The sequence below is a fragment of the Panthera uncia genome (genome assembly GCF_023721935.1).
Source record: "Panthera uncia isolate 11264 chromosome A3 unlocalized genomic scaffold, Puncia_PCG_1.0 HiC_scaffold_12, whole genome shotgun sequence".
NCBI classification, from domain to species: Eukaryota; Metazoa; Chordata; class Mammalia; order Carnivora; family Felidae; genus Panthera; species Panthera uncia.
In genome coordinates, this window is record NW_026057579.1 from 7,567,485 (window position 1) to 7,711,663 (window position 144,179).

Consider the following 144,179-nt stretch of genomic DNA (forward strand, 5'->3'; position numbering starts at 1 on the left):
GATATTAGCTTTTCATAAATGGCCTTTATTATATTGAGGCATGTTCTCTCTAAACCTACTTTGTTGAGGGTTTTATCATGAATGGATATTGTAGTTATCAAATGCTTTTTCTGCATCTATTGAAAGAATCATATGGGTCTTATCCTTTCTTTTATTAATATGGTATATCACATTAAGTGACTTGTGAATATTGAACCACCCTTGTAACTCAGGAATAAATCCCACTGGATCATGGTGAGTGATTTTTTAATGTATTGTTGAATTTTGTTTGCTGGTATTTTATTGAGAAATTTTGCATCCATGTTCATTAGGGGTATTGGCCTGTAGTTCTCTTTTTTAGTAGAGTCTTTATCTGGTTTGGGTATCAGGGTAATTCTGACCTCATAGAATTAATTTGGATGTTTCCCTTTCTTTTCCATTCTTTGGAATAGTTTGAGGAAAATAGGTATTAATCTGTTAATATTTGGTAGAATTCACCTTTAAAGCCATCTGGCCCTGGACTTTTGTTTGTTGAGTTTTGTGATTACTGATTCAATTTCTTTGCTGGTTATCAGTCTGTTCAAGTTTTCTATTTCTTCCTGTTTCAGTTTTGGTAGTTTATATGTTTCTAGGGGCATATCCATTTCTTCTTGGTTGTTTAATTTGTTGCCATATAGTTTTTCATAATATTCTCTTATACTGTTTGTATTTCTGTGGTGTTGGTTGTTATTTGTCCTCTCTAGTTTATGATTTTATTTATTTGGATCCATTCTCTTTTCTTTTTAATAAGACTGGCCAGAGGTTTTATCAATTTTATTAATTTTTTCAAAGAATCAGCTCCTGGTTTCATTGATTTGTTCTACTGTTTTTGTTTTGTTTTGCATTTCAGTCTCAATATCACTTATTTCTGCTCTAATCCTCATTATTTCCTTTTTTTCTGCTGGCTTTATTCTTTTTTGTCCCTTTTCTAGCTCCTTTAGGTGTGAGTTTGGATTGTGTATTTGAGATTTTTCTTGCTTCATAAGGTAGGCATGTATTGCTGTATTCTTTACTCTTAGGACCACTTTTGCTGCATCCCAAAAGTTTTGGATCACTGTGTTCTCATTTTCATTTGTTCCCATGTATTTTATTTCTTTTTTGATTTTCTGGTTGACCTATTCATTGTTTAGTAGCACGTTGCTTAACCTCCATGTATTTGTGGTCTTTCCAATATTTTTCTTATGGTTGACTCTCACATTTCATAGTGTTATGGTCAGAAAAGATGCATGGTACAATCTCAGTCTTTTTGTATTCGTGCATCCTGATTTATGACCTAATGTGTGATCTATTCTGTAGAATGTCCCACGTGCACTTGAAAAGAATGTATATTCTAAGGTGCCTGGCTGGCTCAATCAGTTAAGTGTCTGACTCTTGATTTTGGCTCAGGTCATGATCTCATGGTTCAAGGGATCAAATCCTGCATTGGGCTCCATGCTGACAGCACAGAGCCTGATTGGGATTCTGTCTCTCCCCCCCGCCCTCTCTACCTCTCCCCCATCTCAAATAAATAAAATTTAAAAATAAAGTAATAGGGGCGCCTGGGTGGCGCAGTCGGTTAAGCGTCCGACTTCAGCCAGGTCACGATCTCGCGGTCCGTGAGTTCGAGCCCCGCGTCAGGCTCTGGGCTGATGGCTCGGAGCCTGGAGCCTGTTTCCGATTCTGTGTCTCCCTCTCTCTCTGCCCCTCCCCCCTTTCAGGCCGTCCCTCTCTGTCCCAAAAAAAAAAAAAAAAAAAAAAAAAACGTTGAAAGAAAAATAAAGTAATAATAATAAAAAAAGAATGGGTGTTTTACTGTTTGGGGATGGAATGTTCTGAATATATGTGGTAAGTCCATTGAGTCCAGTGTGTCATTCAAAGCCATTGCTTCCTTATTGATTTTCTGTTTAGATGATCTGCCCAATGATGTAAGTTGGATGTTAAAGCCCCCTACTATTACTGTATTATTATCAATGAGTTCCTTTATGTTTGTTGTTGATTGTTTTATATATGTGAGTGCTTCCACATTTGGAACATAAATATTTACAATTGTTAGATCTTCTTGTTGGATAGACCCCTTTATTATGATATAGTGCTCTTCTTTATCTCTTGTTGCAGTTTTCGTTTTAAATTCTAGTTTGTCTAGTGTAATATTGCTATCTGGCTTTCTTTTGACATCCATTTGCATGATACATGTTTCTTCATTCCCTCACTCTTTATCTGAAAGTGTCTTTAGGTCTAAAATGAGTCTCTTATAGGCAGCATATAGATGGGTCTTGTTTGTTTTTTGTTTTGTTTTGTTTTCATCTATTCTGATACCCTACGTCTTTTGATTGTAGCATTTAGGCCATTTACATTCAGAGCAATTGTTGATAAATTTGTATTTATTGCCATTTTATTCCTTGTTTTGTTGTTGTTTCTGGAGATTTTCTCTGATTCTTTCTTGTCTTTGTCACTTTTGGCCTTTCCTTCACTCAAAGAGTCCCTTTTAATATTCTTGCATGGCTGGTTTAGTGGTCACAAAGTTCTCTAGTTTAATTTCTGATGAGAACACTTAGGTTTTGTACATTTTGCTTAGGACAAGTCCATATTTTATTATTAGATTATCTGTTGCTATCTTTCAAGCTACTAGTGTTTTTAGTACTAGAAATTTCGAGTTGCAGTTTTCGGAAATTATCATGTAAGCTGTTTAACTCTTAGTTGGTATTTGTAGGAAGCTTTAATTTCTTGGGCTAGGAAAACCAGAGTTGTTTTAACCAAGGATACACAAAGGTTTAGGTATCAGCATTAACTCCCTAAGGTCCATTTAGTAGGTGTGTAATGAGTTTCACAAACTGAGATGAACCTCTTTAATGATAGGGCAGCAGAGAAGCAGCACCCTAGAATGCTGTCATGAGTGACTTTGTGCTCCTAGCTAGCTTGAGATGAATTTCACCATGGAACTACTCACATGTTTTAAAATTGGAGACCCATTGAAGGGCCATGGCCATGCAAACAACAATTCAATGCTATAGTCAGGGAAATGGCAAACATTTTGTTGTTGGAATTGCTAAGAAAGACTTTGTGTAGATGATACAACCTGAGAACAACTTCAAGGAATGTTAGCAAGGAGACCTTTACATAATCACCCATGGTATCTTCCCTTTCTTCTACAAGATCCAGCAGGTAGTTCTGCATTTAATAAAATAAATCCTGAGAAACCGCAAGACAGTTATAGAATAAAATATTTACTTGTTATATATAACCTCCACCTTTATTAATTTTAACAGCCTTTATATGAATGGATAAAGAAGATGTGATATATGTATACAATGAAGTATTGCTCAGCAATCAAAAAGAATGAAATCTTGCCTTTTGCAACTATGTGGTTGGAACTAGAGGGTATTATGCTAAACGAAATTAGTCAGAGAAAGACAAATATCATATGACTTTACTCATATGAGGAATTTAAGATACAAAACAGATGAACGTAAGAGAAAGGAAGCAAAAATATTATAAAAACATGGAGGGGGACAAAACATAAGAGACTCTTAAATACAGAGAACAAACAGGGTTCCTAGAGGGGCTGCGGGTAGAGGGATGGGCTAAATGATAAGGGGCATTAAGAAGGACACTTGTTGGGATAAGCACTGGGTGTTATAGACAGAGGATGAATCAATGCAATCTACTCCTGAAATCATTATTGCACTATATGCTAACTAACTTGGATGTAAATTTGAAAAAAAAAGGCTTTATCAAATTTACCCTCAGATAATCAAAGCTATGACAGATGAACTTTAGCTATATTCTTAACTCAAATCTTGAGTAAAAGCTCATTTTGTCTTCCCAATCCAAATTAGAAACACTCTGAGTCTTGTTATGATCTACCTTACCTCTCTTCTGTAGTCTAGTCCCTCATATTCGATACTATAAGTCATCACCTTCAGGAGAAAGTTATACTGATTACAGCCCATGTCCTTAACTGTCTTTCTTACCTGCTAAATGACACATGAATTTAAGGAAAGTGTACTTGTCCTTCCATGCAACTGAGATTGGGATCTTAAGTAAAATGAATTTTTTTTTAAGTGAAAGGAGTTTATTTTTTTATTTTTTTTTAATGTTTATTTATTTTGAGACAGAGAGAGACAGAGCATGAACGGGGGAGGGGCAGAGAGAGGGAGACACAGAATCTGAAACAGGCTCCAGGCTCTGAGCAGCCAGCACAGAACCTGACGCGGGGCTTGAATTCACGGCCGCAAGATCATGACCTGAGCCAAAGTCGGACGCTCAACCAACTGAGCCACCCAGGCGCCCCAAGTGAAAGGAGTTTAAAGAAGGAGGCTGAGCTTACTGGCTTTGTACTTTGCTATTTGATATATCTATCCTTATCTTGAAAATAAATAACATTAAACATTCAATTTCTGTCCTCTATCATTTTCAAGTGTATTCCTGCTTCCCTGCCTCCACTCTTAATATTTCCTGTACCCTTCCTAGTCTTTTCTTTGCTTCTTGAATATTCTTTATATTTTGAGACTCATATCAAGTACCAAATCCTCTTTAAATATCCCACACCATTTTGTCCTGCACTAGTCTCCACATGTTGATCATCCCTAAACACTTCTATACCCTGGGCCATTATGCTCTCTATCATTCTAACTTATATACACTGAGGTCTCTAATTCTTCTCTGCTAGGTAAAAATTATCTTTGAAATCACATGAGCTCCTTCACTTCAAAGAAATATATGTTAGGTGTTTTATTTGTTTATTTGTTTTATTTCATGGTACTTCATTCAGAAAAGGATATGTAGTATTCAAATACATAGAATCTTGTAACTTTGGGGCTAGAATTGGCTAAAAAGTTATACACCCCAATACATATATTTATTTATATATTATATGCCTGCATGCTACACTAATATTTTGTGTGCATTATAAAACATGCAAAAAGATTGAAATCTTATTAATGATATTCAGTATAAATGGAAGTTCTAATATTTTATTCCCAAACACGTCTACATCACCCTGAGCACTGACTTTAGAAATCACTGATTTACAACAGGTCTTTTCAAAACAGGCTCTGATGAAGCCTGTTAGAGGTTTCTACAGAGATGCTTTGGAAGCTATTGCAGGGTGTAAAAGGGAACTGAAGGGAGGTCTCTGATGTTTTCCACCTGTTACCCACATCGCTTCAATCAAGTAACTTTATTATTTACTTTTTTCCATACTAGGGATTTATGAAATATTGTTTTATTGCAAAATCATGTGTTTTAAAATCATGATGTGGATAATTATTTCATTTAAAAATGAATAACACGGACATAGAAGGATTTATCAAGGTGACACCAATTAAAGCTTAATAAACTCTTGTTTTTTTGCAGTAGAGCCTATCATATTCCATTTATGCTGGAAATATTTTCTTTTTTTTTTTTAATTTTTTTTTCAACGTTTTTTATTTATTTTTGGGACAGAGAGAGACAGAGCATGAACGGGGGAGGGGCAGAGAGAGAGGGAGACACAGAATCGGAAACAGGCTCCAGGCTCCGAGCCATCAGCCCAGAGCCTGACGCGGGGCTCGAACCCACAGACCGCGAGATCGTGACCTGGCTGAAGTCGGACGCTTAACCGACTGCGCCACCCAGGCGCCCCTGGAAATATTTTCTAAGGCTTCTTATGTATCAACACAAAGATTCCTGATCTGTTGAATTTTGCAGTATATCTCTTTCACTAGACATAAGGAAAAATGGTAAGAGTTACATAATGTGTTTAGAAACTTACTTTGGAATTTCAAAGAATTCTAGATGAGTCTTATTCTAAAACCAGCCTCATTAGTCAAGGTCTCAGCAGGAATGGCACGACTGAATTGGATAATTCTGAGGAAGAGTTTAGAGAAGAGCACATTTAGAAAAATGGACATGATCTAGGAAGCCACAAAGCATAGTGCCTTTGCAAGGACTGGCAATCCCTAAACCTGAAAGGCCAGAGAACAGGACTGGTGATGGGAATCTAGAAGACAGAGTGTCTTCAGACAGGCTATTAATGGGACCTGTGACCTTCCCTTTAAGGGATTACCTCTCTCAAGAAATTCTAATCACCTGGAGAAACACCATGTCAATGTGTTCAGAGATTCCTTTTGCAATCAGGTCTGACTTGCCAGAGCCTTATTTTAGGACATCTCAATGAATGAGGAATAAAAGGTCTCAAGTTACCATTCTAGGTTCCATAGCTTATTGGCAAGCGTCACTCTGTGAAGGTTTCATTCCTTCGTACAAGATATGGCAGTATTTTTTTGAAACCATTTCCTTTTATGAATCTCCATAGTGATCTTGTGAATGGTGTGGCCTATTCACCAGAACCATCCAGTAATTGGATAAGCCAAGAATTTGTTCTGTCTCTTGCTTGTTTCTGCTGCTTGACTGAAAACCATTCACTGTTCATTAGGATCTATTCAGGAGGGCAAGCCCAGAAGAGAGATAATTAGAAACTCAATGACTGATTTAACTCTTATGAGAAAATACACAGGAACTTAAGAAAAGGAACCTAAAAAAGTAGAAAAATAAATTATTTAAAATTGCTATGGCACCATATGAACAAAGAGTAAATTGAGTATTGGGATACGTAGAGGCCATTCGTGGGGGGTAAGAATCCTACACTGGAAGACAGAGTTTATGAGATAAGACAATGCTTTATTTAATGAGAGATTATGTAATTGAAATGACGGTGACTTATATTTAAAATTTGTGTGCATAAATGGAAAATGAAGGGAATGAATTTGAGGTTCTACTTTGGGTAAATAAAGGAAAAGTAAAGTACAGAAGTCTGAAGTTTGAAAAAAAAAACATTTTGAGAAAATCTTTGAAAAATCAAGCATTGGGGTGGCTGGAAGGCTCAGTCAGTTAAGTGTCTGACGTCGGCCCAGGTCATGACCTCGGGGTTCATGAGTTCAAACCCTGTGTGCAGCTCTGTGCTGACATCTCAGAACCTGGAGCCTGCTTCAGATTCTGTGTCTCCCTCTCTCTCTGCCCCTCTCCTGCTCACGCTCTGTCTCTCTCTCTCTCTCAAAAATAAATACACATTAAAAAAAAATCAAGCATCAAACCACTTGTGATTAGGGAGGGTAACTTCTCATTACTATCAATTTCAAATAATTCAAAAAGAGATCGTAACAATACACCAGAAGGACAATGGTATTTTGTAAGAGTAACATTATCTAAACACATAACTAACATAAAAACTAAGAAAATGTTCTCTCCTTTGAATTCTAAAACTACCTGAATCGGTTAACTTGCAAAATGGTTTTCAACTACATATAAATAGACTATACTATATCTAACTACAGTATTAAATACTCACCACAGTGGTTTTAATTTTTCATAGTAAATGTACCTGCAACCTAATATGTTTATTTATGCTTTGAAAAACTTTCTGAGTTCTTCTGTAGATGTGGTATGCTCTGTTTGAGTGGCAAGGCAAGCAGTCCTATCCTTTCTTTGAGGAGGGGTGGGCAGAAATTTAGCACAAGGCTGGACATCAGAATGTGCTTTCATGCTATCAGATAAGAGATAGCAAGCACAATATTGTGATGACCTTGTCCATGGCATCACCATCCCCAAAGGCAGAATAATAGAGAGTTGTACTTATATACTGGAATAGAGTCTCCTACTTATTAGCAACGTGATTGCAAGCAAGTCACTTAAGGTCTTTGATTCTAGTTTTTGCATCTGCAAAAAAATGGAATAATAGCACTTCCCAGGGCTATGGCATATGGCCACACAGGCTGTGCCTTGCGCAACACCAAAGGAGGCCACCGGGCAGCCCAGGCACTCTTAGGTTCCAGGCAATGCACTAGGTGTCAAATATATTAGCTCATTTAATCCTTCTACCAGCCTACAAAGTAAGGATTACTATTAATTCTAGCTCACAGTTGAGGAAACTGAGGCAGAAAGAGGCTGATGTTAAATAACTTTTTGTATTTGGTCTGAAGAATCATCAGTCAATGACAGAAGGTATTTTGCCATTTATCGTAAGTAAATTTCAAAAACAGAAGAAATGCAATGCCAAATTTAATATTTTAATAGTATGGACGCTACTCAAATTGGAAGTCGTTCTACCTGTGCATATGGCATTATTCTGCTTAGCTATTTTGATGCAGAAAAATCTCTATTAACTTCTGTTTTTCTCACTCAGAGGATTAACTATGTCATCTATAAATGACATTGGCAGCTAGATATTCATAACACACTATATCCTTTGTAGTTGGAAAGGTAAGGGCACTCTATTTTACCATTCCAAGCAGTATAACTCAATGCTTTCTAATAGTCAGTTATATTTATCCTTCAACCTATATATATTCCATTTTACTTGGTTTTTTACTCATTCAATTAAACATTATACAAACCGATATATTGTGAGTGTGGCAAAAAAAAAAATGGAATTGTTTTCCTATGAACAGGTTACATGTTTTGTTAACACTTGTGATGGTTAATTTTTTATGACAACTTGACTGGAGTAAGGGATGCCCAGCTACCTGGATAAACATTATTTCTGAATATGTCTGTAAGGATGTCTCTAGTAAAGATCAGCATTTGAATCATAGATTGAATAAAAATGATTGCTGTCACCAATGTGGGTGGGCATAAGTCAATTACTTGAGGGTATGAGTAGAATGAAAAGGCAGAGAAAGGGTGAATTTGCTCTCATTGCTTAAACTGGGACATCCAGTTCTCTTGCCCTCACACGTTGATTCTCTGGCCTGTGGAGTGGGACTGAACTACATTACCAGCTTTGCTTGTTCTCTAGCTTGCTGATGGCAGATTGTGAGACTTCTCAGTCTCCGTAATTGTGTGGACCAATGCCCATAATATATGACATATATATATATATATATATATATATATATATATATATATTATATAGCCTGTTATATGTATGTATTATATATCTAGGTCCAAAATCTATGATATCTATATTTCTATCTGTATCTGTCTATCTCCTGTTGGTTCTGTTTCTCTGGAGAGCCCTGACTCTGGAGAATATCTGAAAAGTTGATTTAAAAAGATATGGTGTTGAATCTGGTGTGAATGAGCCAAATAGAAAAGTCTAAAGAAAGGGGCACTGGGGTGGCTCAGTCAGTTGAGTGTCTGACTTTGGCTTAGGTCATGATTTCACGCCTTGGGAGTTCGAGCCCCGGGTCAGGCTCTGTGCTGACAGCTCAGAGCCTGGAGCCTGCTTTGGATTCTGTGTCTCCCTCTCTCTCTCTGCCCCTTCCCCCGCTTACACTCCATCTCCCTCTCTCTCTCTCAAAAATAAATAAAATCATTTTAAAAAATTTTTAAAAAGAAAAGTCTGATGAAGGACTCGATCAGTATATCTACAGTCCAAGAAAAGAACAGCTAGTATGTTTTATGTTTAAGCATAATGTTTATGCTTCTCATTTTATAAGTTCTGCCTTTAATTAACAACAAAAATTAGGCTTAAATGTCATAAAAGATTGTAGGATATTTCTGCATATACTTAGTTATCATGATCTGCCAACCCAAAGCACTGATCCTGGGGTTGTTTTTCAAAATTTATATAGCAGAATTCATAATCCAATATCTAAAAACTTAGTGCATTTCCAGAAGACTCTTGAAAAACTATAGATGTCCCTGTCTCTGTCTCTGTCTCTATCTTCAGGGATGTAGCCATTACTAAGAAATGTTTTGTGATGGATTTTTGAGATTTGCCTTGTGAATCATATTTAAAGACACAAAAAATACATTTTATTATGTTATGAAGGTTCTGTGTGGGATCTTAAAGATGTGTACAAACCTGGAAACTCCTCTTCTCCAGATTCTCCAAATCTGATTAATTAGAGTATTTCCAAACACCAGACCACCATTAAGTGATGCCACAGGCTCTGCAGAAAATTCCAAGAGGGAGTTACTAAAATTGTGTTTGCAGTGAAAAGTCTCTTCTTCATGTAAAACCTATCAAGATAAATAATTTGCTGGGACAGTACTTATTTTCTATACTTGCTTAACATAAAGATGCATTCTTTTATATTACTTCTTTAAATGTTTTTAAATGTTTATTTTTGAGAGAGAGAGAGAGAGGTGGAGAGAGAGAGAGCAGGGGAGGGATAGAGAGAGAGGGAGACACAGAATCCAAAGCAGGCTCCAGGCTCTGAGCTGTCAGCACAGAGCCGACACGGGGTTCGAACCCACGAGCTGTGAGATCATGACCTGAGCCGAAGTCGGACACCCAACCGACTGAGCCACCCAGGTGCCCCTCTTTTATATTACTTCTTTTTCAAGTAATTCTTTTATCGTTGTTAAATGCATTCAAACTAACTCTCATTCTCTTTCTCTATCTGTATATATAAATATAGATATATTTGAAATGAACATTGGGATTTCCTCGTAAAGATGGCTTCAGGTTTGAGGACATTAACTCCATTGTGGCCAGTTGTAGTCCCAGCCATATGTGGGGCTTTTGCTGATCAATATGGAAGAAATTATACTGTCTTCACATCCTAGCTAATTCTACTTACCCTTTAAAGTATTAGTTTAATGTCCTAATTCTGTTTTGACCATGCTGCCACATGTTGCCATGCTAAGTACATAGAAATCACATGTGCTTGATTGTCTAGAATAGTACCTATTTCACCCTTTTTAATAAAATTAGCCCAAAATATGAGCACGTGTGATTAACATTTTCATCTTTGGAAAGCTTCATTACATAAATAAATTAAACATAAGAAGAAGTTTCTTAGATTCCATAGCCTTATCTTTCTGTTTGTTTGTTTCAGGAAAATACTTACTGCAAGATCTATAGCAGGTACCCAAATCTAGCCTCTTATGATTCAGGCTTGGTTTTGGTTCTAACCAATGAAACCCAATTCTGGCTTAAGCAGAAATATGTATTAGAAGAATGTTAAGTAGCTCATTTATGTACATCATGTCCACACCTGAGCACCAGCTACCACCCCTGGACTCTTAATTCCATCATTGTTGCCAGACTTGAAATACAACCAATGCTGCAATAACAACTTTGTAATTCTTCTCTAATTTTTGCATCCTTTTGCTAGTTTCAGTAGTGCAGGCAGAGAGGTTCGATTAGCAATGCCTACGCAATTTATCTGCTTCCAATTATTGGGGGCGGGGGGAGAGATGAACTGGGAATAGCTCATCTAACTCCCTTCGACCTTATATCCCACCAGAATTTTTTCAATGGGAGATTCCTCCCAAGTAAAGAGATTTCAATGTTAAAATCATGAAAAATATTCAGTAGCTAGACCCCATCTGGCTACTGATACACTAGGTCTAGGATTGAAGACCCATCAGTATATCTTGGAAACTATGAAATTAAATAGTCCTGGTTCAAATCTGTCTCTTACAATTTGTATGCTCATAAGTAAATAATACAATCCTCTCTTTTCACAGTTTCCAGTGTGAGTCTGTTATGCATCCCTGCACATCCTTCTAAATGTACCAAACTGCACAAGAAGTGACCATTCCTGACACTGAGCAGTTTATCCAGCTAGCAATTAAGTAGGTTAAGGTGACCAGAGAGCATAACTCTTGTGCAAATGCTCATTTTCCATAGGAGAAGGACTGGTTTCTGCTCACTAAAATGTAGCTGAGACCTCAGCTCTGTGCTCCTTAGCTTTTTTAAAGGTCTGGGGTTTGTGATTTTAAAAACAGATGGCTCAACTGGGGTGCCTGGGTGGTTCAGTCGGTTAGGTGCCTGACCTCGGCCCAGGTCATGATCCTGTGCTTCATGGGTTCAAGCCCTGCGTCAGGCTCTATGCTGACAGCTCGGAGCCTGGAACCTGCTTCAGATTCTGTGTCTCACTCTCTCTCTCTGCCCCTCCCCTGCTTGCACTCTGTCTCCCATAAATAAATAAATAAATAAATAAATGAATGAATGAATGAATGAATAAAAGCAGATGGCTCAAGAGACCATAGTCATGGGATTCATGACCACACTGCAGAGTCAGAAACTAGTTGTGACCTGAGAATCAGGGAGCAATCTGAAAGCTGGAAATAACAGAATTTTCTGCTATCTGAATCAAGAAATGTCTTTGTGTGAAGTTTTAAAAAGGAGAGAGAGTGAAAGGAGAAAGAGAAGAAGGAGAAGGATGTGAAAAAAAGAAGGAAGAAGGAGGAGGGGCAGGAGAAGAACTTCTCTTCACCACACATAATTTTACCAAACCCATTAAAATTAATTATGCCAGTGTGTAGAATGACTATGTGAATGAATGCATACAGTAGTTTATGTATTAATAGGTAAATAACATTAGAAATGAGATCTTATGTTAGTCATAACTGTTTCATAAAATGAAGGTCCTTTGAGGTAGATACTGAGGGAAATACTTTTGGAGGTTTTCTATAAGAAATAGGGCCTCCAAACGCATTGAAAAGGCTACAAAAAATTGTTAGCAAATGAGTTCACTGTTAAACTTAGAGACTACTTTGACCAAGTTAAGGATAATATGCATACACCCAGAGCATTTAGATACTAAAGAAAACTTCTGCTTTCTTTGGGAATAAGTGTTGATGATACTTTTTTTTTTAGACGGAGCAAGCAAGAGAGAGACAGAGAGAGCATGAGTAGGGGAATGGGGCAGAAGGGAGAGAAAGAGAGAAGCTTAAGCAGGCTTCATACTCAGCACAGAGCCCAACGCAGAGCTCGATATGGAGCTTGATCCCATGATCCTGGGATCAGGACCTGAGCCAAAATAAAGAGTAAGACACTCAACCCACTGCTCCACCCAGGCACCCCAGAACATACCCTTAAATTCAAAAATTACAACGTGCCTATGAGTAGATGGAAATAAATTCTCAGTTAAGGACTATGGCAATTTAACAAGAAGAGATTAGCATTTATTGTTTGATTGAGTCCTTGATCAGAACCACTGGAGACAAATCTTCACAGTCTTAATAGAGACAGATTATAATTATCTGTTTATGCATTTGTGATTTGGCAGTAGAATAGGGAGGATTTCCCACATAGACCTTTACTAATGATAATCTTCTGAAGGAATAGTTCACTGTATGTTATCTAATTAATCTGCACTATGCCCCGAGAAGTTAAATTTAGATAAGATTCTCATTTTAGACTGAGAAATTGAAGTACAGAAAATAATTAATGACCTTATGTCATGAATTAGAGCTCAAAGAAAATACAGGTTTTCAAAGTCCCTTTCCAGAGCTGGCCTCAGTCAAAGAAAGATAAGCAATTACCTATTCCTGAGATATGTGAATCATTGGGAAAGCCTTCAAATGTTTCCCATGGAAAATGTCAAAATGTCCATAATGCATTCCTTTGGATCAACAAAAGTCTTGATGACCAAATGAACCTACTGTAAATATCCCTCAGAGGATTAATGCTCTACTGTCTTAAAGTTTACTATTACAGTTAATAGATTTCCTATGAGCTGAAGAAATCGAGTTAAGAACATCTAGCTTGACATACTAGAGAGGCAGATTGTGAAGAGCTGCCCAATAAGACATTGGGATAACACAGGGCCATTACCATATTAAAAAATGAGTGGAAAAGAATTAAGAGGTGGAAATCGCATATGTAAGTAATGTATATGTATATGTATATGTACATGTATATGTATATGTACACATAAACATATGTATATGTATATGTAAACATAAACATATATGTTTAATTATATATATTCAATTACATATATATGTATATATATGTATATATATCTGATGGTTGAAGAAATAGTATCTACTACTGAGATTTTCCAAGATCAGTCCTTAATGAATACATAAAGCTTTAGAGAATAGATCCTACCAGACTGTGTGCCTTTCTCATTGCATATTATTATAGTTTAAATATTTCTTCACCCTGGACTATACATTTTTGAAGTAAAAAACTATGCATTTGTTTAACGTATTAAATTCCCACTGTTGTTCAGATATTCTGATAAAATAATGAAAACTTCAGGGTCCTTGCCTTTAAGAATCTTAAGGATTACAGAGGAGTTCTCTGTCATTTATCCTTATACTTCCCACGACTAACAGAATGATAGAAACACTCAAACAATTCTAATTCTCTCATTAAAATCTATTCACTTATTCTATTTTCTTTGGAAGCATTCCATTTAATGCTTGTCCCATTCATAAAGTAATAAAATTAATTTGAAGAAATGTTCACAGGCCATACCAAGAATTGCTTCAGTAAATACCCAACTAAAAATTAAGCAAAGTTAAATATATCTAGTTATATAAGTAGTAAATTTCTCACTAGATGCTGAATATTTAAGGCCTACGCAGTATTTATCACACTGCAAAGTCCCAATTAATATTTTATGATTGAATAAATGGATGAAAGCAGTCCTGCTTCTACCACTAAATATGTGATTTCAAGAAAGAATATCTGTTTGAGTTTATTTTCTCATTTGTTGTAAATGCAAAAATCCTTGCCTTGCCCACCTCATATTTTTGTTCTAATTGGATGCGATAGAGAATATTTAATCTGTAAACTTGAGAAATATGAGACAATATTTTTGATAGATCATGTGTCTATTCAAACACATATGGTATCGCCTGCAAAACCTTGTCACTGAAATGTCAAAGATGTTGGAAACTAGCAAAATTCACTTCATTTCTCTACCTTCATATTCCAGTTGATATGAAGTATTAGGAAACTCAAGTAGGAGTGCTGAAATTCTGGGTAAGTCTTAGATATGGTGCCTGGAAAAGTTAGGGGTTCTATCTGAAAGGACCTCTGGGAAATCTGTTCAGGCCTTCCTGTCCAATGCATAGCTTCTGTGGCTATATGTAGTTAGATTTCAGTTAATAAATTAAATACTATTAAAAATTCAGTTTCTTAGTAACACTAGCCACATTTCAAAAGCTTATTAGAGATAGACTACCATATGGATAGCACAGACATGGAACTTTTCCATCACAGTAAGAAGCTCTGCTAAATCATTGGTCTAGTTGCCACAGGGCTGTGCCTTGAAGTGAGAAAACAAATTAGATTTTTGGTTCTGGTATAGGTTATACATTTGGGTTCTACCTAAATTCACTTACTACAAAAGTGGAGTATGAAAAATTTCGTTCTTTAGGAAATGAACAGTATAGCTACTCTGAACTGAAGCCCTTAAAGTGCCAGAAAGCATCATGTCAATTTAGTTAATTTAATCTAACAGTACTAAAGTATAAGGAATGTAAATTTACATACTACTAAAATCTATGCTGGAGGGAATCTAGAAGAACTAAAGAAGCCAGTCCAATGTGATAAAAATATATCTGTAGCTAACCCCTGTCCTAGTCATTCCTGAGATTACATTAATTTATAAAATATAATCTGAGTATCCAGTGCAGGCATCATTGTTTTATAATAGTTTACAATAGTACTCATTTATCTCTCTGATTTCCTGCTACCTATTCCTGAATAACTATTTTCTTTACGGGTTGAATGGGGAGTATATAAATAGAGTTTGGAAGAAAGAATTATTACATTTATCAAAATATTCTACAAGCCAGAGAAACATTCTCTTTTGCACCTCTCAGGAGTTTGCTTGCTTTTCATACTTGAAAGAGGGGGAGTTCTTCACTTCCCCCCGGGAGTCCCTTTAATTGTTGAACATTGTAGCTCTTTTATTTTTCTGTAATCCTAAAGTGGGAAAAGATAGCACGGTCCTCCATCCAAAATCTACAGTCCTCCAGAAGAAAAGGTCATTTGGTCTTTGAGTCACCATTTCCAGTGATGTTTTTGAAATCACTCATATTCATTCATGTTTTTTTGGCAGCAAAGCTTTTTCTGACACCAGACTGGCAGGTACCTTGATACCAATTCTGCCCAATGATCTATCCTCCAAGTCCCTAAGGATATACAGAGAAGGTCTTCCTCTTCCACATCATTTACTTACTTTCAGATGACTATCAAGCCCCACTGCCTCCAAGGCTCCTATTCTTTCAAGGCTAAGTATCAGTAATCCCCGCAATGATTCTTTCCTGTCCAGGTCTCCTTGTTGTTTGATATTCTCTTGTCAGTATGACATGGGGATCGTTTCTTTACCGCTGATGAACTGTCAAAAGACTAAGTGCCAACCCTGAGCTATTCAGCACCTTAAATCAACATCTTCAGTCTCTTTTTCTGCCAGCCAAGAATATATCAGGGAAACTATTAATATTAATCAGGTAATTGGTGGGCCCCTGTCTTCTGCGTAGAGACGTTAAGAAGTTTCAGTGTTGCTAAAACTATAGTTATTCTCAGGAAGCCCATTCATGAGGGGGACATCAGAAAAAATAACAAGATGAATAAAAATGCATTTTGGATGTAACTTTGACCTTGGGTGTTATGACAAGGGGGAAAAGGCAGAAGCATTGAAAGCAGTGTAAAGACACACACTTCATTCTAGTGTGTATCACAGAGGAGCAAGAGATGTAAACATCAAGGAAAAGATTGGTAAGCTGGAATTCAGTAACATGAAAAAACATATTCACAAGGAAAGAGTTCTTAAATAAATATAAAGAAAAAGCTATTCTTTGGATAAAATTATTTTTGTGAACATTTTTTTAAATTAAAATTCTCGGACGCGCCTGGGTGGCTCAGTCGGTTAAGCATCTGACTTCAGGTCAGGTCATGATCTCACCGTTTGTGGGTTTGAGTCCTGCAATGGGCTCTGTGCTAACAGCTCAGAGCCTGGAGCCTGCTTCGGATTCTGTGTCTCCCTCTCTCTCTGCTCCTCCTCCGTTCATGCTCTGTCACTCTCTCTCTCTCAAGAATAAATATACATTGGGGCACCTGGATGGCTCAGTCGGTTAAGCGTCCGACTTCGGCTCAGGTCATGATCTCACGGTCCGTGAGTTCGAGCCCTGTGTTGGGTTCTGTGCTGACCGCTCAGAGCCTGGAGACTGTTTCAGATTCTGTGTCTCCCTCTCTCTCTGACCCTCCCCTGTTCATGCTCTGTCTCTCTCTGTCTCAAAAATAAATAAACGTTAAAAAAAAGACTAAATATACATTAAATTTTTTTTAAATTTTAAATTTTAGTTAACATCCAGTGCAACATTTGTTTCAGGAGTAGAATTTAGTGATTCATCACTTACATACAACCCCCAGTGCTCATCACAAGTGCCCTCCTTAGTACTCATTACCCATCTAGTCTATCTACCACCCAGTTCCCTCCATCAACCCACAGTTTGTTCTCTATCATTAAGAGTCTCTGGTACTTTGTTTCCGTTTTCTCTTCCCCCCACTTCCCATATGTTCATCTGTTTTGTTTCTTAAATTCCACATATGAATGAAATCATATGGTATTTGTCTTTCTCTGACTGACTCATTTCACATAGCATAATACACTCTGCTCCATCCATGTCATTGCAAATGGCAAGATCTCATTCTTTTTGATGGCTGAATAATATTTCATTATCCATTCATCAGCCAATGGACTCTCCATAGTTTGGCTGTTGTTGATAATGCCACTATAAACATCAGGGTGCATGTCCTTCTTCAAATTTGTAATTTTATCCCATGGGAAAAACCTAGTAGTGCAATTGCTGGATCATAGGGTAGTTCTAGTTTTAGTTTCTTAAGGAACCTCCATACTCTTCTGCAGAGTGGCTGCACCAGTTTGCATTCCCACCAGCAGTGCAAGAGGGTTCCCCTTTCTCTACATCCTCACCAACACCTGTTGCTTCTTGTGTTGTTAATTTTAAACATTCTGACAAGTGTGAGGTGGTTTTGATTTGTATTTCCCTGATGATGAGTGATATTGAGCATCTTTTCATGTGAGTGTTAGTCATCTGGATGTCTTCTTTGGAAAAGTGTCTATTCATATCTTTTGCCCATTTCTTAACTGGGTTGTTTGTTTTTTGAGTGTTGAGTTTGATAAGTTCTTTATAGATTTTGGATATTAGCCTTTTATCAGATATGTCATTTGCAAATATCTTCTCCCACTCCATAGGCTGCCTTTTAGTTTTGTTGATTGTTTCCTTGGCTATGCAGGAGATTTTTTATCTTGATAAAGTCCCATTTGTTCACATTTGCTTTTGTTTCCCTTGCCTTTGTGAATGTGTCTAGTAAGAACTTGCTCTGGCCAAGGTCAAAGAGGTTGCTGCCTGTGTTCTCCTCTAGTATTTCCTGTCTTACATTTAGGTTGTTCATTCATTTTGAATTTATTTTTGTGTGTGGTGTAAGAAAGTGGTCCAGTTTCTTTATTCTTTTGCATGTGGCCATCCAGTTTTCCCAACACCATTTGCTGAAGAGATTGTCTTTTTTCCATTGGATGTTCTTTCCTACTTTGTCAAAGATTAGTTGACCATACAGTTGTGGGTCATTTCTAGGTTTTCTATTCTGTTCCCTTGATCTGTGTGCCTGTTTTTGTGCCAGTACCATACGGTTTTGATGACTATATCTTTGTAATGTAGCTTGAAATCTGGAATCGTTATGCCTCCTGTTTTGTTTTGTTTTGTTTTGTTTTGTTTTCAGAATTGCTTTGGCTATTCAGGGTCTTTTCGGTTTCCATACACATTTAAGAATTGTTTGTTCTAGCTCTGCAAAGAATGCTGGTGTTATTTTGATAGGGATTGCATTGACTTCTTAGATAGCTTCAGGTAGTGTAGCCATTTTAACAATGTTTGTTCTTCTAATCCATGAGCATGGAATGCTTTTCCTTCTTTATCATCCCTTCAGTTTCTTTCAAAAGTCTTCTATAGTTTTCAGAGTACAGAGTTTTTACCTTTTTAGTTAGGTTTATTCCTAGGCATCTTACTGTTTTTGGTGCAGTTGTAAATGGGATCAATTCCTTGATTTCTTTTTCTGCTGCTTCATTATTGGTGTATAAATGTGCAACAGATTTCTGTACATTGATTTTATATCCCATGACTTTGCTGAATTCATGTATTAGTTCTAGCAATATTTTGGTGGAGTCTTTCAGGTTTTCTACATAGAGTATCATGTCATCTGCAAATAGTGAAAGTTTGAATACTTCTTTGCTGATTTGTGTGCCCTGTATTTCTTTTAGTTGTCTGATTGCTAAGGCTAAGACTTCCAGTACTATGTTAAATAGTAATGGTGAGAGTGGACATCCTTGTCTTGTTCCTGACCATAGGGGAAAGACTCTCAGTTTTTCCCCATTGAGGATAATATCAGGTGTGGGTCTTGCATATATGGCCTTTATGATGTTGAGGTGTATTCAATCTATCCCTATTTTGTTGAGGGTTTTTAATCAATAATGGATGCTGTATTTTATAAAATGCTTTTTCTGCATCTATGGACATAATCATATGGTTCTTATCCTTTCTTTTATTAATGCAGTATATCATGTTGATTGATTTGTGATTACTAAACCAGCCCTGCAGCCCAGGGAAAAAAATCCCACTTGATCACGGTGAATAATTCTTTTAAGTACTTTTGAATTCAGTTTGCTATTACCCTGTTGAGAATTTTTGCATCTAAATTCACCAGGGATATTGGCCTGTAATTCTCCTTTATAGAGGGGTCTTTGTCTGGTTTTGGAATCAAGGTAATGCTGGCTTCATAGAATAAGTTTGGACACTTTCCTTCCATTTCTGTTGTTTGGAACATTTTGAGACGGATAGGTATTGACTCTTCTTTAAATGTCTGGTAGAATTCCCTTGGGAAGTCATCTGGCCCAGGACTCTTGTTTGTTGGGAGACTTTTGATGACTTACTCAATTTCTTTGCTGGTTATGCGTCTGTTAACATTTTCTATTTCTTCCTATTTCAGTTTTGGTGGTTTGTGAGTTTCTATGAATTTGTCCATTTCTTCCGATTGCCCAGTTGTTGGCATATAATTTTTCATATTACAGTAAAACCTTGGATTGTGAGTAACTTGTTCCGTGAGCATTCTGCAAGATGAGCAAACATTTGTAATAAATTTTAGCTTGATAAACGAGCGATGTCCTGCAACGCAGGCAGTACGTGACACTGAATGTCACATGGTCATAACTGAGCTAGTGGTTCTTCTCTCTCTCGCTCACTGCAGGATTGTGGGTGATTGTCTCCCATATTTGGATGCTCAGTTTCACCAAGGTGTTTGGCAGAAATCAGTGATTTTTTTTTCAGAATGTTGGAAGGTGCCCACAACTGACACTAGTGTATTTTTTGTCACTTTAAGGCACCTATGGACAATCCTTTGCTTTTCCATACAAGAGTGTGCTTAGGAATGCTTTGCTTCACTGTAGTTCAGGTTGCCTGCAGCTGTAGACCCTTTCCTCTGCTGCCTCATTGCCAGTTACATTAAATACAGTATATGACAAGAGTTGATTAATACTGTATTGTAAACATCCGTGCAAGAGTATACAATGGCCCCCATGCAGCCAAAGGTTGGAAAAAAAGACAGGGAGAAGAAGGAAATGATTACAGTGGAAGTTAAGAAGGAAATCGTTGAGAAGTATGAACACGGTATATGAGTGGCCAGATTTGCAAGATTTTATAAGAAGTTTATGTCTGCATTTCACCTGCAGAAGAGGAGGAGAAGTAGGTGGAGGAAACCCTCACTTCAAATGAGATTAGGAAGATGTGTAAAATGTGGGAAACAGTGCAAAATTTCGTAGAAATGCACCACCCAAATAAGGCTGTAGCAGTGTGAGCAATGAATCTGTTTAATGACAATGCAATGTCACATTTCTGAGGAAGCCTCAAAAGGAGGCAAAAGCAAGTGTCATTGGATAGGTTCCTTGTTAAAGTTGCACGAAAAGGAAAAGATTCCATTGAGTCAATGGAGCAGTCATTTCGTTAGTGATAGTGAAAGTCGTCCTACACAATAACCCTCCGCTCTCTTGTTTCTCTCACATGAGCCGCAAAGGTTTTCAAAGGTAAGTGCAGGCTAATTTCTTTATTTTTCTTTATATTTTCTATTTGCTTTATTATTTAAATTATATTACGGTATGTAATAATTTTTATATGAATATTTTTTGGGCTGTGGAATGAATCATCTGAGTTTCTATTAGTCCTTATGGGGAAATTCACTTTGGTGTACAATTGCTTTAGATTATAAACATGTTTCCAGAAGGAATTATGCCCGTAAACCAAGGTTTTACTGTATTCTCTTATAATTGTTTGTATTTCTGTGGTGTTGGTTGTGAACTCTCCTCTTTTATTCATGATTTTATCTATTTGAGTCCTTTCTCTTTTCTTTTTGATGAGTCTGACTAGGGGTTTATCAGTTTTGTTTATTCTTTTAAAGAACCAGCTCTTGGTTTTTTTGATCTGTTCTACTGTTTTTTGTTTGTTTCTATGTCATTTATTTCTGCTGTAATCTTTATTATTTCCCTTATTCTGAAGGCTTTAGTCTTTATTTGGTATTTCTTTTCTAGCTTCTTTACATGTAAGGTTAGGGTGTATATTTGGGACCTTTCTTGCTTCTTGAGATAGACTTGAATTGCAATATACTTTCCTCTTAGGACTGCCTTTGCTGAATCTCAAAGGGTTTGGACTGTCATGGTTTTATTTTCATTTGTTTCCATATATTTTTTTATTTCTTCTTTAATTTCCTGGTTAACCCATTCATCCTTTAGTAGGATGTTCTTTAACCTCCATGTATTTGAGACCATTCCAACTTTTTTCTTGTGGTTGACTTCAAGTTTTATAGTATTGTGATCTGAAAATATGCATGGTATGATCTCGATCATTTTGTATTTGTTGAGGGCTAATTTGTGACCCGGTATGTGATCTATTCTGGAGAATGTTCCATGTGCACTTGAGAAGAATGTATATATTCTACTGCTTTAGGATGAAATGTTCTGGATGTATCTGTTAGGTCCATTTGGTCTTGTGTGCCATCCAAAGCCATTGTTTCCTTGTTGATTTTCTGCTTAGATGATCTGTCCATTGGTGTAAGTGGGGTGTTAAAGCCCCCTACTATTATTGTATTATTAGCAATGGGTTTCTTTATGTTTATTATTAATTCACTTATATATTTGGGTGCCACCAAGTTGGGGGCACATACAATTATTTTTAATACATATCAGCTATTGAAGATAAACTGCCAACAAATACAACTAACTTCTATAAATCAATAAGAAAAGTTAAAACAACATAAAAAACAAGCAAAGGTTTGAATCGTAGAGACAAAATTCAAATGGCCAAGAAAAAATGTTCAATTTCACTAGTAAAAAGCACCATAAAATTTAATTAACTAAAGTGACATCCATCAAATATGTAACAAACATGTGAGTCAACAGTAACTCTCATTCACTGCTGGAATTAATCCAAATTGGTCCACTATCTTTATGTAAAATAAACTGAGTTATTTGAAATAGTGAAAAATTATAAATAATCTAAATATCCATTGAGAAGGAGAACAATGTATATTATGACATAATCCCACAGCTGAATGTGTTCAATAATTAAAATTGATGGACCGAAAGCTACTTGGCTACTTGGGTTAAAGTCACTAAATCTAAAAAGTATGTGTTTAAATTTTAAAACACACATGTAAATTTTTGGCAAAACAATCATCGAGGGAAGCTTACATACCAAAATCTGCTTGGGATTAATTTAGGGGAAAGGCAAGTGATTAGTGTCAAGGGAGCTATTAAAACACCCTTTCATAAGGATCTGGATTTTTTTTATGTTTTAAAAATATATCTGAAAAAAATACTGTAAAATGTTAACATTTATTTAGACTGGATGATGGTTTGTATGTGTGGTTTCTTTAAAGTTCGTATGTTTTTAATAAATTATTCTCATATTATAAAATGTTACAAAACACAATAATCACCAAAATAAGTATATGGCTTATACCTCTAAGGACAGAAACTATATTGTAAACAATAAGAGCTTTGCTTGCTTGGGGGGCCTGGGTGACTCAGTCGGTTGAGCGTCCAACTCTTTTTTTCTGGTCAGATCGTGATCTCATGGTTCGTGAGATGGAGTCCTGAACCAGACTCTGCACTGATTGCATGGAGCGTACTTGGGATTCTTGCTGTGCCCCTCCCCCGCTCATGCACACTTCTTTCTCTCTCTCTTAAAATAAATAAACTTTTTTTAAACATGAAAAAAAAAAAAGAAGCGTTTTGCTTGCTTCATATAGTTGAATATTATTAGAATTTCTGCAGTCTTTCATACATTTACTTTTGTAAGTGGAGAAAATAAATATATAATATATAAAAAAATATAGGGGCGCCTGGGTGGCGCAGTCGGTTAAGCGTCCGACTTCAGCCAGGTCACGATCTCGCGGTCCGTGAGTTCGAGCCCCGCGTCAGGCTCTGGGCTGATGGCTCGGAGCCTGGAGCCTGTTTCCGATTCTGTGTCTCCCTCTCTCTCTGCCCCTCCCTCGTTCATGCTCTGTCTCTCTCTGTCCCAAAAATAAATAAAAAACGTTGAAAAAAAAATTAAAAAAAAAAAATATAAAATGACATGTGTATGGCTGAAGCCTACACTCACGCACACAGAAATGAAATTGGACGGACGTGAGCATTGTGTATTTAGTAAATGCTAAAACATGATTTTCTGGCCATGATACTTACATGACATTTTTAAAACATCTACTCGCCTGCTTCACAATCTGTATTATGTTACTTATAAATTGTGACACTAGCTCCAAAAATAGCATTCTAAGTTGAGGCTAGCCAGCATAAATTAAAACTAAGGCTAGAACTTTTTCTGTTTTCGATATGTACCTTATGTATACAGCCTGAGATTGTATTAATTTTTATTGTAATTTCATCCAATATGTGTCCTATATTGTTTTGAAACCATGAACTCAGTCTACAGATTCACCTCCTCAATACTCATCCAGCCCTTATAGAACATGATATACAGACCCTTGTTATACAAAGCACTATCTTTTGGTCTCTATAATGAAATGGATATCTCTGTATTGACATAGATATCTGCTATAGATCATGTCATTCCGGGGAAGCTGAAGGGGAGGAACATGTGACCCAACTTAAGGGAGACCATGTGTTCAGAGATGAGCATGTGATATTCAGAATGATCCTCAGCTTGTTTTCTGGTAATTCTGGGAAACTGATTCTCTCTCTCATCCTAGACAATGTGGGATACAGATATAAGTGTGAATCATAGAACTGCAGCCATTTTGTTATCATGAGGGAAACAAAACAGTCAACAAGAAAGAGAGTTCAGAACAGTTATCAAAAAATCAAAAAAAAAGAACAGTTATCAAATTATTACCTTGACACTTGAGCTTTTAAGTTAATGAAAAAAATTAATTCCTTTCATCATTTTATTTGTTTTATTTTTAAATTTTTTAACATTTATTTATTTTGAGAGAAAGTGACAGAATGTGAGCAGAAAAGGGGCAGAGAGAGAGAGAGGGAGAAAGAGAATCCAAAGCAGGCTCTAGGCTCTGAGCTGTCAGCACAGAGCCTGACACAGGGCTTGAACTCACAAGCCATGAGATCATGACATGAGCTGAAGTCAGACGCTTAACCGACTGAGCCACCCTGGCACCCCTTCCTTTCATTATTTTAAAGATTGGAATGGAGTCTTCCTCTAATTATAAATGAAAACATCCTAACTAATAACAGAATTAGACTCAAGAAAGAGGGGATTACATGTAACATGTCCTAAATACCAAATGGGTTGCAGTTAGGAGGGAACAGCAAAGTGAGCATTCTCAGTTTAAAAATCAACCATTTTTGCTATTAGATTCTTTTTCTCTCAAATAGTGGTTTATTGTTCCTTGATTATCAGAGCATATGCTACAAGGCTATAACATTAAGATATTTGGCAGGAAATTTTCAATATGTTGGATAGCGTTGACTATTTGTAGCCTTAACAATGTGCTGCTAGCAGAAATGTTTACATTGATGCTGACCATTCTGAGATTAGAAAGGGAAGAAAATTCTTGGTTTTCTGGAAGAAGCCTTTCCTTTTTTTTCTTTTGTTCTTTTTTCTTTAATGTGTACTTATTTTTGAAAGAGAGAGAGAGAGAGACAGAGTGTGAGCCAGGGAGGGGCAGAGAGAGAGGGGGAACAGAAGCTGAAGCAGGCTCCAGGCTCTGAGCTGTCAGCACAGAGGCCATCTTGGAGCTCGGAACTCATGAACGATGAGATCATGAATTGAGGGCAGGTTGGATGCTCAACCCGCTGAGCCACCCAGGTGCCCTCGGAAGAAGCCCTGTCTGAACATAATCTGTAATCCAAATGCACTGAGAATGGGAATCTACTCATCGATAGCGTATTCAAGGTTTGAAAGCCAGATTTCTGTCCTCACTGGCTAGTACCAGCAGAGATAAGAAGGAATCAGACATAGCAGAAAAAAAGATTGGGGCCCAGGAAGAGCAAGCCCAGCTCCAAAGCACCTGTGTTAAGCATTTTCTACCTTAAAGAGATGTCAAAACCCATTAAGAAGCTGTGGCTGGGTTCACCCTAGAGCAAAGTGTCAGTGATCCTTGCCTCATCACCTACACTGTGTTTTTACATTGGTCTGTGCAGTGGAAAGCCTAGACACCAGGCAATGCCAAGTACGCCAAGGCTGACCGTCAGTGGACAAAAATCCCAAAGATAAAACATCTCTGGCTTTGGTCGTACAATAGGAAAGTAAATAAACCAGAGGTCTATGTACCTTTAAAGGAGTTGCCTATCCAAAGAAGCCCAAACCTGACTTATCACCTCTTGTTATTGTTCAAATCAGGGGAACACCTTACTTTCTTAACTCACGGTAACAGAAACAGCCAACGCCTACGTTTTCAACTGAATTTCTGAGAAATCAAATCCCTTTTCTCGATTTCAACTAAAAGATGTAGTTTGTCTGGGCCATTTTGAATCTTTATTCTGTGACATACATTTAAACCTTCCCTTCTTGTTACACTTTCCTCATGAATTTGTTTCTGAAAAGTCTGTAAATTTCCATCACATGATAACTATGAAGTGGCAAATGGATTAGCAGCTCACATAACTCAAGCCAGGCTGACCTTTTATTCAGTGATTTGTTCTGGGAAATAGAGTTTGAAGGATAATGTGTATTCAGCTCAAAGCAACATCAAGTGAGGGCAAATCATTCACTAGATTATTAGATTAAAGATATGGAAGATAACAGCATTCATTGTAATGTTTACAGGAGGGAGACACACATCTGTTCCCAGATATTTAGGGTCAGCAGCTTTGACTCCAGGAGAAATCTGTGCCCTGATTCACACATTTTTGTCCACTATAAATCACATCTTTTGAATTCATATAGATGAAGCATTTTGCAAGTATAAAATGCTACATAAAAATGTACTGTTGTTGGCAATGAACAAGAAGAAAACTCAAATCTCTTGGAAAATTTTCTGGTGACCTTACAGTAAAGCAAAATCATGAATTAAGCAAAGTATATTTTATTTAGGAATGAACATTATCCAACTAAAGCCATACGTTACCTTTGAGTCAAAACTGCTGAATATCAATGAAAAACAATTTTTTAAGTAGTAGTATGTTGTAACAAAGCATTACCTGAAATAAGTTATTTAAGACCAAAGCAAATCATAATAGGCTCATTGGCCACAACAAAAGAAATTAGTCTGATTTATCTTTAAGAGAAACAGTTCAAAAACTTTCCTTTATTTCTCCTTATTAAACTTCACTTGAGAGATAGATTGATACAGGAAAGCATTTGCTTTTTTAAAGGTATGCTAGTGATGTCCTATGCCTAATTTTCCAAGCAGCTCTACTGGCAAAACCAGAACTTAGCCACAGTTCTGCTAACTCCAAAGTGAGCATTCTTTCTTTTTTAAATATATTTTTTTTAATTTTAATACTTTTGAGAGAGAGATAGAGCATGAGCAGGGGAGGGCAGAGAGAGAGGGAGCCACAGAATCTGAAGCATGCTCTAGGCTCTGAGCTGTCAGCACAGAGCTCGAGGCGGGGCTTGAATGCAGGAACCATGGTGAGATCATGACCTGAGCCAAAGCCGGATGCTCAAGTGACTGAGCCACTCAGGTGCCCCTAAAGTGAGAATTCTTTTTTATACGTTGCACAGAATGTGGTGATGTGTTACCCACTGCCCCAACACACACTTGCTGAGTTGAGTGATCATCTGCCACTGAGACGCGTACTGATACGGTAAATGAGAAGAGGCAGCCATTTGCCTAATGGAAACCAGGCATCTGTGTTTAGAAGGTCTACACTTGTCAGTGAATCTGTGCATGATCCTTGAACTTTACACATTCTAGAAGGGGAAAGAGGATATTGGGTTTTGAGGAGCAGAGGACCGAGCTCTACTGGAGATGTAAAAGTACTGACTGGAGATGGGATCTCAAAGCCGTAGGCTAGCACAAGTCATATTTAAACACTTTGTGTGTTAAATGTTAAAAAGTGCTTGTGTTAAATGATATGAATTAGCAAGCCAAGGACGACTATTTTGCATTTAAGAAGGCACTGAGCCTTCTGGGCTTATAGAATCCAGGGTATCTGCAACAGAGGAGTCTTTGGGAGTTGTAGGTTTGTTGATTTCTCAGAAAACATCTAATACTTTTTAGCATTACTTTTGCAAATTTTCTGGCAAACTCTGGAAAACTTAGAATATTGAGGGTGGGGAATCATCTGTACTTCACGGAAGGGAAATCAGAGATCTTGGGTGTATATTGTGAAGGTTAATTTTACGTGTCAAATTTACCAAGGTCATGTGGTACCCAGATATTTGATCAAATATTATTTGGGTGTTTCAGTGAGAATAATTTTGGATGAGATGAACATTGAAATCAGTAGACTGAGTAAAGCAGATAGTCCTCCATAATGTGGGTGGGTCTCATCCAATAAGTTGAAGGTCTGTATAGAACAAAAATGCTAGTTCTCCTTCAAGTAGGAAAGAATTTTTTCTTTCTGATGGCCTTCAAACTAGAACATCACCTTTTTCTTCTCTTTGGACTCAAAAGGAAATATTTGTTCTTCCTGCTGGCGTTTGGACTGGAACTACATCATCAGCTCTCCTGATCTTCAGCTTACGAAATCAGCTTGCAGATTTTGGAATTGCCAGCTTCTGTAATTGTAAGTCAGTTCGTTATGCATCCTATTGTTTCTCTTTCTTTGGAGAACTCCGATAAATACATATAACTCTACATGGTGAGAATCATAGGTATATTACTCCTTTTTTTCCAACTGCAACATTCATATTAATATAGTATATACATGTGTTTACTAATTAGTGATAAGAAAACAGGGGAAATAATTCTACATATCCATTAGTCCTGAGTAGGCTGTACTCTGCTAACCCTGAATAGGTATAAAAGTACGACACTCTCCATTATACCACCTACAGAATGCTTTTTTTCACATAAGTGAGAGTAGGATTTCCAGATGTCTGCCCTGATCATTTAGGGAATATTATGAGGAATCCACCACTCTTAACTTTTCAAACATGCCTTAGAGTAATCCCTACAGAATCGTTACAAATGACTGCAAACTCAGAAAAAGAAGTGGGCCTTGGTTTGTTGAGGTGGGTTGTTTTTGTGTTTTGTTTATTTGTTTGTTCTGAATATGTGTAGAAAAGGCTCTTGAAGGAGGAGAAAGAAGTTTATAGTGAAAGTACAGACTGTGTGGAGAACCAGTTTAAAAAGTCTTTCCAGTGTAACACAATTGGCTTTACACAATTAGAGGAAAAAGAGTGGGTGGGAAAGAATACATTGCTGATGTCTAAGAAGCTACAAGAAAGCCTGAACAAGACAGAGCTTGCTTATGAGAAAAGCACAGTTTCAATACAAGGTTGTTAGAGTACAATCTGTTGTTTATGCTTGACCAGCCTGGCCTCCTACAACCCGTGTGGATTTGGTAGGCTGCCAGTCATGTTATCCCCCTGGCTACAGTAAGTTTCCCGCAAAGTCTGTAAGATTCTTGAATGACTACCACAGTCTTTTATGTATGGAATGTGGGTCAGAGAGCTCTCTCTTCCTTTCAAGATCGCGAACACTGAGCGCTGTAAGCCTGGATCTACCAGTGGGTACCCCCTGCCCTCCTCATTCCTTATCCTGGCAATAGGAAAGAAAGTGGCCAACACACAAACAAGGGATAGTGTCTTATTTTTATAACATCATCTTCAATGTGGGGAAGAAACTCAGATGTAGGCATAAATTTCAATTAATCTACATTTTCTTTAAGTGTAAAGATTCATGAAATACCATTTTTATAACATTTAATGATGGAAGGCAATTCAATAATAATTGAAATCTGGGTTATTACTGCTATAAATCTTTAACAGTCTTACAAGGGAAATTTCATTGAAAACAACAGAATGAGAGTATAAAGGCTGTAGCACCACAACCTTGAATTATTTTTTGAGGTCAATTTCAGCGACAGTTTCCAAATTGAAGTCATTGTCTTCTCTGACTGGGTCATAGGTCCTGAAGCTAAATGATTGAATGGTACATCTAAATGGTAGCTTGAGACAGGAAACTTACCTGGATGCAAACATGGATTTTATGTAACTCTAGGTTCTTTTGGAAGTGATACATGTTTGTAATTCACCAAGCCATAGTCTCACCTCATCCCCTTCACTATCTATAACTTGGAGTGTAATTGGGTATTGATACTCCCATCAGTTGGGGGGATGGCAGAGAAGGAAGACAAGGCTGATGAGGGGAAATTATTATTGGGTATCTTTGCCTCTTGTGAATAATGAAGGTGAAGTAATTAGTGGAAATAAATGTGGTGGATATCAGTTAAAATGAGACTAAAATTGGAAGTTTCCACATTTTACATTCTCCTTTCTTAAATAGTACTTAAAAAAATAGGCAAATGTTATACTCATTATCCCAAAGGTTAAAATGGATCATAAAAAAAAAAAAAAATGAAGGGTTTATCCCCAGCTTTAACTTGCAGGTTTGAAAAAAGAGAATTTTTTTTTTCAAGGACAGGGTGTTTCTAGAAACACCTTGAAAGATGATTTTCTTCAAAAATTATATTAGAACATTTATCAACATAAAACTAATAGTTTCTCCTAGCAATAAAGTAGGGGGATTTATAACAGCCTTTAAAAATAACTTCATTCATAATGGATCCTAGTCAAACCAAATAATTATAAAATATTGATTCTTTGAGGTATAATATTTCAGAATTCCATTACATGATGGGAAATATAATTTATTTCAAATTAAAGTAGAAATTTATCTCAAATGTCTCTATATTCTTAGCTGTCAATTCAAGGTTTTTGGTGTGTCTGTGTGTGTTTGTGTGTGTGTGTGTGTGTTTTAGTTAGCTGTTTAGATTATTTTCCCTTTATTATTTCCACTGGGTTTATTAAATTTTTGATAAAAATCACCTGTTGTGATGGATGATTCTGTATATATGTGAAAGTTACCTATTATAGATATATATACAATTATTTATGAAAAGTATTTTTTAATCAAAGAGAATACTTCAGCCTTGATATGACAGAAATTAAGGAACAGTACACAATTTAAAGTAATTTTATTTTCATGAAGCATTGAATTTTTATCAAGGGAGTGATTTTAATTTTTTTAATGTTTATTTATTTTCGAGAGAGAGAGAGCAGGCAGGTGAGGAAACGAGAGGGAGGAAGACACAGAATCCAAAGCAGGCTCCAGGCTCTGAGCTGTCAGCACAGAGCCGGATGCTGGGCTCAAACTCACAAGCTAAGCCATGAAATCATGACCTGTGCCAAAGTCAGATGCTGGATGGACTGAGCCGTCCATGTGCCCCTAGGGAGTGATTTTTAACCTTTCTGGTTCACTGATCCCTTTGTAAACCTGATCAGATGTATAGATCTATTGCCCAGAAAAATGCACATATACATCAGAAATATATACCACTTATTAGGGATACATGAACTGCTGATTTAGACCCTAGATTTAGGACTGATTTTAAGTCAAATCTGTTTTTTAATGTTAATTGTAAAACTAATCACTGTCATCTTTATTTGATAGTTTATATGGATGAACTACAAAATCTAAAACAACTTATTCTAAATGATTAAAGAATCATTTATATATTTGAATAATTACCTGGAAAATTAAGTTTAAAAAATGAGAAATAAACAGATACTCCACAAGCCAGAACTCTTATTGGAAAAATAGACACAAATAACTTATTTTACAATAAATCATAAAAATATATTTATTGGCATTCTAAGAGTTTAAAAGTCTTTCTTCTAAAAGTACATGAAAACTTGTATTTTTGTGTTCTTAAAATATAAAGCTTTTCCACTCAGGGTACTAACAGGAAATAATATTTTCAGATCAATGGAAATAAAAGCAACTTATTAGAAAAAAAACACTAATTTTGATGTGTTTACAACTTGTGATAATATCAATTATTGGACATTCTTCTGCCCTCAAAGGGCTCATATTTGCAAAGAGGCAAAGACTCAACAGTATGCAGGAACATGCACACACACACACACACACTTTAATGCTCTGTTAACTAATTATCTCTTAGATTTATCATGATAACATATAACACGGGTTCTAGAGAAATGGCTAAGGGAAAATCCTGGATTCTACCACTTGCTAAATGGCAAGGTATTTATTATCATGTTTCATCACCTGTAAAATGGGTTTCCTTACCTGTAATGATATCATGTGCCTCATAGGGCTTTTGTGAAGACTGAACATGCCATTTTAAGTGTTTATCCCAATGTCTGGAACATAGCAAGCACTCCAAATTTCAACTATGAATGATGCTGTCACTATATTGTGATAGTCGTAGTAGCAGTATTTGAGGAGTGAAAATTCTTCCAAAACTTTCTCTAAGGAGATAGAGGACCGATAGGTAGACAGACAGGTTCAGAGATAAGTATATAGACGCAGACGGCCCACGGGTCTCAAGGTATGGCCCAGGGACCTTTGAAGCTCTCCCAGATCCTCTCACGGAGTTCATGACATCAAAACTATTTCATCACAATACTAAGACATTATTTACCTTCTTCACTTTCATTCTCTCACAATCAAGAGTGAACTTACTGAGGCCAGAAGGCAGAAGCAAGTATGAGAATCCAGCAATCCTTCATGAAGCAAGACATGAAAGAGTTTTGCATGATGCAAAATAATGCCACCATTCGCACTAAATTAATTTAATAAATTTTATAAAGTTAAGTTATAATTTAACTTATAAAAATAGAATATTTTTTATAAAATATGTTATTACTATAAGTAATTTATATTTATTGTTGTGTTAAATGACTTAATAAGTGTATTCAATATGTCTCAGTTTTAATTTCTTTTTTAAAAAAATTTTTATGTTGATTTTTGAGAGAGAGAGAGAGAGAGGGCGCATGAACAGGGGAGGGGCAGAGAGAGAAAGGGACCCAGAATCCTAAGCAGGCTTCAGGCTCTGAGCCATCAGCACAGAGCCTGATGTAGGGCTCAAACTCACAAACTTCCAGATCATGACCTGAGCCACAATTGGACGCTTAACTGACAGAGCCACTCATGCACCTCTCAGTTTTAATTTCTAGTATCTGTGAATAAATATAATCCACATACACAAAATTTTTCTGGTGTCCTCCATGTAAAAAGTCTCAAAACTAAAAAAGATTAGGAACTGCTGCTGTATAAATTGCTTTGCAAATGGACTTTTTGTTATTTAACAATCTACCAAGTACAGTTATCCATGTCATTTCAATATATCCACATCTACAATTCCATTTCTGCATGGCTGAATTGTTGAAATGTACCAAATTTATTTAACCTGACTGAGAAATGCTGATATTTTAGTAGAGATAATGATCGCAGATTGGAGTATGTATCCTTTGAGAAGAGATGAGAGCTGGCTTCAATTATAAGGATAAATTTTCATTGGGACCTTAACTACCAAGTGTTTTCAGTTTGTTTTGTTCTGTTTTGTTTGGGGTTTTATCACTATGTCGATTCCCTGAACAAATTTGATAACCGTGAAATCACACAAGGAAAATGGAAGGCCAGTCATTAATTAGACATTTTCTTATCAGCTCTAACAGAACTCATATAATAATAATAGCTATGGGGAAAGAAACCGATAGGAAATACCAAACATAATTGCCCTTAAGTCCACGAGCACCTAATCATTATACATTTAATCAGTAACGAGGAGAGTTACCTTTGTTTACCAAGCTGATGAGATAAATATAAACCAGTGAATCCAAATTACAGTTTAGCTATGAGTGTTATTCAGTGATACTGAATCTAATCTTGAAATCTCTAAGTCTTTTAAGTTCCCTCTGATCTTTCACATTTAAAGAGCAACTGAAATAGTAAGTCATCTTTTCTTTGGGGGGATGGCATTCTTTTGTCCACCACACTCTTAATGTTTAGCGGGTCATTTTTATGGAAAAAGATTCTTGATGACTCTACTTCTATATCTCAATGCCTATTTAAAGCACCTATTATGAAATCGTGTTAGATCTCCCCAAATACCCATGAATTGGAACAATTGTATGCATCTAAATTTACTGCTAGAAAATATGCTAGCAAATAAGGAATATCAGTTGATTTGCCAGAATATAATTAAGTTATCTACAGCAAATCTTGATTTTGAGCTTCGTTTGCCTATTTTGTTGACATTTGCATTCATGCTTTATATACATGTTGAGGATCAGTTACCATGGAATAATCAGTGTGTTAAAAAGAAGGGTATAACACACATTCTTTTCAGCAAGGAAGGGTATAATGTTTGGGGTCGACATTTTATCTATGTTGGACACACAAATAAATATTCATAAACCATTACAGAATGGAAAATCTAAAAGCAAGTGTCTACTAATCAAGGAATGAGAGTACAAACAGTGCAAGATGAACGTGCAGAGAAGAGAGAAATCTGTTGCTGGGGTGTGTTTGTGGAGGCTCTGTGGCAGCAGGTAGGGTCCCGGTAACCGCTGGGGATGGAAGGCCAGGAGAGATCAGGCTGGGGCCTGGGGACTGGAAGAAGGCATCCCACCCAGGTGCAGGTAGCCACAGGGCGAGGCAGAGATGCCTGTGGGTTAGGAAGTCTCGTTGATGGAATTGGATGGTTCAAAGGAGCATTGAGAAAGTGAAAACAATAAGTTTGGACTAGACTGGAAAATATCTTGAATGACAGGTCCAGATTTGGATATGACTATTTAGGCGAATGATAAAGATAGCAATACACAGGAAGGAAATATAAGTAATAGAGAGAGCAGTAAACTAGAAGTTAGAGCATTTGAATTTTGCTGGCTGGGTAAGTGTGACCGTGGCTCATGTCCTTTCTGAGTCTCAATATTTAGAGTGAAAGAGCAACAGATGAGACTTTCACATCCTATTCGCATATTGCTGTGAGGATGAACTGAGACCATACATGCTAAAACGCTTTACAATTGTAAAGTAGTGTAAAATTGAAGTATTAAATATCATTAAAGTATTAAGTAGAAGATCATGCCCTGACATAAGAAAATACTTTATTTGCTCCAATGACTGTTGACAGAGATGCATTTTAGGTTAGAACAATCATATTTTAGACCTAAAGAAAATGTGAATAAGTACGTAAAAAGAAAAAGGGGATGGGGAGAGACATCATTCATTTTTTTTCTTCCTGTACTGTTGTGAAATGGTACATCATTTTAGCCCTAAGTTTAAGAAAACAGATAATAAGCAAATAAATGGGATAAGGATATATTCAAATGACCTAGACCTTTACACTGAGTTTTCTTTGAGTCAGGCCCCTTGAATTTGGTACCCTGATTTCAAAACTATTTTAGCATAAAAATACATATGTTTTTAATAGCCTCTGTTTTGTATTGTCTCTTCTATCCTCCATGAGAAAGGATAATAAAGACTGGACTCTATTATATGCAGATATCAATCGATATATTTTACATTCCACCAGCTTCAAGTTCTTGCCCACCAGAAAAAAAAATTTAAATTTATAGTGCTGTTCTTGTGGGAACCCTTGAGTGGAAATGTTCCTTCATTAAGAAAAGGAATGTGATCAGCACATTGGAATGTAAATTTCTTAGGCACAAGGGTTTCCTTACAGTATTTTAATAGACCTTGACTTCATGGTTCCCTTATTTTAAGAATTTATCAGGCATCAACAATAGTTTCAGGCATTTCTAATAAACCTATAAACAGATAAGAAAATATTAACAAGGTACAAAAGATTGCTTTTCGTTTAGATTTTTTGAAACAACCTGATATGTAACAGCATTAAAGTAGGCACGGTTTAGATTTCTGAGTGGTGAAAAGCACCTTTGACATTGTCCCCTAGTTTTATTTCTATGCTTATCCCAGCCATGGTCAGTCTTGGCCACCACGGGAATCACACACATGTATCGTCGCCCATTGTGGCAACAGCACTATTTCCTCCTGGAAGATTAGAAAATACCATATGCTTTATAGCGTTTTCCCACTTCAAGTCACTTTTTTTCTCTGCTTGTCTTAGAAAATAGGGAACTGAATACTTCCAGGGTTGCTTCCAAAGGCATTTGTTGATCTTGATTCCTGTCCTGGATCCACTGCTCTTTAGTTGTTTGACTCTAGATGAGACCTGAGACATTTAACATTATTGGGCACATCAGACATGATAAAGCATTTGAAAGTAATCTGAAAACTAATTACAAGTGTAAATTGTTCCTGTTTGTAATTGTGTTGGTAATAGCCTACTCTGGCAGTGTATTTCACTCATTCTCAACACACACATACATACTCATGAGAAAGAGAGAGCAAGAGGGAAAGGGAGAGAGAGAAAGAGAGAGAGAAACAGTGAGGGAGAGGAAGGGAGAAAGAGAGAAACATAATGCAAAACTTCTCCACCATTAATTCTTTAAAAGTGTTTTGTTTAGCTGAGTGGCTCAGTTGGTTGAGTGTCCGACTCTTGATTTCTACTGAGGTTGTGATCCTACAATTTGTGGGATTGAGCCCTGGGTCGGGCTTTGTGCTGAGCGTGGAGCCTGCTTGGGATTGTCTCTCTCCCTCTGCCCCTCACCCCTGCTAGTTTTCTCTCTCTCTAAAGAAAAAAAAACCAAAATCAATAAATAAAATTAAAAGTGTTTTATTTATATTTGATTTTAAAAACCAGGAAGCAGAGGGTTCAAGACCTGTGACTCAGTTACCTCATCCAAAAATGGTGTAAAAGCTAGGAGAAACTGTGACGATAGTTAAGATCATGAATATGAGATAGCACTTTAAAGTAAATTAGTGTTACAAACAAAGTGCATTGTTATTATTAGTTATTATTATTAAATACATAAAATTTTTGTGAAAATCTTCTTTACAAGCCAACTTGACATAACAGGTAGCCACTGTACATTCGATAAAGAATAATGCCATAAAATAATATGCCTAGCAGGATCTGTTTGCTAACCCTTGGGATCTTTACCCCTAAAGGCTAGCAGAGCAGGTGCAAATGAGGAAAAGGACTTACCTTGAGGAACGTTGGTACATAGTTTAGCCAGATTGGAAATCTGTGTCCATTCTTCCCTGAGCATCTCTACTCCAAGGAATGACTCTAAAGGCTGTCCTTATGTCCTACCCTCTATTCCTTACAAACACGGAGACATGGAGTGGGCCAAAATTTTGTTTTCAGTGAAAATACTTCTTTGTAATCATACTTAGATTTGTTGCACACAATACATTCTCCATGCTCCTTTACACATGCTTTTCCCTTGGTCTGCAGCATCCTCTTTTCTCCAGGCCCCTCCTTTGCCCGCTTACCATCTACACACTCATTTGTTAACTTCTCTATGGAGCATGGTGAGGCGAAGTGATATGCTTCCTGGGTTGGGCCCCAACTTGAATCCCCCTTGCCCAGGGCAGATTTCGGAGCCCAGTCCATGTTCAGCCCCTGAGAGAGGATTTCGTGGATCCTTGGATATGGATATCTCCGTCATTGCACATTCCCAATTCATAGGCCTTCCCCAGCGAGCAGTAAGTTCCAAGGGCTGGACATGTCTATCTGGTGCCTCACTTTGTTCTCAGTACCTCATGCGGTGCCTTGTATAGCCTATGTGATCAGCAAATAGTTGCTAAATAAATAGGTACAGACACTTTACCAGGAACATTGCATTGAAACCACAAAATAATTCTGTGAGGCAGATGGGCGATGCCCATTTCATAGGTGAGGAAATAGAAAGAACACGAGTAAGTTGCCCAAGGGTTACATAACTAGTACAACAAAGAGAACTTTGTTTCAATACAGACCCAGGTTTTGTTTTCTTGTTTTTGTTTCACCTGGGGCCTTGGAGTTTGGGAATGGTTCCTTTGCACCAGAGCTGGAAGTTAAAAATAAAAATAAAATAAATGAATACTTGCTTTACATATAATTTATAAAACTTCAATTCATGCAAAAAGGAGTATTAAGTTATATTAACAAATTTAAGGTTTCTCCAGCAACACATAGAAATTACATTTACCATTCACAGCATCTAGTGGCCTCTACTTTCTTTTGTCTGTTTTTATTATACTCTCCCAAACTTTTATAGTCAGTATTTAGCTGTAAATGATGATGAGGTTTAATAGGAAAGGTTAACATTCTCAATGGCTTTTTGAACCTTGCACCTAGGATCTCCATTTTCAAGAAGTCCACCAATGAACAGAGTTTCTTTAACTTTCCCACCTAAAAGTTGGAAGAGAGAAATCGTGTAAGGACAGAAGTCTTTGGGAAAGTGATAATATTAATCGAATTTTATCATGCGCTTACTATAGGCAAGGCTGCATCTCATTAATTCCTGACAAAACTTTCAGGATGTATTACTTTTATTTGCATCTTACATGTAGGGAATAGAAATGAAGCTTGGAGAGACTCAGCAACTTGCCCAAGAGAAACAACTATCAAATGCTAGATTTGTCTGGCATTGGAGTCTGAACTTTTAACAGTACCTGGTATTGACTCTTACTGGACCTCTGCAAGCATGAAACATCAAGGAGTTTTATCTAAGAGAGCATCCAGGATTTGAGGTTACTTCATTATGAACATATTAGCTTATTATATAAAAATAATTGTTAATTTCTCCTCAAATCTTAGAGGAAAATTATTCACCCAAGGAGATATGTCATGCTAAAGAGCCCCTGCCTTCTCCCCGGTGCACACATAACACCCAGTTTGACATGTACAGGTATAAAAACATTCCCTGAGAATATCATTTGGCTCAGCAGAGGTTTGTACCGGAGCTAGAGGTAAATAATACATAATGCATGAGACAGGAAAGGCACAGGATCAGGACGCTCTTGTAACCTCCCCATTTATGTCAGTCAGTCACTGAGAAAGGCCTTCTGTCTACTCTCTACTTGGTGGAGAGGACAGGGGGAAGAAAACAGCAGCAGAAAGAAAAGCAATGAATGGGAACATTCAGTGGGGCGTTCTTCTTATCTGGTGCTGAGTCTAATTCTGTAAATAGAGCACTGCTTCCCCTTCCCTCTATACCATCCAGGTTGCGTTATTTTCTAGTTGCTTTGGTTGTAGGGGATGTTGGCTCGCTGCATACATTTGATTTATGATTCCGAGCTAGATTATGAATCCAGAAAATATTCTTTTGCCTGAAGTTTCTGTGTCTGCTTGCAAATTCACTTGGGGAGAGCATGACTTTTGTCCATCTTTCATGGTCGTGAATTTAGTGACATGTGCAATGTAGCAAGAAGAGGATGAAAAGAAGAGGAAAGACAGTTTGGCGTCTAGAGACCACATCCATCAGATTCACAGCGGGAGAAGAAATCACAAAGATTTCTTTGTTTTGTTTTGCTTAAAGAATTTGGCTTTGAGGATGGTGGCATTTTTCTGTCACCATGGGAGAAATTTCTTTGGGGGAAAAAAAATCTCTGCTGGTGAACAGTTCTCAAGGTGACCTGGTAGGCTTACAATTGAAACAAGAGGGGTCAGGTGCAGAAATGAGTGCTGAGGAGAATAATGTTGATGCCTTCTGAGGAGAGAACACAGAGATTTAAAAATAAAGTTGGAGCTTTTGATGTTTGGCACAATTTCCTCAAAGAAATTATGTTCAATTACAGTTCAGACCCGAGCGCTATCCCATGGTATGTAGGTGGATTTTCAATTCTCAAATCAACAGCAACAACTCAGTCAGATGGATTCTTTTAATTCTGAGGCCGAGAAAGTTGTCAGGACTTGTTAAAGTTGCTGGAAGATGAGAGGGAGTATTGTTCTCCGGCAGGCACGTTGGGCGAGGATTAGAAATATTAAAAATAAAAAAATACTAAAAATATTAGAAGCTCTAGGGTTGGAGCTGGAAACCAGTCTGTGACATTTGTTGTAAGAGGCTGCCTGTGACATGAGATTCTCAAGTAGCCTAGTTGGTGTTGCGACTCCCAACAAACGACCTTATCAGAAAGGGGTTGTTGTGATTCCCATTTTACCAATGGGAACACTGAGGTTTGAAAAGGTTGTTGGTTTTGTTTGTTTTTTTCTCTAAGAATTCAGGATTGAATCTACATGGTTTGACCCTGATCCTGAGTTGTTACTGTTATGAGGGATTGCTCAGATATCCTTCTGGGTTCCACATATTTTTAGTATTTTCATATTCAACTACTTTTGAAAAACTCTGGACTAAGCAAAGTAAAATGAGTTTCCTTTATTGCAGGACTTTTGCATTGTGAATTTTGAAATGTGGACTATATTTGGTAGCATTTACCACACTGGCGTTGCTAGGAAAATTGTAAGGTGCTGCACATCTTCAGGGACTAAAGCTCTTCAGAATGAATTGGGGGAAGTGACACAAATGGTTGGTAAATGTAACCATTAGTTGCTTTCAGTAAGCCAAGCACCTGGCAAAAGGATAATTTCAGCCACCAGAGAAAGCTGGCGAGGAAAAATAGATATTTGCTGACCTTGGAGATTCACCATTTATGTCCACCAGGTGAGTTCAGAAGGTGGCTTATTGAGTGATAAATAACGAGTTTCAACCACACTGTCTAGGTTCAACACCCGGTGCTGCCATTCATCTGATGTGTAATCTCAGATAAATCACTACACTTCTCTTTGCTTGTTCCTCCTCGGTCAAATAAAGATAATAATAATGTTTGCCTCATGAGGGTGTCATGAAGATTACGGGAATAAATATTCCTGAAGCATTTAAAACAGTTACTGATATTTAGTAATTGACAGCTAAGAGTTTATTAAATAAATTCCACAAATCTGGCCTTATTGACCTGGCATGGATTAGGCTCAAAAAACAACAACAACAACAACAAAAACCCCACAAAACCCAGCACTAAATTAATCCGTAATCCAGATGAAATTTTTAACTGAATCACAACACCATGGGAAATAGTGATTGGATGTCTATAGGTCTGATAATAACTTCTCTGAAACTTATAAATGTCTAGATTACATCATTCCAAGAACATGGATTTGAAAGACAGAAAAGCCCAATTCTGAATCCTGGTTACTTATAAAGCTTGAGAAAATTACCTAAAAATCCCTGAGTTATGGTTTTCTCACCTGTTCATCAGAAGAAATTATTCTTACCTGGTACTTAAGTATAATGCATTTTATACTCTTGACCCATGGTAGGCATTTATTAAACCATAGATCCTCTTTATTATTCCTTTGCTATTGCTAACAAAATGATGCTACTGCCTTGTTAAGTAATGTGAACTCGACTGCCCACTGGCCTCTTACAATGCTGGCCACTTAGTAAGAAAAAAAAAATTTTCGCCCTTAAGAAGTTATGTGAACAGCAACATAGTTATCAGTAAACTTATACTCCTAAAATGGTACCAAATGGGATACGAATACCAGATGAGAATTTAAAGAAAAATCATAAAGTGTGCATTTTAATAAGTTCCTATCTGACTTGTCTTGTTTTCTAGCTGAATGCAATATTTCTATATTGTTTTCAATACTTCTTTTTACCTTCTTTTTTAATTAAAGCTTTGGTAGCTTTTATCTTCTAATAGCTAGTAAAGCTTTTAGCTGATTGATTGATATTTTAAAATAGCTGAACTAAATTACTTGACTTTCAGACTTGTCTATGGAAACTAAGCAAATGCTAATGTAGGATGCCTTTGCCCTCTCTCTAGTACCTACTTAATTCAAGTTACATTTTAACCTTTCAGTAAGAAGACAGTATACTCTTAGCTAACTTCAAATCCTATTATTGTGTTTTGCCCAGTGTGGAAAATTTTGTATGTGATGAAGCAGAATGGCATGCCTCACGTAGGCCCACTGATCGCTCTCAACACTAGTGGTGGGGATTCGGGATAAGTCTTGGAATATTTGTGATTGTCAAGAGCATGGTAAATGCAAAAGAAAATTTCTCTGTGAGTTAGAAGACTGAGTTCTGGTTTTGTCAAGTCTTTGTCTCTCGAATGTGATTCTTCCTCTGGCAGGGAGGAGGCCAAGCTATAAGACCGACAGGGTCTCTTGCAGTCAGATCTTTTTAACACCTGCTTTAAAAGTTGCTGGACTAAAGCCTCTTTCTCAGAAAGCTATCCAGTGTATAAGAAAGTGTTCTGAAAATCTTTATTTTATTATTTTTGCGTGAAATATATTTTATGTTATTTTTTATGGCTAATTCCAAACACAGGAGTATGGGGAGTTCTTTTAAGTAATTGCGTAACATAAGAATTACCTGGTATATCATTCAGTTGATCTAATATGCATTTTAGAAGACTCCACAATAAATAAAAATATGCAAACCCAGATGACTTTCAGTACATTAAACCACCACATATTAATGAACATATCAAACGAACTGGCTGGATGACCTTTGCAAAATATGGCTTCTTTTTAGCAGCGTTTCTTTTCCCTGAAAATTCACAAGGAGTTAAATCCATTCCCACATGATAAATCAATCTGTCATAACACCAAAAGCCATTACTTTATTTATTTATTTAATTATGTATTTATTTGTCCCGACAAGTGCCCTCCTTAATGCCCATCACCCATTTTTCCCTCTCCCCCAACCCCCATCAACTTTTTTCCCCCTTCCCTTCCCCCATGGTCTTCTGTTAAGTTTCTCAAGATCCACATATGAGTGAAAACATTTGATATCTGTCTTTCTCTGCCTGACTTATTTCCCTTAGCATTATACACTCCAGTTCCATCCACATTGCTGCAAATGGCCAGATTTCATTCTTTCTCATTGCCAAGTAGTATTCCATTGTATATATAAAATGCATCTTCTTTATCCATTCATTAGTTGATGGACAGTTAGGCTCTTTCCATAATTTGGCTATTGTTGAAAGTGCTGCTGTAAACATTGGGGTACAAGTGCCCCTATGCATCAGTACTCCTGTATCCCTTGGGTAAATTCCTGGTAGTGCTCTTCCTGGGTCATAGGTAGTTCTATTTTTAATTTTTGAGGAACCTCCACACGGTCTTCCAGAGCAGCTGCACCAGTTTGCATTGCCACCAACAGTGCAAGAGGGTTCCCATTTCTCCACATCCTCGCCAGCATCTATAGTCTCCTGATTTGTTCATTTTAGCTACTCTGGTGTGAGGTGTTATCTCAGTGTGGTTCCAAAGCCATTGCTTTAAACACAATATGGCTTTCTGGGTAAATTTCTGAAATTATATTCTAAGTTCTTTCATAGTTTATTAGGTTTCTAAAATCAGTTTTGTAACTACTAATTAATTATTTTGTTTTGGCAACTATCAGATTTCTAAACCAGAGATTTCTTGTGTAACACATACTTCAGTCACTTGTTAATGACTTGACTAATCCCTGATTATGCCAAAACCATCAATTCCAACTCCGTAATGTTTATTTTAGTCTCCATCCATCCACTGCCTGGCTCTAACCACTCACTTTGCAAGAGGATAGCTTTTTAGTTGGTCAGTGGGATAAATGGATAAAGGAGTAATGATAAGTTAAAGCAGACATATTATCTGGGAGAAAAAAATCTTTGCATATGTTAGGCTCTCAGATTCTGATATAAAATAGTGATTAAAATGAGAGCTAATTAGTTTTCTAGTTTTAATATTTAAATTAAAATGTATCCATTCAATCAAAATATAATTTTGATATGCTCACCTGTATATAGATTGTTGAAACAGTAATTATTTGTTCCCATCAATAGGTGGGTAACCAGATGCATTCACGCCAGTGTTTTCTGTGTTACATGGAATCTTCCCTTACAAGTGCTCAGTGTTCATTCATGTTTACTAAGAAGTTTTGAAACTATGTACCATGGAGACAGTGTTCCATTGTTGTATTAATCGTAATTATTAATTATTATTTATTAAATGTTACATGGAATCCTCCCTTACAAATGCCCAGTGTTCCTTCATGTTTACTAAGAAGTTTTCAAACTATGTACTATGGAGACAGTGTTCCATTGTGGTATTAATCTTAATTATTAATTATTAAATAATAATGCCTAAAACCACCATCTTGCAGATCGCCTGGGTGACTCAGTCAGTTGAGCATCCAACTCTTGATTTAGGCTCAGGTCATGGGATCAGCCCTCCATTAGGCTCCATGCTGAGCTTGAAGCCTGCTAAGTTTCCTCTCTTTCTCTCTCTCTCTCTCCTTCTGTGCCTGTCCCCACTCGTGCTGTTTCTCTCTAAAAAAAAAAAAACTAATTAAAAAACCCCACTATCTTGGGGCGCCTGGGTGGCTCAGTCGGTTGAGTGTCCAACTTCGGTTCAGGTCATGATCTCGCGGTTCGTGAGTTCGAGCCCTGCGTCGGGCTCTGGGCTGACAGCACAGAGCCTGGAGCCTGCTTCGGATTCTGTGTCTCCCTCTCTCTCTGCCCCTCCCCCCGTTCATGCTCTGTCTCTCTTTCTCTGTCAAAAATAAATAAACATTAAAAAAAATTAAAAAAAAACACCCCACTATCTTGCATGTGTTTTATGTTTGTTTTACTTTGTTCTGTTTCTATCAAGTAGTAAGTATATCCTTTTCTTAAGTTTTCTCATTTCCATGGTCTCCTTCACTGATAAATATGCCCCACAGAATCCTGATTTTGCTCAGTTTTCCTATTTCTGCACCTGTCACATTTGATCCACCCACTGTCCCAACTCATATTGGGAGACACACACACACACACACACACACACACACACACACACATTTGTGAGTTTCCATTCTCTCCCATAATGCTGCCTTTTAGCATATTCTCTCTCTCTCTCTCTCTCTCTCTCTCTCTCTCTCTCTCTATTACATTTCCTTTAGTGGCAGAGACCTGAGTCACATACAAACAAACAGCCGATAATAGATAATAGTATCAGTAAGAATCAGTGAAGTGCAGTTATTAGTAAGACCTAAGAAAGGAGGTTGGGGAGGTAAGGAGTGTTGAGGGAAAATGACAGCCAGAATGTCGGTTGACTAGGACCTTTCAGTCCTTCTGACTTAATTTGAAGTGAAAGCTGCTTTAATTCTTTCTCTGCTGGAATCTCTACCCAAGTATGGGCAGTGCTCAATTTTACATTAACTCAAATATTCAGTGAGAGGTTTAAGGTTTAAAGGAGGGCTTGACTGTCTTTCCACTTTTTACTTCATGGCAATATCACTTAAGTTTGCGGTATTTAAGCTGCATTGAATCATGACAATAATAAAGCCTTCAGCTTCCCTATTCAGCCTGTAGTTTAATGAGGCTCCATGTCTACCGGGACTCCCCCTCTGTCCTTTATACCCCTGTGTAATATGTGAGGTTGGTTAAAATGAACTGTGGTGTGGAAATATGAAGACAAGGTGTTTCAAAAACAGTGCCAACTGGAGAGAGGTTTTGTGCTTCATATAATGGAGACATAAAGAGGTCACATATTCTTGAATAGATAAATAAGGGCAAATCACACACTGCATGTAGCAGACTTTCCTAACCCTCGGGGAAGCATATCGCACATATTCATACCTGTTTCACCGGAGCAGAAAAGATTGCTTTGAAAACTCATCAGGTAAATGGAAATTCAAGGATCCCTTTGCCTCGATAACTTTTACAATTCAAGAAATTAGAACTGTATACAAGTCACGTAAGGTAAATGACTTGCAGTTCTGTTCCCACTTCTTCAAAAGGTCAGCACACCAGAAGAATATCTCCTGCTCTCGAACATTCATTTAGACAGTCATATCATTTGGTGGAGGAAACTCATAAGGACGTTCATAGTATTTAATCATTTTAAAAATATCACACCCACCCACTCGAACCCCTGCAGTCCTTGGAAATTCAGCAGCAACCTAAAAATCTTACATATTCTTGTCTTTCACTATCAGTTTGTATTTTATGAAAGCCTTATCGTTTTTAAAAAAAGGTCTAATTTTACACTCTGAATGACAATCAAGTATGTGGGTAAGAACAAAGAAACACCTTGATGAAAAGCTAAAGTGAGGAAGACAGAAATGACATTTTAATTTTTGTTGTTGGAAAGCTGATTGTTGTCAGAAGGCAGGGAAGTAGAAGGATGGATAAAATAGGTGAAGGGGATTAAGAGGTATAATCTTCCACTCATAAAACAAATAAGACACGAAGATGAAATGTACAGCATAGGGAATGGAGTCAATCGTGGTGTAAGTATGGTGACAGACGGTTACTAGATTTATCCTGGTGATCGTTTTATAATGTAGGTAAATATTGAGTCACCATGTTATACATTTGAAACTAATATTATATGTCCATTATACTTCAGTAAAAAGCTTTTGTTGTTTGAAAACAAAATAATAATATAAAATTTGTCAACAAAGAACTGTAGAATTAAACATGTTTGGGAAACAGGTGTGTTTATATGATGACAAAATGAATAGGTATTTTTAAAATAGTTATTTGGTTGAATCTTCCACATTGTGGCAATAACTGAGTTTATGCCCCCATCCCCATTTTTTTTCTCTAAAATTTATTTATTTATTTTTGAGAATCTCACGAACTGTGAAATCATGACCTGAGCCAAAATCAACAGTCCAGCGCTTAATCCACTGAGCCAACCAGGCACCCCGCCCCCATCCCCTTTTAAAATAGATCGTTCCTTGCTTGATTCTACTAGATTATGGTAATATGTTGGAGTAGAGTCTCATCTTTTAGTGACGGTAGAAGTTGGCAAAAATAATTGATAGTTATGTATTAAATCTCAGTTCATTAGCATCTGTTTCCTTGACATACTGATTTAGTGAAAAATATTTGCTCCCAAGATTGTTTTCAAAAGGGACACTCTACCATCATATAGCCTAAGATTTTATCTTTCTGCCAGAGTTTGCGTGTTGAGACTGCTCTTATATATTAGCTCACAAGTCAAGCAAGATCAAGACTGTTTCTGACATCAGCGACTTTTCCAGGTGGCAGGTTTCCCTCACAATTTAGCAATCTCAACCATGGAGATCATGTACCTTATGACCAATTGGAAAAGAACCAGAGTTTCCCCAAAGTACAATTAATAAAGACAGCTGGTTCTGTGCTGACAGCTCAGAGCCTGGAACCTGCTTCGGATTCTGTATCTCCCTCTCTCTCTGCCCCCTCCCTGCTCGTGCTGTCTCTCTCTCTCTCAAAAATAAATGAACATTTAAAAAAATTCTGGGATGCTGGGGTGGCTCAGTCGATTAAGCGTCCGACTTCAGCTCAGGTCATGATCACGCAGTTCATGAGTTCGAGTCCCATATCGGGCTCTGTGCTGACAGCTCAGAACCTGGAGCCTGCTTCTGATTCTGTGGCTCCCTCTCTCTCTGCCCCTCCACAACTCATGCTCTATCTCTCTCTCTCTCTCTCTCAAGAATAAATAAACATTAAAAAAAAAATTTAAAAATCCGGATGGTTTGTTTCTTAAAAAAAATTAATTAATTAAAAAAAAATAAAGACACCCAGGATTGGTATTTCCTCCTAGAGAGCTAAGGGCTTTCCAGAGTATCTTTGCACACAATTCATGTGGTACAGATTGAGAATTTGCTTCCTGTGATGATTGAGAGATTTTTATGTTCCAAAACCAGTTTCCCCCATTGTAGTTTACTATTGTCCAATACACAAACGCTGTCTTCATTCACATTTAAAATATTGCTTAAAGCCCCTGTTGAGTTTGTAAAACATTTTTGAGACTATTTCCATGAGTTGCTTCTGACCACCTGTAAGAACGGTCTGTGTTGAATTTTCAGGTAAGGAATTTGCAGCTGTAAGAAGTTATGTGGTTTCCCAGAACATCTTGATAAATTAGAAACCTAACACAGTTGACTACTTCCTAATGTGCTCCCTATAGCAATATTTCTCCAGAAAGGAGATCTGTGGGATCATTTGGGGCACACTAACAGAAAAGACAGGCTGAATTTTAGCCAGAAACCTGCTTGCCCCAGGAGACATCAAGTTCTGTGTGGCTCTGACAGAAAATGTATAAAAGCCCTCTTCATGATTTAATTTGTCCCATTTCACCTGACATGTGTCATGTGGTTACTGAACAAAAACATCCCTCAACCAAATAAAGTAATTTGTTAGGCCTAGAATTCCATGCATCTACAAACTTGTACGTAGTTGGTATGTTATTGGTGATAAGATTTGATCTGTGGTTCATGTGAAGCTTTGTAATACTCAGTGACATTTTACTGATATTCAGTGGTACCTTAGGGTCAACCCTATACAAATAGTTTCAGTGCATAGTTTGAAACCTAGCTCTGCCCGTTACTAGCTGTATAGCAGTGTTTAGAATTTAAATCACTAGCTCGACGTGGAGAGAGAATATATCTGCTTCACTTGTAGAACTCACTGGAAATAGGAGCAAAGGAAATTTTAGATATACTGATATGATATCCATTTTTCGTTTTAAAATTTCCTTGGGTTTCAAACCATCCCTATTCAGACACTACAGAGACAGTTTAAAATTGCAAGTCCTCTTAAGGCTGTTTATCATGCCCCTCTTCCTTCTTAAGCTAGCACCTTCGAATAAGAGAAGTCTTGTGGCTCCCGTGGCACAGTGTTTACTGGGAGATTAGGATTAGTGGCTATTCCTGTTTTATCCTGGTCTTTGGGCTAGTCTCCACCGGCTGTATGCAGTCGGGAGTTTCTTGAGGTGGGGTTAGTCTGTTCTGATACACAAGTATCCTACTAGTATGCATTAATGAGCTTTATCCTCCCGATCTAGTCATAACCCTCCAGTTCGCCCGTGCTGCTGACTCATTCCCATGGAAGCCTAAGGAAATCTGTATCTTCCTGAGCCATGACTGTCACCCCAGTTTGGTGCCCAAAGTACCCTGCTCAGTAGCCCTTGATGACAGAGATACTTTGCCCCCACAGCAATAACCAGATGCACAGCTACTGTTTTTCCCTCTCTCCTGGAGAATATAGGAATTTCTGGGTCCATGCCAGGGCGCGTGACTACAGAAGACAGCTTGGAAATGTCAGCCTAGGCTCCTCTGTCGTTTAGCTGCTTCGTTTCATCTCCATGTTGGCACGTGACACTCTGAATGACACAGTCTCTTTCCACGTGGCCAAATAGTGGACAAACTGAAACATCTTTGCTTTCAGATTTTTTTTTCTTGGCCCATCCAATAAACTTTCTTACTCTAAACTACCATTCAGAAAGAGGTATTCTAGACACAGAGTCCCGTATCTCTGATTCTCTGCACCTTGCCACATGCCTTGGAGGGCAGAAAAGGCAAACTTCACTTTTTCCACTGCTAGTGGGTTATACATGTAAAGACAAGGGGTGATGTTTTTGCTTTCTTTCATATATATAAATATACATAAAGATTTGTATACAGAACATATAAAGAGATCTTACAAATCCATAGTAAGTCAAATAATCCAAGAATGTTACTTCTCACAATGTCAAGCTTCTTAGGACTACACGCAAAGGAGATATATAACTGCCTGAATACTTACCAGTAAATGTGTTTCGGTGCATCATCTGATACCCCTTCTGTTTGCATAAAATTATACACTTTATAAACCAAGTAAGGTTAATTAAAGTTAGTCCCACAATAACTGAGCTGTAGAGGAATGAGACTGTTGTCTCCATGTTTTCATTTAGAAATGAAACTTCAAAGTTTAACATGCTTCCATTACATGGCATATATGTCTTCTGGAACAAAAGGGTGTGGGTGGGGGTTAATCTTTCCATGACGCATAGTTTAAAATGTTATCACTCTTAGTTGCGACTGTGTCCTAGAATTGATCAGAATTTTGTAAATAGAGCAGTTGAGACGGTTCTGCTCAGTCACGTGTAAGTACTGACTCCATGAGCTTTCTTCCCTATCAACATCGTCCTTCACCCTGCAGGTTTAGCACCCTCCCCTCTCTTTTAGTAGAAGGTATAAATGTGCTGAGCAATTGAAAAGAGACTGTTCACAAGGCATATTTGGGATTTGGTTGATTGCAATCTTGAAATGCACAGAAGTGCGTAGATGTTGAAAGACCAAGGGGGTAATATGGAGGCTATTGCCTGTAGGCAGCTTGCCTTGAATAGCAATGAAAGAACATTAATGGGGTTCCAAGCCCATAATGATCTGGATTTAGTCTTCCTGCGATAGGACACATCAGTTCTTACCTCTTAGCTCAGCCAAACTAATTCAGTTTTGAGAACAGGACATTCTAGATCTTTATCTAGACTTTTAACTATATTTAAAAATGTTTTCTTATTTGTAATACTCCAGGTAGGGGGATACAGCATATAGCCACTAGAGGACAGCAGAGAGCCAGGAGCAGGTGCAGAGGTGGGTTGACGCATTGACACATTTGGAGAAGAATCTGTGACCAGTTATCTCACCCCTGAGCAAGGCTTCCATTTAATTGGAGAAAAGAAAAACATCTAAGTGCTATCTACAAAAGCGGCTTAGGATGTAGTCCTCAGGTATAGTGTAATACTAGTGTAGAATTTGAGACACCAAATGGGACAAACAACACAGAAAAATGGCAATAATACAAACCTAGATATCAGGCAAATGTTGACCTATTCAATAAATATTTCTTGAATGCTCACTTTACACCATGTACTCAGCTAGACTTTATAAATGGAAACATATAATGCAGTGCAAGGAAAGTAATTGGCATAATAAAAGGAGTATTTAAGGCAAATCCTCATGGATTAAGACACAGTCTGTGTATAATTTTAGATCTAAATTTTAGACAGGGTAGAATTTTAGGACTTCTGGGAAGATATTACTCAAGATGATAGTATTTAACAAAAAATACGAAGGGTAGAGAGAAACAATGAGAGCTAAGTGGAAAGGAATATGGTAGAATGGAAGATAAAGAAGGAGAATGTTATCAAGAAGCATACCTGAATTAATGCTACAAAATGCAAACAAGACATAAGAAAGAGAATGAGGATGCTAAGACAAACAAATAAGAGAATTCTGGATCGATGCATATTATTTGTAACCTTCTGAAAAATTGAAACTGTAAATTGGGTATTTCTCTTTTTAAATTGGAAGTGGGAGGAAAGGAAATGAAAGTGACAGGTGAAGACTACTTTTTCACAAGTTTGAAATTAAAAGGAAGGAGAGAAAGAAGACTGCAGAGTGGGTAACATTTTTAGATGAGAAAGAGAACATTTATGAAACTTGGATCCAGTCATTGGTAAGATGTGTGTTAAATGCCTCAAGAATTTAACTTGAATTTGTTTTAGAAAAAAACATAGCCAAAACCGAAACTAAAATAGAAACACAAACAAAACTCTTTGTGTTTGGAGTGTGGGGGAGGAAAAATAAATTTTCCCTCTACTCTTCTAGGTTCTTGGCTGAGACCCCCAGGAGAGAAACAAGTTTAATAGCACATGCCTCCTGTACACGTAGGGCAGACTCAGGAAAACTGAATAACTCCCAAAATGTCCCAAGCCGTCACCTTAAATACCATCTAAAGCTAAAGACAAAAGAAGATGTTGGGGATAGGGAAGCCAGTTATGGGAGGCTATCAGGATAAACACAGCAAACAAGGGTAGGATTGTTAGGCAGATTTAGATCATTGCCTTCTCCTTGGATGAGAGTTTATAGAGACTTAGTCATCCTTCTCTGCCTGGTACAGAGATGGAGACATCCTTTCAAATAGGGGTTTCCCTTATAAACATAGATGCCTTTTACAAAAGGACAACCTCCCATTTCAGTTTTTCCTCTGTTTGGTGTCTCTTAAAAATAATCAGCTAGAAATAATCTTTATGCCACAAAGGCATATTTTGGGGTGGCAAATTCTGTTCCCCCCCCCTCCGGAGTCTTGAATAACACATTGAAACCTGATGATAAAGTCAGCCAGCCCTATAGACTTATAATGAAGCCTTATAGGACTTTAAATATCTAAGTGGACAGAGTCCAAAATGGCCTACATTATACAGAATTTTGGGTTGTTTAGTCATGACAAAGTTTTGTGTACTAATTGCGTTTGGTGAGTTGGATGTAACCCGAGTAAGAAATGTGTTTGTAGAGTGCATTGGGTTCATTTCATTAGGCTCTAGGAGACATTACAACAGTGATATATTGCATTTATATACAAGTGTTTGTCCACAGAACTCTAAGCACTGTATCTTTCCTTGAACGTTCTGCGTGCTTATTAACTCCTGCAATACCCTTGATGGGAGAAAGTGGTAAATATTATTTATTTCCTTTTTCTCTGGCGAAGGTACAAAGAAACAATGTAATGTGTTTACAGAGACACAGCAGGACTGTATTGATTAGCTTATAATGGGGTTCAAGGCACGCTGCCCCCAATATGCCACTTTGGCATATTGATTATTTTGAATTAAAGTTACTTAAGAAGCAGCTGGTGCAAGATGCATACTCTGATCCTTTGCCCCCCTGAAAGCAGGAAATAAATCTTGTGTGAAAGTTACCCTCCCTGTACTAGGAGGTAGAGGCACATCCTTATCACCACAGATAGAGAATTCAGGGCCAAGAAGGCTGCATAAACTTCTTCACCAATATATACTCCAAGCCGAAACTTCACTATCTTGTCAATTCCTCACAAGTTTATGTCTCAAAAGTACATATAGTGCTTTGGTCACTTCTTTGAGTTTCATATTTTAATGAGCTCCCATACATATGGAATTGGATTTTTCTCCTGTTAATCTGTCTTAAGTCAATTTGATTACTGGATCAGCCAAAGAACCCAAAAGAGAAGAAGGAAAACGTTTTTCCTCGCCTACACTTAACTGGTATTTACGAGACATAATTCATCAGTGTGCCTAGTGTCTCCAGGAAGTATAATCACGTTAGCCTCAAAAATAATCACATCTACTGAATATGTAGCCAGCTGTGGGGAAAAAAAAATCAGGTGTTCATGACTTCTGTAATACAAGTCTACACGGCAGGAAAAATCTTCTTAGGAGGGCTATGCTGACCAAAGAAAGAGAGTGGAAAACTGAAGGATTTAAGCAAGCACCATAATGCATGAATTTCTATGCCCATCTTTGCTAGACTTTGTAAGTAGACATAATGAAAGTCTAATGGAGGATATGAACTGGTATAAAAATTAATAGGAGACAAAAGGAATATGAGAATACTCGTATATGTGAAGACATGGATGTAAATAATTTAGTCCTAATTTGGACTGGGTCGCAGGTTAGTCCTTCTACATTCTACGTGGTGTTAGGCAACATGAATTTTAAACACTTTCAGTTATTAAATATACATTTACAAATATATGGGCTTGTTTATTTCCAGAAGCACAGAGGGGAAGGTAGAAAGATATAAAAAACTGATTGAATGGATTTGGCAACTCTTATTTTTTTATCCAGTTGACCAAAAAGTTGAATTATAAATTACTCTTCTTGTGTAATAATGGAACTAAGACGGTCATCAGAGGAACAATTGTTGGTGTGAAATACCTCTCTGCGTTAAATCCTATCACTTATTAAGTACACATTTCCAAGTGCGTGTGTTTATTCCCAGGAGCTCAGAAAAGGTAGGAAAGTAAAAAAGTGACTGAAGGGATTTGGCCACTCGCATCTTCCCCATCAGTCTAAATGCTCGATTATCTCATTGATCCATAAGGTTTCTTCTTTAAAAAACCCCAGGGTAAAATTGTATCGGGTTCTCAAAACAATTCCTCCCAGATTCTTCAGGGAAAAAGGTAGCAGGCATCTTGCCCAGCTTATCTCCATGGTAGATTTCCTGTGTGTTACACCCCTCCAACAAATTCCAAACAATGGCCTGGGCCCTTTGCTCTCTTATGATCTTAAACTCTGCCTTGAAGGCAAAAAGGTGGCCTGAAATTTCAGTAAATGCAGTAACATTAGGTGATCAGTATCGCAGGGGTATGTAATCGGGTGTTGAAAGGTGCTGTCTGTATTTTGTGCATTGAACTGTTGATTATAATGACTCAGATCAGCCTAACGCCTTGTACTTCAGTTTAAGGTGTACTTTTATATAAACAGCAATGTTGGAATGGTGAGGAAAATGTTGTGTATCGATCAACTGATTCAAAATGCCCTTCTCTAGAATGAGAAAGGTCATGCCGTTTTAATCACTGCCAGTTCAGATGACACGTTTCTCTTCTCCAAGCAACTCTGCTGCTTTTATGTTCAGTCAACTTTGAAGAATAGTCATTGCATTCCCTTCCGTATCCTGAGTAAATTAAGCCAACCACGTAAAAAGAGAAATGGAGAAAGAAATGGGGTTCTCATGTCCAATGATATGACTAGAGACTCATATTGTGCAAAAAACAAGCATAATCTAAAGTACTGTCCTTTCCTGGGCATGTGAGAAAATCCTGTTTGACTGGAGGTATATGCCTTCTTTACTTGGAGCGTAAACTTATTTTCTTCTTTCTTGGTCTACAGTGTTTAATATTGACAAGGTTCTTTGTCCATGTTCTCTCTCTCTCTCTCTCTCTCTCTCTCTCTTTTTAAATCTACAGATATTTACTGAATACCTACCACGTGCCAGGAACTAGTGGTATAAGAATGAACAACAACAATAAATAGACAAATGACAAATTTCCTTGCTCTGATAGAAGTCTAATTCTAGCAAAGGGGAAAGTGAATAGATCTAATCAAGAATCACATTATTTGATGTGTTAGGAGTTACTAAGTGTTGATGGAACAAAACAGAATGTGGAATGCCTTGCTAGATTGGGAATCACGGTTTTGCACATGATGGTCAGGATATCCCTCACCCAGGTAATATTTAATAAAGACTTGAAGGAGGCAAGGGAATGACACATATTTCCCTAATATTAGAGGGAAAAGCATTCCAGGTATAGGGAACAGCCAGTACAAATACTCAGAAATAGGAGTATCCTGGCATATTTATTCCATCTGTAAACAGTCTTTCAGGAGTTTTGTACCATTCAGGCCATTTGTCCCATGATTATTTTTTGGCAAAATCCACAATAAAAGTAGGACTTTCTTAGGTTCTCAAATCTTCCAGAGTTCCTAGGCATGGTGGCTGGGTGTGTTCCACATCAGAAATCTTGCTTTCACATTAGGAGGCCAGAGTTATGTAATCTCTCTGAGATTACATTCAGGTGTGAATGCTTCATAATGCTTCATGGGCCCTGTCTTAAATTAATATATACACATAAGGAAAAACAACATTTATGTATGATATTTGAATTTTGCAATTTTTTTTCAATTCTTTGAAATATATTAGAAGGTTTTGCATTTTTTTGTTTATTTATTTTTGAGAGAGACAGAGAGAGCAAGTGGGGGGGTGCAGAGAGAGAGGGAGAAAGAGAATCTCAAGCAGGCTCCTCGCTGTCCGTGCAGAACCCGACGCGGGGCTCCAACTCACAAACTGCGAGATCATGACCTGATCCCAAACCAAGAGTCGGACACTTACTTCGCTGAGCCACCCAGGTGCCCCCGTTTTGCATTTTTTAATAGTTTTAATATTAATAGTATTAACTGCCAGCATTCACTGAGCACTTAATGTTTCTCTGGCATTGTTCTGATTTTACATACATAATCTCATTTAGTGCTTATAAAGCCCACACCCAAAAAGTCAGGTAAAATTGTTTCTATAGTATGTCAACAATTGTTATTTTTATTTATAATTTCCTTCAAGGTTTTTTAATGTTTGTATTTTAATCAGCCATTGAGGTATATTCTACTTACAATCAAGCTCATTACTTCTAGGTATAGGATTCAACGTGTTTTGACAAACACGCAGTTGTGTGACTGCCACTGAAATCAACATTTAGAAAACGTCTGTTGCCACAAGTCCCCTCCTGCCTCTTACCAGTCAGTCAGTCCTCCCCCACAAGCCCATGGCCCCTAGAAAATAGCCATCTTTCACTATGACTTTGACTTTCTAGATTTAATATAAATGGAATCATTAATTCTTTGGTGTCTGGATTTTCATTTTGCAAAAGGTTTTGAGATTCATCCACGTTACAGCATTGGGTCAGCACATCCTTGTCTTAGTGCTGAGTGGCATTCCATTTTAGGGATATACTACCTTCTGTCTCATCATTCACAAGTTGATGGACATTAGTATTGCTTCCAATTTAGGGCCATTATGAAAAAAAAATGTACCATAAATATTTGTACACAAGTCTTTATCAAGAGATATGCTTTGTTTTCTCTTGGTGAACACCTAGGAGTAAAATGCTGAATCATACAGTATTTCCTGTTTAACTTTATGAGAAATTGCTACACTCTTTTCTCAACTTATTTTACGTCTCTACCTATTTCTTCCACATTTCTTCTGTTCTACAAATGAGATCTCAAGTCATCTTAGTTCTTTACCTCGTCAAGTTCTGGCTTGAAAATGTCAGATTTTTAAAAATTTTTAGACATTCTCATAAGAATCGAGTGCTATTTCGTTTGGGTATTAATTTGTATTTTGCACATAATTAATGTTGTGCATATTTTCTTATGTTTATTTAACACCTGTATCTCTTCCTTGGTGAACTCTCTCTTCAGATCTATCCTCCATGTTTTAATTGGGTTGTTAATCTTAGTATTGAGTTTTTTATATATTTTGAATAGAAATTCTTTTTTTTTTTTTATTGAGAGAGAGAGAGGATATGCACAGTGGGGGAGGGGTAGAGGAAGACAGAGACAGAGAGAGATAGAGAGAGAGAATCCCAAGCAGGCTCTATGCCCAGCATGGACCCAATGTGGGGCTCCATCCCACAACCCTGGGGTCATGACCTGAGCCGAAATTAAGAGCTGGACGCTCAACCAACTGGACCACCCACGTGTCCTCCCTTTTATGTTATTGTTTTAAGTTTTTGTTGTTGTTGTTGTTTATTTATTCAAGGAATCTCTGTACCCAACATGGGGCTCAAACTCACAACCTCGAGATCAAGAGTTACATGCTCTAGTGACTGAGCCAGCCAGGCACCCCTCGCATAGAAATTATTAATTTGATAGGTGTTTTGCAAAATATTCTCCCAGTGTTTGGGTTATCTGTTCATTTTATTGACAGTGTCTTTTCAAAGAGCAGACTTTTTTTCTTTTTTAATTTTGAAGAAGGCCAACTTACCAAGTTTTTTGTTACGTTTGTTCTTTCTATATCATACTGATGATGTCCTTGCTCACTCCAAGACCACTTAGGATTCATCCTCTTTCCTTCTAGAAATTTTAGTTTTAGTTTCTTTTTAGATCTATGATCCGTATTGAGTTAATTTTTATATATGGTGCAAGGTAAGGATTGAGATTTATGAGTTTTATGTAGATGTTCAGTTGTTATGGCTTTGTTTGTAGAAAAAAATCATTCTTCCCATTAAATTGACTTATTACCTTTGTCAAAAAAAAGTAGCTGTTTCAATTTGCATTCCTACCATCAATATATGAAAGTTCCAATTGCTCTACATCTACTGACACTTATACTGTCAGTTTTAAAAAACATTTTAGCCATTCTAATAGGTGATAGATATTTTGTCTGTAGTTTTAATTTGTAATTTCCTAATGACTACTTCTCTGTGCCTTTTTAAAAAATGTTTATTTGTTTTTGAGAGAGAGAGAGAGAGAAAGAGAGAGTGACCAGGGGAGGGGCAGAGAGAGAGAGAGGGAGACACAGAATCTGAAGCAGGCTCTGGGCTCCAAGCTGTCAGCACAGAGCCTGACGCTGGGCTCGAACGCACAAACTGTGAGATCATGACCTGAGCTGAAGTCGGACACTTAACTGACTGAGCCACCCAGGCACCTGGTATCTTCTGTGTGCTTTTTTGATGTTTACGTATGTAGATCAGTTTAGGAAGAATTGATATCTTTAAAATATTGAATCTCCCAATTCAATATTTTGGGGGTTAGCAGAGCACGGACAAAGACTTATGTAGAGGGATGCAGAAACTGACTCTAGAATAAGCTTCCAGAAATGATGTCACAGAAATGGGCTGCCCGTGAAGCTGTTGCATCACTGAGACCAAAAAGCTGAAGAATCAATCCACTGTTGGATACAGAATCATACCATGGCCGATCAGTTTTTTACCAGCAAAATAGTGGCCTCAAACCTATCTCCGTTTCTGTGTGATTCCGTCTTGAATTCACATCTTGGGAATTCAAATGTCAAGTGTGATCTGCAAACCTGATCGTGTCAAGAACCCTGGTTTCAGGCAGTCTTAGAAATTTAGGTTAGTTTTCTAGCTTTTGCCAGCAATAAAAGCTCACTTAAAGACACTTGGGGTAGGTGTCTCAGTGTAGCACCAGTCTCATAGATCTGTCTCAAAAAGTAAATTAAGAAATTTGCCTTTTCAGTAACCAAGCCAAAATTTTAGCGATTAAGAGAACACATGAATAAAAACTACCATTTGCTAGCCTCTCCTGAAAGTAGGTGTGGCCTCGTGACGGAGTGCTGGCCAATGGGATGCATGAGAAGAATGCCTTACATCCTTTAAGGATGACTGGTTAAAAGGCATTGACCCAAATAGAAAGTCCCCCATGTCCTTTTCTTGTTTCGTCCTTTTATTGGTCCACAGTACAAATGGGATGACTGTGGCCCCAGCACCCATCATGGGCCATTGGGTGATCTTACACACATTTAGAGTGCCAGAGCACAAAGGATGAGCATGATCACCATGGAGTCCTCATGCTAAGCCCTGGACTTTTTACTTCTGGACTTCTTTATGTTAAAGTGAAGTAGTCTCTAAATAAATAAATTAATTAAATTAATAAATAAATAAGAGAAGTAGCCTTATGTTTCAGCCACTTTAATTTGGGGATCTTCACTTATATGAGTTCACCATATTCACTTCTTAGTGACATGGACATCTCGTTCCAATCTCTTAAAAACACATTTGATAAGGCAAAAGTGCGTGTAAGTGTCTCCCTATTCTCATCACTCCAAATTAGGGACTAGAGTGGGATGTTAAGTGAGCTTTTGCCTACTTTCTGAAAAGCCTGTCTCTTCATAGGAGACATATTTATCAGTTTGTCTTACATATCTTCTTTATTTACCTGAATCTATACTTAGCTGAAGTCCTTCTATTTTCAGGTTCCAAAATTTGTCCTTTAAAAAAGTGTTGATTATTTCAATGAACTTTTAGTAGGATTGCTGCCTTATCCTGGTTTCCCCAATGTGCATATATATATATATATATATATATATATATATATAGTGCATATAATATATATATAATATATATATATATTATACACACACACACATGCACACACATATATAGTTTTTAATTTCACAAATAATTATTGAATATTTATTATATGCTAGTACAGAGAGAAAGATACCTTTACACATAGAGATTTCCCCCATAAATGTAAATGTTTCTTACAAAAGGGTAAGTTCTAGGAATGCCTGGGTATCTCAGTCAGTTAAATGTCTGACTATTGATTTTAGCTCAGGTCATGATCTCACAGTCACGAGATCAAGCCCCATTTCTGTGCTGTCAGCACAGCGCTTGCTTGGAATTTTTTCCTTCTCTCCGCCCTTCCTCGCCCTTCCTCAAAATATATAAACAAACTTAAAAAAAAAAAAAAGATAACTTCTACTCAGTTTTCAGAGCTTCTCCTATGTCTCTTGTTTCTTAAAAATAATCTGCCTAAAATCATCCTTATGCCAAAAATCATATTTTGGGTGACAAATTCTGTTCCCCTTCGCCCATTTATACTTCACTGTATGTAACCTGAAGTATAAAACTTATGCTCATTTCACTAAATTCTTCAGATTTTTAATGTTATTTTTTTAATGTTTGTTTTTGAGAGAGAGAGAGAGAGAGAGCAGGGGAGGGGCAGAAAGAGAGAGACACAGAATCCAAAATAGGCTCCAGGCTCTGAGCTGTCAGCACCGCTGACATGTGAGATCATAACCTGAGCAGGAGTCGTACACTTAACTGACTGAGCCACCCAGGCACCCCTTAATGTTGTTTTAACTAAAAATAATATATATGGACTTGTATTGTGAAATCTAAAGCACTACTAAAATTGTAAGTTGTTTTTCTTAAGAAACTAGCCTGAAAGTATTTTATAAAAGAGCTGTATTTCAAAGAAAAGTATGAGACTGAATTTTTGTCCATTTAGAAACATCATACCCAGAATATACCTAGATGAAAATCTAATGAGTTCCAAATCTTATTTTACAAGTAATAGAATTAGCTGTGTGGTTTCCCATAGTCTATATAGAAAATAATTTAGACTACTCAATAAAGACTATATTTCATGCATTAAATCAAGTCAGTGAGGCTTGAACTGATCAAATAAAGTGGCATTTCAATCACATGGGATAGATAATCTATTAAAATAAAAGATGCTTAGTGCTGAAAATGCATTGCTGAATTTTTTCTGCCTTAGTGGCATCATGTTTTTGTACATATTTAGTTACTTTGATACATCAAATGTGTAGAGTATGTTTAAAACTGGATGGTTTTAAACAGGATATTATCAGGTGCAACACATATTCATTTCTATATAAGTCTTTCAAGAATATAAAACTTAGCTAATGAAGAGATTTGTGCATGTTACTACTTCTCACCCACCAAAGAGAAAACATGTAACCATGTTTGGTATGTTTGGATGATATTTGTTTGAATTAAAATCGTGTTTAAGGCTGGGGGAGATTAAGCAATGTCTCCAGTGACTAATGAGTTTCTCTCAAGAAACTGCTAAATGTTAGGGCACCACACTCGCATTATTTAAAAACGTACTTAACAAATTCACTTGAACTAGAACAATAACTGCATTGGCTCTGTGAGAGAAAGAAAATGCACCCACACCCTCTGTGTTGGCCCCAGAATGCCAAACTTCGCTGTCCGCCATTGTTTCCTTTTCAGTTGCCATAGTGAGTGGCAGCACAGATTGCTAAGGTTCCATGAAGGAAAAAGGTTTCTTTCTTTTTAAACCAAACATTGAATTCTGAAGAAAAAGCAATATACACAATCTAGTATTTTGAAGCTTTCAGGAATCTGATCATTATGATTTCCTGGAGCATGCATGCAAAACTCTTTTACTGAAGATTTTTAAATAGTATTTTTAATTTTTTTTAAATTTTATTTGAGAGAGACAGAGACAGTGTGAGCAGAGGAGGGTCAGAGAGAGGGGGAGAGAGAATTCCAAGCAGGCCTTGAGCCACCAGCACAGAGCCCGATGCAGGATTCAAACCCACGAAACCACGAGATCATGACCTGAGCTGAAACCAAGAATCGGACGCTTAACTGACTGAGCCACCCAGGTGCTCCATATAGATTTTTTTTAATAAAACTTTCTGGCTGATTTAATATTTTATAAACAATGCATTATAGAAATTACATTCCTAACTATATAACCACATCAGTGTTTGCCCATTCCCAAAACCCATTCCAAATATAATAATAATAAAAATAAATTATAAATATGACTTAGAAATTCTGCAGATGCCAGCTAGTTTAATGCCTCCTAATACCCTGACAAATGTATAATTTGATTTTATGGATATTCTTTCAGGAAATTTATATATATGTTGGAAGTCTAGTTTTTGTTTTGAAGCAAACACATATATACAGCTTGATAATATTCCCTTCCATGATCTGCTGTAACAAAAAAGATACTGGGTTGGTTACCTCGCAGGCTTAGTTGGTAGAGCATGCAACTCTTGATCTTGAGGTGGTGAGTTTGAGCCCCACGTTGGGGGTAGAGCTTAATTAAAAAAAAAAAAGTATTCCCTTACTTGAAGTGATTAAAATAAGTCCCTAAAAACAAAACCAGGGGCGCATGGGTGGCTCAGTTGGTTAAGCAACTGACTCTTGGTTTCGGCTCAGGTCGTGATCTCACGGTTTCCTGGGTTCAAGCCCCACATCAGGCTCTGTGCTGGTGGTCCAGACCCTGCTTGGGATTCTCTGTCTCCCTTTCTCTCTGCCCCTCCTCCACTCACACTGTCTCTGTCTCTCTCAAAATAAATTTAAAAAGTCTCCTCTCAAAAAAATTAAAAAAAATAAAAACGAAACCGAAGAAACCAAAATGAAAAATAACAACAACAGCAACAACCCAAAAGGTACTAACAGATTTTTGCACTATATGATATGTGGACAACATACCCTGAAAAGCTCCCAATTTTGATACAGGTAACAGGCCACTAAGAGTAAAGGCTACAATTCTAAGGAAACTTCTGAAGAGTATGGTCATATAACTAACCTCTGGCAAAAAAAGTAAGAAATGAAGCTTTGGGGGTATATTCTTGAAAGGAAAGGTGTGCCCTCTTTCTTGCCTGCCTCCAATCTGCTCTGGGAACAGAACAGAATGTGGCAACCAAAGTACAATTTGAGACTTGAGGCCAAGAGCTCTAATATAGATATTATAGAGCAGAAAGCTGAAAACAGCCCAAATCCTCAATAAGCATAAAACCCTAAACTGCCGCCATCTAGATTTAGCTTTTTTCTTATGTGAAATAGAAACTTGTTCATGGCTTAACCATCTTTAGTTTTAAAATGGTTTGTTTTGAGGCCATTAGAGGTTCACATACGGTTGTACAAATTAATACAGCGCTATCTTATAAACCCTTCAGCCATTTTCCTTCAGTGGTGACATAATCACAACGAGAAAATATACAATTTTATTGTGTGTTTTAGTTACAACCTTACTTTGTGAATTAATATTTATTTGGAATATGCAACATTCAGGTCTCTGTCACAAACTGAAGCCAAACATATGTCCTAGCTGTTATACTTCATGCTACAGATTACTTAGAAATAAATACTGGGTTAAATATTTTAAAGTCCTTTAAAAATTATAATTGCTCATGGGGTGTCTGGATGGCTCAGTTGGTTAAGTGTCTGATTTCGTCTCAGGTCATGATCTCTTGGTTCGAGGGTTCAAGGGTTCGAGCCCGGCCTCGGGCCTTGTGCTGACAGCTCAGAGCCTGGAGCCTGCTTCAGATTCTGTGTCTCCCTCTCTCTCTGCCCCTCCCCTGCTCGCGCGCTCTTTCTCAAAAATAAATAAACATTAATTTTTTTTTCAAATTATAATTCTTACATAAAACTGAAGAATTATCGGAGATTAAAATTAAAACTAGAGTTTGACATTCTCAGGCTGAAATGGAGCAGGGCTGGGGTGGAGGTGGGAGGTACTAGTCTCTTTTAGTGATGAAAGTGGATTTTACTGCAGCTACAGAAGGACCTGGAGACATGACCTTCATTCCTCAAACGATGGAGAGTGGCTATGCCCTCAGTGAAAGCATAGACTAAAAATTAACCAATACAGGAGGGATGGCCAGGACAGGAAAGGAATGCTTCTCAGTTTATTCACAATCAACTGTGCGCATACCCACAGTCGGGGTGGGGGCGGGGGTGCGGATCACATGTTTTACTCTATGGATCCACTGAGAGCCTCTAAGTTATAAAAAACTAACATAAAAAATTGTTTTTAATTGGTCCAGGCTAGTGATACTCCTTGGGCTTCTAGAATAATTAGATGTGCACAAAGTACCTTGGCCTAAGGAACAAATCAGCCATGAGCAAGGGTAAGCAGAGAACAAAAGTGAGATTGTATTCTATATTAATTTTCAAGGGATGCCTTAACAAATTGCCATGAAGTTAGAGGCTTAAAATGACAGAAGTTTATTCTCCCAGAGAGAGACATCTGAAGTCAAGGTGTCAGCAGGGTGGCAGTCTTCAGAGGCTCTGGAGGAGACCCTGTTCATTGCCTCTTTCAGCTTCCGGTGGCTGTCGGGCACTTCTTAGCTGGTGGCTCCATCACCCCGGTCTCTGCCTCCTTCATCTCCTCTTCTCTGTAACTCCTCTGTATGGCTCTTATAAACCACTCGTCGTTGGCTCCACTCAAATAATCCAGGGTGATCTCATCTTGAGATCCTCAATTTCATTACATCTGCAAAGACCCTTTTTCCAAATAAGGTAATCTTGGCAGGTTCTGGGGATTACAACAAGAGCATATCTTTTGGGGGGTCCACCATTCAACTCACTATGCTCTCTAAAGAATTTCAGATGATAGAACCAGCAGAGAAGTTATTGTATGTTTATTTAAAATAATCGTATTCTTTGATAAAAGAGGCACTAATATGACACTATGGAAAAATACCTACGAGTTTTGCAAGACCAAAGCAGAACTTCAGGTTGTAAATCATAGAGCCATTGAGCTAAAATAAATCAGTGAATGAATTACACAGCAAATTGAACAGCTGCCGAGCTCATTGGTTATCTTTTTACATATATGAAAAAAATCGTACAAAAATCGCATAGTAATAAGGTTAAAAGACATAAAGGCTATAAGAAAGTTTTGCGCGTTTATATATATATGTATGTACAGATATATATATGTACGTTTGTATATGTATATGTATATGTGCGTTTACATATATGTATGTACATACATATATATGCATGTATGTATATGCACATACATATATGTGTGTATATATGTATGTGCATACATAAGTATGTGTATATGCATGTGCACACATATGTATGCACACACATATATGTACGTGTATATGTATGTAAATACATGTATATGTATATGTATGTACATACATGTATATGTATGTGTGTGTGTATGTACATACATGTATATGTATGTATGTATGTATGTATATATACACATACACGTATATGTATATGTATATATATATATATATATATATATATACACACACACACACACACACACACACACACATAATAGAACTTTCTGGAGATACCAGAATGACTGGGAGAGAGAATATATAATGAGAGTTTTCAAGAATTATTGAGGTGCATAAATCCTTCTTTCAGGAATCAAAATGAGTCTCAACAAGAGTACGTAAAAATTAATCCATGTGTCAAAATGACAGCAAATCTTCAACACAACAAATAAAAAGAGAAGATATGAAGTACAACCACAGACCAAATTGTATTTTTTTTTAATCTACAAGTTGAAAACAGACTTCTCAACAGAAACAATTTAAAAGAAAATACAATAAGGGCGCCTGGGTGGCTCAGTCGGTTGGGCGTCCGACTTTAGCTCAGGTCATGATCTCATAGCTTGTGGGTTTGAGCCCCATGTCGGGCTCTGTGCTGACAGCTCAGAGTTTGGAGCCTGCTTCCGATTCTGAGTTTCTCTCTCTCTCTCTCTCTCTCTCTGTCTCTCTCTGCTCCACTCATGCTCATGCTGTCCCTCTCTGTCTCTCAAAAATAAACATAAAAAATATATTTAAAAGAAAATACAATAGAATAATGCTATACATACTAAAGATAGACCTTTTCAATATTTTTTATTTACTTATTTTTTATCTTTTTTATTTATTTATATTTATTATTTTTTCTAACATTTACTCTTAAGCTCCTTCCTTTATTAGAACTCAAAGTACATGGCTCCTCAGACTTTCTTGCAGAGTTACAGATGTGGTTTAGATCCTACAACTCAGATGGGCACATACAGGCCTTGGATTTAGAACCTCATTAAATGGAGTCCGAGGTAGTAGAATGAGAGGTGCTCTTTCCTGGTTCTGGCAGTGAGCTTGAGTCAATGGTTCCAGAGATGGCTTCCTTTTTTTTTTTTTTTTTTTTTAATAATTAACTTATTTATTTTGAGAGAGAGAGAGAGCCCACTTGCACATGTGCGAGCAAGCAAGGGAAACGCAGAGAGAGAGAGAGGGAGAGAGAGAACCTCAAGCAGAGTCTGCACTGTCAACACAGAGTCTGACGCGAGTCCAGATCTCATGAACCGTGAGATCATGACCTGGGCAGAAATCAAGAGTTGGGCGCTTAAGGGACCGAGCTACCCGGGTGCCCCCAGTGGTGGTTTCCTAATCCTTGTACACAGCTAAGATACCATGATCCTGGGACCAAAAGTGATGGCTATTTCCAGATTCCGGCAAAGGAAATTTTCTACTGGTGGTCCAGTGCTGAAGTGCTATTTAGGAGTCATTTTGAAGGCCCGGCATGGAACTTGCTTCTCTAGGCCTTCCAGTAGTTTTATAAATACTCATTTCCCCCTATCAAATAAATATTCTGCTTAAGATTGCTAGAGGATTTTGTTATCTGAAACCAAGTCTTACCTGGTAAAGTATTTGGTAGTAAAAGCAGCTGCAGGTAATAGATTCTTAAGGATGGCAAATTGATTGCTTCTCTGACATGGTTTAAAAGCAGGATATACCCCTTTTTCCCCTGCAGAATGGCACATGCATGGTTCATGGTGCTCAGTGTTAAAAGCATTGCTAAATGTTTCGCCTCTAAATGCATGATTCTGGCAGATTACGTGGTGGCTTCCTTAGTGTAGTGTGACAGCCACACCAAATTGAAAGTCTGTGACATAGGCTGTTTCTAACAATACTGAATAATATACAAATGAAGATAATAGAGACAAGTTTTTAAATTCTTGGCTCAAGCACACTCAGAGAACCAGGAAATGTCGGTGATCCCTCTAAATTAATTTCTTTCCTGAATTAGCTGGAGGGCTGATATAGACAAAGATCAAACAAAATCCGACCCTGTGAGATGCTAAATTGCAAAAGACACTGAATTCACAGACTCACTGGTCCCTTGTGTGAAAGTTGATTGAGGAGAAAATGATAACCCCCAAAACAGAATGTGATGTTTGAATGATTTTCTAAGGGCAAGATTTTTAAAAGCCCAAACCCCAAAGAGCCTCACAGGGAAGCGGAAACATCCGCTCATCTCCTGAATAAGGGCCTGCTTTATTGGAGAGCTGAAATGATCTCAGAGGTCACTTTGGAGGGGGATACCAATTATCTTCATGCTCTATCACTGCTATCTAATTTCCTCCAGAACTATATTTAGTATCAGATTCCAGCATGCCACAGAGGCCCATTACAATGCCAAACCAAGGAAAAGAAAATTTACATGCCAAAATAAGTGTAAGAGAGTGGTAGATTGTATTTTTGTTTAAACTTATTTTCTGTACCCTCCTTTGATAGCAAATTAGCACATCCCTATCCATTGACTTAAGTCTTGGCCATATGGCTTAATATGGCCAATGGAATATGAGTAGAATTGGTGTATGTAAACTTCTGAGAAGCTCTGAGAGCCATTGTGTAGTCGCCATCATGTGTCTTTTCTCCTGCTCTCAAACCAAGAATTTATAGAAAGATCCTGTCTTCTTTCAGCTTGGGTCCTGATATGAAGACGACATAAAGCAGACTGTGACCAACCCACAAAGGACACATAACATGAGAAATAGTCGGGGGGAGGGGGGCAAGGTATATGTATATGTACATCATCTTACCCATCATTACCTTTTCTCTCCAGATTATCTTTTTAAATGAAAATTGTTTTAGAAAAAAAAATCATGAATAACGAAAACCTTAGGGTAAATAACTTTATCAACTGTTTTCTTTAGATGACAAGATACAGAAAACTTTTGGGGCACCTGGGTGGCTCAGTCAGTTCAGCCTCTGACTTCAGCTCAGGTCATGATCTCACGGTTCATGAGTTTGAACCCCATGTTGGGCTCTGTGCTGACAGCTCACAGGAGCCTGCTTCTGATTCTGTGTCTCCCTCTCTCTGCACCTCCTCCACTCACTTTCCGTCTCTGTCTCTGTCTCTCTCAAAAATAAATAAACATTAAAAAAAAATGAAAAAAAAAAAAAAAGAAATAGAAAACTTTTTAGTACCAAGAGAGAAATTAAGGAAGAAACAGGAACCTAAAGTAGATGCCACAACACCAAAGAAAATTGCATTATCATTTCAAGCCAGAGAGTTCGATTATTATTTTTGAGTGAGAATACACTGCTCATAACTACTCCAATTCTGTTCAAAGTTGCCCTTTGATGACTGTTAATGAAGACAGTAAATTTTGTTGTTTTCTTACCAGTATTCTCTTTCAGTGCAGTATTGCTAATATTTGGGGGTCCAACTTTAGAAGACACACAGCTATATTTGCATCTACCCATGGATGACAGAAGAAAACTTTCTAACACTGTGACACTGTGAAATGTGCAAACATGGTATCGGCGATACTGCAGTCTTAAATAACAGATGATTGGTGCTGGGTGCTCTGCACTCTGTACAGAACAGCCGGGGAGTGGTGTTTTTGAGGGTGACAATTTTGGTGACGGGGGGCAGATGCTTCCTTACAGAGTCCCCAACATATAACAGGAGTAGGATTTCCAAAGTAAGGTGGTGAAAACAGATTATCGCCACGTTTCTTTTGAAATTTGCTCAAAGGCAAGGTGAACAAAAATGAGAAACATAATACAAACTCTGTGTGTAATTAAAAAGAAGAAATCTGCTCATCGTAACTAAAGTAGGTGAGGGTAAAGGATGGAATGTAAGTAGATGATCTATCAAAAAGAAGAAATTTCAGACTCTTATTGCTATGTCTAAGTTCTGTTACGTTGATCACTTCCGAACACCTACTGAGAGCTGGGGACTAGAATATTATCAAATAAAGATTTTTTAAAGGTAATTATTACCACAGCAGCAAACTGATGCCAAGGCAGAGAGACTGGTTGCTAGTTGCTCATCCATTGTCAATGCTGCACCTCTCCTTACTAAGAGATCCAGACCACATCCACTGCAACAAAATAACTGAATAAAAGATTACATTTCCCAGTCTTCTTTGGATCCAATGAAATATAAGCAGAACCCATCAGAGAGGGTATCTAGGAAGGGTTTTTTTTTTTTTTAAACTTTTATTTCTTTAGGTAATCTCTACACACCTGATATGGGGCTCAAACTCACAACCCTGACATGGACAGCCTCAAGCTCCCCTGATCCAGACAGGCGCCTCTCTAGTAAACTTAAAAAAAATTTTTTTTGGTAATCTTTCTTTATCTTTGAGAGAGAGACAGAGTGTAAGTGGAGGAGGAAGAGAAAGAGAGGGAGACACAGAATCGGAAGCAGGCTCCAGGCCCTGAGCTGTCAGCACAGAGCCCAACGCGGGGCTCGAACTCACAAACTACGAAATCATGACCTGAGCTGAAGTCAGAGCCTTAGCTGACTGAGCTACCCGGGTGCTCCTCTAGGAAACTTTTTTAAAGAGAGAGATTTGTCCCTTTCCCTTTCCCTGTTTCCTCAACCTTCCTTTTTGGATTAGAGATGTCGTGTCTGGAACTGCAAGTCGTTTTGTGTCATGAGGCAACCTCAGTGATGGAAAACACATGCTGGGAAAGGAAGAGTAGAAAAATAAAGAGGGACAGTATTCCCTAATGCCGGTGAAGCTGCCATACCCGGGCCGGAGTCCTTATGTTCACCATTTCTGTGAGACAAAATTAAGCTTCCCTCCCTTTAAGCCCCTTTATTTTTGGGTGTTGCATTCTATGCTGCTAGCTAAAGTCAGTCCTAACTGGTACAGAGGCCTATAGTGATTTCATGTGGCACACAGTAAGAATGTTCTTAGAAAGGCTGGTGATAGAGTGAAAAACAAGCATTAAGCCTTTAAAAGAATAGGAATTCAGACTTAAGCACAGAGCCTTCCCTGAGAAACATTTTTCAGCGAGTTTATTTTTTTGGATAAGAAGTTTCTCTCTGTTGGTTTTATGATTATGTTTCTCTTCTCTATCATCAAACAGAGTGGCTTTTGTTTGTTTCCCATGAAGCAGATAGAAAATTTGAGTCCTTGCTTTGACCATGGTTTTTCCCCAGTGTCATGAGGCCTAAGCTTTGATCAAAATTTTTGTCAACATTGCGTGTCGCAGGCTGCCGTGCGGTAATGAACGGTGGACGAGTGCCCTGCTCATTCTGTTCATAGTCAATAAAAATGCCATTGTGTGTGTGTTTGTTGGCACTGCCTGCATATGTGGGTCTGAGGGTTAGGGGAGAGGAGCAGCGATAGCTTTTCTTACTTGAGTTAATTTCAAGGCTTCCTTTTCAAAGACTTGTTGAGGTCTTGGGTATTAAAACTCACATATATATACATATGTATACGTACATATACACACACGCGTATATATATGCACACACTGTCCTGGCTTCCAGTAACTTCAGAGACTTTATCATCCTTGTGCCCAGTGAAGATACACAAATGGTCCCCCAAATATTTAACAAAGGTATATGCATGTTTTATATATATAGGTCAGAGGAAATTTTTTTCTCTCTGTATATCGCCTCACATAGCTCACTGCTGCACCAATGTGATATGATAGGGACAAAGAGAAGATGTGACGTGGTTGGTAGGGGTCGTTACAAAGAGAAACAGAAGAAAGGTATTTGCCCCTGGAAATATACTACCCATCTCTTTATGAGATTTTGCCAACACATATATTTCAAAACCAGCCAGCAACACCAAGGGATCTGGACTCGACTGAACTTCTGCTGTTTGAGTTTTTTGCCACATCCACAAGAATGACGAGATCTTGTAGTTCCTACACGTTGACCAGATAAAGGAGAAGAAGGAGTAAGCATTATTATCGCCAGGTATCACTGTCAAAGAAAGAGGGAAATTTAGCCTGGAAATCCATACTTAATTTCTTCTGGAACGCAGAAGACTCTCCCAATTTGGTAGATGCTTATCTACCATTTTCACTGAAATACTATTTTCCCAAGGGAAGATGAGAGGAGAGAAAGAGAAGATCCACAATATCTTTAAATGCAAAGCGTCTCCAGCCATCTTTATTTTCATTCTCTCTCAGCTCCATTTTGGCAGTCTTGTCCTCCTTTAGAGGATGGGAAGAAAGCAACCAGGCCAAGCATTTATTCCCTGGGTGGAAAAGTCAACGGAGGCTTGTGTGAACAGTAATACTAGGGGCACAGTGATTCCCAGGGGCACAGTGGTCCCAGGTGTGCCTAAATAAGCACCATATGTAGGCTACAGACTGGGTATTCAGGATAGAGGGGGCTGAGCAAGATGGAGAATTTTACTGTACTTGCTGGGCCAAACTACCATATTATAATAATAACCTTAAATGTTTGCTAGATTATACCCATATTGATATAGTTGATTATCAAATGTTTCTCTGTCCTAGCTCACATAGAAACCCTCTGCAAGCTCTCAGCGATCCTGGTCCAAGGGTATACTAGGCTGCTTGATGCTGTTCCACCCAACATGGATGCACTATCAGTGTTTAAATGTTTTTTGTCTGTTTGCATCGTTTCTATTGCTTGGACTCAAGCACACTGATATTTTGCACTATGCTACATTCCCATTTATTATGGTTTTTTTTTTACCTCAGACATATTTCTGTACCCATGTTTTAACATCTTCCATATCTCTATGTAATATGCTTGATTTTCTTCTACCTTTTTGGAAATATGGTTTTGAGTAATAATAATAGCTTTTTTGATATCACCGTCTAGTGTTTCTATATCATGTATCTGCGACATTTCCGGGTCTATTTTATCAGTTGATTTTTCTCATCATAAGTTGTGTTGTCCTGTTTTTATATACTTTGTAATCCATATATATATATATATATATATATATATATATATATATATATAAATCATTCAGAGAGAGAGAGCGCTAGTTGGGGAGAGGGGCAGAGGGAAACAGTGAGAATCTTAAGCAGGCTCCGTGCTCAGCACAGAGCCTGAGGTGAGGCTCAATCCCACAACCCTGGGATCATAACCTGAGCCAAAATCAAGAGCTGTACCCTCAACCAACTAAGCCATCCAGGTGCCCCATATATGTGACAATTCATTATTGGATATGGACATTGTAAATTTGTTGAATATCTGGTACATTTTTATTCTTATAAATATCATTGAGCTTTGTTCTGGGACACAGTTTTAAAAAAAAAACACCACCAACAACAGTTGATTCTATAAAAGCTCTACTCTGAGTAATTTTTGCATTAAGTTATAGGAGTTTTCACTCTGGCTAAGAAGACACAAACCATTTCTCGTCCTGTGTAAGACTTCTGGTTGTCTGTTTCTTTTGGATGGTTTTTGTCTTGACCTCGGGTATTTTTATCATACACATTCATTAGTTCTCATTGAAGACTAGAGGGAGACTCTTGGCCACATTGGCTCCCCTAGATACCCAGCTTCGTCTCTTCAATTCAGAGAGATGGTCTAATTCCCCCCATCCACCCCACCCCAGTCCTCCTTGCTGTGACTTGGAAGTTATCTCTAGGTAGTAAGCTGAGTCAATTATAGGGCTCATCTCGTTTGACTCCCTTCTTTGAAGAATCACTGTCCTGCATTATCTAACATACAATGTCTGTAAACCATTATCTTCACATATTTTTTTTCTTTTTTGTTGTATATGCACTTTCTTGTGTCAAAACCTTTGACTGATGTGTTGTTTTGCTGCATGTTTTATGCATTTTTTATAACATGGCATGTGCTATTTAGAGAAAGTGTGTGTTAGAAGTTTTGACACAAGTGCTTTAAAAAAGTCACTGCTTTTGCCTCTTGGCTTCCTATATTTATGTTTTCATTTTCTTTTTTATGACTTTTTCAGGAGGTAGAGGTTTCTCATCTTCCCGATATTGGCTGATGTCTTATTTTATTTCTACATGAATACAACTGAATCAGCTATAACTTTGAGATGGGTTGGTTGTGTTACTTGGTCACCAGGATTAGTAAATACTAAGTAGTGCAACTGGGACCTAATGACTGAGAAGAACAGTTTTACAAGTTGTTCTTACTTAGAATCATATGATTGACTATAACTTCTGGTTTGAAGACGTTTTGCATTACCCATGTACAATTACAATCTTTCTTTTATCTCAGCCTGGATTAATATACCTTAATATGATTCCTACTGACAAGAACTGGTCTCTGTCTCAGACTCTGTCAGACTGGTTTTTTTTTAAACATTTACCTTAATTATATTAATAGCAATAAAAGTAATAAAAGTCAGCAACTATCTAACTTTATGGGTTTTTAATACCAACTATAATTAAATGCAGAGTGGCTTACAAAAGATTTTCGTAAATATACTCCTTTATTTGAAGAATTCATCCAGTAAACTAACTCTGTGATGCATGGCAGGGACCAAAAATCCCTTTGCACAGCTAACATTGAACTTGATTTGGAATGTCTTTTTACAAAAGCACTGTTGCAATAGCACATGTAGCTTCTTATAAAGGAAGAATTTCTTGATTTCACGAAAATTGGCTTCTCTTAATAGGGTTCTATTTTAAAAAAAAACTATATATTTTTTTAAAGTTTTTATTAGAAACAAAAATAGAAAGCAGTTTGGAAATTTGCCAGGGTCAAGCACTATCAGTTAACTGTGTGGAACCTTCTTGAATGGACAAAATAAAAATTATAGACACTAGTTATAAAATCTTAAAGCCCTTACAGCTCAGACCCCTATGCCTTCCCTGTCCAATAAAGTAGCCATAAGTAGCATGTGGATATACAATTTAAATTAGTAAGCATTCAATTGCACTAGCCACACTTCAAAACTATGCAGTAAATGATATAGAACCACTAAACAATGAGATAAAAAGAATTATTATTAACATCATATGTCCAAGAAGGTAGAAGAAAATCAAGCAGGTTACACAGAGATATGGAAGATGTTAAAAAATATACAAATCAAACTTCTGGGCAAAAAAAAAATATGTCTGTGGTGAAAAATATACTGGATGGCAATGTTGGGAATGTAGCAGTTTAGACACTATAAAGGAAAATATCAGTGTGCTTGAAGTCCAAGCAATAGAAACTATGAAAAGGAAACACACACACACACACACACACACACACACACACAAACATTAAAAAATATTAATGATGTATCCATGTTAGGTGGAACTATGTGAAACAGCCTAGTATACTTGCTGTTGGAGTCTCAAAATGATGGTGTGGATAATCTTTTCAGCAAGTGGTTTTGGAGCAATTGGATAAACATATGTGAAAATGAACTTTGACTCTTACTTTAAATTGTATGTAAAAATTAATTCAGAATAGATCATGGACCTAATTATCAAAAATAAACCTAAACATTTTAGCAGAAAACATAAAACCTTAGTGACCTTAGACTTGGCAAAGATTTCTTTAAGCCAACACAAAAATCATGAATTATGAAAGAAAAAACATAACTTGAGCTTCATTCAGAGGAAAAATGTTTGCTCTTCAAAAGACACATTAAAAAAAGGCAAGTCACAGCGTGGGGAAAATATTGAGAAAGTCGACATGTGACAAAGAATTTATCTATAGAATAGATAAAGAATTCTTATAACTTAATCATAAGAGGCAAAAAAGAAAAAAATTAAAAATGAGGAAATATTTGAATAGACATTACACCAACGTAGATACCTGAATAGTAAATAAGCACATGGAAAGATACCCACCCAGTATTATTAGTAATTTACGGAAAGGCAAACTATGCTTACAATGAGCTACTGTTGACATACTGACCAGAATGGCTACAATTAGAAAGATTAGGAGTACCTGGGTGGCTCAGTCAGTTAAGCTTCCAACTCTTGGGTTAGGCTCAGGTCATGATCTCACAGTTCCTGGGTTTGAGCCCCATGTCGGGTTCTGCACTGACAGCATGGAACCTACTTGGATTTCTCTCTCTCCCTTTCACTCTCTGCCCCTCCCCCGCTCTTTCTCGCTCAGCATAAATAAACTTAAAAAAAAAAAAAAAGAAAGAAAGATTAATTATACCCAGTGTTGGTGAGGATGTGAGCAACTAGAACTCTCAAGCACTGCTGTTTGGTATATAAAATGGTAGGTATTCCAAAAGTAAGAATATTCCAAAGTATACACCCTTGGAAAACAATTTGGTGGTACCCAGGAAGTTAAGCATATGCTCGCATGTGATCTATTCCACTGTATGTACTCCATTCCTGTGGTATTTATTCAGTATCATTATTGACCCAGTTCTGGGTAAACATTTATTGTATCAAATGCAATCTAGGCAAAATTCAACATTCAGTCAACAGAAATGTCAACGCCAGTGTAAACAAAATAAAATACAATGTGTAAAATAAACTTAATGTGTAAAAAAAGTTGCTCTCGTTCCTACTAGTCTTTGACAAAGAAGCTTCATATTTCTTTCCTGGTGTCAAGCTGTAGTTCCTGTCCTTCTCTGCTCAGCCTGGGGGCGCGGCTGATGGGAAAATGTGGTGCAACAGCATTGGCGGCTTTGGCTTCCACTTATGGCACCACTGCCTTTTGTTACACGTGGCCCATCATTTTCTCTCTCTGCCTAAAACGGAAAGGTATGAGACTCCATAAAAAAATTCAATAACTCAATGAGTCCTAACAGAAAAGTGAATAAAAATAATATATTAATTAAAGTTCTCAGAGCCTAGTCATTTTTTCAATATCATGGCTCTTGGCCAATGTTTTTACACCTGTTTTAGCTTAGCAGAATTGAGAAAACAATGGCCAACTGAATAATAACAAAAACAAGTCTACTGATTCTCTCTACATTTTGAGAACTCTAAATAAGGTATGTTGTAGAGAATTATGTAGGTGGAGAAATGCTTGATTGAGCAATAATCTTATTTGGAATGTAAAAGTAATTTAGCTTCTATGCGCTATTGCAGTGACCTAGAATTTAAGAAAAGATATCAAGTTAAGAGACAGTGTTCAGCTCACTGTCAAGAACTGCTACTCAACATGAAACTTATTTTCTCTGTGTTTGCTTCTGTGTTTCTATAGGTCATGGTAACCTGAAAAGTTAATTTTAACTATTCTCTCTAAGGAATTGCTGAGTAAACCCACACAATTGTGACCCTAACCATGTGCCTTTATTCTTGTTTTGGTAGGGGTTTATCCTGCAAATGCATTCACAATAAAACAGAGGTAAGGGGAGAAAAAAATCCTCTGAATAATTTATAACAAAATTTGCCTCTTCCTGAAGAATTGTGGACAAAAGTCAGAGGAGTTCCACTGCTGTCTATTCCTGTTCAATAAAATTCCGGAAGTGATATTTTTAATTTACTTGGTCTAGAGAGGAATAAAAGAAGTAGGGCTTTCCAGTAATGCAGTAGCTTTGGACTGCTTAATGTGCATAAGCGTCCCTAGGGAAGCTTGGTAAGCACAGGGCACCTACTTACAGGGTATGGAGCTGGAACATGCATTTTAACAAGTGGCCTGAGGATTATTCTTTCAAAGCATGATCTCCTGTTGGCCACTCTTGGTTTCATTCAAGTGAATATTAGGTAAATCCCTTTCTTTGGAATTTTCATGTTAGCAAGTCTTTTAGGAAGGTGCTCATGGATTTCGGACAGTAAGACCTCCAACTCCAATACACAAACTTTTTATACATTGTGACTGGTCAAAGGGCTTAACTTCCATTAGAAGCACCACAGAGGTGCAAAATGTAGGTAACCAGTGAGCTGGTAAAATCAACTAATCCTCCTAAGGAGATGTATTCAGTTGACCTGTCTTCAAGTTAAATTTCAAAAAGCTAGCTAATTCCATTTCTTTGTGCATGTATGTATGACGCCATTGTTGAGAAATCAGTTTTACATGATGCCATCACATCAGGTTAATAGTTGTCTCCCACTGTTTAACAGTAACAATGAGCAAGAAATGAGTAATAGTTCTTTCTCAACTCAAGCTGTCTCATGACATTTACTCACAGGTAATAATAAGACATTCTCTACTTAATTAGAATAAGCAGACACAAACTAAATTCAGTAAACATAACCTCCAGTGCTAATAATAATAATAATTAATAATAGTAAGTTTGAGGGGCGCCTGGGTGGCTCAGTCGGTTAAGCGTCCGACTTCGGCTCAGGTCATGATCTCACAGTCCATGAGTTCGAGCCCCGCATCAGGCTCTGTGCTGACAGCTCGGAGCCTGGAGCCTGCTTCAGATTCTTTGTCTCCCTTTCTCTAACCCTCCCCCCATTCATGCTCTCTCTGTCTCAAAAATAAATAAACATTAAAAAAATTTTTTAAAAATAATAAGTTTGAAACTTGTTGGGTTTAGTTTTTTCCCCTCTGCAGCTGGGGTCTGCCTATGAGCTGGCTGCTCTCAATGAGAGAAGGGAATGTGGTATTCCCTCACTCTTCTCCCAAATTCTGCTTCTTTCCTCCCTCTGAAGCTGGCTAACAAGACTTTCCATCCTGTTAGAATGGAAAGAAGAAGAGAGGCAAAACATATTGAAAAGATCAGTTGTAGCTGGTACGATTATAAGGGGCCTTTACTCTGTGAAGGATAGCTAGATTTTTAAGCAGATCTTTCTCAGACATTTCTGCTAGTTATTTGGCAACTCCCTTGCTGACCCCTCTACCAGCCTTTCTATCAAGAGGGCAAGCAACTTCTTGGATTTCTGGGTTTTCCAAGGTCCATGCCAAATGCTTTTTCTCTGCCCATGGCCCTTCACTCTCCTAGATAGTTGCTTGGGTAAGATTTTAAGTGGTCACAGGTCCCCACTGCTACCATAAGTTTGATCCCTAGATTTTATGTAGCTTTGACCCATTGTCAGAGGGGAGGAAATAAGGGTACTCCCAAGACATAACCCTTTGCTCCTGTGCCCCAAGCTGCTTTCGACAACACTTAACTTAGTATTTGATGGCCAGTATATATCTGTATCTCAGTAAAAAATTCCAAATTTATTGGTTTGTTATACAAAAATCATACTTTTTACAGCAAAAAACTTAATAAGGACTATGGCATATGAATCACTTTATTTCCTAGACAAATATAAATGACACTCAATATGACAATTCTGTGACAAATATGACCTCCCTTCCAAACAAACAAACAAAACAAATAAAAACGGTCTCATTTGGTCTATTCTGTATCTTACTCCTATTTGAATTCACTGAAAAGTTTACCATATAGCCTAACACTTCCTTAACAAAAGATGTAACCTAGTTTTTCACTCCTACCTTTGCTTACGTTCTTTCAAAAATTATTCATCTAATATTTATTCTTTGTGAAATCAAATACCTAATGAAAAGGACAACATATTGTCTCTACCATTAACATTCTTTTCTACATTTTCTTTTTACATCTAGGCTAATATTGTTTTCTCTCTTCTAATTATAAACTTTTGGAGAAATAAGGCATACATTTTGTGTCTAAGAAAGTTTTTATGGGACTTTCTTCAGTTATAGGGGAATGAGACATGAAATATTATGAATTATAGTTAATTAGACTCTGTAGAATCCTAATCTATATACTTTTTTATTTCCTTTCTTTTCTATTGCATTATCTGGGATTTCCAGTATGATGTTGAAAAGAAATAGGGAAGAGTGGGCATTGTTGCCTTCTTCCTGATCTTAGTAAGTTGTTAGCTATAGTTTTTTTTGTTTGTTTTTTTGCAGATATTCTTTATCAACTTGAAGAATTTCCACTCTCATCCTAGTTTAATGAGAGTTTTCATCATAAATGGGTGTTGGATTTTGTTAAATGCTTTTTTTTTCAGTATCTAATGATATGATCATGTGAGTTTTCTTTTTTAGTCTGTTGTTGTAATGGATTCACTAATTTTTTTATTTAAAAAATTTTTAATGTTTATTTATTTTTGAGAGACATAGAGAGAGGGAGAGAGAGAGAGCACGAACAGGGAAGAGATACATAATCTGAAGCAGGCTTCAGGCTCTGAGCTGTCAGCACAGAGCCTGACACACGGGGCTTGAACTCACAAACTGTGAGATCATGACCTGAGCAGAAGTTGGACGGTTAATCAACTGAGCCATGCTTGTGCCCCACACTAATTGATTTTCAAATATTGAGCCAGGCTTGTTTATCTTGGATAAATCCTACCTGGTTGTATTGTATAATTCTTGTATACATTGTTGGATTGGTTTCCTAATATTTTGTTGAGGACTTTGGTGTCTTATATTTTTTTAATCGGATTTTGATATTAGGATAATGCTGGCTTCATAGAATCAGTTAGGAAGTATTTTAACACCCGTTCCCAGATTAGGAAAGAAGAAACAAAATTGTTTGCCAATAACAGCAGAAAGTTTAAAAGAATTGACAATTTTTTTAATTAAAGAGTGATTATGGCAAGGTTGCAGGATATAAAGTTAAAATATAAAAGCCAATTGCTTTCTGATACAGCAGCAATGAAGAAGCAGGATTTGAAGTGAAAAATGCATACCATTTAATTAGCACCCAAAAAATGAACTACTTAGGCATAAACCTAACAAAATATGTACAAGATCTATTTGAGGGGAACTACAATAACCCTGATAAATAAAATCAAAGAAGAACTAAATAAATGGGGAAAATTTCATGCTCACGATTAGGAAGACTAAATATTGTCAAGATGTTAGCTCTTCTCAATTCAAACAAAATCTCAGCAAGTTATTTGGTGGATATTGACAAACTGAATCTAACATTCATATGGAAAGGCAAAAGACCCAGAATAGCCAGCACAATGTTGAAAGAGAAGAACGAAGTTGGAGGCTTGGTAGCACATGGCTTCAAAGTTTACCATAAAGCTACAGTAATCAAGACAATATGGTATTGATGAAAGCATAGGTAAATAGATCGATGGAACAGAATAGAGAGGACAGAAATAGAGCTACATAAATATACCAACTTATCTTTGACAAGGGAACAAAGGAAAATGAAGCAAAAATAGTCAAGAAATGGTACCAGAAAAACTGGTCATCCACATACAAAGAAACAAATCTAGATTCAGACCTTGTATCCTTCACAAAAATTAATTCAAAATGGATTATAGACCTAAGAGCAAAATGCAAAACTATTAAACTCCTAGAAGATAAACATTAGAGAAAGCCTAGATGACACTGGGTATGGAGATTACATTTTGGATACAACACTAAAGGCAAGATCCATGAAAGAAATCTTTGATAAGTTGTACTTTATTAAAATAAAAAATCTTCCCTTCTGCAAAAAAGCAATGTTAGGACAATGAGAAGACAACTCATAGACTTAGAGAAAATCTTTGCAAAAGACACATCTGGTAAAGGATCATTACGATATACAAAGCATTCTTAAAACTCATATAAGAAATCATTCAACACAAATAATGGGCCAAAGACATTAATAGATGCTTCACCAAAGAAGGTAGACATATGGCAAAAAAAAAAAAGAAAAAGAAAAAACATGAAGAGATACTCATGTGTCATCAGAAAAATACAAATTAAAACAACAAGATAGTACTGTAAAGCTGATAGAATGGCCAAAATCCAAAACACTGACAACACCAAATGCTGATGAGGATGTGAAGGGACAACTCTCATCCATTGCTGATGGGAAAGCAAAATGGTACAACCACTGTGGAAGACAGTTTGGCACTTTCTTACAAAGCTAACCATACTCCTACCATACAATCCATCAATCGCACTCCTTGGTGTGCCCAAAGGGTCTTAAAACATGTCCTGCACACAAACTCCTATACACAAATGTTTATAGCAGCCTCAGTAGGTGAATGGGTAAATAAACTATGGGACACCCAAACAATGGAATATTATTCAGTGCTAAAAGAAATGAGAAAAGATTCAGAGAACTTAAGTGAAAGAAGCCAATATGAAAAGGCTACATAGGGGCGCCTGGGTGGCTCAGTCGGTTGAGCGTCTGGCTTCAGCTCAGGTCATGATCTCGCAGCTCGTGAGTTCGAGCCCTGTATCGCGCTCTGTGCTGACAGCTCAGAGACTGGATCCTGTTTCAGATTCTGTGTCTCCCTCTCTCTCTGTCCCAACCCACTCGCATTCTGTCTCTTTCTCTCTCAAAAATAAATAAACATTAAAAAAAATTTTTTTAAAGGCTACATAATGTATAATTCCAACTATATGACATCTTGGAGAAAGTAAAACCATGGAGACAGTAAAAAAAAAAATCAGTGGCTGCCAGGGGTTGGAAAAGGAAGGGAAGAATGAAAACAGGATTTTTAGGGCAATGAAACTACTCTGTATGATACTACAATGGTGTATACATGTCACTGTACATTTGTTCAAATAATTTCTGCCCTTAACCTTAGAGTTTGGAAATTTGAGAGAGAAGACTAATAAATTACAGTTTTAAAAACATTGACTTGGAGGGCCAGAAACAACATCTAACTCTTAGTTCTGCTGGAAACCAGTTCTGAGAAACTGTGAAAATCACTTACCTTCTCAGTTTTCTTCTCTGTGGCCAGAAAGACCTCTCATATTCCTTTGAACTCTGAGATTCTATGATGCCACAAGATCTAATTATTTCACATCTCTGGATGTGTGGGAGTATAGATAGGCGTGTGTTTCTCATAGGTACCAGTTAGTATTGTTCCGCATTTTCAAGCATGTAATTTTCTGTGTATTCTATTTCTTCTGGCCGTTGTTCTCCTGAGGGAACAGTTTGTACTTTGATTACAGACAGCAAAAGGCCATCCCTGAGAGAGTACAAGTTGCCTGAGGAGAAGACCAGCTCCACTGGACGTTTTTGATTTATTAATAGCCATGACTTATGTGCACTAGAGCAGCGATTGCTATGTAGAAAACAATGAAAGAACCAGTGGTGGCCAAAATGACATTTAGAATAAGGTACAGCACCAGTCTGGGGATAATTTCTTCTTCAAAAAGTGTTTAAACAACCCAGCGGAGGCCAAATAATGTTACTCACTGTCCACCCATATATGAGCATGAACATATATGGATTTAACGAAAGGAGCACTTGTGTGTAGGTGTGTGTGTTTATGTGCACTCTTTTTAAAATACAAATAACTAGTGTAATTTTAGGAGTGATATTGGCAATGGCACCGTGCACACGCTCAGTTTAAAGGGAATGTAGTAAATTTGATCTGTTTCTTATTATTGCCAGATATAAACTTCCTACAATTAGAAAAATAAAGCAATCTGCCAACTAAAAGTAACATAATGAGGGCATTTTCTCTTCAGGATAATTTTTGAATATATGGTCCATCAAAATCCATATCACAAGTAAGCTAAATAAATTAAGGAATAACTCAAAATAAGGCGGCTGAACCAATTTAATGTGGTGATTGAAATATTTCTTATTCAATGGAAATATAGCTATGTCAATCCTGAATCAATCTTTCACTTCCAGAAATGCCACACTTGAACTGAATTGCAAAACTAAATAATGCAAGACCGAATTAACAATTTCAAAAATGAGATTACTACCTTTTGCATTTTGTTTTTTTCCTCAGTGGCACTTCACTTTGAACTTCACTGGCTTTTAACTTGGCCAAGGCCCACCACCCCAGAAACTTTATTTTCAAGAAGCAAGGTGCAAACCATCTTGTGAGTGGCACTGGGGAGCCTACCTGGGAAGTTTCTACTGTCCTTGGGCTTCAACTTTACTATCTTTCTATGTATCTCCTTTCATGCAGAAGCTATCTCAGAGGGGCAGCATTACAGGTCCCTAAGGTGCTTGAAGTTTATAGGAATGCGTCACATTAAACAAGCTTCTACAGGATCTCCATTCCCTGCAAGTAACACTTTCCACCTTGAAAAGACGATCAACAACCTCAAGTGCCACAGAATTTCCTGGGTCCCCCGCCAGGAGCACTGACTTCCCTACAACTACGGTTGAAATTGAGTTGGCCGCAGCAATTTTTACCCCATGTTATCTACTGCACATTTATTCAGCTTGACTTTCATACTCAACTCAAGGGTTTTATAAGAGCTGAAGAATAGAAGGTTCAGAGAGCCTAAAGAATTAAGCTAAAGAATAGAGACCTTAAGAGCACAGGTCTCCTTATCATCAGCAATGAGCGATATTAAGTGGGCACCAACTGAGTGGAAGGTTTTAGTCCCAGCTCCCAACAATTCAAAGGTGTTTTTAGATTTCAGGATTCAATATCTCCCTTTAGAAGAAAGATAACTCACCATTTGTCTCCAAGCTATTCTAGCATCTCTTTTTTTCTTTCTCCAACTCAATCATTGTATTCCAGCATGCCAAGCTCCTTTCTGCTCTCTGAATGGCATGTCCTCGTATACCATGGCTTCATAGTTGCCTCTGTCTAAAATAATAATATTCTTGTCTCTGCTTGCTGAAATACTAATAGGCCATTAAGACCCATTATTTCTTCTGTGACACTTTCCAGACACTCTTAGAGATGACTTCCTTCCCATCAGCCTAATGTAGCATTTGGGGGTACCTATTCTATTCTAACTCTTAGCACATTACTTCATAGATATTTCTTTGTCTGTTTCCTTGAGTATGAATTCCCTTAGGACATGAACCACGTTACCCATCTTTGAATCCCATTCAATGGCACAGGGCCTGGCACTCAGTAATGAAAGAGTGAAAGAAGAAACCAGTAAGGAGTATTTTTTTTGCCCTTAGCCTTCAAGCTGATGTACGCTTTTGGAAGTTGCTTGAATTTTGCATTCATGGGTTGTGTTTTCAGGATTATTTTTGTTCTTCAGATATTCATGTTTTAATATTGTGAATGCTTCTTAGGTATTTCCAAGCACAACACTTATTAGAAATAACAGTATAAGGTAACTTCTCATTATTGTTCATTGTCATCATTAATAAAAAAAGTTTTAAAAAACCACAAAATTAAATCAATATAGGATTTTACTTTACAGGGATATAATTTATATCTTCGGCCTCGAGTCTCCACTGAACCTCACACTTTGTAACCAAAAGTTTCCTTGACGTTTCTACCTAAATGCGAGTAGCATCTCCAACTTGAAATGTCCCGCACTGAACCCCTAATCTGCTTTCTCTTTCCAATGTGCTTCTTCCTCAACCTTCCTCACCTCAGTAAAAGACACATCTTCTCTTCTAGTTTCTCAGGCTAAAAACCTGTATTCATCCTTGACTCATCTCTAATTTTTAATCCTTTTTCTGATTCATCAGGAATACCCATCAACTCATTTTCAAATCCATTTAAATTCTGACTGCCTCTTACCACTTCCTTCATTATGCACTCTTTTTAAGACATCATCCTCTCTGCCTGGGGTGATTCTAGTAGCCTCCTAAATGGTCGCTGGTTTTTGCCAGTGTCCCTGCCCCATAGCATATGTTCCACATAGAAGCAGAATAATCTTACTAAAATGTAACCCAGCTGATGTCTTTCTTCTGATCAAAATCCTCCAGTAATTCCAAGTTCTACTTGGAGCAAAAGTCAGTCTCCTCTCAGTGACTTATAGGACCTGAACAATGTAGCATTTTCTTCTGTTTTCCTCTCTAACTGTGTCTCCTACTATTTTTCTCCTGGTTCAGTCTCCTCCAAATATATTGGCCTCCCTCCTTACCTTACACAAGCCAGATGTATTCCCACTTCAGGGCAATTGTTCAATATGGTCACCTTACCTGGAATCTTCTTCACATAACAACTATATGTTTCATTCTTTCAACTTCTTCAGGTCTTTATTCAAACATCAGCTTCTTGTAAGATCTCCCCTGGCTGCTCTGTCTAAAACTATAACATCTCCTGCTGACTGTCCTCTTCCTTATTCTGTTCATTAACATTTTCTTGTCTTAGCATTTAATATCATCTAACATGCTATATACATTACTTATTTGCCTTGTCATTTCTTCATCTAAACTAGAATACAAACTCTGTAATGACACAGATTTTTTTTTTGTTTTAGTTCCAAAATGTGATCCCAGATTCTAAAATAGTGCCTGACATCATTGATACTCAGTAAGTATTAGTTGGATAAAATAATGAAGCTGCTAATAATTACATCCCGTGAAACCCAGTTACCCAATGTTATTGTTACATATTCATTGACAACCAAGACACTATGCTCTTAGTATAATCATTTCTATATAAAATACTTGTATTTTTGGCAGATGAAACGTTGTCTGAAAAATTTCTTATCAAGGCTCAATTTCCTTCCTATTAAAATTTGTTCACCTTTCGCACACAAGAAAATTGTTGCCTTTACCTCACTACCCTTCTTGACCCAGGAGAAAAATTACCCATGACTCAAATATGTCTCTCCAGTAAAAGGGAAAGACAATTGTGCTCAGTGTGTAGGTAGATTATAACGACTATTAATTGACCTTGGTGAATAGGAGAAATTCACCCACCTGTTCAGATCATTCTATAAGAATACCACCAAGCTCAACAGAACACTGGCTTTCAATGCTGTGGGATAAATTATGACTTGTTAACAAAGCAGCTAAAATTGCTAATGCAAAGCATAGTCTAAGTATAGTCTTCAGATTAAGGGGATTAGAACTATGATTTATTCTTCATTGTTCAGGTCACATAAAGAATATTGAGTTTCAGGGGCACCTGGGTGGCTCAGTTGGTTAAGCATCCGACTTCGGCTCAGGTCATGATCTCATGGTCCGTGAGTTCAAGCCCCGCGTCGGGCTCTGTGCTGACAGCTCAGAGCCTGGAGCCCGTTTCAGATTCTGTGTCTCCCTCTCTCTCTGCCCCTCCCCTGTTCATGCTCTGTCCTCTCTGTCTCAAAAATAAGTAAACGTTAAAAAAATTGAAAAAAAAAGAATACTGAGCTTCATTCTCAGTGTTGCATTATTATAAGGAAGAAGCCTATCTAAAGTACCTATAGAAGAATTGATCCAAGAAACTATAATTTAATGAACATTAAAGAACAGAGCTAAGCAAAAATCTAAAAGTTGACCGCATTTTAAAATGCTGTCATATAGAAGAAAAAAGGCATATTACAAAAAAGAAAATTCAAATAGCCAATAAACAGAGGAAAATATAATCAACTTCAATAATCGCTCAGGATGTGCAAATTAAAGCTACACCCACCATATTGGGCAACAGTTTTAAATCTGATAGTATAAATGTTGAAAGGATATAAAGGAAAAGGAACTTTTGTGCACTGCTTGGTGGGAGAATAAATTGGAATAAGTACTTTAGAGAACATTTTGGCAATACCTAGTAAAATGTAAGATTCATGTATCCTATCGCAGAGAAATTACACTCATGGGTATATATCCCACAGGAATTATATACGTATGTATTCAAGAAACATGTACAATGATGGTTAATGGCTTCAGGAATAAAAACAAATAAATTGTGGTGGTGTATTTATACAAAGGCATACTGTTATGTACCAAAAATGAACAAATTACTAATAAACAGCAGCATGGTCAAGTCTTACAACTATAAAACTGAGTGCAAGAACCACTTACCATGTAAGTGTTAAAATTACAAAGAAAGACAAGGGAATTCTTACATATCCAGTCAGAATAGTAAGTAACTACAGATGAAGGACAGGGTGGGATTGGAGGAACACATACATATCTTTTGGGTGCTGAGAGGGTTCCATGTCTTGATTTCATATGGTGGTTACTTTTATGCCCACTTTTGAATCATTCAGTACACTCTTCTGTATTGGTGCTATAATTAGGGACCATGGAGACAAAGCAGTGATCATTTCAAATGTTAAAAACACGAGAAGATGTAGTTGTTCTAGATTGCATAAGAGTCAGAAATTGTAAACTAGAGAACCTGTTGACAGAGATACAAACTCCATACCAATGAAGAATGTACTTTCTAACGCCTCAAGAAACCCATACAGAAAATGAGTTGCTTCTGGTCCTTTGATCTTCCTGTCACCTGAGAATTCAAGGAGGTTCTGGATAACCATCACTCAGAACTATGCAACGAATGTGTGATTTGGCTGGAGATATGACTTTTGTAAATTCCAATTTTGACATTCTATAATTTTGTAATTCAAGGTTTCTCTTCCAACCATGCTTGACTGACCTGATAAAACTCATCCTGAACATTCTTCTGATCACTACATGAGCATCAAATCTTTGCTGAGGACGTGCCATTCCTTGTTCAGGATTTGAAGCCTTGGCTTACTTGTTAGTTTCTCACTTCTGCTTTAAGGATTACAAATTTAGGCCATTAACAAAAATGCAAATCTAATGAGTGTTGTCATCTGGTAGGTGCCCTTTTGACCTAAAGATCAAAACGTACAATTTAAATCAATCTTGTGCAAGAAGTTCAGCTGCAAAAATATGGGAAGAGAGGTCATTGTGCACTTCACCCCCCTGAAATTAAATACTTAAAGCACAAAAAAGTGGCTCTGAAAAACATACTGTTTTCTTCTTGTTCAGCCAAATGACTTTTAAATGTAAAACTGAACTAAATTCCTTGTCATTTGAAGTTCCTAAAAGTACAGGAAGCTATCCTGAAATAGAAAACATTGGAAATTGATTCCTACACTAAGCAAACTTAAGTAGATGCAACAAATGGGAAAAAAACGAGATGGAAAATGAATTAGCAAACATTGACAGGAATATGACAATGCCAAGAAAACAAGGAGAATTTAATAGAGATAAATGCTGCTTGAGATGCTTTCTATTTAGGGAAAAATAAATACTGCCTGAAACAATTTTTCTCTGTTTAGCTTTAAGAGAGGATGGAATAAATATTTGAATTATTCCCTGGTTGTTTTGCCATATGTGATATGTCAAGGAAGCAATAATTTCTTTGAATAAATCTGTTTCCACATATAAAAATGATTAGAGGTTCCATCTGATAATATGGTTAGCATATCTCAGTAGTCAGGGAGAATAATATGGAAAGCAGAGGCACAGCTGTGTATCAGTCAGGATGGATTAGGTTTTTGCATACGTACAAATGACTCCCAAATCTTAGTACTTTAAGTTAATAAGGTACAGTATATTTCTCAATTATACCACATCCCCATTGCAGGTTGACAGAGGCCTCTGCTCCATGATCTTCAATTTTGGCTCAATTTAATATCTCAAATGCTATCAGGTTCTATGTCTAAGGGAAAGAGACTGTTCAAAGTTTTAAATTTGAGATGAATGCTCCAGTTTTAAAGTGACACAGGCCATTCTGCCTACAAGTCACTGGCCAGAATTAGTCACAAGTACCCACTCAGGGGGTCAAAAATTGTGGTTCTGATGGGGCCATACTTTCTTTGGCACTCCCTCTTTGAGATGTTGTTTCTATGACCTCTGTCTTTGATTCCAGTAAGGTTTTATGACTACTTTTACACATAGGATAGAAGGAAATGACCTTATATCAATGTTCAGGTCCAGCTTTTAAGAGATGAGCAGTTTTCACTTCCTATTCAGGATACTCACTTTGGGAGAAACCAGTTGCCCTGTAATATTTCTGACCTCCCTGGCCCTGCTGTGAGCCCCTAGCCACAGAGAGATCCATGGAGAGGAAGTATGGAGAAAGTTGCCTGGCCATCAGGCATAATCTGGAGAACTAAAGAGCCCATCCAACACCCTGATCTAAGGCCCCCCCTATATGGCTTCAGTCAAATCACCCAGCTATGTCCAGCCACTGAAGCCACCCCAACTAAAGTGGCAGCGGTAAAATGAGCCGTCCCCACTGTGTCCTTCTTTAATATCTGACCCACATAATAGAAAATATAATGAAATCGTTGTTGGCTTACCCCACTAACTTTTAGGATTATTTGCTATGCAGCCATAAAAAAAGCTAGAACATGTACCATAAACCCGAAAAATTGGGAGCATTTTGTACAATTGGGAAATATTTTGTACATAGATGACTATCACAATCTCTTTCTAAAATGCAGTGCACCTTTGTGTAAATATCATGCATGGTTTCTAAATGTTTCTCCCATTTGGTTTACTTACTGCAGTTCTTCTCTCTGCTCCACTGATAAGGATAAATTTCCTCCACAGAGATTTTAATCTGAGGATTTTGTTGGCATCTACTGTATTTCGCTAAAAGAACTAAAAGTTTATGCGTCCCTTGAGCTCCATAATTTGGAAGAAAATTCAGGGCATAGATGAACTCCAATGTTTTTGTATGCACATGGAACAGAAAAAAAATTAATAGGAAAGAAAGATTATATAAACGAAGTGAAAAGTCTGGATATTGGAAAATATATTGTCGCGACCCCTACTTCTCCTCACAGGAGTCAAAAGGGAGCTGGGAAAATCTGTGAGCTCTGAATTAGAGAACATCTTTCTGGCCTCTGTATCCCTGGCAAAACAAAAGAGGTGACGTTCAGAATTTTGCAAATTCCTGGCAAGACGTTTGTCCCTTCCTTTTCCATAGCACTTACAGCATTGCTTCCGCTCTCCACCTGAGACCATTAGGACTAATCTCAGGTTGTCTTTCTTTCTCCCTATGATTTCATACAAAACCATATGGTATGCAACTAGGAATCTAGTTCTCATTGGTTTCTAATACTAATACTGGAGTCAACACCCATCTGTGCCCCATGATGGCATTTCTTCTCTTCTCTTCCCTTAAAATAGCATTTATCATATAGGACATATTGTACTGGAACTTATTTACTTGACCATTTTTATTCTCTATCCTTACCCCAGAATGTAAGTTCCATACAGGTATGGATATTTATCTGTTCTATTACTTGTGATATTCCCAACACCCAGAAGAGCACATAGCACAGATTAGATTCCCACTAAATTTGGTGAAATGTGTGGTTGCATTGATAGATGAATAAATGTAAATCCCTATCGCTATTTAACCCATCCCTGCCACCCACCTCCCCTCTGGTAACCATCAACTTATTCTCTATAGTTAAGAGTCTGTTTCTTGCTTTGCCTCTCTCTCTCTTTCTGCTCCCTTAGCTCATTTGAATTCTACATGTGAGTGAAATCATATGGGATTTGTCTTTCCCTGACTGACTTATTTCGTTTAGCATACTACTCTAGTTCCATCCACATCACTGCAAATGGCAAGATTCATTTTTTTATGGATGACTAATATTCTGTTGTAGGTACATACCCTATCTTCTTTCTCTGTTCTTTGGTCAATGGACATTTGGGCTCTTTCATAATTAGGGAACTCCGTATCTTTAAAAGTGTACAATGATTTTGAGAAATGCTAAAAATAAATAATATAGGACATAGAGACCTATTTGAGTCAGCCAGCAACCCTCTTGGTGACTAGAGATAATGGGGTTATTTTTGAATTGCTGTTTTGCTATAACTTTCTTTCTTTCTTTATTTTCCTTTATGGTACTCTGCCTACAATTATGATTACCCATTCACCAAGTGAATGGTGGTTAGCAGCCAGTAGATGAACAACTACATTTCTGCCAGAGTTGTGTTAAAAGTTTGAGAGATTAGAGATCACTGAATAAATAACACATTTTTTCATCATATCATCCTTTAAGTATGTTTTTTCTAAGTACTAAATATAGCAACAGTAAAAAAATTCTATAATAAAATATGATACATATAAAAGACAAGAAATAAAAAGGAAGAAACGTGTGTTTTCATGAAATATTAACTATTATAAATTATATGATATGGCAGTTCCACATACCTGTCAAAAATGTGGAAGACACCAAAGTGAATACAATCCAGAGTAATTGCATTTCCAAAGAGAAAAAAAGTTGGCAATTTTAGAATCATTTTTAAGTATGTTTTAGGAGTCTTCTATACAAAAGAGGATATTTTTAAAAAACTTAGAAAGTATAGTCCTTTTAACTGACATTGAATTCTTTAATATGAGTTATTCCCAGGAAATTTCCTAAACTTCATTTCTGGTCAAGATAATCCAGGTCACCTTTAACGCTTTTGAATTTGTAGCCTACCTGTAAACTTAAATAGCATGACTTTTCTTACACTTCAATTACTTTTCACCAACTAGCCCAACCTCTTAAAACCTCTTCACCCCAGTCCTTCCCATCTCAAGAAATGGTGACTGCATTCTTCCAGTAACCAGTAAAATAGAACAGAACCTAGAACTCATCACTGACTGCTCTCTGATGTGATTCCAATTCATCATCAAACCATACATGTTCTGTCTTCAAACTACATCTTTACACTCCTTCCTCATCCAAACCACCATCATCTCTCTCCTGAATTATACATTATCAATGTGGTATCCTAGGAAAACACCTTGTCTCCTCCATTGCCATCCTACAACTTATTCTCCAAACAGCAGCCATCAAAGCATATGTCTGATCATGTTACTCTTCGGTTTAATACACTGCAATGATTCTTTTCCATCTCAATGAGCTATTGCCATGACTACTGTGCCTTACTAGATTTTGCCATCCCTCCAGACTTATCTCTTATGATTCTCTTACCCTACTCCAGCTCATTCTATTTCTACTACACTTGCTGGTCTTAAAAAGTTCATACTTACTCTTGACTGAATATTTTTACTTTCTATTTATTCAGCCTGGAAAAGTCTTCCCACATATAATTACACTGCTTATTCTATCATTTTCTTAAGGTCTCTACTCACACCTCATGTTATCAAGCAACTTTTATTTCTTCCTCCTCTTCCTACTAGCAGACATGATCTGTTCACACAAGTTTACATCATATTGTTAATACATTTGTTTCCTTGTCACCAACTGAAATATAAATAAGCTCTATGAAAGTAAGGAATTTGTCTGCTTTGATTAATACTGTGTCTATAGCTCTGAGCGTAATGCCTGACACTTAACAAAGTTCCTCATACATATATTAGTGGTTCATGACCTGAAGGCCACCCACATCCTGTGTGACTCAAAAAGGACCCTGAAGAAATGAATCTGAAAGACTCTTGGGACACCATTGCTCAGCAGTGCTTTCTTTCTCCTGATCAACCATAGCCTCTACCTTTATTAAAGCCTTAGATGAGTAACCCCTCAAGAGTCTTGTCAGTACTTTCCGTTATCCAATCCTGTGTAACCGATGTGAAAGAATACCATTGAAGTGGTAGGAGAAGCTCCAGAAAGAAAAACCGTTGCGATGCATACATCCAACAAGAGACTAATATTCAGAATGTATGTCACTAAGGGGAAAAGCAGACACAAAAAGAAAAACGTGCAAAGAACTTGGGCATGAATTTCACATGGCTGATTTCATAATGACTAATACAGTTACGGAAAGGTGATCAAATTCCCTAGACTTTAGGGGAAATTCAAACGAAAACCAAAATGTAATACTTGTTCTTCCCACTAAAATTGTACTGCTTGTAGGAATAACACGGCTTGTATAATAATCACTTTTGAAAATTGCTGTCAATAACTGTGAAAGTTGAACCTATTCAGACCTGATGATCTAGCAGTTTAATTGTAGTATATGTGTCCAATGGAAATGTGTACATCTTTCCTGAAAGTTACACAAAGTCACACTAAAAAAAGAAGTCTCTAAAAGTGCTATTCTTTTTAAAAATTATTTATTTTTTGGAGAGAGAGGGCAAGAGAGAAAGAGAGAGAGAGAGCACATGTGCAAGAGAGGGGCAGAGACAGAGGGAGAGAGTATTTTAAGTAGGGTGCATGCCTAGTGCAGAGCCCAGAGCTGGGCTTCATCTCAGGACCATGAGATCATGACCTGAGCCAAAATCCAGAATTGGATGCTTGGCTGAATAAGCCATCCAGGCACCCCTAAAAAAGCTATTCTAAATAGTTCAAACCGAAAATATCCTGAATATCCTTCAACAGCAAATCGGGTAAAGTTTTATACATGCATATAATGCACTACTATATATCAATGATAATTAAAAATTTAAACCACATACAACAGCGTGGGTTAAATCTGCCAAAGATAATATTAAATCAAAAGCCAGATGCAAAAGAATACATTCTCCATGATTTCAGTTAGAAAAATGTGAGGGGTGCCTGGGTGGCTCAGTCGGTTAGGCGTCTGACTTCGCCCAGGTCATGATCTCATGGTTTATAGGTTCAAGCCCCCCATCGGGCTCTGTGCTGACAGCTCGGAGCCTCGAGCCTGCTTCAGATTCTGTGTCTCCCTCTCTCTCTGAGCCTTCCCTGCTCATGCTCTGTCTCTCTGTCTCTCTCAAAAATATATAAACATTTAAAAATTAAAAGAAAAAGAAAAATTAAAAAAAGGAAAAACTAATTCATGCTGTTAGAAGTAAGGGTGAAGGGAGCATAGAAGGAGCTTCTGGTGAGCTGATATTATTTTATTTATTGATATGGACACCGGTTATACAAGTTTTAATGTTATAAAAAATCATGCATTTGTGTCCTCATGATTTAAAAATTTTAAGTGTCTGAATTTCAGTGAAATTTACATCATGAGTATTTCCTGATATAATCCAATAATCCTGGAGAACATGGTATTTATTTTCCTAATAGCACATAGTGTTAGTGGACCAAAATATATTGAATTCATAACTGAATTTGGACATTGTTTCAAATTTGTTATTGTTATAAATGGAGTAGATCCCTGTGCCTACTTCAGTGTGGATTTCTCTGTTTATTTCCTTCTCATAAAATCCTAGCAGTGGAAAGATATAACAGTTAGGAACAATTTTTCAGAGATTGTTGGTATGGTACTTCATACTTGGTATAAATAACAAATTGCCCTCTAGAGAGTTGATGCTGCGGAGGATTACTCTAATCTCTAGGTTATCTTCTGTACAACAATATAAAGCCGAAGGATTTGTGATAAATATGGAGTTGTCCCATGCTGTACTCAAGAAGTTCCGAAAGATATTTATTTGTTTTAAAGTATATTGTCTTTGGCGTGAGATTTTTCCATCAAGGGTTTATTCAAGGCAACAGTGCATGAAAATTTCCACATTGTAATCTTCTAAGCAGTGTTTTATAAACAGTATTATAATAGGTTTCCATTCAAGGCAAGGGAAAATGCCTACTTTGTCCAAGCCCCAATCATTTTTTATATCTTACTTTTCATTTGTTAACCATCCTCTCCAGGCAGCTGACTACTTTCCTGTTCCTCTTCACTGTCATACTCATTCCCATTTCCATGATTTTATTAACTTTGTTCCCTGAATCAGGATTTTCCATTTTCTACCAAACCATAATTTACCCAAACTTTGAAGCTTAGCTCAAGGTCTGTCATAGTCACAAACATTATTCTAATCCTGTCACATTTGAGCCTTTTATTTGCTGACTATCCAGAGCACTTGAACGTAAACCGCTACTGTGTCATTATGGGAGCAATAACTTAACGAGGTGCTATTTCAAATTTCTTTGTCACATCAAGTTTTGTACATAGGTTTTATCTTCTTTGATAGGAAAAATGTGCTTTTCTAGGTCATAGCTGTCTTATTTACCCCTGTATTCCAAAAGCTGTCAAGATACTGTCACAGATACGAAATAACTGTTTTGAAATAATTAATTAATTGACAAGTACTTATCTTCCCACATCAGCTACTCACACTGGGAAATTTTACAGTAAAATAGCAAAGAAAATTGTAACTTGGGTGAAAATTAACTATGTAATTATAAGATTCAGTTTGGTGACATATAATAGACACAGTCTGTACAGTGAATTCCTTAAGTTTGACTATCCAGTATGGCAGCCATTATCCACAGATGGCCATCATGCACTTGACCTGTGGATAATCCTAATGGAGATATGTTGTAAGAGTAAAAGACACACCAGATTTTGAAGATTTAGGGGGACAAGATATAGTATCATATTAATAATTTTCATATTGATTTCATATTGAAATGATAATATCTTGGATATATTATGATAAATAAAATGCATTACTAAAATTAGTTTTACCTGTTTTTATGTGCTTTTGACATTTAAATGTGCCTTCTAGAATATGTAAAATTAAATATGTGGTTTGCATTGTATTTCTATTGAACAGCATTTCACTAAGTCCTTTTAGGATACATTCCGTTATTAAAATGGAGAAATGTTAGACAGTGTATAGAAAAGTTTGCCCCTATCCTCAAGAAGAAATTGAAAGGATCAGACAGAAAAGTAAAGCTTTCCTGAAGTGTATTGTAATGAACTAGAGTTAAGATGTGAAAATATTTGTCATGCCAAAGTTTATGGAAATTTAGGCATATTCTGAATATTGATATTTGTTCTTCCTGAAACACTTAATGTATATACTTTTATGCTTTCCCTATTCCAAAAATTTCAGATGATTCTTAAAATATGTCAACCCACTTTTGTGAGTCCATTAATTTCTTACAGAAATATTTACTATTCTATTGGATGATGAGGATTAGCACCATTATTTGAATTTTCTTTTCTTTATGCTACTTGCATTCTTCATACTTCAATTTGCTAAGTGTACACAAAGAAAGAACAATTTTTATGATAGGTAACAGAAAGATGTGTGCATAGGTGTGTGTGTGTGTGTGTGTGTGTGTGCATGTGCATGTATACAGCCCTCATTCTTGGATATAGATATATTTGTTGCCACCACCACTAATCTTCCCCTTTAGTGTTAATTCACAAAATATAGATTATCATTCTTACTTCTCACTAAGTTCACCAATGGTTTTTAAATTGCCAATTTCAAAATATCTTACTTAGCCTCTTAGGGTATTTAGCACAATTGAACACTTATTTGAAATTCTCTCCTCTCTGTTTTTGTACTTTCTACCTCTCTCATAGTTTCTTCTTGATCTTTAGGAAATCCAATGGTTACATGTTTATTGACAGTTTTCAAGTCAATGTCTTTGGGCATCCTTCTCTCCTGAGATGCACATTGATACATATAGTTGACTGCCGAGGTGATCCTGACCATGGCCAAATCTGAACTCACCTCTTTGCTGATAATATTTTCCCATTCAATTACTCAAATCACCCTCTTCCTTACTTTATTAACTCTGCTCCTAAATCCTGTCACCTGTCAATTTTACCTCTTAAATATTTTAAATGTGCATTTTCTGCTTTCTTTTCATTTATACCACTGCCCTAGTGAAGGCCCTCATTATCTCCTTCTTAGAGTACTGTCATAACTTTTTAATCAAATGTGTCATTCTGCCCCCAGTATATCCTCTATACTTTTCCAGTGTTAATTGTTAACAACATGAAAATCCAGACATGTTTTTCCCACATTAAATTTCTTTAAATGCTTCCCCATCATACAGAGCATCATTTCTCAAAGCGGTATAGACCATCACCGACAGAATCACCAGATCAGAGATACTGGAGATAGGCCAGGAATTTTCAGTTGTACAAATTTGTCAGGTAATAACATAACACATAATTCAGTTTGCGAAACATTCTCCTAGAAGGAAAGCAATCAATCTACTTGCAAGGCATATATTGCCCTTCATTATCTGATTATTTTTTCTTAATCTCTTTCATTATTTGTTCCTGCACTGTTGAATCGATATGTAACCCTCTCAAGGTATCATTGTCTCTCAAAAACTTATATCTTTGCACAAAATGATCTTTCAGCTTTAAATTCCTTTCTGTGTTTATTACGTGGCAGTTTTTAATTGAACCTTCAAGGCGAGTTATTTGGCATTGGGGAGTTATTTTGAATCACTACATCCTTAGTGTTTAGTAAGCATCAAAGATTTACCACAGCGCCCAGCACAAAAGCTACCCAAATTCACCATCCCTACACCCCATATTACTCTGAAGTTATTTCCTCACCTTCTCATTCATGTTAATGATAGGTGTCTTTTCTTGCTTTTCATCACCAAGGTTACCTCATTGCATGCAGGGATTTTGTTCTCTGCCATATTCCTTTTTCCTTGAATAGTGGATGGTATTTTGGACTACTGGATGGAAAATTTGTGGACTGCCTCAATGAGTAATTTAGTATTAGAAATAAATAGATAATAAATCCCTGAATTCCATAATGTATGAGGAAACAACAAACTCTGAAGGAAGAACCCTGGTATTCTGGAGAAATGTGATCTAGGCCTAGGTGTCTTATTAATAAGCTGAGAGCAAATACGTCAATGTCTCCGATTCTGCAGTTTCCAAACAGGAAAACAAGAGGCTTTAGAATGTTTGAATGGCTCTCGGCTCCAGCTGGTCTTTACAAATGATGTGTGGGGTTAAAATTCAGGAAACCAATCTGGGAGTAAGGCCCTAGCGTCAGTGGGTCTGAAGGCCTCCCATGTGGTTTCAATGACCAGTCAGGTTGAGCTCCCCTGCAGCAGGTGAAGGTATGACAGACCCTTGGTGTTCTCACTCTGTCCTTTGTGACCTTCTGAAGTTTCATGTGCAGAGAAACTTTATTAAGCTTTATGCACATATGACCTTATTGCTTTTGGTAAAAAAATTCTTTCTGCTTTAACCTCAAGTGTGACTGGAGGCATTTGAAACTGACAAAAGATCACATCGTTCCCTTCTGGGAAGCAAAACAAAAGCACTGAGGTGGACAAATGCATTTTGTTTTGATTTCTCCAACCAAACATTCCCCTACCTTTTGTTGTGCTGAGAACAGTGTGTTCCTGGACACCTTTCATAATCTCTGTCCTTCTGCCTGTTGGACTAACGGGTTCCAATGACATGACATTTATGGGATATCCAGAGAGAAGGAGACAAATTGGCCCTGACTCATTCTGAGACCAAGAGAGATGGTTGATATTTCTCTCCAACCTTGGTTTTGTGCCTACACAATAAGCCTATGAGCTAAAACAAGAGGGGACCAGGAAAGATAACACAAAGAATAGTCAAAGGAAGCTAAGTCAGAGCCAGCATTGGCATATTGCATCAGTGAGGCGGCCCAGGGGAGAGCCTGAAGCATTTTTAGTATTAGAGAGAAAACTCAAAAAAAAAAAAAAAAAAAAAACAAGAGGAGGCGCTGTGTGTAGTCAATCAAAAGAAAAAGTCAGTACTCCTTACCTGGTTTTCAAGGTTTTCTACTATTTGACCTCAGCCTTCTGTTGCAACCTTTTAATTTTTCCCTTACATTCTCATATCCAGGCAAGTCAAGCATACTTGTTATTTTGTTTTACTCATGTTATGCTCACTGTCTGGAATCCCCATTTTTTCCAAAGATACAGGCTTAAATCTTAGCTTCATTTCAAAGTCACCCTCAAATGCCTTCATCCATGCACTCTGACACCTTCCATCCCTTCCCCAAATGGCAGGTACCATCTCCCTGCTGGTGACTATGTAAGCTTATAATATCACATTTGGTTTGATAGGTATATTTGTACATATGTATTTTACTGTACTATAAATTCTGTCAAGGTAGATACTCAGACTCATTCATGTGTGTGCTAACTTTAATTCCAGTTAGGCACTCAATAAAATTTAGTGATAAATGAAAGATGAAAATAAAATTATTTACAAAGTACATGTTGTTCCCTGACAAGAAGGAAAATATTGGCACTCAAAGACTATAGGAAGTACCAGAAAGTCTTATGTTGCCTACGGAATCCGTTGCTGACAACACACACGTCCACACGTAGATAAAATAGTAAATTTAATTAACATCTGTTATACCATGGCTTCTGTTCAGAGGGCTTTACATGCATTATCTTTTTCAACCTTGACAGTAACCCCGCAAGATAGGTACTATTCTATTTTAAAGGTAAGAAAACCGAGGCTCAGAAAAGTTACTAGTCTTAGATTGAGCTTCAAATTGTCTTTTTGGTTCCTAAATCCTTGCTCTTTCCATCATGCTCCATTGCTTGGATAGAAGTAAAACTAGAAGTCTTAAGATACCTAAGATTGGTAAAAATAATTTCCCACATCCCTATGGCCTTAAAGATTTACAGTCTCTAAAGTGAGAACAAAAGATACAAAACAGGTAGACTTCCCTATCTTCTACAGCGCTTCATTTTCAGTATTGTGATCTTGTTAGATTTTGAAAGGAGCAGATAATTATCACTACAACTATTATTATGGATATAGGCATCTTATTGACAAGTATAGCCAATATGTATCAGAAAGTTATATGTTTTTTTGCACCTTGTCTGTATAATTTTATTACATCCAGAGATCAAATCTTTTATTTATTATTTTAAAATGCAATCAAATGAAAAGTAGGGATGATTGAAATGATAAGTGGTTTACAAAAACTTTTCTGGAATCCAGCTCATTCGTTATATAAGTGAGCTCTGATTTTTTAAACATTTAAGTCAGGTAATCAGGATATGAAAAAAATAATCCTGGCCTCTTATTCCATTTTAATATTCTTCGGGCAATTTGGAAGAGCAGCAATTTTAGTCCTGTTAATCCAAGGACATCCCAAGGTTGATTGGCACCCTAAGATCCAAGTGATTCAATTTTGATGTAATTGAGTCTGTCTGTGCCAGTTGTCCCCTTCTGCTGATCCCATCGCTCATGTCAAAGGATTATTTTCATACGAAGAAAAAATAAGGATGGCTGAGTAGAAAATAGTTACGCAAGTTTTAAAAGTATTAGGCTAACCAAGAAGCTGAAATTTTCGAAAATTAAGAGTAATGGCATTGTGTAAGCAAAGTACCAAACCTCTGTATGTAATCCATTTAGTTATTTCTCAATTTTTTCCTGATCTGAAAGAATCACTTGATATTCAAGATCTGTAGGGGCTGTGCTTAGACAGTGTGCAAATATACTGAAGCACACGGCCTGGCTTCAAATTACCTCTGGAGGAACTAAAGAAGGTAACTAAAGAAGGCTCTTCAAAGAAGTTTTGACACTTCTATGTTTAAATATTAATTTGTTGGCTTAACAGCTTTTAAACGAAAACAACTAACAAATGTAATAGAAACGGAGGAGAATCAGGTCTGTATTTTACACATGTGTGCCCTTGAGAGGCTTCTCTAAGAGAGAAACAGCAACTCCAGAGGATGGGAATTCACGTTACGTCGAGACCAACATCTGTAATTGCTCTCCACTGAGCTCTGTCAGCACTGATATGCCAAGTGGCACCACTGTGAGATACAGGTTCTATAAACGGTGCCCTTTCAAAAAGACACATTTAAATTTATATCAATTTCGGGAAATTGTCTTTAATGTAGTTCAACAAGTAATGGTTTCTCCAGGGTCTAGAAAAAGGCAAGGTCAAAAGCCTTCAAGGGAACAATGTGTTTCATTTCCCGCCCTGGGAATTAAAACTGTAGCAAATAAAACTAATGCTAAATTGGGCCCACTGAGCGAACACACGTATTCCCTAGTATTTTTCATATTACCCATTAAATAGGTTTTAATCTGTCAAGCAATTAGCAATGTGTGCTGATACTTTCATGCATGCTTCAGCTATTCAGCTGAACAGAATAACATGTTTTGAGCTTACACAACACTCTGAACTCACAAGAGTGTTTAGGCAATTTCTCTTTCAAGAGTCTTACCTCCTTCCAAATAAAATATTCCAAACAAGTTTGTGATTAATTTAGATATTAACAGCAAATCCAGAAATGTTTCTCTTTTTTTTTAATTTTTTTAAATTTTTAATTATTTTTGAGACAGAGAGAGACAGAACATGAAGGGGGGAGGGTCAGAGAGAGGGAGACACAGAATCCGAAGCAGGCTCCAGGCTCTGAGCTGTCAGCACAGAGCCTGACGCGGGGCTCGAACTCACGGACCGTGAGATCATGACCTGAGCCGAAGCCGGACGCTTAACCGACTGAGCCACCCAGGCGCCTCAGAAATGTTTCTCTTAATGCAATCGTACCACAAAGACGCTTATGAAAATTGTTACATTTGTCAAACACGTATATTTTTTTGTTTCATCCATTTTTTTTTGCCTTTTTGCTTCTCAAGAAATTAGAGACAGATTCTTTCCTTGGTTGTATTCGTAGCCAATAGCCAGTCCTTAATTCAGGACTTAGATAATTTAACAATATCCAAAAAGTAGGAGCTATTAATCAACAATTCTAAACAATTGAGTTCACTGTCTATGTCAGTGGGAATTCAAATAACTACAGTATTCAATGAGTTAGTATTACAGTTGTATATATTCTCATGACATGTTCTCTTGAAAGATGGGAAAACAGCTGATCTTCATTTTTACCCAGAATTGTTTGTCACACATTATATTGAGAAAAGTGAAAGTTTGAGTCTAAAATTTAATCGTGATAGATTGTATGCACAAATGGCTGTAACCATTCTTTTCCCTGTATACACCATTTTTGGCAATAGAACCTCACAGCCCCTCGTATCAAGAGGTAGTATGTATTTCTCTATAACCTGAATCTGGACTGGCCTTGTGACTTGTTTTGGTCACAAGAATATGATAAATGCCACATGGCCTCTTTCTGAACCCAGGCTTAAGAATGAGGGGAATTATACTGTAAGCACTGTGTCCTGCAAATATTCAAATATACGCCATGATAGTTTCCACAAGCTGGAGTAGAAAAAAACCATAGGCTTTAAAGGTGCCTGGGGGCACCTGTGTAGCTCGGTCAGTTAAGCGGCCAACTCTTCATTTTGACCCAGGTCGTGATTTCACGGTTCTTGAAACCGAGCCCTGTGTAGGGCTCTGCGCTGATGGTGGGGAACCTGCTTGGGATTCTCTCTCTCCCTCTCCCTCTGCCCCCTGCCCCCATGTTCGTTCTCTCTCTCTCTCTCTCTCTCTCTCTGTCTCTCTCAAAATGAATAAACTTTTTTTTTTTTAAAGGTGCCTGAACTAAGAACATGTAGAAAGTGCACACACATTCACTGGGTTAAATTACTATGAAAACCCTCTTGTATACTGAGTTCAAGTCACCCGCTTGGCTTTCTCTGCAATTATATTATACATTTCATAATAAAATTTCATGGGATGATAGAGTTTAACTTACAAAAATTAGGTATATTCTGGCAACTTCTATTTGTGGAATTTTGCTGATCACAGATACAAATACAAATTAATAATCCCAGCTGTGTGTTAGAAAAATACTTCTGTCCCTATTATTAAAAATAAAAATGTCCCTATTCTATCTTTCCTTAGCACATAGCCAGTAATTGCCAGTTTTTGCTGTAAATTTAATTGCCTATCGACTTCAGAAATCTGTCAAGTTCCTTGAAAGCAGGGACTTTATCTTACTCAAATTGTATCTCTGGCACCAAATGAAAATGTAAATTCCAAGTACAGGAACAATGTGTTTTCATATAAGTATGTCCTATATTCTAGTCCTCTGTGTACCTAAGAATAAGCACTGATTTTCCAGTGTTAATTGTTGTTGGATTTAAGATGTCCCCAAATAAATGAGTCAAGGAAGAAATAAATAAGCAAGATTTGAATTACCAGCTCTTTCCATCTCATGGACAACACTTAATCTCTTTGCAGTTCTCAGAATCTGAGAGCGTAATACTTATGTAGAGACAAGTTCTTTAGTAAGAAAGTTGTAAGAGAGTAAGAAAATAAGGAAAAGACATTCTATGTTAACTAACCTGAATTTAAATTAAAAAAAAAGGAAGAAGGAAAAGCGTTCTTACTGCCTCCTTCTCACAGAAATCAGCACAGAACTTCCTCTCCCTTTGTTCATTATTTCTAGCTTTCCAATTCCAATCAGAAATGTAGATAAAATGCAATTCATGAATATATAAAGGTATACTAATACTCATTTATAAGTATCAAACCTCAACTTTATTTCACTAAAATTGTTAAGGAAATAATACATCTCATATATGTGACCTCCCTTAGAAACTTTTGCATTTGTGTGACTAACACATTTCACATATTATTGTTGCCAGTAGCAGAATAAAGGGGTTCACAATTTATCTTTCTAGTTCTGGGAGGGCTTGGCCAGCAGCATAACTTGGTAATGTTGCCGAGATGATACCAGATTCTGCTTCAGGCAGGAGGCCACAATAGAGAAAACATTCAAATGGTACCTTTAAGCTCCCAAGGAAAGGGCCAACAAAAAACTTCATCTTTGGATGTGGTCCATGAGATGGAGTTTCTGACCATAGAATACCGCGGCCAGTATTGGATTTGCTTCTGAATGTATTATTCCCATTGCATTCTGAGATTCCTGTTTCCACTTTCTTTGTTCTTTTCTCTTTATCCTACCTTTACATACATCTTCAGTCTGCCTAGCTTGTTCTCACCTTCCTTATAATGGAATATTTGAATTTTTCATATGGATCATGTGAAAAATGTAAAACCATACACTCTTATTTTTATATCAAGATATGTATTAATACCTACCTTAAAATGGATAGGGTACCATAGATTAAAAGCCCACTTTGGGGATAATAAAACAATTACTTATGAAGTTCATAGTGCAAAAATAATGTCCCCACCCATCCAATTGATGTAATAAAAATATGTATAAATTTTGCTTTGTTATTGTTATAAATAAACTTCAGTTAACTTAACTCTTAGGGTCCCTTTAGTTTTCTCTATAGTTATTATGGAAAAATAATACTTTGCAGCAGCAAAATAGTACTGATTGAATGACTTTATGTAAATATTTTCATGGTGAAGAGATATGATTAAAAAATAGAGGCTTTATAATTTTCTGCAATACAATTTGTCTTCTTTTTTTAAATGTTTATTTTTGAGAGACAGAGTGCGAGTGGAGGAGAGGTAGAGAGAGAGGAAGACACAGAAAACAGGCTCCAGGCTCTGAGCTGTCAGCACAGAGCCCGACGCAAGGGAACTCACAGACCAGGAGATCATGACCTGAGATGAAGTTGATGCTTAACTGACTGAGCCACCCAGGTGCCCCTAATTTGTCTTCTAAGCAATAAAGATTTCATAGCTCTTGCTTACTCCATAGTGATACATTTAAAAAAATAAAATAAATACTTTACATTATTTATTTTGTTTTTTCAACTTGTTTTATAATTCTATATACAGTAAGAAAACATAGACATGGCATAAGTTGTGCTTTCCTATAAAAAAAAAAGTTTGTGGTCTACTAAATAATATTCCCCCCCATTTCTTTAGATGGAGAAGGCAGTTTAAAAACTAAAAGGACAGGGGCACCTGGGTGGCTCAGTCAGTTGAGTGTCAGACTTCAGCTCAGGTCATGGTCTGTGGTTTGTGGGTTTGAGCCCCGCCTGGAGCCTACTTGGGATTCTGTCTCCCTCTCTCTGCCCCTTCCCCACTTATGCTCTGTCTCTCTCTGTCTCTCAAAAATGAATAAATGTTAAAAAAAATTTTTTTAATATAATACGTAATTATTGGATACAACACGAATTGACATCTTCTATTTTACTCCTAAATCAGACACATTTTAATTTTAATCATGTTAGTTAATGTCTTATTTTCAGATGACCTTACTTTTTAAAATAGAATTCTTTAAAATAAATGGTTGTCCATAAAAAAGATTTTAACTTTTGATTTTTAATACACTGAAATGAATTATTTAGAAACAATGATTTTTGACTCAAAGACACAGAAAGATGAGCTTATTTGACACTAATAGTTTTAAGAATTAGCCTTACAAATTTACAAATTAGCTTTCCTAATGAATTCTAATTTTCTTATTTTTGGAGAGTCTTTATTTGTTGAGTAATTTTCTAAAACGAAGAATGATAAAGTCTTTGTAAACTTGAATCTAATTTCAAAGAATCAACCATTTTAACAGGGTCAGTAACTCAATGGCAAGAGGCAAGGTTTACATCTATGCTTCTTTCCTTTTTTGGTGATATGTTACTGTAGAAATATTCAGGAAATTCCTGGGCCCAAACAACATACCAAATGAGACAAAAATAAAAGTGTTCTCCCTGGTATTCCTCAACTTTTAAAAAGGATTAATGGCAATCTAAATGTGCTGATTTTATTGCCATATAAAACAAGAGGCAGATTGCATCAGCAAAGCCATAATGGAAAGAAACATCAAGGCTGAGATTTTGAAGATGTTGATATAAGAAAACAAATTAGAACTGTAAGTTCATAGTGGAAACAATCTTGGGGGAAAGTACATCCTGAGTGTTGCGAGATGGGTCTCGCATCATGTCACCTGGAGGACAGCTGTGGAAATGGTGGGACAAGCCACTTTTTCTCTATTAGGGCAAGTTCTTTGAGGGATTACTAACAATGTGATTTTAGAAGTTACAGAAAGAGACCTCTATTCTCCACAATTTCTCAACCTGGAATTTAGAGCCAGAATCGATTTTAGATTTCATCTCGTATTTTATTACCATCTTTAAAAATATTAAAAGACATGCAGCACTTTAAATTTGGCTGAAAGATCAAGACACCCATTATCCCACATTATTTTTATTTTGTGTTTCATTTTACTAACTATATATATTCACTCCTAATATAAAGTGTCTATGAACACATTTATTCATTCCACAAATGCTTATCTTGTGCCTACATGTCCGATGTAGAGAATTAAAATTGTGAGAGTAAAATAGACCCAAACCCTGCCATGGAAGAGGTTATATAATCTAATGAAATATATGGACATTAAGGGAATGATATCACATTTTATTAGTTGCTACTATCAGTTAATGTGTCATTATCAATTCTCCACATTTCTCTTCAATTCTTTTAAATAACCGTATTTGTTTTCCATTAAGGAAAATGAAACATAATGTAACCATGCCTCCACCTCCCAACTATGTGTTAATGTTTTCTAATAATGAGGAAATGGAGGCCTGTTGGGAATAATAGGTATCGATTACAGACGGAGTCGTGACAACTCCCTTCCTATTAGAATGTCAATATGGCAGATAAATGGAGACATCACTAGGTCCTATTTTCACCATTTTGCAATAATACACCCATGTAGATACCGGGGATGGAAAATGGAGCTCACCAGTGGATGCTTGAGGAGAGAACACGTTGTGTCGTGTGAGGACACAGAATTGTGGCGCAGAGGGAAACAGAAACAAATTTTACATGCTCTATAGTATTTTGTAAGCCCAACCCTGTGCCCTGAAAGGACTCATTCACATTCTCAAAGGCTACCTTGCAACCTGAGTTATCTCAGAGGGATTGCAAACAGGCCTTCTGACACATCTTCCTGGAGAGAATGAGGGTGCATGGAGGAATCGAACATATAAGTGATGAGAACTTATTATGGACAACACCCTTTCACGTGTATTTTCTCATTTAATCCCTACAATGACTGTATAGGCTGGGTATATCTGTCCTCATTTTATGGATGACCAAAATTAGACCGATTAAGAAAATTGTTCAAGATAATAAGGAGTAGAAATTTAAACCTGGATGTATCTTACTCCCCTGCACCTAAGAACTCAAATGTCTTCAATAAATACTTGAAAATTACCTATGGTAATGAGTACATTTTCTTCCTGTAATAAGGCAGAACTTGTTTGCAGTTCTAGTCCATAGATTTTGGACCTGTGTTGTAACTTACCAAATTCTTACCAAAATCTAATTGCAGAAGTTTATTCCCCCCATTTTTTGTAGGTGTTTGTTTCAACATCTAGATTCATACGAGGTGAAAAGGAAGCTCTGCCAAAATCTGCAAGGTGGCAATCAGCACTGAAAGAGGTCAGATTTTCATTATGCCAGTTAGCGAACCCAATTCAACATGTCACCAGTAATAATACTAATACCTTACGTGCTTTAGAAGGCAAAGCATTTTAACCTAAATTAACATGTTTTAAAAGTACTGATATAGCTAGAGAGTATGCTATATCATTATTATTTTGAGATACAGAGTACCAGCAGGGGGAGGGGCAGGGAGAGAGTGGGAAAGAGGACCCAAAGCAGGCTCCACATTGACAGCTGTGAGCTGTTGTGGTACTCGAACTCACAAACCGTGAGATCCTGACCTGGTCCTAAGTTGGACGCTCAACCTACTGAGCCACCCAGGGGCCCCATTGCCAACTCTTCTGTATTGAAAATGAATATACAAGCATGCAAAAAAGCTAACATTTGAACACCACAGGAATTAATCATCTCTATGCTATAAAGAAATCCTCTCTATGACAAAGAGTTCAGTACATGTCAATATAGGACCTTAACCTTTTTTAATAACTTCGTTTGTGTCCTAACATATATTAAAAGTACAATCAAAACACTGTGAGGTGCAGATATAATAATAGATCAGTGGGACAGAGTATAAAGTCCCCAATGACAAAGAATGAATACAGATTTAAAATTAAATAAATTATTTCACATAAAAGGCAAAAAATAAGTTTTCGACAAATTATGTTAGAACAATTGTCTAGCCATTAAAGAAAAAAAGTGTTAGACTTGTATACTCTACAGCAAAATAAATCCCAGATGTATTAAAAATATAAAGGCTAAAAAACAAAACTATAAAAGTGCCAGGGATAACATGGCTGATTACTTTTGTTATCTTCAGGTATAGATTTGGTAAGTATTCTCAAAACAATATACAGATATCAAGACGATGAGCTAGGACAGGCCTCGGAGGCTGGTGTGGATTCAGTTCAAGCTAGGGGTGTATGGATATAGCTCTGCATTGTCTCTCTTGGTTTCTCATGGAGACGTGTGTGCAGCCAGTGGGCCATGCTTCTGGCCCAGAGTGGGATGTGCACCAGGTAGAAAGGGCATGATCCTCCCTCATGACCTTTGATGTGAATGCCTGGGAGCAAGAACATAGCAGAACTCAAGTCTACACATTATTACCTATTGCCTTGTCCAACCACAGAACCACGCACTCACATTTATTACTGTGCCTTGGCCTCCACAAAGGGGATATTGATATACTGAAATATACAGAAAATTTAAAAAACCTTCCATATACCAAAACATTCATAACAATAAAATTTGGAAGTATTTCTTAAAGTATCTGTGTCCAGTAGGTTTTGAGGGTAAAATCAGTTCCTCCATCACTGCCAATCTAAAACAGTTGCATAACATACAATCTAAAATTTCAAAGTCTAACAGAATTTTTTTTAATGTTTTACTCCTTCAAATATCATGACCTTTTCAGAGATCTTTAATATAATACTTTCCCATTTTTCTTGATAAATGCTGTCATTCTTCTGTTCAACACATGTTTATTTAACACTCTTTCACTTTTTTTTAATGTCTATTTATTTTCGAGAGAGAGACAGAGAGAGAATGAGTGGGAGACACAGAATCCGAAGCAGGCTCCACGCTCTGAGCTGTCAGCACAGAGCCCGACACGGGACTTAAACTCATGAACTGTGAGATCAGGAAGTAAGCCAAAGTCAGATGCTTAACTGACTGAACCACCCAGGTGCCCCCTCACCTTCTTTCAAAGACATCTTATCAGCACTCCTTTCAAAGACTCCTTGAAACTGGGTAATTTGTAAGGTTCACATTTCCCTCCTATGCTGAACATCAAGATGTCACATCTTCCCAACATGATCTCATGAGGATCTCCCCTTTGTCATAAGACAAATCTGGGAGCAAATCAGTTATGAGAAAGGTGGTAATTTTGGTGTGTTAATAACTAGGGTGTAGTGGTTTCCAACCTTCCCCTCCTGTGTCCAGCAGTAACGTTCTTGCAAACAACAGTCTGCTTCAAAATTAGTATGGCCATCATCTTTGTATCCTGGGTTTGAATCTCATTTTCCAGGGAAAAAAAAATAATATCAGCCTCTCTATATAAGGAGAATTCCAGACTATGAACGTTGCCTTTAAGAATGGAAGTCAGCTTTTTTGTCCCCTGATCTTATTGTTCTCACGCTCCTGAAAACCAAAGTGAATAAGACTTTTTCTAGTGTTAATAAATTTGGTAGTTTTTAAATACGTATTGACACTTCATATTCTTTTGTTGCTTCAAACTTTGGTAAACGTTACCTACATCATAAAATAATGATTTCTGTGGAAACTAATTATGGTTAGAAAATAGTATGCTGATGTAAATGATTCTGAGTTTTTCTTAAAGGCCGATTTTGTAACCATAAAAATATTAATTTTAATTAAGACTTAAAAAATCTTCCCATTTTTCCTATCCTCTGTGAAAAATAGTTGTAGACACACACAGAGATGTAAATTATAAAAAGTCATTTCTGAATTTTTTTCTAAAAGCTAAACACACTCAATACTTTTGTTTAGTGAGATGTTATTTGTACAGTTGAAATCTCTGGTTGGTGGTATTATCTCCCCTTGGATGCCTAATGGACATCTCACCATTATCTCGTCCAAAGGAAAGTTTGGTTTCTCCCTAAAACCTGTTCCTTCCACAGTCTTTCCTGTTTCAGAAAATAATACCATCACCCACACACTTCTTGCAGGCAATATAGTGGTCAACCTTGATCTCTCTCTCTTCTTCCCTCAACTCCTATCCAGTTCATAAGCAAGTCTTGTGGGTTCTACCTCAAAAGTACATTTTGAGTCAGGTCACTTTTGTCTCTTCACTATGCTCCCAAGCCACTAACATCTGGGATGGGACTCATATGATGCTTTCTGAACTGATCTTTCTGCTTTACTCTTTCCCATGTAATCTACGTTGCACACAATAGTCAGAATAATGTATTAAAATTTAGATTACATTATAATATTAAATAATCATTGAGAGTTTACTATGTGATAACACTGTTGTAAGCATTTTACTTTAAAATTTTTTCTCTCCTCAGGGGTACCTAGGTGGCTGAACTGGTTAAGTGTCCAACTTCAGCTCAGGTCATGATCTCATGGTTCATGAGTTCAAACCAGGCATGGGGCTTTGGAGCCTGGAGCCTGCTTTGGATTCTGTGTCTCACTCTCTTTCTGCCCCTCCCCTGCTCATGCTCTGTCTCTCTCAAAAATAAATAAACTTTTCAAAAATTATAAAAGAAAGAAATAAAAATAAATAAAAATTTTCTCCTCAAAACAACACCAATCTTAAGTCCCATTTTACATACGTGGGAACTGAACTATGTAAAGGTTCAACAGTTGCCCAAATTCAACAATTGGTATTTCAATGTTTATTTATCTTGAGGGGGGAGGGGCAGAGAGAGAGGGAGAGAGAGAATCCCAAGCAGGCTCCTCTCTGTCAGCACGCAGCCTGAGGCAGGGCTCGATCCCGTGAACCATGAGATCATGACCTGAGCTGAAATCAAGAGCTGGATGCTTAACTGACTGAGCCACCAGGTGCCCAAAACACCTGGTATTTCATACCCAGGCAGTCTAACACTACTACAGCTCATACCACTAAGTACTACCACAATGTTCTCTGAACATACCATTCTCCTTTTTGAAGTTCTCCAAATGGCTTCCATCTCACTCTTGCTAAAATCCAGTCTTTATAAGGATATCATAAAAGAAGCATGTCTTCCACAGAGCCAAGCACACAATATGTATTTAATAAATGTGATTGTCATCTCCATGTCAAAGATTGCTATGTTATTCCCAAAGACTACTAAGAGCAGATTCTCACTAAATGTTCCATGAGTTGAAAGCCAGAACAAATCATTCATTAAGCATCTACAAATAAAGGTCATGTATAAGGGAGGCTGATATCCACATTCTTTAAGTTCTTCATGTTTTCTGGCTATATATATATATATATATATATATATATATATATATATATGGAAGATCTAAGCCACATACAAATGTCTCATAATACAATATTTTCCCCAGAACACAGAATGGATTTAAATCATCTACTATAACCGGGAAAGAAGGGACATACTAAAAATTTTTGAGGAAGCAAGGGGTGAAATCAGTTTTGTATTTACTCTTATTTTTTAATCTTTAGGTATATAAGTTGCCTTCAGTGCATTATGTGTAATTTTATTTTTCTATTTAAATTAAAACTGCACATAGACACATATACATATACACACACACACACACATACACACACACATTGTTAAGATTTTAAATAGGCTTAATTGCATTCTGACTGTCAACACCCATCTCCCTAAACTGATTTTACACTTAAGTTCTCTAAAAAGAGGTGGTTTTGGGATATTTAAGAAAAGATTCCTGGATTTGTTAGCTGTTTAATTAGGCCCAGTATTTGTGTTAATTAGCTGGAATACATTTAAGCCTGTAGAACCTAACTCTGGAAGGGTAAAGAACGCAATTGCAGCTTGAAAGAAATGTACTGCAAACCATAGAGCTCTCCATGGTCCTGCCCTCGATGCATCTCTCATGCATCCATGCATCTCAGACAGTGAAAGCTGACATTTGTCTGGCCACCTAGAGATGAATTGAATCTGACTGCCTTCGTTTAAATAGTTACAGCTACAGCACCCAGGTGCCTTAAACTATAATGTCATTCATCTGGTCCATAACGTATCTTCAAGTAATCTCATCTGCCTACTTCTTAATTGTATATAGTAATCTATTGTATGAATAATTTATGAACAACACTCTACTAAAACTGTTGAGAGAGCAATTATGAATAAGACTAGATATCTTTTCTGATTAAGTGTTTGCGATAGTGCACATAATAAGATATACATACAAATAACTGTATTTTAGTGAGGAGAGCACTAAGTAAAAACAAAGCAAATTTTAATAGAGCAATGCACAAAATATGTGGAGACACAAACATACATAAATTTCTGGAAGAATAACAGACAAAGATGAAAATGGTGGACATTTGTGTGCTTAGGTACAGAGAATTCCTATCCAACAATGAAGTTTTTGTATATTTTTATTTTTAACATCTTTAACATTTTGGAAGTCATAAATCCTTAAAAAACAAAAATCACATAAACATATGAAATTTACATCAGACCCATTATGCACAAAGACTAAGAGACACTTTGATAAAATACAGAGTACTTCTTTTTCTATATGACCAGACCACCATTTATTAACATTCCAAAGACTTGAATTCTAGATTTTGTTCTACCACTTTCTGCCTGCATGCTTCTCTTGATCCTAGTTTTCTTATCTTTAAATTGAGAGTTGGACCAGCATTTTAGTTTAGATGACCTACAGAGCTCTGAGTTAAAATGTGCTCTGTAAATACTTCTTTTAATAATGTTTCTAGGGGCGCCTGGGTGGCTCAGTCGGTTGAGCGTCTGACATCGGCTCAGGTCACGATCTTGCAGTCTGTGAGTGTGAGTTCGAGCCCCGCGTCAGGCTCTGAGCTGACAGCTCAGAGCCTGGAGCCTGCTTCGGATTCTATGTCTCCCTCTCTGTCTGCCCCTCCCCTGCTCATGCTCTGTCTCTCTGTCAAAAATAAGTAAACATTAAAAAAAATTAAAAAAAAATAATGTTTCTAATCAAACAACCCTGATATCTGATAGATTATCAAAGACACATGGAATTCTTAAAGTTCTAGTATGTTTCAAAACTTAATTTCTAAAATATACATAAAAATAATGTAATAAAGTGTTTAAATGAATATAACATAAGAATTTCATAAGAAATTTTATATACAACACAAAAATGTTAAGAAATAAAAGAATCAGTGATTTAGTGATCAGCAACTTGATCAAAATTGAATTTTCTTAATTTTATTAGCTAATACATTTATTATGTATCTATCACTTTACTTTTTTTAATTTTAGAGGAAGAGTGTGAGCAGGGGAGAGAGGCAGAGGGAGAGAGAGAGAGAATCTTAAGGAAGCCTGATGCTCAGTGCAGAGCCTGATATGGGGCTCGATCCCACAACCCTGGGATCATGACCTGAGCTGAAATCAAGAGTTGGACGCTCCACCACCTGAGCCACCCAGGTGCCCCTGTATCTACTACTTTAAAAAGATAATGGAGCATATTATCCAAGTTATGACAAATATATCACTCTTTTTCTGTTCTTTTTTTTAATTAGAATTAAGAGGTTGCAGTAATAAACATTGTCCCCGTGGAAAGTTCATACAATTTTTTGCCCAGAAGTTGCCAGTGTTCTTGAAGTTAACTGGTGTACTTGTTCCCTAGGGAAGCCACAACAAAATACCATAGACTGGGTGGCTTAAGCAACATAAATTTATTACTCACAGTTCTGGAGGCTAGAAGTCAAATATCAAGGTGTCAGCAGGTTTGGCTTCTCCTGAGGGCTCTCTCCTTAGCTTGCAGATGACTGTCTTCTTGTTCTGCTCTCACATTAGCCATTCTCCACATCCCTAATATCTCTCTGTGTGTCCCAGTCTCCTCTGCCTATCAGACCACCAGTCAAATTGATTAGGTCCTATCCTAATGGCTTTAACTTAATCACCTCTTTAAAACCCTATCTCCAAATACTGTCACATTTTGAGACACGAGGGTTAGGACTTCAACACATGAAGTATGAGGTAGTGAGGGAGGGACAAAATTCAGCCCATAATAACTGGGAAAGAAGGTGGGGGGTTCTCAGTAGTCACTCGATAGCCCAGATTTCAGAATGTGTCTCTACACAGTTCTGTGCGCTGTCCACAGAAGCAGATATGCTATTCACGTTTTCCAGAAGCTAAACCTTCAGTTTTCTGCTGCTTTGGCTTCACTGCTTAGTGTGGAAGAAAATCTGAACATTTCTTCTTAGCTCCATTTTTCTTCTTAAGCATTTTTTTTATCGATCCCCCTATTTTTAATCCCAGTTTCATTGCCATTTCCAAAGTTAACAGGTGCTATCAACTTTTGCATATTTGGGTTGATACATGGTATTTAATTGGTTGCTTCTTGGTTTACTCTCCTGCTGGCCAGATCAGATTTCCAAAGCTTCTTGAGTCAAGACCATTTTGGCCACCTACTTTTTAGCTTTGGAAACTTAATGAGCCTTAAGTCCTCTCCCATTTTTTTGTCTTTGATTATTTGTTCATTTTGTAAAAATCCTTTCCCTGGCTGACACTGAAGTGACATTTCTAGAGGGAATAAATATTTGTGTTCAACCTGCCATCTTACATCAGAGGTTACATTATAAAATTTGTGAGAATCTTTTACTGAAATGGAGATTATTCATAGCATTCAGATTTATTATACAATATATATTTGTAAGATTACGGCTACATTTGCTATTCAATGCATATTGTAAAGTTTGCCTCACAATGAAGACAGGGTGGTTCTTCCATTCTCTTCTGTAGTTCTTTTTCTTGCTTATTTTCTGTGGTTGTTAAAATTCAGTTCTAAGTGAAGAAGCCAGCATGCATTCAACTGTCAAGGAATTGGTTGCCATCTAGCACAACTTTTTATTTAATTTTATGGTATACTAATTTACAGAGTAATTTAATTGTATTTTATAATATTGATAAATAAAGTTGCTCTCAGAGAAAATTTAAAAACAAGATTAAATGGATAGTTTTCCATCTCAAACTGTATTAATATTTAATAAGTGCTTATTGAGAATATTAATAAGGGGGCTAAAAACTTTTTATACTTTTAAAATATTTACTTGTGTTTTAAAAATTATTTTCACAGTTGGAAGTGTCAAAATTCAAAAAAAATTAGTACCTAACTGAAGGAGCAGTCAGTATATTTTGTTCACAGTTGTATTATATAGTCTGTTTGGCCCAATCTGGGATATATGTATATGAATGATTTGGTGATCTAATTTTGGAGTTTGCTTGGATTTCTCCTGAAGTGTTTCCTGAGATTATTTTCAAAGATAAATATTTGAGGTCATGATTCCAGACCAGAAATAACACACAGCATGATAATACATATTTAAATCAATAAACTGCATGAATTGTGGCATTGATTTTCAGGATATAGCTTGGTCTTAACTCAAAGCTGTCTTCCTTGCAAGATGCATAATTTAATTTTGAAATTTCACATGGCTAGCCTGAAAACTACCAGCTGTGAAAGCATAAAAATTATGTGTTTCAATAAAGCAAATCAAACTTTTTCAAAACTGCCATGGCAACTTAATTCTAAAAAGATGATTCATTTTGGCTAAGAAAATTAAAACTATTTTAATTATTATTAAATAATTAAATAATATAATCCAATGCCTGATAATATATACAAGTTACAATGTAATTATAACAATTATAGATATACCTGCATATAAGTCTTATGTTAGATATAGAAAGAAATAGAGAGAGAGAGAGGCAAAGAGAAGAAAGACATTAGTGAAAAGCCTGTCTTGCTGTGTGCCCGGAAGCCAGGTAAATTGAGGGAATGGTAGATAAGAAGGAAGGGGTAATACAGACACTCTCTTAAGTTACTAGCAAAGCAAATATTTTGGAAAAACCCTGCTGTGAAAACAATGCCTGGAACATGCTGTTATTATAGATACAGAGATATTAATGTGATGAAAGCCAAGAAGTTGTGATCTTGTTTGGAAAATCACATTGAATACTGCATATTATTGTCAAGAAGGAAAAAATACCACGTGTATTTTTTTTCTTTTTGAGTTCTAAAAACTATTTTGCTAATCCCAATTAAAGAATCATAATGTAAAGTTCCAGTTTTTATTTTTAAGCTATTTGTATTTTCTAATACCATATTCAGGATGAGAGAATTTGGATACATCTGCTCCCTTTTACTTTCTTTCTTTCTTTTTTTTTTTTTTTGGCCAAAAATATGGCTCCAGGATTTTTAAATAAGAATTTCCACATGAAGATGAGAATGTTAATAACATGCTGGAACAATTTTGTTCACTTTCTTCTTCCATCCAGATTGATTCAAGGAAATAGGCATTAGAACTTTAAAAATCATGCTCACATTTAGATGATTATTTATTGAATACTGGGCAAGGTCTGTCTAGGGACAAGGACAACTTTGGCTCTAACAGTGACTTCTGAAAAGCATCCAGGAAAATGTTCAGAAATAAATAAATGGTGCGTTATAAAATTCTCCAAGATGGCTCAGTACATGATATGTTATATAACTATGTATTTTCACACCAACATTCCTGTGGTCGCACGAACGGCAGAACATTGTGGGGATAAAGCTTGATGTGTGCTGAGAGTGACATTTCTATCACAAGGGTAATTTTCTGTGCCAGACATTTAAATTTCCATAAAATTAGGCCATTTGATGAGCTCTTCAAAACCACTTCTGGGTCCAAAATGGCGTGTCCTTTAATTAGATAAACAGATAGTATTTTCATTTTTACATAAACTTAAATCCTGTTTATAGACAGCATCCATAATTTGAAAATCGGTGAGTAACAGGCATGAGCTATTTGTGAGTGGGCACATTTTCACATCTTATTTATACTGTATGTTCCCCAATGTTTTACTTGCGAGCTCAGAACAAATGAAACCATCAGGCAGTGTCCCGTACTTGTCATGATTTCTTTTCCAAGCCACTCATTGATAGGAGCTCTTCTACTAAGCCATATATACATGCCAAATTAAAGAAAAAAGTTAATCATCTTGCACACATCGTCTTTTAGCCAACATTCTTCACTGGATGTATTCATGCCTTGATGCATATTTGGAGAATTTGGAAAATGAGTCCCTGAACTGATTTCCATTCTTTGGTAGTCTTTGCTTCTACACTGTCAAAGTGGGCAAATGGGGGAGTAAAACAACACTTTGGTGGCAGAAAATAAGTAGAATAAATTGGATTTCAAAGAAATAGAATAGCACATTAATGAGTGTCAGGTTATGGAAGTCTAAAAAAATTATCAATGACTATTTTTTGAAGATTGTGTGAATATTGCAAAAAGAAGCCAGAAGTCTTATTTATATTTATGCTATTGGTAATGCTCATGTTTATTATGAAAATTTTTAAACATTGATCTTTTCTTGGATTCTATCAGTCTCTCATTCTTGAAAAGCGGTTGATGTGGTGTAGCATGCATGAGAATGAAGAGATTTAAAAACCAAAATTAAAAATTAGAGTGACTTTTTTTTAATTTTGATGTTTATTTATATTTGAGAGAGGGAGGCAGAGTGCGAGCAGAGGGGCAGAGAACAAGGGAACACAGAATCCAAAGCCGGCTCCAGGCTCTGAACTGTCAGCACAAAGCCCGAAGCGGGGCCTGAACTCACAAACCGTGAGATCATGACCTGAGCCAAAGTCAGATGCTTAACTGACTGAGCCACCCAGGCACTCCACAGTGACTTCTTAATATAGATTCTATAGGGCCCAGCTTGTGTGTCTAAGGCAATTCAAAAAACAAAATATATTAAAAAAAAAAAAAAAAAAAAAAAAAAGGCAATGCATAATTATACCCAGGAAAAGAGAAAAGAGAAGTTACATTGGGAAGGGGAGAAATAGGCTAAGAAACAAGGTTTCAAAATTAAGACAAAATTTTAGAAAATGTACATGTCTCTTTTTAATGTTTGTTTTTGTACCTAAGGGGAAGAAAAATGGAAAGCTGTGAGGAAGTAAGGTCATCATGAGGAGAAAGTCACTGAAGTGCCTCGGCTTCCCTGGACTCTAGATGCTACAGCAGTGGAGGAAAAAAAAGTCCTCCAAAGCTAGGACTCGGGACTCTCTTCCTTATGCTTCCTGCCTAACTGGGGTCGAGGATCTGGGGCCACCCAGACACAGTAAGACTGTGAGTGGGAAGTGCTTTGAGTTCTTTAGAGAGCTATGTTTTATAAATACTGTTATTATTCAAGCTATTATGAAAGCCGAGCCCTGGTTTTCACTGATGTGTTCCTGGAGGTAGTGGGTGGGCAGCAACCCACTCTACTGTCCTGCCAGAGGCGCTTAACCTCCTCCTTACTTCCCTCCAAGCAGGGCATCTCACTTCTGTTGTTTTTAGTTCCCTTGCTTCCTCAGGGAGCTCACCCTCCCGCTTCTCACAGAAGGTCAATCCCCAGGGAGGGAGCCAATCAGGCAGGAAATCTCAGAAGAACAAATCACAGTAGCAATGTTAGTAAAAATAGCTGGATTTAGCCCATGATCACTTTTTTTTAAGAGAGTTTGCCTGGTGCACGTATTCATTACTGTACGTCTCTCCCCCATGCTGCAGGAGCCCAAAGGTGTCAGCTGGCAAGGAGTTTAAATCTTCCTCAGGCATCCTTACAGTTCCTGCAGCTACCTTCTAACCACCTGCCGTGGGCAATGGATGAGTCCTGATCAATTGTAGCCCATCTCCATTTATTCACGTACGTTTTGGCACGTGTGCAATTCCTGTATACCTAAGGCAGTCCATCTTATAGAAACATTTTTGGAGTCTTTTGGGTTTTTTGTCTCTTTTAAAATAAGTGTTTGAAATTACAGTTATGGATGTCCACAATTTAACGTCCTCCCACACATATTTTAATTGTAGCTTGTACCTAGGAAGTTCAGAATCATAGCGGAAGCATATATGGACATTGAAAAAAATTATGCCGGTAGGGTTGGTTTCCATAAGAATATCTGGAAGGAGAAATTCTCAACCAAAGATTCAAGATTGATGTTGAACTCTGCCATATTTGTCACACTGCAGTTTTTAGAATTGGATTTTTCTAGGGGCGCCTGGGTGGCTCAGTCGGTTGAGCTTCTGACTTCAGCTCAGGTCATGATCTCACGGTCTGTGAGTTCGAGCCCTGTGTCGGGCTCTGTGCTGACAGCTCAGAGCCTGGAGCCTGCTTCAGATTCTGTGTCTCCTTCTCTCTCTGACCCTCCCTCATTCATACTCTGTCTCTGTCTCAAAAATAAAATAAAACATTAAAAAAAACAATTTAAGTAGAATTGGATTTTTCTAAATTCCAGACACTCTGAGATCATTATTTCAAACAGCACCCAAAAATGCATGGAAATAGTCTCCTCATTGTGAGTTAAGTAACATAGTACAAAATTGTTCATAGAATCGTATTTATATAATGAGCGCTTAGGTGCGTGAGAAGACAGGTTTTGGAGGTCATCTGCCCTAGCCTTCTCTGTCACAGATGGAGGAACTGATGGCCAAAAAAGGTTCAGTCTCTTCTGAATGACACTCAGTTTGTGGCAGAGCATGGACCAAAGTCAAGGTTTTCTGAGTGAATTCTGTTCACTATGCCTTCCATTGATACTCTATTAGTTGTATCACTTTTGAGAACCAGGAGAAAAATTTCTAAATGAAAACGCAAACGTTGGTGTTAAATTAAAACAGCTAACTAAGTTAAATGTAAAGATATAGGAACTCTATAGTTCGTCTACTCTATAGTTCGTTATAGGGTAATATATTTTTATGACAACACATATAAGATGATTGGACTAATTTGAAAATACATAAAAAAACAGAAAAAATAAATACGGAAAAAATATACATAAATAAAATCACCTCCCAGAGCGAACAACTAGCATTTTGATGTAGTTCTTTCTAGTTTTCTCTTGCATTCTTTTCCCATAAGTACATGTGAAGATGTTTATTCATCTATACATGTGCAAACCTATAAATAACAGACGATACTGGAAAACAATTTTATATATTCATTCTTTCCTTTAGCTTTGGTCATAAACATTTTTCCATGGCTTTCTGCAGTTTAAAAATATTTTAAAATAATATATACATTATGTCTCATTTGGCCAAAATTTCAAACCACCTCCCTCAAGGTATTCTGTATTTTATATTTATATATAAATAAATATTTTTGCCTGCTTTTCTGATTTTTTTTTCTTTTCCCAGCGGGGAGATAGCACCTTGTAGGGAAAAATACCACAGACCCTAAAGAGAAATTAATTTGTATTTACAAAGAAGTCTAAAACCTTCCAATGCACATTTGTTTTCTATTTTGATTTCTGTGGTGGTTTCTACCCAAGTCTTCAAATCAGAATGGAACCCAAGACAGAACGATTATTCTTCTTCTCTTATGAGGAGACGGAAATGGCTATAATGGGACTCTTATGGCTGATAGGATGATGGGATAAACATCTTGTAGTATCAAATCGACAAAAAAGAATTGGCTGTGGAATCTGGAAAAATAGCTAGCTCAGTGCACTAATAAACCAGGGAAAGAAAAGCTTTAAGAAATTTTGAAACAGATTTGAAATCTGCTTATGCAAACTGAAAAAAATGGTATTTATGGTGTCAACAAAAGTGTCATTGTCTCTATAATACGCCAAACATGACATTAGGTGGCAGGAACAAAAATGTACATAAGACATGATTCCACTTCTCAAATGGCTCGCATCCTGATATGACATACTTAACATATACACCAGTGACTACTCTAACATTCCAGCCCAATAATGATATTTGGAATGACAAAGGAATGGAATGATGCAAAGTGGTGTGGAAAGGCAGAGGAATGGTCAATTCAATTAATGATCAATTAACTTTGACCCACACAGAAGACTTCTCAGAAAGAGAGAGTCTTAAATTACTACCTTATTGGTAAGAGATAGGATGTTCCACAATGAAACTATTATGAATAGATAATAGGTCGTGTGCTGGAGGAATAACAGAAGAGTCATTCAGTCATTTCTTCCACAAAAATATATAGAATACATGTCATATGTCAGACACTATTCCAGACATTACTAACAGAGCTGTGAACCAGATAATGAAAGCCCTGGCCTTCTGGAGTGAGAGAGAAAGTCTGGAGTCTGGAACTCAAGGTTAATTTTTGATCTAGATGTATAACTTTGAGAGTGACACATCAGCACAAAGATTTTTACTTAAAACCACAGCACTAGGTAAGCTCATCTAGAAAGTGAGGGAAAGCAGAAGGAGAAAAGGGAGAAAACGTGAACCTCAGAGATGTAAAAGTTAGGAAGAAAAGACAAAGGTGTAGAGACTGAGAAGAAACGGTCAATGAATAACCTTAGGAAATGTCCGGGAAAACCATGACCATGAGGAATCCCAGAAGACAGATGAAGAAATGTTTCAAGAAAGAGGGAGAGACCGATGGAGTCAAATGTGAGTTTATCAAGTGAGACAAGGACAGAGAATTTACCATTGGATTTAGCAATGATGAGGTCATTAGTGACCTAAAGATTTATTTTGGTGGACTTTATATATATAATTTTAAATAAAATCACTTTCCAGAGGGATCTTATTCTCTAAACAAGGCAGAAATTGTAGAGCATCAAATGATATTGAAAATAAATTTAGAGTGTTTAATATTGGATTTGATAAAATTGCTGTCATTGAGGACATTGACAAGGGGATTTTCACTAGAGTGTTGAGAAATAAAGCTTGATTAGTTTAAGACAAAATAGGAGGTGAGGCCCTAAAGACAATAAAGAGAATGGAAAATAATTTCATGGATTCTCCTACAGGGGAGAAGAGAGTGCAAAGATTCAAAAAGATAAGACAGAGGGTCCCCAGTTTCCCTGGTTTCAACCATTGCTTCCGTTTTCTGGTGTTGGTTTTTTTTTTCCCTTTCCTCCATTTTGTTAAACCTCTCACCCCCGAACCTTGTCTAACCAACAAACCACAGGCTTACTGAACAGCTCTTGAAAAAAACTGTTCTGACAGTTATTGGGATGTCATTGTGCCAACCACACCAGCTAGTAGGAATGACAAACTGGAACAATCTTCCACTGTCCCAACAGCAAGTTTTACAGGTGTTGGAGATGAAAGCTGCTACCTGAGCCAAACCACATGTCCCTCCCCCTCTCTTATCCTTTCCCTACAAAATCCTGCTTTGACTCTGAGTAGCCTGGTCATGCAACCTGATGTGCAGCAGGTGTGTCTTTAACCTTTACTTGAGTTACTTCAACTAGTTTTTCCCTTGGCAATAGAAATGTGGCAGTAACTGAAGAGAAATCGGCCCTCCAGAGAGGCATGTGTAAATAAAAGCCATTCCTGCTTGTTTCTATTGAAAACAATCCCTACTCTAAAGAGGGAAAGACTCATGATGTGTTTGTAACAGGAGTGGATAATTGCAGGAGAAATGATTGTGTGTCCAAGAACAGATGGGATCCAGTAGAAAGGTGAAAAGTAGAAAGGAGCAAGGACTTAGGAAAGGAGAGAACACCAATGCAGACCATAAGAGGATGTGGTCATGGGAAGATAAGGGGATTCTCTTCTGATGTCTTCTAGTTGCTGAGTGAAACCAGATAAGTCACCACATAAGAACAAGGAGAGAGGAGGGGAGTGTTGGCAGAGGAGGCCAAAGGAGGGAAGAGAAGGTAAGAAATGGTGTATGTGTATCATTAATACATGATTTATTGGATTGTGATCCTGGAACGAGGGCTTGTAAATTGCCAGGGAAATGTGATGAAATTGAAAGGCAATGCTAGGATTCCATTTGAGATGGTGTGCTGGGGGAACATAATTTAGATTCAGATAGCAAATGGCATAAAAAAAGCATTTAAATGTTATTTTCTAACCAATGAGGACATATGATTTTTAAACAAGTGACCACAAGATCAATAAACCTTATGATAATTTTTGACAATAATTTATTCTTAAACATATTTATATAATCTACTCTGTAAAATATTAATGATCATTACTGTGAGGGTAAAAAAATAAATGATTTGTATAAATGCATACTTAATGATTACTTTTAAAATTTGGCTCTATAGTAATTTACAAGCCAAATAAACTGCTTTTAATGTATTAACTGTATATCATTTTCTCATATATTCCCTTACATGCTATTTGCAAGTAGGAGTATTTGGAAACAAATTAAACCCTATATTTCTCATGAAGTGTGTTTCAAAGCACGATGCGTTCTGACTACAAAAATAACACATGCCAATTATTGATAATTTGGGAAGTAAAAAAATTGCAATGAAGAAAAGTAAAAATTACCGGTAATTCTAAACACAGGTATAATAATGTAAAATTACAGCGTATTTGATTATATACATATATCACCATTTACTTCATTGGTTATATAAGTTATTTACAGGTGCAAACCGTATTTATAAAGGACTTTTTTAATAAAAATTGAAGGAGTGGGAAGGAAGGCTGTATAATTGCGACCCAAGAGCAGATACTTTTGAAAACTACAGCAAATTAGACAAATAAAGGATGTAAAATTATGCCACCAGTATCCCAAGATGTACATTTTATTATGGCCTTATAGAATGCAGCTCATCTCTCTACCTTCCCCCACATTAAGACTCCCACATGAGCTGGACCCAAATCAGGAATAAGCCTTGATTCGCTCTGAATCAGAGCAAAACATGTATTATATTACTTTGGGAAACCTCAGATCATATAAAACCAGGTCAGGTTAACCATATGGCCGTGTTTTTTAAGCTCGCTGCAAGTCCTTTTTATCAATGCAGTTTATTATCGTGGCAGGGGAAGGTTTTCTGAGTCAGAAAATGTGCATTGAACTAGGCCAGAGTTTGGATATTTTGAAAAATATTTTTAAATTAAAGCATTATATACAAAATGAAGCAAAGTGGTTTAAAATAACAGTTGAAACTACCTTCTCTCTTTAAAAAAAAGTAATTACTGAACCCACAGGATTTGAAGAAAAAGAGACATAAGGAAAAATAAATTCCCATCAAAATCACTTAGTCTCAAGGTAACTATGTCCATGTTTAAAATCTTAGGACAAAACAACACTGAAGTTTTCCTGTGTTTTTTGGCCTTACGATGAAATCTGATATATCAAGGCAATCTGTTTTGTTTGTGGATTTTTCCCCTCATTGGTCAAAATCACAAATTCATGAAGTACAGAGATAGTAAGATCAACACGTGCCTGGAAAAAAATGAGTTCAGAGAACGACTCATCGAAAAGTAAAATAAAGATTTCAAGTTAATTGCATCTTGCTTCATTATCACCCCGCTGAAGAAGTTGGTAGCCAAGAATGAAGATAATAAGCAATTGCTGTAAAATGGCAGGAAAAAACCAACATTTCCTTTCTCTTCTAGAGAGCATCCTCCTAGTTATAGTTGCTGGACCCATGCTCGGGTCTTATCCCAGGGTTGACCTGTTAGGAATGGAGCCAGTCTCCTGAAGATTATTAAACCCAGTGATCGGTCAGCCACAGAATAATAAAGTGACTTGTCAAAAGATGTGGGAATGTGAAGAAATCAAGCAATAGGGAGAGTTTTGGTTTTAGTAGACTCTAAAAGAATGTTGGGATTTTGGACTGAGTTTTAGCAGGAAACCAGTAGAGTGATTTTTAGGGGCAGGGACTAGTCACAGGCAGCAAGGCCAGATCTAATTCCTTAAATAAACCAAGGAGATGAATTCAATCTACAGTTCTAGAGGGGTCATGTGATGGGGCAGGGGCTCCTGCAGGCAAGATAGACAACTCAGAGAAAGAAAAGTTTAGATGGAGATTAAGTCTTGATAAAACTTAAGAAGTGAAGAGTCTATAGGTGGTTTTCTCTTATGATTCAGTAAGTTTAAAAATAATTAAAAATTAACAAGAGTAGTACTTGGAAATTAAGAAATATTTGTGATAGCTCTTGAGTCAGAAAGGAAATCAAATGTGAAATTTTAAAGCATCTATAAATCAATTAAAAGAATAAATATAGGTTCATACTTCATGTTAAAAATTACAGAGAAAATAGTAACAGGCTTCAGCAGTAAAGAAAAACAGAAAAATGATACAAAAAAAATTAAGAAGAAAGAGTTGATAAAGATAAGAACTGAGCGGTACCTGGGTGGCTCAATCGGTTAAGGGTCTGACTTGGGCGAGGGTCGTGATCTCATAGTTTGTGAGTTCGAGCCCTGTGTGGGGCTCTGTGCTGACAGCTCAGAGCCTGGAGCCTGCTTTGGATTCTGTGTCTCCCTCTCTCTCTGCCCCTCCCCTGCTTGCATTCTGTCTCTGTCTCTGTCTCTGTCTCTCTCTCTCAAAAATAAGTAAAAATTAAAAAAAATTAAAGATAGGACCTGAAATAAACAGAAAATGAGCAAGTCAATTAAACATCAATTTTTGAATATTTGAATTAAATATATGAATTATATAAACCTCTTTAAAATCTGATTAAAGAAAATACAGGGATAGAAAAATAGACAAGTGTGTAAATATTTTCTTAAAGGTGTAACACATATCCTAATGAAAGCAGTAGAACTAGGGGATCTCATTATCTGTAAATCTATTTGAAAATCTAAAGGAAATAGGTGATTTCACGGCAAAACATAAATTATCCAAATTAACTCAAGAAGTGAAAGAACTTGAATATGTTAATTCCCATGAAAAACTTGGAAAGGTCATCAACATTCTAAACATGTAAAAGACCCCAGGACAAGATATGTTCACAATTGAACTTCGTTTAACTGTTGAATAAAAAATCATTCCAAAGGTATTAAAACTTCCAGTCAAAAGTGAATGGAAAGCTGTTCAATTCATTTTATAAAGCCAACATACATCAGATTAAAAACTTGTTAGAGTACCAAAAAAGTGCTATTTACCTACATCTCTTGTGAATACAGAAATAGAAACTTTTTTTTTTAAATTTCAAATAGAATCTTGCAAAGTATCTACAGATCATTGCAGTAAGATCAGGAAAGGCTAGTTCCAGAAATGTTACTGGGTGAAACAATAAGAAATTGATCAATATAATTTATTATATATGTATTCCAAACAAAACAGAAAAATATGATCATGTAAATAGAAGACATGAATCAAAATACATGAGTGTTATTCTCACTCATTCCTGCTTCCCAAACTGTCCCTCCGTTTGCTAAGGAAATGTCCTGCATTTACCTTTCTTGGGAAGGTAAAAGTTTCAAGTTAAGAATGTATTATTACTTCAACTCATTTATCATCTAATTGGTTCCAACATTCTCCTAAACCAAGTTATTTATTTTTAACAGCATTAATTTAAATGTTTGTAATAGCACTAAGAATGTTGAAGTTGTTAAAATGAAACACTTAGAGGCGAGCCTGGGTGGCTCGGTCGGTTAGGCATTCGAGTTCGGCTCAGGCCATCATCTCTCTGTTCATGGGTTCGAGCCCATGTTCAACTCTGTGCTGACAGCTCAGAGCCTGAAGCCTGCTTCAGATTCTGTGTCTCCCTCTCTCTCTGGCCCTCTCCCTGCCCCCTCACGTTCTGAGAGAGAGAAGGAGACATAGAATCCCAAGCAGGCTCCAGGCTCTGAGCTGTCAGCACAGAGCCCCGATTTGGGCATGAACCCACGGACCACGAGATCATGACCTGAGCCAAAGTCGGATGCTTAACCAACTGAGCCACCCAGGTGCCCCACATTAAAAAAATTTTTTAAATGAAACACTTAGAATCGTCTTGAAAGGTTTAAAATAGATAGCATTATTATATATCATGTCATTTTGCCTTGTTTTTTTTTCCTTGTGTCACTGTGTGATTTGTAGCCAAACATCATTTTCTTCTTTTTATAAACCAAGAAAACACACTTTTGATTACTTGAAATCTAAAATATGTTCTATGACAGAGTCTGCTCTTTTTAGGAAGGTTCCTAACTATTCACTGATTAAAATTTAGAATATTCTTCTTTTTTGAGAGAGAGAGAGAGAGAGAGAGAGAGAGAGAGAGAGAGGGAGAGAGGGAGAGAAATCGGTCCTAGTCTACCTTTTCTTGTGTTTGTAATGTATGTTTCTTGGCTTTGGGGTGAAGATCACTCCTTCATTTATCTTTTACAGCATCTGAAAGACTGATTTAAAAAAAAAACTTTTTTTCCTCCAGACTGTTCCATAAATGTGCTTTAAATCTGGAGTGAAATTGTGACGGACTTGGAAGTATTCTGTTTGTAATTTATTTCATTTGTACACTCTTTTTTTACTTGTGAATTACAATATACAAAAGATTTTACACAGACACATGCATAAGAAACAGATATATAGTTTAAGAAAATTTATAAAGCAAATGCCTGTGAAAACACCACTTGAGAAATGGATATAGGGCTTAATCTCTCTTCAAAATAATCAAGTGGAAAAGAAATTTCTTCAAAGCATGCATTAACTATAGCAATGCTCTTTTATGAATTTGGGATTTTTTTGAAACCTGATATAGAATAAACACTTGAAAATATTTCACATGTGCCTCAGAAAAACATGTTATGTTACAGAGTTTTATACGTGTCTTTGAGGCAAACCTTATTAATTTTAGTAATTAACAGCTTCTCTTCCCGTCCCCCCCCCCCCAATCTTGCTCATTCCCACTGACTGTAATCTAAGTTTGTGAATGCTTTAGAATGAATGTTTGTAGATTTACAGGGTTAGGCAAAATTTTTTTGTTCAACAGACTATAATGATAGGTTGAAAACAAGCATGTGCTGAGAAGGCTGTGAGGTAATTTGCAAAGTATTTGCTGGACATTTTTCACATACAATATCACAGGGAAATTATGCAGAATGATCTGTTTCTCACATTTGACACTGGCTTCAGGACCTCAGTTGGTTGCATTTGTTAATGCCCCAGAATTCCATGACCAGCTGAGGAGGTTGCTGAGTATATAACAGATCTGGGGTAGAACAGGGCACATGCACTGTATTTAGTTCAGCCACAAACCTGTAAAACTTGCCTTACTTTGCACTGTTAATGCTATCAGATTCTTTATCCTACTGGTGATTAACATGAAAACTGCTTTAAGACCTTGAGTTACTTATTTAAGAATTAATTGCCCCTGCCTCTCTTCTCATTATCTTAGATTATCTTCAGGTTGAAGACTGGGGTCTGTATGCATTTCCTTTGCTGACGGTACAAAGAGAGGAACTGGAGCTAGGGCTCTGAGTAGTTGTGGTTGATGGGCTTGGTGTTTGCTTTTCCTTCTGAAATTGTTTTTAAAACTTTGCAAGGGTGTTCAGTAGACCTATTTGTTGTGTTTGTATGGGTATTTCCCACAGACTTCCTGTAATCCTTTCCAATTCAGGATGACAATGACATGCATGGAACCTTCTCCAGACAGAGATAATCAGCCTCAGAAGCTCAATTTCCTTCACTACCTGCCTCTCCCTCTCCGGGAGCTTTCCCCAGTCCTTTCCCAGGTATGTGATGATGAAATGATAGGTAAGCATGTGGGTTTTGGTTATATGAGGTTCTTCTTCCATGGTGGAGAAGGATCTTACTTGTAATAGTCATTCTCCCTCTCCTCCTTTCTTTTTGCCAGGTCTTTTATTCCTACCGGGAATAATTAGCTCTGGGCAATTAGGATTCATAGTTAGCTCCCTCCAGCCAGCTTCCCATTCTGGAAAAAGCTGATGGCAAGCCACAGCGATTTTCTGACTCTGGGAAGTTGCTGAGTTGACCTAGCACGGCTTTTGCACTAAGCGAATCATCTGCATATTTTCTCCAAGCTTTTCTATACACCCTGCCTTTCAGCTGGTCTCCAAACTGGGGAATCGTTAGTGAGATTTTTAAATTGTGCCCACTTATCTTCACCTCCACCATGTATTCTTTCTTTGAGAAGAAATATGGGCAAAGAGTAGTAACCACTGTAAACACATCGGTCATTTTTTTTGCTACAAAGAGTAGTAAACACATCGGTCATTTTTTTTTTCCTGGAAAACCATTTTTCAAAGACTATAGTATGGAGCTATTTTCTTTCTTTTGTTGATTGCTGGTTCAGAGTAATTATTATTTTACTTTTTTTTAATTTTGAAGGAGAATCTACAATTTAGCCTTACTTGATCATATAGAAGCATCATTGCGTTACATCAACTTTCAAAATCGTGCTTTTTTGGAGTTCAGTATAAATGTCTGACAACATCCAGTCATCTAAATTCCAGAAGGGATGTGGTAGTCAGGCTTCTGAGAATGAGTCTCGATAGCCCTTACTTTTTATAATTCTCTCCTCTGTGACACAATGGAACATCTCTCCCATGACTATATATGTTACCTGGAAAAGGGATTTTACAGATATAATTAAAGTTATAGATCAATTGACCCAGTTTCCTTAAGATAGGGAGGTTAGACCTGGGTGGGCCAGGTCTAATGAGGTAAGCCCTTAAAAATAGATTTTTTCTGTGGCTGGTGGCCGAATAGGAAGTCAGAGAGATTTCAGTCATGAAAAGGACTTGATGGACCATTACTGGTTGGAAGATGGAGGGGGGCTATGTGAGAAGGGATGCTGATGGCATCACAGAGCCAAAAGTGTCCCCTGGCTCACAACCAGCGAGGAAAAAAGGACTTCAGACCTGCGGGCCCAAGGAATTGGGTTCTGTCAACAATCTGAATGAGCCTGGTAATGGACTCTTCACCCAGAGCCTCCACATAAGAACCTAATCTGGCCGCAATTTTGATTTCAACCTTGTGAGAACCGGAGCAGGGAACCCCACGTGAGCCTACCCAGACTTCTGACCTACAGAACTTGAACTAATAAACAGGTTGTGTTTTAAGCCACTAAATTTGGGTACTTTTCTGTACAACAACAGAAAACAAATACCCATTCAAGACAGGCTGCAAGGACCCTTGCAAGGCACACAACTATTCCTGGAGAAATATTTTACTGTCCGAAAGATGCTACGCACCAGCTCCCTATGCCATGTGACCACATTCACTTCCAGTGTTTTGTAATTTCCACTCTCCCTTAGTGATTCTGTTAAAAACTTTTCCCCCACACCAGTCTTTACCCTGATCCACCCACCTTAATTTCCATCAATCCTCTGTTTAGATTTCTAGCTCACTGGGAATTGGCCTCATCCTTTTTCTTCCCTTTTTGGGCCCTATACGTTCCTATTTCTTGCTTGTTATTTTTTTCCCCTCCGCCCCATAGCTCTGTTGAATAGGGGAGTATTGGTTTCTTTTGTCACTTTTCCATAAATTTCATTTCTCTTATAAATAATCTTATACTCTGATAATATATACAAAACAACTGTGGGTATTTAAGGAAAATTGCAGTGAAGCCCAGCAGGTATTACTTTTACAAACAAAGCAGAACTTTTTATGAGTTTAAAATAAACATTTCTAGCTATAGATATATAGAGCTAATTTTACTCAATAAGAAAATATTTAAATCCTTCAAATTGTTCAAATAGGTAGTTAGGATTCTCCATGAGACATTGTCTTCATCATTCCCTATGCCTACATTATTCAGTTCCGTAACTTTTTTTTTAAACTAGGCAAACATCATACTCTGGGAAAATGTTTCTGAGTGGGAAAAGAAATTGCAATGAAAACAAAACAAAGGAAATAGTAAATTACCACATCCCTGGCCCCTTTCTTTCTTTCCTCCAATACAATTTAGAACATTGTTTAAATAGGGAGTACAAATAAATGTATAAAGATCACAGACACATATGGGAAAGGAATAAAGCAAGTACAAGGAGGAAATATTTTTATTTACTACCAAAAAATTGTCTTACCGAGTCTGGAGAATTAGTTCTTAAAGGAAAAAATAACAGATCTAATCGACAAACCGGCATATGGGGAAAAAGTGAGGTTTCTGAGAGCTGACTCATTTTTGAAATCCGTTTGTGTAAACAAAAGTTATTCCATGGGTTTTTTGTTCTTTAAAATTAATTCTGTATTATTCATACAAAGGTTAAGCGTGGAAACATCGTTCATTTAAAGAAGCGCGATTATGTTTTACAAAAATAATATCCATGTATTTTATTTTCCTTGACTGCAATACTGTTGGAGTCATAGAATATTATAGCTGATGTGAGGCACTATAAGGAAATATTTTATAGAAACGCATACTAACATTCTGACTTCTCTCCAATATGTCCTGCATTATGCCAATACCAATCTGCAATAAAAATTCACAAGGACAGACTGTGTTGACAGAATGGTACTTGGGAAGGAAATTTAGACATATGAAGCACAATTTGTTTGGAACAAAAAAAAAATGTTGCAAAATAATTTTAGTTGGTATCAAAAATGAGACAAATTGGCAAACTTATCTGAAAGATTTTTATCTTAGAACTGTTGATAATTAAAGCTGGGAACCTTAAAAGTCATTAAGGTGCCGCCTCTTATATGCAGGGCAATCCAAATTACATGCAGCAGATCTCCTACAAGGAGAGTTCTCGAATCTAAAGTACGTGATCATTTCACACATTACTTCTTAGTATCCTTTAAAGGTCTTTTTCAAACTATAGGCCATCTTTGCTAGCCAGGGTACACTGGAGAGGAAAACTATGTGGAAAACTATACCTGGATCAAAAGGGGGTATAAGCCATATAGAAATCTACAGAAAAATCAGTTATGTGTTAACTCCTTCATTTATTCAGCACTCCATCAGGCACTTAGATTACATGGATAATTCTGTTGCCATGAAGTGATGAATCTAGTATAACTTAAATGTGTGTGTTTCATTCTCCTCTTAGATTAAAAAAACCATAAGAGCAAAGGTTAACTGATTCAAGTTTGTCTGGACACAAAGCTCAAGAGGAATGTGTGTTATTCTGTGTTACATTTGTATATCTTCAATCATTTGTTTATAAGTTGATATGCACCATCACTTATGAACTTCTAAAAGGGAGAGAACATAGTTATTTAATTCTCTTAGTATAGTGTTATGATGAAATGAAAGCCCATTAAGTGAATGTATGTTTTTATGCAATTGTCTTTGGTTGGTTTGGTTTTAGAGGCAAAAAGAAATGTCAGCTGTTGAAACTTTGCCATTCTTTGTCTTTGGATAACAGTCATCATTTTACATAGACATTAGCCTAACTGATTTTACTGGGGATTTTCACATTTCCTCAACAAATGTTCAGTGACATTTCGAGCATCCTACTAGTGTCTCCTCTGTAGCCATGTCTGACGGCTGTAGACACAGGATTGTCCTCAATTAAGGTCTAATTTATTTCTCCTAATATATTGCTCTTTTTACTAGAAGTACATAAAGATAAATAGAATATGCTGCCTGTCCTTGAGGACTGCATAGCCCATTGAAGACGATAGACAAGTTAATGTAATATTAATCAAATGGAACATTTACCATGGGACCTTTAATCTTAGTGCATAATGGCTAAAATTTGAGCCATACATGTATTGGATAAAAGAGCTAATTTTTTACATAACCATATATCCTTCTGCTTAATTTAAAATTCTGTCTTGTTGTTCTTACATCTATGCACCCTTCCTTGATAAATTGAGAGTTACCTTTACCTCTTTTAGAATTGCTCTTCAATTTTAACATGCAGCAAAATTCTTCAACAAAAATACTATATTTCTTGGGAAGATGATGGCATTTAATGATGAACTCCTGGCATGTACTCAATTGTTCAAAATGTGAAAGCTTCGAAATGTGAAAGCATTTTTTAACTTAAAAAAATAAGTCATAAGACTATATAGCAGAGCAAAGTTCATATAAAACAATAGGTTATTTAGATGGTATTTTATCATCTATCATATTACTTTGATATTTAAGGACTTATTGGTGATATTTAGTGCCACTCACTGGTTGATTCAAAGAAATCTCTCCTGTCTGTCTCTTTCTCTTTAAAGATCAGTCTTATCTTATGCAATACACAAAAATAAACTCAAAATGGATTAAAGACTTAAATTTAAAACATGAAACCATGAAACACCCAGAAGAAAACTCTGGCAGTAAACTCCTTGACATTGGTCTTGGCAATGATTTTTGGATTTGACAACAAAAGCAAAGATAACAAAAGCAAAAATCATCAAGGGGAACTACACTAAACTAAAAAATTTCTGTATAGCAAAGGAAACCATCAACAAAATGAAAAAGTGATATAAGGAAAAGGCAAATTATGGAGGAGAAAATATTTATAAACAACACATCCAATAAGGGACAAATAACCAAAATATACAAGGAGCTCATATAACTCAATAATAAAAAATAAAAAACAAATTGGGGCACCTGGGTGGCTCAGTCAGTTGAGTGTCTGACTCTTGATTTTGGATCAGGTCATGATCCCAGGGTCATGGGATCGAGGCCAGAGTCGGGGATTCATTTTACATTATACTTCTCTTTGAAAAGCACTAAGTTGCATTAATGGAAATGATCTTTTTCACATTATTATCTTTGTGATCTAGTTAAGGATTGATGGTATTCACTCATCCAGCAGAGGTAAAATATGAGTCTCACCGACTCAGTGTGGTTTCTCAAGCTCAACATGTAGCAATGTCAGTGTGATGGCAAGAGACTCCAGTAAAAAGTGAAAATGCAGATGTTTTGCAAACTTTCGTCTGGAACTTTTATCACTGGAACAATAATTTCCAAATTTGAGTTTAGATAAAGGTTTGTTATCAGAAAATAATGTTTTCCTCTGAACATATAGGTGGCAATTTTGCATTAATATTAAAATTCTAAATTAGCAATATATCATATAAATGATAGGGCCAGTATCACACACAGCATATTTCCTCTTTGTTTAGGATAATATTACTAATATTTTGCAGTGTATCTTCTCATTCTTTGTGTCTCTATTTCTACTACTCTATTCCCTAAGCACACTAAAATGGGCAGTAGGAATAGTTGGTAGATAATAGAGAAGAATGATACTTATGCACACACAAACACAATACAATGGGGTTAATTTATTTCGTGAATAATCCATGCATGATATATTGACGACTACCCAAAATACTTCTTAGAAATTTAGAAAACATAATCTCAAGGTTTTCTATTTATTTCTTTATTATTATCACTATTATTAGTAGTATTAGTATTAGTATTAGTATTTTGTATTTTAGAGAGAAAGAGGGCATGCAAGCAGGGGAGAGAAGCAGAGGGAGAGAGAGAGAAAATCTTAAGCAGGCTCCATGCTCCATGCAGAGCCTGACACAGGGCTTTATCCCATGACACTGGGATCATGACCTGAGCCAGAATCAAGAGTTGGCTGCTCAACTGACTGAGCCACCCAGGTGCCGTTCTGCTGATTTCTGATAGTGCATAAGTCATGTATGCGTAAGTTATGTATGCTACTGAGACAGCAGACAGAACCAACATAGTAAAATAAAATAAAATAAAATAAAGTAAAATAAAATAAATTTCATGATTTGATATGAATCTGAAGTATAGAATATAGCATGGCTCCCTAATGATTAACTTCATTAGATTAACTTCATCTAGGTAGGTCAGTTCCAGACCTAGCTTTATATAAAAATTATGTTTCCAAGCTCAGCCTATGTTTGTGATTTCTTACCCGCCAAAAAATTACCAGGAATGATTCATAACTAGATTGAATAAATGGATTCAAGATGGAAATACACTCATTTCCATGAAAGTGATGATGGCAGATGATTCATTTTCTTACTAGTTCCTAAGTGTATAATTGGCCTTGTTAATAAAAATGAAATACGATAAACCCATTGCTGTATACTCTATAGGATTATGCTGATTATTTTTCTATATGGGTATGCAATGCTAACCATAACCAGGACATAGGTAACATCAGACATGAATAGGTTTCCTGAGACAAAAACAGATCAGCCATCAGAAAAAAAAATGGATTATGATTTTTACTATTGTGTAGTAAAGAATATCGGACATAATATGACAAAAATAAGAAACTGCCATTGTTTTTATATTTGCAGAGATCTGAATACCCTGATAACTTTGCAAGTGTTGTTTGCAAAAGAAATTGTTACAAATGATGTCGAAGGGAAATTAACATCGCAGCATTAACAGAAACAGGTTTGAACTACCTTAAACCATTTTCCTTCTCATTTTTGTAGCTTCCAAGTTATTGGAAAATTTTTTAAAGAAAATTCAACACCTCACATTTATAAATATAATTTCTTATTTTAAAAAACCAACGGATCCTTTGGCAGGCAAGATAATCTTCAAGCAAAAACCAGTATTTTAAAATGTGTTCTCAGGAAACCTAAAAGGCTTATTTTTGGCAATACTAGTCAACATGCCGTCACTTACCTCCTCCAAGATGCAATTACAGTCAGCACTAAATAATTTTGAGCTTCCGGCAAGAGGCTATATTCAAAAAGGTTTCCACAGACCTATAAGCAAATTCACTTCTAAAAGAACTAGCAGAGCAAAACCTCACAAGCTATTTTCTGGCAGTTAGATCATGGTGGAAAAGTTTGGATATTGGCTGGTTTTTATTATTGAATATTACCTTCAAGGAGCAAAACATTAAGATTAATTTTCCTTTTATAAATTGCCAAGAATTTCTTTGTCACCAATTTTAAATTTTCTGAGAAGTGAGAGCAAATTTAAAAGCCACCTGCAGTTTGTTGTAGCTTTTACTATTACTGTCTTACTCTTACATGTGGACTTAAATTGCATATCATTTCCTTTACTCCCAGATGCTTAAAAAATATGCGTGTATCCCCTAACATCTCAAAAAAAAAAGACGTTATGAGATGACTAATATTATTTCCATAGTACATTTGTGGAAACTAAGACAAAGACATAAAAAGGGATTCATCACATATCTTAGCAACTTTTCGTGGTGTAAGTGACAATTCAACCCTTGTTTTCTGCTAAATCCCCAAACACAATCGTCATTGTCACATTAGAAGTAAAATGTCCTAGAGAGAAATTGTTTCAACAAAGGTAAGTGATATTAGAATGTATGGCTATAGTCTGTGTTCTAAGGACCATTGCTAAGATCTCTTTTCTGAGTCATGGGCATATCAAACGATGAAAAAGCAACTTTACTGCATTTCATGAGTGGAATATAATTAATAGGCAGTTTAAACATGAAAGTTTTAAAGATGCATTGATTCATGCTGTATAGAAGAAAAATTCAGGATCTGTGAATCAGACACCCTGTAGACATAAATCCTGATATTCTAACATTATTCTCTCAGTAAAATGATTTTACCACCCAAGTGAGTAAAAGTATCTTTTTCCATTGCTTGTGTAGTCATTCTAAGCCCGCCTCATTAAGTCACTGCCCAGGAAAGTACCTTAACAATACTAAAAAATATGAAGGGCTATATTCAGTCAGATTCTTATCTATTTCCAATGTGGAAAATATTCTATGATTGGCCTGATGGGAGACCAGAGAAAGGCTTGTATTTTTATTCACTGTTAAATGACCATCTAAATAATTAGGCATATTTCATTGGTGCATCATCATATATATTATATAATATCAGCTCTTTCCCCTAAACACAACGTTTATATAAATTGAAAAACACTATCCACTGATGGGTACCACAGAAAAAATTTTTAACTTTAACTTTATTTATGTTTATTCTTTTATAATTCTTCATGCTTTACATTAAGAGGATCAATTGATTTATTTTAAAATATTTATTATCAGCCATTGCTATATGTCATTCTCTGTAGCAATTCAGAGTTGATTCCTCAAGAAACTCATGTGCAAATGATGAACTTACTATAAGCTCAACACTACAACTCAAAGTTAGATGTTCTGCTTAAAATTATTAATAAGTAATGCTATAAGCCTGTCACAAATGAAAATAGTCATAATAAACTCAAATTTTGTGTGTTTTCATTTGCTTCATAATTTAGAAATTTTCTATTTTGGGTCTTCTTTAGTTGGAACATAGCAATACAATGATATAGAGACTAAAAAGACAATAGAAGAGATCAGTGAAACGAAAAGCTGGTTATTTGAAAAGTGAACAAAATTGACAAATTTTTAGCTAGACTCACCAAGAAAAAAAAGAGATGAGACTCAAATAGTAAAATCGGAAATGAAAGAGATGTTGCAGGTAATACCACAGAAATACAAAGGATCCAAAGAGACTACTATGAATAAATATAAGCTACAAATTGGACAACTGAGGAGTAATGGGAAAATCCCTAGGAATATGCAACCTATCAAGACTGAGTCATGATGAAGCAGAAAATATGAACAGACCAATTTTTAGTATACTGAATTTAGTAAGGAGATTGAATCAGTAATCAAAAACCTTCCAACAAATAACAGGATGAGACAGCTTCACTGATGAATTCCACCAAGAATTCAAAGAAGAATTAATGCCAATCCTTCTTAAACTCTTCCAAAATATAGAAGTGAAGGGAAATCTTCCAAACTTTTTTCACAAGGCCAACATTACTCTGATACTGCAACCAGACAAGGACGCCACGGGAAAAGAAAATTACAGGCCATGAACATAAATGTGAAATTCTTTAAAAAAAAAAAAAATACTGGCAACCAGGGGCATCCGGGTGACTCAGTTGGTTACGTGTCTGACTTTGGCTCAGGTCATGATCTCCTGGATCGTGGGTTCGAGCCCCACGTGGGGATCTGTGCTGACCGCTCAGAGCCTGGAGCCTGCTTTGGATTCTGTGTCTCCCTCTCTCTCTGCCCCTACCCTCTCCCACTCTGCCTCTCTAGCAAAAATAAATAAACATTAAAAAAAATTTTTTAAATGCTGACAACCAAATTCAACAATACATTGAAAAGATTGTACACCAAGATCAAATAGAATTTAAATATATATGTATATGTGTGTGTGTGTATATATATGTATATATAACAAGCTCATAGATAACAGAGTGTGGTGGTTGCTATAGGTGAGGGGTGAGGGGTGGTAGAAATGGGTGGGACTGTTTTGGGTTTTTTTAGTTTAAATAAATTGAATAAAAATAATTTGAGTAGTGCCTGGGTGGCTCAGGTCATGACGTCAGGGTTTGTGGGTTTGAATAACGCTCCGAGCCCCCCCCCTCCCCCGGCCTGCCCCCTTTATCGGGCTTTGCCTGACAATGCAGAGCCTGCCTCCGGTTCTCTACCTCTCTTTCTGCCCCTCCCCCACTCATTCTCTCCCTCTCTCTCTCTCTCAAAAATAAAAAAAATTAAACAAAATATAATTTGAGTATTAAAGTCATTTTGTCTGATTCTACCTTCTGTTCCTTGGCATCTTACTCAGGTATTCTTATTACCATATAAATGCTTAGTTACTTAATAAATTGCTTGATGGGGAGGAACACTTTTCTATATCTACAATCCTACCTATATTTTATATCCTCTGAATTTTTTTTAAAGTTTATTTATTCATTCTGCAAAAGAGAGAATGGTGGAGGGGCAGAGATAGAGGGAGAGAGAATCCCAAGGATCTGTCAGTATAGAGCCTGACATGGGGCTTGATCCCATGAACTGTGAGATCATGACCTGAGCAGAAATCAAGAATTGGTCCCTTAACCAATGAGCCACCCAGGTGTGCCTAGCCTCTGAAAATTTTTAAAAATAACTTATTGTGGTGAAATTCACATAACATAAAATTAATTATTTTACATGAACAATTCAGTGGCATTGAATACGCCTACAATGTTGTGGAACACCTTGTTTCTAGTTTCAAAGTATTTCCATTCTCTAGAGGAAAGTTCCATACACATCAGACAGTTCTATCCCATTTCCTCCCTTCTCCCAGTCACTGACCACCGCCAATCTGCATTCTGTCTCTATGTTTTTTTTTATTCTAGACATCTCATATAAAGTGAACAGTTCATTCTAGACATCTCATACAAATTGAACTGTATTTTCCATGACCATTTGTGTTTGGCTTCTCTCGGACACCATAAGGGTTTTGAGGTTCATTCATGTTGTAGCATGTATCCGCAGTTCATTTCTTATGGCTAAATAATATTCTGTTGTATGTATATAACATGGTTTATGTTTTCATTCATCCTTGATGAACACTTATGGCTGTATCCACCTTTTAGCTATTGTGAATAGTGCTGCTATGAACATGCACACACATGCCTTTGTTTCAGTACCCGTTTTCAATTTTTGGAAGGTAAAGAACTGCCTACCCCAACATCTCCCTGGGGGCTGAGACCACCCTTGTCTGCCCTTCTTCTTGCCTTAAAAATTCCCTTTCTATATCATTGTCCCAGCCAGAGGGCATCCTGAAGTTGGGGAAGGAGTCTTAGACCATAGAATTTGGAAGGCACTGAGAAATCATCTAGTCTTGGTTCCTGGTGTGACAGAGCAGGAGATAGAGGCCCAAAGAGAAGAAGAGACTTACCCTTCATCCTGCAAGTTGGGGCAAAACTGGAAATGTAGCCCTTCCCTCAGCATGACTCACTGCCTTTCCCAGACACAAGGGACCCCATGAAACAGGCTCAAGGTTTAAGGGTGCATATGGCTCCCTGACCAGCAATCACTTTGGGGGGTCACTAGGTGGGAGGAGTGCTCCTGCCTGACTTCATGCCTTAGTATAACCAAGAGCCTGCCCATATACTTTGGCCCCAAATTCAAGAATGTATGGCCCTCACTGGCCCCTGATCCTCTCCCTGTCCTGGGAGCTTGGAGAAGGGACTGGTCTTGAAGGCTGAAGGGATATCACCTCTTTCTGCTACTCCCCCCACACCCTCCCCAGAGGGCCTGGGGGCTGCCTAATTGCCTCTGCAGTCCTCTGAGGTCCACTATTGACACTTCTGCAATGCAGAAAAACACTAAATAAAGCCATATGTATTTGCAACCCCCCCCCCCCAAAAAAAAAACAAAAACAAAATGTAGGAATAGGATTGCAAGGTAACATGGTAATTTTGTATAACTCTGAAAGAATCAACAAGTTGTCTTCCAAAATGGCTGCACAGTTTCGTATTCCACCAGCAATGTATGAGAATTCTAATTTCTCCACATCCTTGCCAACACTTGTTTTTTTAAATTATAGTATACCCTAAATTTTGCACTCTTTAAAATACAGTAATTGAGGGGCGCCTGGGTGGTGCAGTCGGTTAAGCGTCCGACTTCAGCCAGGTCACGATCTCGCGGTCCGTGAGTTCGAGCCCTGCGTCAGGCTCTGGGCTGATGGCTCGGAGCCTGGAGCCTGTTTCCGATTCTGTGTCTCCCTCTCTCTCTGCCCCTCCCCCGTTCATGCTCTGTCTCTCTCTGTCCCAAAAATAAAAAAAAATAAAAAAAAAAAAACGTTGAAAAAAAAAATAAAATACAGTAATTGAAGTTCTAATTGCTTTTAAAGCAAAGACAACAACGACAAAACAAAAACTCAAACCACATTTCCTGTGTGAATCCCCTCAAATCTACTTCTACTCCAGGATTTCAGAATTCTCATTTAGATGATGAGCACACATGGATAGGTAAATATTCATTCGAATACTTCTTTTTCCTCTTTTAATGTGGTTAGCAGAGTGCTGTACATAATTTAAAAGAAATGTAAAAGCCTTGAAATAACTAAGCCGTTTATGTACCCTGGTAGGATGTTTTTTTGACAAAGATCAAGGACGTTTAATTAACAATTCGTTGACTGAATCAAAGTTAAATGCACTCTCTCAGTTAAAGCAAGGGTGTAACATTTAATGAGTCAGAGCCTACACTTACGGAAACTAAATTGCACACACAGTGATAGTAACAATCCCTTCACAGTAAACTCGCTCAACGGGCTGTGTCTGTCCAAAATGGAAAGCTAGAGAGAACATTGAAAGAGGAGAGAATTAGCCAATATGGCCCAGCTGATAAAGAACTGTGTCAGTCCCCCAAGGGCTGAACGTGTCAGTGAACATAAAGCTTTCATATTTCAATGACTTACAGGCAAATCAATCAAACACACACACACACACACGCACACACACACACACACAATTGTAAACATTCTCTGAATAAACTCAGGCACAAGTTACTTTTTCAACTAAACCCTCCTCTTTTGATACCTTCAGAATCCTACTATTGAGTTTCAATCACCTGTGTCTATAAGCTAAACGGCAACGGTACCCTATTAATTACAAAGGTGTTCTATCTTGATCACAGTCCAAATACATGATTCTATTTCTTTCTTTTTTAAATGTTTATTTCTGAGAGACAGAGAGAGAGAGAGAGAGTGCACATGCGCATGCGTGCACACAAGCAGGGGAGGGGCAGAGAGAGACAGAATCCAAAGCAGGTTCCAGGCTCAGAGCTGTCAGCACACAGCCCCATGCAGGGCTGGAACCCAGAACCTTGAGATCATGACTTGAGCTGAAGTCGGATGCTTAACCAACTGAGCCACCCAGGTGCCCCACAAATACATGATTTTAGAGGCACTGCTCGTAGATTAAGACCTATTTAAAAGAACTGGAAGTAAGGAGACATTAATATACTCAGTAAAACATAATGCACACCTGTGCTGGTCACTTGGATGCACATATATCTCGTTTTTATTTTCACAAATACCTTATGAGTCAGGCTATGCCATTATTCCAATTTTACAGTTGAAGGAAACACATCTCAGTAAGGTTAAATCACTTCTACAGAGTCACACATCTCATAAGAGATATACCAGATTTCAAATCCAATCTGCCTCCAACATCTACAGTGATACTATCTGAGCAATGTAAGAAATTATATCTCACCATGACCACCATTCTATATTTTATTTTTAAAACCAAGGTAATTCTATCGCCTTTTCCTGATTATAGAAAAGCAATAAAGTATAAAGAAAAAAGGCAGTAACCTATAATGCCATCACACAAAGATAGCACTTCAGTATGTAGTCTCATTGTTTTTCTAAGGACGCAAACTCATAAGTATATTAAAAAGAGGGAGAAAGAGACAGAGAGAGAGAGATGGCCCGGCACATACTAAGTATCTGATATTACTAGCACTTTTTCTGATGATAACCATTATTATGGCTGCATGTAGCTGTACTTCATCTATTTTTATTGCCATAAAATATTCTACTGTATAGATATATGAAAATTTATCGTTTATGCCTTAGATGGACATTTAGGTTGTTTCCAGTTTGAGGCGATTGCAAATAATACTACCGTAAGCATTGCTTTACACGTTATGTTGCTTTGCACACAGGTACTGGTGCTCCAGAGGAAAAAAAAAAAAAGACCCAATTTACGGCATTCAACAAGATTCTAATGTAACTACGATCACTGTGACCATTTTCAAGCAACCACTGTTCTAAGAGTCAGATTACAAAGTTTCTGAAAATTTAACAACTGGCTTTCTGAGCCAGACTAGCTGATTTGAACTTTTCACTCACTTCCCTGTATATATGGAACTGCTAGATTATAAACTACGTACATGATTGACCGTGGTGAATAATGCCAAATAGTTTATCAAAGTAATAGCACGAATGTACACCCTTACAGCAGTACATGGGAGTCCCCATTGTGTGTCAGACGTCAGACTGTAAATTTGAGTCATTCTAGACGTACATGGTAATATGTCTTTGTGGTCTTATTTTCCATTTCCCTGATTACCAATGCGCTGCCTCACTTTTTCATGGATTTATGACATTTCAATATTCTCATGGCTCTTCAACTCATTTGCTTATTTTCTGCTTACCTTTTTTTTTTTTTTAACTTATTTTAGATCTTAAGTATTTTGGATATAGCCATGTTTTATGTGTTGAAAATTTCCTTACCAAGACCATAGCTTGCCTTTTCACTCTCTTCATGGAGTCTTTTGATGAACAAACTTGAATGTACTCAAGTTTATTCATCTTAATGTCTTGATTAGAGCTTTTGGTTTGTTTGAGACATATTTTACTTATCTAAGGTCATAAAGATATTCTTCGTGATTGTCCTCCACAGATTCTTTATTGTTTTGCTTTTCACATTTTGATTTATTTTCTACATAAAAGAGAGTTTTGTGTGTGACATGAAGTAGGAGCCAATTTTCATTTTTATTTTTATGGATACAAAAATGCCCCAGCATGATTTATTGAAAAATATTTTCCTTTCCCAGCTCTGGAGTAGCACTCTCTTTATAAATTAAGACTCTACATATGCTTGGGTCTTTTTCTGGGATTTCTATTTTATTCTGCTGCTCTATTTGTCTATCTTTACATGAATATCACACTATCTTATTTAGAGCAGAATTATAAAAAGTCTGGTTGGAACAAGCCCACTCAGTTTGTTCTTCTCCAGGAATATTATGGCTACTTAAAAAAAAAAATTTTTTAACAGATTTATTGAGGTATAATTGAGTTACAGTGAACTGCTCATATTTAAAGTATCAACCTGATCATTTCAGCATACGTATACACCCATAAAAACATAATCAGAGTCAGGGTAATGACTATATCCATAATAAAAAAAAGTTTTCTTGTGTCCATTTGTTGATGAGATTTTGTTCATGTGTTTGTATTGAGTGTTTGCCTATTATAAGTGAAGTTTCTGTAAACATTCAAGTGTGAGTTTTTATGTGGATGTATATACTGAGTAGTGAAATGGCTGGGTAATATAGTAGCAATATATTCAACTCTGCAAAAAAGCCATCAAACTTGTTTCAAAGTGGTTGTACCATTTATCACATTCCTAAAACCAATGGGAAGTTGCCGCTGTGCCACACCCTCAACAACATTGTGTACAGCCAATCTTTTTGACATTCATATTGGTTTGTTGTGGTATCTCATTGTGGTTTCAGCTTGCATTTTCTAAACCATTAATGTGGAGTATCTTTTTATTGGCTCATCTGCCGTCCATAGAGCTACTTTGGCAAGTGTTCAAATGTTTCACCCATTTTTTTCAATTGGATTGCTTGTTTTCTTACTGTTTTGAGAATTTTTTATATATATTTTTCATTCAAATTCTTCATCAGGTATGTGATTTACAAATATTTTCTCTTGCACTACAGCTTGTCTTCATTCTCTTAACAGGATTTTTTGAAGAACAGAGGTTCTTAATTTTCTGAGTCTATGTTTCTCTATGTTTCTTCTATGTTTTATAATTTTAGGTTTTACATGGATATCCGTGGTTCATTTTTACTTAGTTTTTGTATACAGTGCAAAGTATAGATAGATATTTATTTTTTTTGCAAGGAGATTGTCCTTTCTCCACCAATGGCCTTTGCACCTTCGTAAAATAACCCAGTTGATGTTTTATGTGTAGATCTATTTCTGGTATTCTCCATTTGTCCCAATAGATCTCTTTGTCTATCTTGATATCAATGCCATACTTTCTTGATTACTACAGTTTTATAATAAGGCTTGGAGTCAGTCAGAGAGGCTTAATTCTCCAACTTTTAAAATCAAAATTGTTTTAACTATTCTAGGTCCTTTGCACTTCCATGTTAATTTTAGAATCAGCATATTAATTCATGTCAAAAAATCTTACTTGGATTTTGATTATGATTGAATCAGATCTATAGATCAATTTGGGGAGAATTAATTGCTTAACAAAATTGAATTTTATGATCAATGATCATGTTATATCTTTCTATTTATTTAAGTCCTTCTTTAAATATCTGTAGAATCTGTAGTGATGTCACCTCTGTCATTCTTGATATTAGTCACTTGTGTTTTCTTTGTTCCTCCTGATCAGTTAGGCTAAAGGTTTGTTAGTTTTATCAATATTCTCAAAAAATCACCTTTTAACAATTTTCTTTACTGTTTTTCTGTTTGATGGTCATTTATTTTCACTCTGGTCTTTATTATGTCATTTCTTTGGCTTATGCTATATTTTGTGTTATATATTATTTGCCTTTTTAAACTGGTTTCTCCAGTAGTTAAATTGGCTTTTAATGTAGGCTTTATGTGCTATAAATTTCCCTTTAATTACTGTATACCATGAGTTTTTGTGTTTAGTATCAACTATTTACTAATTTTACTTTTTTCCCCCTTTGATCTATAGGTTATTTGTAAAGATATTATTTAGTTTCCAAAATTTATGAATTATACAGATACATTTCTTTGACTGACTTCTAATTTTATTCCACTTTTATTATATAACAATTTTTGTATGCTATTCTTGTATACTTTAAGTCATTTTCAATTTAGTGACATTTTTTAGAAAGCCCAGAATATGGTCTATCTTGGTAAATATTCCATTAAAAAGTATAGATAGCATGTATTATGCTATTGCTGTGTGGAGTGTTCTTTACATGATCATTCCTTATCTCTTCATCCAAAAGGGAACAGCTTTGGTTCCCTTTCATTTATTCTTTCATTTATTCTTTTCTACTATCTATTTATTTTGTAGTTAACAATACACTGAACTGTGATTCTTGATGTTTTCAGTTAACAATAAAAACATTTTCCAACATTAATGTTTATGCATTTTAATACCATTTCAGGATGAATACTATTCATTAGGTGCATGAGCTATGTTTAATTTAGTTATTTGTTGGCCTTAAATACCTCCTAGAATAAGATATCACAAAAAATTAATAAATAAATATAAAATTTAATCATTACCTTTTAGATTATATCCAAATACTAATATAGGGGCATGTGGGAGGTTCATTTGGTTAAGCATCTGCCTTTTGATTTTTGGCTCAGGTCATAATCTCACAGTCATGAGATTGAGCCCCACATCAGGCTCTGCTTTGGGCATGGAGCCTGCTTGAGATTCATTCTCTCTCTCTCTCTCTCTCTCTCTCTCTCTCTCTCTCTCTTCCTCTGCCCCCACCTCATGTGTATGCACTCTCTTTCTCTCTCTCTCTCAGAAAAAAAAAAAAAGACAAATACTAATACAAAGTTATCATGATCATCTTTGTGGAAGAAACTTTGACATCATTCTGGTTATTTCTATGTATAAATAAATAGGAATTTTTATGGATGTCGATAAATAAATATTAATTTTCTAAATGAAAGGTAAAGCTATTTTTCAGATTATTCACACATGTCCTCATACTGATTTCCAGAAACTATGTATCAATTTGCTATCCTGCAGAAGATTTATAAATGTCTGTGTCTCTATTAACATTAAATGCTATTTTCTCAAATATTCATTAACGTGGTAAATAGAAAACATATTAGTGTTATATATTTCTCTGATTATTTTTGATATTGGGAAATTAAAAACATTTTTTTATTAGTGTTTATTTTATTTTTGAGAGAGAAACAGAGCATGAGTGGGGGGGATGCAGAGGGCAGGAGCAGAGAGAGGGAGACACAGAATCTGAAGCAGGCTCCAGGCTCTGAGCTGTCAGCACAGAGCCTGGTGTGGGGCTTGAACTCACAAACCGCAAGATGGGCCACCCAGGCACCACAGGCAATTTTTTAAATATATTTTTGGGGTCTTCTGTGAAAATTTTGTTTTAACCCTTTCCTTTTTTTCTATTAAAGTATATTTATTGCTTTGTGGGTTAGGTTGTGAAAGAAAGAGGAAAATTAAAAAATGACACTCTGAGAAAATATCAGTATTTATAAATGCATAAGAAAAATGTTAATGAAATTTTGCTGTCCAAAATTCTTCAGCCTCTCTTTGAATACCTAAAAAAAGCACAAAGGAAGTTTTCTAAGGTTCTTATTTTCAGCAGTTTTATTTTTCTACAACATTGAGCCAGTTTTCATGAGGAGAAAACCTAAGAAAGGCAGTCATGAAACAGAAAAATCCCCTGTGACTATGATATTCACCCCCATTGTGACTGGTCTTTCTTCTTTTGGCATACATTTTTTTTTTCCTATTTGGTAGTCATATTTCCTACCTGAAAATATTCATATTGCTCTTACTTTTATTATTCTATTTCTTAGAATTTAAGGATGTCTTCCTACCTTTCCTGATGATAGTGCTAAAGCAAATCCATGCACTACTAAAGATTCTTTACCGATAGCATCTGTAAGTAGTGTCTTTTGAGAAAATCACTACTTAACTAATGTCTAATCAATGGCCACCCACTGCAGCTCCACCTGGAATGTTCTATATTGAGAGTTGCCCCTTTGAGAAACAGATTTCAAAAACAACCAAAGCATCTGCATGTAAGATTTTGATTTATGGCTCCCATATCTAGTATGTATCTCTCTGAATAGATGGCACCTTGCTGTACTCACTTTCAACTATTCCAAAAGCG

The 144,179-nt window shown here is 36.8% G+C and overlaps 1 long non-coding RNA gene across 1 annotated transcript; it reads left to right on the top strand.

Annotated features, from left to right (window-relative positions):
* Positions 1-27,752: 27,752 nt before the first annotated feature.
* On the top strand, positions 27,753-117,019 carry LOC125937281 (uncharacterized). The gene is made up of 3 exons (XR_007462341.1): positions 27,753-27,884; positions 115,193-115,393; positions 115,814-117,019. It is a non-coding gene; the product is annotated as an uncharacterized LOC125937281 (long non-coding RNA).
* Positions 117,020-144,179: the final 27,160 nt, after the last annotated feature.